The sequence below is a fragment of the Schistocerca piceifrons genome, chromosome 9, assembly GCF_021461385.2.
Source record: "Schistocerca piceifrons isolate TAMUIC-IGC-003096 chromosome 9, iqSchPice1.1, whole genome shotgun sequence".
Taxonomy (NCBI): Eukaryota; Metazoa; Arthropoda; class Insecta; order Orthoptera; family Acrididae; genus Schistocerca; species Schistocerca piceifrons.
This window is the reverse complement of record NC_060146.1, coordinates 154,094,193-154,238,371: the sequence shown is the minus strand read 5'-3', so window position 1 is coordinate 154,238,371 and position 144,179 is coordinate 154,094,193. Positions and strand designations below refer to the sequence as shown.

Here is a 144,179-nt window from a genome sequence, read left to right as displayed (position 1 = left end):
TGTATTATATGTTATTCTATTGTATGTGATGTATTTTGTATTTCATGACAAGTCCCGTGACTTACAAATTATGTACATTGACCAAAAGTATTGAGGGGAATGAATCTCAGTACAATAGGTAAAAGGGGTTAATGCGAAAAAAAAAGTGTAGTGAAAAGGAAGTTTCGATCGCAATACTCGCGGTTAAAGTGGTGTGTGTAGAAATTAAAATTGTGCAAGGTAGTGCTACGTTGCAAGTGTCAGCGAGCCTAAACAAGTGACATCGAAAATTGAAGCTTGTATCGTCAAACGACCCATGGCGTCACAATAGGAAAGGACAATGCCAAACAAGTTTGACATGGTACGCTTCTTACCTGGAGTTGCATCGACGGGATCGTCCTCCGCCTCGCACATAGTGTGGTGTGTTCTGCGGGGCACATATTCCAGTGTACCTCGTCGTATCCAGTCTAAGTACTGGAAGGAACTACAAAAAGCACACGCATGCTGAGGTTCGGAAGTCTCGACGGTACCCGCACGTCGGTGTATATTCAGTGCACGGGCGCGTGCATTCAACCAACGTCGCCAGCTAACGGACGACCAACCAATCCGGCGCGAGTATCACCCGCCCATATTCACCACTGGGTCTAGCGAACAAAGATCGTCGCCCCAAATAAATACAGAAAACAATACAAGGACTTAATTTTCACCTCTGATGAGGAAGGTAACATTTGTAAATAACGTTGTATTCATTGTATATTTTACTGTACAAACTTTACCACATGATGTCGTTTTCTCAGTATTGACCAAAACTTTGTATATTAGGATTAAGGTTTGTAAATATTAGCATAAGTATACCAAAAAACTAACACACACTCAGTAATACCAAAGAATTCACGGTGCCATGAAAATGAGACAATAGAAATGAAGTTTGGAAATAAAAGACTGTAAAGGATGAGCCAGACAATAGGAGATTTTACTTTATTATGTGAGCCTCCAACCGGTAACTTCATTTCTCCATTACGGCCAAGCCACGGCCGGCAGTGTTAGCTGCCTGTAAATTCTTTCGTCCCACGGTCTAGTAACAGGAAGTCAGCACCGAGAAAGGGCACCTTGTTCATGCGCCTCTCTCGTGTGCTGACGAGGTAACGCCGCCCCAGGCGTCGCTTAGCAGGCAACGCTCTGGAAAGTTCCATGCCGCCCGCACGGTTTGCTCGGTCCTGACCAATCAGGGTGGAGGAAGCCGCGTGGTGCGTCGAACATACCCGGCCGCCCGTCGCCGGGCCCGCTCTCTTGTATTCTTGCTCACCCGCGAGTCGGATGCGCGCCCTGTAGCATTGAACATCTCCCGCTTCTCCTGGTGCTGCGGCACTGTGGACTTAGTTTTGGCAGACAACAACTTTCAGTAGCTTCGCGAACAATGTTCGCCAAATTGTAAGCTCTGGCTCACCCTCACCTCCCTAGGCATATGTAGCCCCTTTTCAACATGCTTTAGCCAATAAATGGCCTTTCTCTAAAAATTACTCTATTATTCCATAACGCCCACCGCCTGCCCATACCCGCCATCCTGTACAATTGGTGTCAGGAGTGTGGATGCGTTCCCGTAGTGACTTTGTCGCTACACAAAATTTTTCCCGGCGAGACGCCGTGAACTTCGCGCATGGAATGCGCCAACCGGCCGCCACGTTTGCTCCACGTGGGCCGTGGCTGCTCCACTAAACACGCACAGGGCGCGCGAGGCAGCCCACGCTAGTCAGCCACGTGAGCCGCACGCCGCCGCGCTGCCCTCTGCCCGCTGCCTGAGTTCGAGGGGCCTGCGCTGCGCTGCCCGACCGGCCGGGCCGCCGTCATCCGCCGCCGTCATCCGCCGCCCGCCGCTGTCACCGACGCGCCAGGGGCCTGCCGCCATCACCGACCGGCCGAGCCAGCGCTGTCCGCCGCCAACACATTCGCCTCCGCCCGAGGGTCCGGACGCCGCCGCCGCCGCCGCCGTCGCTGCCGTTGCCGCCCGCCGACCGCCGCCGCCGCAGCCACTGCACCACGCCGTCGCCGCCACCACTGCCTCGCACCGCCTCCATCGCCATGTAACTCGCCGCGATGCTTACAACTATAGCTTCGACGATCTTCCGCCGCTGGATTGAGAATCTTTGTGGCCGTCCTTTTTTTGTAACGATCATTACTTTTTTTTGGTCACTAGCGTCCCTTAAAATTGTAAACATGCCGATGGGAACACGAGCGACGGGATACCCCTGCAGAGGCACCCGCCTCGCAACACCCGCTCGAGGCCATAAATGCACAAATGCGCCAGTTATTCGCACAAAATCAGGAGCTACTTGAGCAAAACCGCGTCTTGAAACAGACGCTAGAAGCTAATGCGCGAATTTCCATACCTGTGGCTAGGTCCACCCCTGTAACAAATGCTCAAACAGAGGCAACTAACACTAATTCTGTCTCTAATACAAACGCCACAATTTCTGCTAACATGGCGACTGTAAGCAATTTTCCTGCGGCTGATTTCATTCCCACCTTTTCTGGGAAGTCCCACGAAAATGTAGCTATGTTCTTACAAAATATTCGTGATGTGGGTCGCACGTGTGCCTGGCCGGATGATCTATTGGTCAATGTAGCCAGACTGAAGTTGACAGGGGAAGCCCGAATGTTCATAGAAACAGTGGACGAATTGCGTGACACGCACGAATTTGAAGTATTGGCCCGCGGATTGACTACGAGTTATTCCGATACCAGAGGTACCGCATATTACAGAGATCAATTATCAACCCTTAGGCAGAAGCCTAATGAGGATTTTGATGCCTTTGCAGATCGCATACGAGCAGTATCTTGTCGTACCTACAAGCTAGGTGAAAATGCCAGTGAAAACAGAATTTTGCGTTCAGAAGCCGAAGCGCGTGCAATTGATGCATTTGTCCGTGGTATTGACCCCCGCATCGGAGGAGAAGTCAAAGCAGCCTCCTCCACTTCTCTGTTTGAAGCTGTTCGTTTGGCAATGCTTCGCGAAGAGGTGTTGCGTTTTTGCGCTGCCGCCCCGCGCCCATCGGACCCAGTACCGGTCCCAGCAAAAGAAGTATTTTGTCAGCGTTGTGGGAAGCCCAACCATACGGCAATGCGCTGTCGCGCGCCGTATTGCACTATTTGCCAGACAGTAGGTCATGCTAATAATGTTTGCTCCACAAAGTCACCATTTTCAAATCAGATGCGCGGCCACTGCCGCAACGCGGGGTCGAATCAGGGAAACGCTTGGGGGGCAGGTTCCGCCACCCACCCGCGCCCCCGACAAAAATAATACACCCGGTTAGGACCGAAAAATGTAAAGAGGTGGAACACGTTAGTCTATTTGGCGTACTCGGGAACAAATCAGTTAGAATTTTAGTTGATACTGGTGCTCAAGTTAGTGTATTGTTTGTGGAGAAAAATGATCGAAGGGTGTTACAGCCACCCCGGTACCATATCAGTGGCCTTGGAGAGGAAGTAATTGTCCCTGCAGGTTCGTGTGTAGTGAACCTGCAAATCGACGAGGGTAAATACAGTCAGATGATGGAGGTAGTAAGGCTAAAGAAGGGTGAATTTGACATCATACTAGGGAATGACTTCCTGCACCGTTATCAGGGGATAGTGGATTATCGAACGCGAACTGTGCAGTTCGGCGAAGCAATTCACCGATTTGGCAGTTCGCACCCCCGTCAGACGCGAGGGAGCTGCGAAAGGCGCCGTTCACAGTCTCCCATAAAACCGCAGATGTGGGCGATAAAAACCACTGACCCTGTGAGGATAAAAGGCGGAAGTGGAAAGATTCTCTGGATAGATGTCAAAAATCAAGAACAGCCTAATACAGACATTCTGGTTGACCCGCTCACCCAGAATGATGTTTTAGATCGTCAGTCAGTACATATAAAGAGAAGTATCTGCCGACCGGAAAGGAGACAGAAGGGTTTTGCGATACCAGTAAGTATAGATAATTTTGGTGTAGAAGATGTTGTGATACCGAAGGGTACTATTGTTGCCAGTGGTCAGGAAATTTTTGAGGAAATAAGAGGAGCTGAGAAGCAGCGAAATAAAGATAAGAAAGGAAGGAGAAGAAAGAAATGTTGCATGGGGGCTTAATTAATATTTATTTGATTGAAAATGATTTTTTAGTATTTGTAGCTGTATGTCCGATTACGCAAGTCTCGTAATCGGTTGGCCCTGACTAGAATTGTTACGCTATCTGACTGCAAAGAACAATGTAAGAAAATTTTCGTAAACACAGTTAATTAATTAAGACCCCAGCAACTATAAAATCTACGAAACCAATAACCACAAGAGTAACTGTTCTGTATGTGGGAGTGTGACTCAACGTATGCATCTGGCACGGTTCTTTTCCAACAAGACAAGAATTTTTAAATACCAACTATACAGACGTGACAAAAGAAAATTAGAAACTATAATTACGCAAGAAAACCAGAATTCCACTCTAATCCAAGAACACAAGCCAGATGCTTTGTTGACTGAACCTGTAGTGACACATTATTTCAGATACACAATTAATAAAAAAAACATTGTAAGTTTTACCTTCATATATATTGACGAAATGCACACAATAACATCTGCTATCTCTCCCATCAAATAACTGCATAAGACATGGAACAACACTCTTTACTACTACATCTTACTCCGACTTCACGACAACCACGAGCTCTGTACTAGCACTGTCCTCTCCGATCTCATCACAAGCACTGACTGCCACGAACTCTAAACACGCACTGTCCTCTCCGAGCTCTCTACTAGCACTGACTTTCACGAACTCTCAACAACCACTGACCTCTACAATCTCATAACAAGCACTGACTGCCATGAACTCTCAACAACCACTGTCTTCTACAATCTCATAACAAGCACTGTGGAGGCGGCTTAATAGTACTCTTTGGCGCACTCTCTGGCGCAGTGGCACAGTGTAGCCACCTTTCATATGCCCCTCCTCCACAGGCCAGAATTTGATGGTATTTTTGCCAGCATTGGTGGTGAAAATACCACCAAATTCGTCCACAATAATACAGACAAAAATAAAGATAATATTAATACCTAAACATCACATAATTAGTTAAAATTTTGGCTTTGCACTGACCTTTTACTAACCTAATATATAAAATACAGTAAGCAATACAACTTCTTTTCATACATGTGACTTTACATAATAGTTTACACAATATACAAAAAAATCAGTTTATACAAATGTTCACATAAAATGCTTTCAATGATTAGTTTATACAAAAAAGAACACCAACAGGTAACATCTTTTCAGTAAAAGCAGTCTATCAGGTGCACCCAGTAAAGTTTAGCAGGTACACCCAGCAACAAGTCACATTAGTTCAGTAGAAGCAGACCATCAGTGGTACCCAGCAATGTTGAGCAGGTGCAGACACCAACAAGTGACATCATTTCAGTAGAAGCAGTCCATCAGAGGCACCCAGCAATGTTGAGCAGGTGCAGACACCAACAAGTGACATCATTTCAGTAGAAACAGTCCATTAGTGGCATCAGCAATGTTGATCAGGTGCACACAGCAACAGGGGACATCTTATCAGTAGAAGCAGTCCATCAGTGGCACCCAGCAATGTTGAGTTGGTGCAGACAGCAAAAAGTCACATCTCTCAGCAGAAGCCGTTCCATAAAACTCACTAGCACTGATCACACTGTTCATCAGCAGAAATTAAACACGACCAAATGTCACACATCATGTTGAAAAGTGCAGGTAACAGTTCAGAATATTTATCTTCACTAATCAGACAGTTCAGGCATGAACAATAGTTTGAATGCACATACAAATGCTTTTACAGTAACATACAAATCATAACAAACACACAAATGATGTCAGATAATTGTCCTATTAACTATTACAATACACAAATACCAGTAAACCTATAATATTCATGGGTGTCAGTGCAAGCCACTACCAACAAATAAAATAATATTTAGGAGATAGGTGGTTAGGATTAGGAAAGGAAAACACACAAAACACACTCACTCATCTCTCATCCACATTAAGTACTACTGTATAACTGAATAGTGTTAATTGTGTAAATGAAATTCTGTCAAAATTTAATGTTCATCATGTGTATCAAGTAGTACTGGCAGCAATGTATAACAGTCAATAATAGTTAGTCAACGTCATAGTCATCATGTCAAGACCAATGTTTGCCAAGCCAGATCAAAATGTACTGTTGTTGAACAACTGTCAGTGAGCCAAGATATGCAATTACTTCCTCTCTCCAAAAAAAAGTATATACTGCTTAGTTATTTAACAAAGTGTGTGTATAGACCATCTTCCTTCTATTTTAGTGTTCTAGTCTGCTCTCTTCATCCTCCTTGTTCCATAAGACCAACCAAAAAAAAATATGCTCCTCACTTACTTTACCTCTTATACACCAAAACTTCGATAATCATCAGCATCACATAATCTCAATACGTCACTAATACTTCTTCAATACGTCGATACATATAACTCTTATCATCAACATCATTTACCTTACCTCTTGTCCACAAACAACTTCATATACTCTCAATACCTATAATAATACGTCGATAAATATAAACCTCAGCACCAATATCATTTCACTTCCATAACAACTCTTTCCTCTAGTCAGTCTCCTCGAACAAGTACAGATAAAATCCTAATGCAAACCTCAATTCAGCATCCCATACAATTCGAAGACACAGTGTCCACACACAACCTCTGTGTAATCCATCTGACCCAATCTTCTACTCATTATAAATTATAAGATACATTTTGGTTCCTTGTCCATCATTAAATAAAAGAAATGCATACCTGACCTCTAACAGACTTAGTTCGAATAACTCTCAGTAATTAAGTACGATAACGGAGTGTGAATAATCATAATGTTTCACAGTGTGTACACCACTTCAAGAATCATAGCAGACAGAAGCAAACATGTGGAGTATTTCTTGTGTCAAGTGTCACTTCCTATTTCAATTGCTCACGAAAAATGCAGTGTAATAACTGTTAATGGTCTAAACCTAGTATTGGTATGTCATGTCGTTAGCTTCCTTCCTATTAGCATAAATTTATACAGCTTCCATAAAACCTCAGCTCATGTGACTTCTATGACTTTCTTGTACTAATGTCGTTCGTCGAATTATAGCAGTTAATTTTCTTATCTTAAAATATAAGGCACTGAGCGTAAACAAAACAAGCAATAGCGAGTAAATACACCAGTAGAGAACAGAATGTCAACAAGTGGATGCAGCACAATTCCTACAACGAGGCTCTGCCAAGCGAACAATCTATAATTAATCCAATAGTGTGACCTAAACTCTATGTTTATACACAGTATATCAGTATTTCTATACACCAAATTAAAGAGCAGTTATGGCAACAAAACAGAAATGTGTAAATATGTAATCCATACGCATAGCAGTAAACATATATCCTACGTAATAAACAAGTCATTAGCATCATATCAGCATAAGCAAATAAATGTTCATATGTCATCTTAATAAGTAAACATGGAGGCGCAAGCAGATAAATCACAAAGTACAACTTACATACCTAAACACATCACCACAATAAATCAGGTTACAACTATAATTTAAATAAATAAGCACAGCAGGCACATAATAAGAAAATATGACATCAGTGAAAAAGCAGTGCAGCCAAGCGATGCATAATATACACAAGTTACAACCCAGTTCACTAATCAATAATTGTCAAAATCAGTAAATGTATACAAGCACGTCGCTTCACAAGTAAATCCATAGAACATAAAATTAGCACAAAGTATGAATCACGTAATCGCGAGCAGCAAATTACGTCTAAAGTACGTACCTAAGTGGAAATAGGTTACCTGTAAAATGAACTCAATTAATAATTACCCTTTTTTAGTTTATTAGTTTCTTCTTCGAAATTACATTCTTCCTGAAATTTTCTCGATAGCAGGTCGTCTTAACGTCGGACACGCACAGAATTTACCTGAAGTTCTTAAATACTTTATACAACCGTATCCTGCAAAATACTGAATGTTAATAACACAATTCAACAAGTCCTTATAGCTTTATACAGAATTTAGTCGGAGAAATTAGACTGAGTATTTGTTTACGGCTGTCAGTGCATTCGCACTGAGCGCTCGATCAGCTGTAGGCGCGTGACGTAGGAAGCAATTGTTTGCGGTCAACGACTGCCTTGTGCGGCGCGCAGACTTGACTGTTGCTTTGAGTATGTGCCGCCGCCAAAACACAGCGCGGTATCCTTGTACTCTCCGCGTGTTTACATGTAGCTGTTAGTTACTCTAAAGTATGTTATTCCACAAAAATTTTTACGTTAGATATATGATGTATTCCTTTAGAGCGTCGTGATTTAAGAGTTTCTACTTCAACAGTGTTATCATGAATAATTTTGCGAATTCTGTATGGACCGTTATAAAGCAGAAAAAATTTGCGACACAAGCCTTTTCCTTTGTGAGACAAACGATGAGACTTAATTAATACCTTTTGACCAACTGACAAGATTTTTAAACGACCAGGACGTTTAGCTGATTTCTCTCTTCTTGCAGCCGCAGACGCAATATTTCGTAGAGCCAGGTTAACAACTTCAGAATGCCGCAGTTTCCGTGAAGGCGGAAAAGGAACGATTTCAGAAATGCGATTTGTCGGTGCTTTATTTTTTAATATCAATAGAGGCGGTAAAGAAGTTGAATCATTAGGGAGTTCATTCAGAATATTTTGAAAAATATGAAGATACTGATCCCAAGTTCTGTGATTCTGATGACAATAAAGACGGCACAATTTATTGATTTCCTTCATCCATCTCTCTGAAGCGTTAGATTGAGGGTGAAAAAGTGAAATGAAGATTGGTTTAATTTTACGACGCTGTAGAGTACGAAGCCAAATTTTAGAACGAAACTGTGATCCATTATCTGATATAACCTTATCAACATGACCAACTTCTTTAAGAAAATGTTTGATGAAAGCGTTAGATACTGAACGAGCTGTTGCTTTGCGTAAAGGTGTAAAACACACATATTTTGACGTCAACTCCACTGCTACGAAAATGTACGCAAAACCATTAGTAGAACGAACCACTGGACCAAACAAATCGACTGCAGCCATCTCCTTTAATTTCGCTGGAATGACGGGAAACAACGGTGCTCTGTGAGAAATCGTTGGAGGCTTAGCCATTTGACATAATTTGCATTTGGCAAGAACAGATCGAATACGTTTTTCCATATTACTGAAGTAACAATTTTCTCGTAATTTGTGAAAGCATTTTCGGGGACCAAAGTGTGCATAACTGAGATGCGTATACCAAATCAATTTATTGACCCACTCATCAGGAATACAAACTAACCAAACGGAGTTGTCGACCGATTTTCGTTTAAAAAGAACTTTCCAGATAGATCGCAAAAACGAGGTGTGGCCAAATCGTCCAAACTAACAAAGCGTCTAGGAAAATTAGAGACACCAAGGAAACTACGAACGTCACGTTTTGTGCTAGGAACAGCATAATTACGAATAGCGTCTAATTTCTCTGGATCAGGAAGAATACCTTCTGTAGAAATAATGTGACCGGGAAATTTCACCTGAGAACGACCAAATTCAGATTTTTTTTAAGTTCACTGTAATGTCAACTCGTGCAAAAATACGTAATAATGAATCCAAAATTTTGTTATGCTCACTCCAAGAATGTTTAGCAATAAGAATGTCGTCAACATAAGAAGTAATGTTGTCACGAAGATAAACAGGTAACATTTCGTTTAAGCTAAGAATGAATGCTGCTGAAGGTACAGTAAGTCCAATCGGTAATTTACGAAATCACTTTTAGGTACATTAGTCAAATCCGGTTATTGTCTACTTACTCATTAGATAGCTTGATAGTCGAAGAGCTGTTTTGACAGATGCAAAGAATAGTAAAAGAGTAGGTAGCGGTACAGAAAACTAAAAGAGAAATAGCACCACTACAGCTCGGGGCCCTATGCTCGCTACGGCACATATTCACTTAGAGTAGTGAATCCCCTGAGGACTTTAATAACTGCACATAATTTCTAGTTTGTGACTTTGTGGCACATCTGGCGGAAGTGCGTACGTAAATTGATCTAGCCATGAACATGGATGTATGTCATCCTTAGAATTACGGAGGATCTTAAATTTCCGAACAGTCAAAAAGTGTTTATAGTCAAAGTTTTCGCCTCGTGGCGACAAAGACCTACCGCGTCTGTCCCAGTCCGAATGTCGATTATTGTCAAGTTCACGCGCCTGGCGCTCTCTTGTTGCTTCTCGTAAATGAAATAAATTATTTTCTTCAAACCCCTCTGCTAAACTAACACTTGTCAATTTATCTGAGATCTCCTCGACTCTTTCCGATGAGTCACATAATTGTTCTTTCACTTTATTTACGTCTTCTGTAAATGTCGCGACTCGGGTTTCAGTATTGTCACTTTTAGTAGTTAAGTGTTCACACTGTTGCGTTAAGTCATTTGGTACGGATTCCTCGATTCTCTCAAATATTTCTTCCTTATCTTTTACACGTTGTAAATTTAACTCTGAAAATTCCTGTCCTATCACGCAATCTTTTTCTTCCTGTTCTCTGTCCTGTTTCTCTTGTCTAATTTCTGTTGAAATTAAGCTATTATTGTGAGCCTTCAAAATCGGTTGTACTTCTTCTCTAATTTCATTATTTGATTCGTCTTTCATGTATTTGAAACATGTCCCTGTTCGTGAGCCTAACTGTGATTCCATTGTTTCCATCTTCGAGTTAATTCTTTCTAAACCTGTTTTAATTGTTCCCATCTCAGTTTTAATTGTTCCTATCTCTGTTTTAATTGTTTCCATTTGTGATCCCAGATTTAATATTGCACCCATCAACTGCTTTATCTCTTCTGTCGTTAATCTCGTAATCTGTGAATTTTCTGATTGAGAAACATTTTGAACTGTTACCGGACTATTTTCCTTGCTTATTAAATTGTTTTCCACTACATTACTCATGACACTGTTTTCCTCTGTTGGCGAGTTCGCCATGTCAACAATTTCGTCCTCACTATTCATCATTTTTGCCTTTTTCATTGATCGCGTAATCATTTACAAAATACAAAAAATTCGTCACTGTACGAAAATTACACACAATGACTCTTTATCTCCAACAATACTATTCACACTAGATGTCTCCCTCAAACACGATTAACGAACAATTGAAATAATTACACAAAATTGTCAAACGCGTATACAAGGCAATAAAAATTAAATTTTGAAAAATACCATTAGAAGAATGCCAATTACCAAATCTACACACTCAATACAGACTACAATCACTAAACTCAAAATTACTACAACAATACTACAGTTTACAATTTTCACAATCAGAAAAATTCCAAGGGACGATCCGAAGCAGCGGTCGCCACGTGCATGGGGGCTTAATTAATATTTATTTGATTGAAAATGATTTTTTAGTATTTGTAGCTGTATGTCCGATTACGCAAGTCTCGTAATCGGTTGGCCCTGACTAGAATTGTTACGCTATCTGACTGCAAAGAACAATGTAAGAAAATTTTCGTAAACACAGTTAATTAATTAAGACCCCAGCAACTATAAAATCTACGAAACCAATAACCACAAGAGTAACTGTTCTGTATGTGGGAGTGTGACTCAACGTATGCATCTGGCACGGTTCTTTTCCAACAAGACAAGAATTTTTAAATACCAACTATACAGACGTGACAAAAGAAAATTAGAAACTATAATTACGCAAGAAAACCAGAATTCCACTCTAATCCAAGAACACAAGCCAGATGCTTTGTTGACTGAACCTGTAGTGACACATTATTTCAGATACACAATTAATAAAAAAAACATTGTAAGTTTTACCTTCATATACACTCCTGGAAATTGAAATAAGAACACCGTGAATTCATTGTCCCAGGAAGGGGAAACTTTATTGACACATTCCTGGGGTCAGATACATCACATGATCACACTGACAGAACCACAGGCACATAGACACAGGCAACAGAACATGCACAATGTCGGCACTAGTACAGTGTATATCCACCTTTCGCAGCAATGCAGGCTGCTATTCTCCCATGGAGACGATCGTAGAGATGCTGGATGTAGTCCTGTGGAACGGCTTGCCATGCCATTTCCACCTGGCGCCTCAGTTGGACCAGCGTTCGTGCTGGACGTGCAGACCGCGTGAGACGACGCTTCATCCAGTCCCAAACATGCTCAATGGGGGACAGATCCGGAGATCTTGCTGGCCAGGGTAGTTGACTTACACCTTCTAGAGCACGTTGGGTGGCACGGGATACATGCGGACGTGCATTGTCCTGTTGGAACAGCAAGTTCCCTTGCCGGTCTAGGAATGGTAGAACGATGGGTTCGATGACGGTTTGGATGTACCGTGCACTATTCAGTGTCCCCTCGACGATCACCAGTGGTGTACGGCCAGTGTAGGAGATCGCTCCCCACACCATGATGCCGGGTGTTGGCCCTGTGTGCGTCGGTCGTATGCAGTCCTGATTGTGGCGCTCATCTGCACGGCGCCAAACACGCATACGACCATCATTGGCACCAAGGCAGAAGCGACTCTCATCGCTGAAGACGACATGTCTCTATTCGTCCCTCCATTCACGCCTGTCGCGACACCACTGGAGGCGGGCTGCACGATGTTGGGGCGTGAGCGGAAGACGGCCTAACGGTGTGCGGGACCGTAGCCCAGCTTCATGGAGACGGTTGCGAATGGTCCTCGCCGATACCCCAGGAGCAACAGTGTCCCTAATTTGCTGGGAAGTGGCGGTGCGGTCCCCTACGGCACTGCGTAGGATCCTACGGTCTTGGCGTGCATCCGTGCGTCGCTGCGGTCCGGTCCCAGGTCGACGGGCACGTGCACCTTCCGCCGACCACTGGCGACAACATCGATGTACTGTGGAGACCTCACGCCCCACGTGTTGAGCAATTCGGCGGTACGTCCACCCGGCCTCCCGCATGCCCACTATACGCCCTCGCTCAAAGTCCGTCAACTGCACATACGGTTCACGTCCACGCTGTCGCGGCATGCTACCAGTGTTAAAGATTGCGATGGAGCTCCGTATGCCACGGCAAACTGGCTGACACTGACGGCGGCGGTGCACAAATGCTGCGCAGCTAGCGCCATTCGACGGCCAACACCGCGGTTCCTGGTGTGTCCGCTGTGCCGTGCGTGTGATCATTGCTTGTATAGCCCTCTCGCAGTGTCCGGAGCAAGTATGGTGGGTCTGACACACCGGTGTCAATGTGTTCTTTTTTCCATTTCCAGGAGTGTATATTGACGAAATGCACACAATAACATCTGCTATCTCTCCCATCAAATAACTGCATAAGACATGGAACAACACTCTTTACTACTACATCTTACTCCGACTTCACGACAACCACGAGCTCTGTACTAGCACTGTCCTCTCCGATCTCATCACAAGCACTGACTGCCACGAACTCTAAACACGCACTGTCCTCTCCGAGCTCTCTACTAGCACTGACTTTCACGAACTCTCAACAACCACTGACCTCTACAATCTCATAACAAGCACTGACTGCCATGAACTCTCAACAACCACTGTCTTCTACAATCTCATAACAAGCACTGTGGAGGCGGCTTAATAGTACTCTTTGGCGCACTCTCTGGCGCAGTGGCACAGTGTAGCCACCTTTCAATGTTCAGTTAGAGAAGTGCGATATGTCGCGTCGACGATAAGGAGTCAGTTAGCAGAGAAGTTAGGTCATTTAAACAGTGAGGAGAAAAGGACGTTGCAGCTAGTATTAGAGGAATTTTCGTGGTTGTTTGAAGAGAGGTAGTTTCTACCGGCCACGGATTTGGTTCAGCACGGAATTCCGACCGGAGAAGCTCGGCCTATTGCGCCAGTAGTTCCACCCAAAAAAGCAAGAAAAAAGGTAATACAACCGCCTAGACAGCAACGTAGATATGCTCTAAGGTCAAACCCCTATGATTTGCGTTCCAGAAAGTAGGTCTGAAATGGTATGTATACAGTTGAAAAAGTCCTGCATGAAGTAAGAGAATCAATTGACGGAAAACACCGTCGTTACTATACCTTTAATTAAATTGTGCATGTTACTTATAAGTAGACATAAGAATTTGCAACCATTGGTAACTGGTAATAGAATTTATGATGTCACATGCTAATGGAAGTGATTGAAGTTATGTAATCATTTTGTCTTGTCATTTAACGTCTCCAGTAATGTTATCGTAGCAGTCGAGAATTAAAACCACAAACGTTCTTTAATCATGGAATTAATGGGAAAGTTGTCCTTGTCAACAGAACACTTAGAGAAAGAATCAGTTAATCGGGGATATATCAAAGGGATTCACATTTCACCTGTTAATTTAGTGAATAGTGCACGAACACAGGTATTAAAGCTTTACCATAAAAACATGATAGTAATACGCCTTCGTAACTGCCGGTAGATCAGTGACTACATGCAGCCGTCTACCTGTACTTTGAAAGACGCCCTATTACATGTATGTTTTGCAAAATGATCACACAACGATAATAAGAAGAATAAATACGTCCATGTTAAACAACAAATAGGCTACTCTAAAGTAAGTCTTCCCCAAGTGCTATTTTATTGTTTTCATGATGCGATGTGAACAGACAACAAGGTAAGTTTTCTTGGTACCACGTATTTCTGTATATTAAATGCCACGGAAGGAGTCGCGTAAATACCGCCGCTGTTGTCTACAGCTGTTCACATGCGGCGAGTCCCGCCCCTCCCTGTCAGCTGGCGACGCGGCCCCCTCCCTTCCCTCTCACCGGCCAACCGAGAGAGCGGCCATTGCAGTTCCCCCTCCCCCACCCACCGCCTCTGTCCTTGGTGCGTGCAGCATCTGCACCTCTCCCCTCACCCCTCCTCACCACCCTACCATTGCCCTGCAGGCCACGTGCCTCAAGCCACGCTACACATTCGTACGTTGCAGTTTAAACAGCAAACCTAAAGGGATGGTTATAGAAATAAAATCACCAGCTTAATATTGCCCTACAGATTTTATTAGTTGTATCTAAGACGGGAATCTATGTGTATTGTCTATTTGAATTTTCAGTATGGAACAAGTATCGTGAGAGAACTTTTCCTGGTACACATTGTCTAAACCCTCAGGATTAGTAAACGTTGGAATTTCAGATCGATCTCCGGCTACGTTGTATCACCACCACGGTTAATAAACGGATCTATATGGCGTCAAGGAAGCCGGCACTTGCCGCTATATCTGTCCTGTAAACGACCGCTGTGTGGGAAACGCGTTAGCCAAGGAGTTGGGTTTGGAATGCCATCGCAAAATACAGTTTATCTAGAAGCCTAACACCTGCCAGTTACCTAAATTTTAGAAGAAGAGAGTGTTTAAGTAAAATAGTTGTAACCCGATAGTTTTGTGACCTCTAGCGATTGAAGTTATTAGAGTCCCTTAGAAAAGAACATTCTCCATGCATAACTGTCGTGAACAACATAAGATAACTCTGGAAGGAAATTTTGTGACTGTACCGAGAGATAAACTCCATGCGTAGCAGGAGGACGGACCCAGCGTGAACGCCAGTTCTGCCGCCCAGCCAGTGAAACCGGAAGCAGCCGTAGTGTCAGCTGTGCTGTCAGCAACTTACAATCTCACGAGCGCGACGCGTGTCGCACCTTAGCACCTCAAGCTGCACTGAATCTCAACACAGAAATACTTAACCATGATATAACGAACCCTATGAATAACTTTATGCACATTTTCAATAGTCAGGAACTTACTTTGCTCCCTACACACTTTTTATATGACAAATGAACTCTAATTTTATTAAAAACCAAAGCACCGACAGGTAAGTCATATCGACATCTTCGAGATGCAACCAGCTTCGTCGAGCCGCCAATATTGATTATATGGAAGCAAGTAAGTGAGAGAATTAACAAAAGGAACAACAATCATATCCCTGAACGATTGACTGGGTGACGGATAATCACAAATATTTGCAAAAACAAATCAACACAGCAAACAGCATATCACATGTTTAATAATTATTGGTCCGCCCATTGAAGGAGACATAAAATCATTTTTCATCAGAATTTTGTTAAAGGAAGTATTAACGTGACATTACACTATTCCACAGCATTACACACAACATTGCCATTACCTAATGACAGTTTTCCTGTGGGTAGAAATACCAAAGATCGGTTGGAATGAAAATACAAACGAGAGCTTAAAGGAATACCAGGGGATGCTTACATTCATTTTGCTACGAAATGTAACTGGAGAGTAAGGAAGTTTTGTTTGAAGGAAATAATATTTTAAACTTTTGCTTTTGTTACGGTTTTGCCACCGCTTATATCACTATGACGAGTTGCCAATTACTTATGTCAAATTGCTTGTGTCTAATTGATTACGTCCAATTACTTATGTCTAATTACTTGTGTCCAATTACTTAAGTCCATATATTATCTTATTGTTGTTCATTTTGACTGTTTTATTACTAACTATTTAGAGCATTTTGCTAAAGTTTTGCCAGCACCAGTAATTTAGTATTTGTATCAACCTAGTGTTTCCATGTGTCGCTGTGTTACTATATTGATGAGGATAGTCATTTTGTAGGATTTCAAGTATGCTAGAGTAAGTTCCCGAGTACTGCCAATTATTTGTTTAATAATAATGATGTCTTAGGTGATAAATTGTTTTAGAAGAGTAGTTTAGGATGTAACCATGCTTTATTTTGATTTGTATTTGAATGTTTATCTGGAGGGACATACCACATGCCTACCCCCGTGATAGATAACGTAAACAGAGTGAATCATACCCCCAGAACGAGCAAGTTTTGGCTATATACCTGGTCTGTTGGATGAACAAGAGTCATACACCACCCGCAAGGGCACGTACCTTACGTGACGCGGCTGGCACCCGCGCGGTCCCTTAGCTGTCTGTGTCGTTTCTTCACTTTTCCGTTTCGCGACATAGTCCATCCTACTCACTTCCATCTTTCCTCTCTCAACACAACACATGAAGAGTCATACACCACCCGCAAGGGCACGTACCTTACGTGACGCGGCTGGCACCCGCGCGGTCCCTTAGCTGTCTGTGCCGTTTCTTCACTTTTCCATTTCGCGACATAGTCCGTCCTATCCACTTTCATCTGACAGCTTTCAACCGAACAACGCCTTTTGCATTCTGTTACCCGGGCGTATCCTAACACAAAACTATTCAGCCCAGACTTTGATCTTCCATCTCGAAGAAGAGTTCACGAGAACAGTGTTCCGTGCTCTCTGACGACAGCTGATCAGGCAACGTCAGACGCGAACGTCGTCTAGCCCGCAGCTAAACGCCAGTAAGCGGAAATCTCTGTTCAAAACCTTGAGCCTTCTTTGTTTTCCCATTGTATTTTCCGAAGGAATACCGACTATTGAAGAAGTAGCATTTAACTGTATGACGTGTCCCAGGACACTGCGAGATAACCAATGATAGACGGAGTTTTAAGCAACCAGCTGGGCCCAAGGAGGCCAGCACCATGGTGTTATAGAGACGGCGAGTTTAGTCGCAAAATGTTGAGAGGATGAAGACGGCGAATTTGGTCGCACAGTAAAGATTTTTTTTTAAGTGAGAGAAGCCGTGTTTTAGGAAGAAGTAAGTAGCAGCTATCTTGCAGTCGCAGCATTGTCATATACACAGTTAAGTAGGCGATAACGTCGTGTCAACGATGCGCCGTGCGCTAAACCTTCATAAAGGAAAAGTCCTTCAGAAATTACGCTCAAATTATATTGTAATCCAATTTCTTACGCTTTCTGTCTCCACTATGGAAATCTCTAGATTCCCTTCGAGTTTTGTTCTTCTCTCATTAGCAACAGCCTTGACATCCAACAACACAATCTACACACCACCTGCACAAAACTGGTGTCACTTATCTTTGTCAATTTTACTTGATATGTTCAGCAAAAATGTTGATGCATGAGAAACTTCTCATAATGTGAACGTTATTACACGTAGAGGGTCAGCCCAAAGAGGCACTTAACTTACTTTGTTTAGGGATATGGAATATGCAGCAAAATAATACGATATTTGGGTTCCTCATTTTTATATTTCCATGTATATGTAATAATTATGTTTGGGCTAAAATGGATTTCATAGGACCTATGTTACGGGGTTGTGAGGTATCTGTCACTTATAAACCAATTTACTATGGCATAAAGTAATTTTAAAAAGTAGCCGCTGTAACAACGCATCTAACATGATGTCACGAGTAATCCCACTTCTATTTTGTTGGTCATCGATGAATAAACCCTGTCGATTACGCATATCTATTCCCCTTTATTCAGTAATGCTATACCCCTTTTCGTGACATTAATATTCGTCACTTTGAAGCACATAAATACGCTCATCTGGCGCAGGAGCCCAAGAACATGTGGAGAGAGCGTAAAATACAGACAGCACAGTGAACAGCGTCGGTAAGCTTCATCGTTCTCTCTCGCTCTTACACCTGACGCTTGCTTCCTGCACGTAGCCGCCTCGGCTTCGCTTCTCAGCTGCCGCGTGCAGCCCCGACGCCGCGCTGGCCTTGGAAGTTATCTGCCGCGCGCCTTTCTGACGTAGCCTCCGCGCAGGTCTTTAGCAAACGGTTCCCGTTGGAACACCACTTATAACCTTTCATGCCACCACGCCTTACTTAGTATTCGCATCCCTTTAATTATGCTTTTATACCTGAAAGCTTATTCATGATTCCCTTGCCAGCTAACGCTCAAGTTTTACCTAAAAAATCAAATAATCACATCCTAACGTCAACTGATGATTTGCTAAAACATGAAAAAGGACAAATTTCTTACGTTCGCCTGTTGGCACTTAAATGAATGGTAAACAGCCACGAACTAAACTTAACAATAAAGAGAAAACAAGAACCTATCAGGCATGTGCCCTCCCTTAGTTTTAAGAGTGCAATTCTAATATTGGAGAAACTAATGTAGTGTAGTGAAGTGTTCCCTTAGTAATAACTCCATTTTCAACTGTGTTTTGAAACATTTGGACCTCCCCTCATACCCCCCCTGCGCTGAGTTCCAGTGCACGGCCCTGGCCACGGCCACACCCCCTACCCGCCGGCAGCCTGCACGCTGCCCGCTGAGGACAACACACCACGCAGCCTCGCGCCAGGCGCCCCCGCAGTGACTCACCAGTGGTGATATGTTTATATTTTCAACTTATTTAAACAAAAGCAAAAAAAAGACATTTTTACCTCATCTTAGCGACAAGAACACTTAGCATGTTTACCTAATTCACACTGTTATGTTTTGTTCTAATTTTGTTTTGATATTCTATGATATTTTATGATGTTCTGATGTTTTACGATGTTTTGATGTTTTATGATGATTCTTGTATACACACAATATTGTTGACATGTGTAAGTCCCCTTGCGACCCTTAGGAGGTCTTTAGAGTCTCTATATCCTCCCATAGATTAAGACCCCTACCGTCTTCCGTGAGAGCCATTCTTAATCAAGTAATGTTTACTTTGCTTTACAAGCTAAATTTGTTTACATCCAAATAATAATTACATTGAGCGAAATCACGTACGTTCTCCGCTCCCACGGAAGGGGGAGGAATGTAAAGGATGAGCCAGACAATAGGAGATTTTACTTTATTATGTGAGCCTCCAACCGGTAACTTCATTTCTCCATTACGGCCAAGCCACGGCCGGCAGTGTTAGCTGCCTGTAAATTCTTTCGTCCCACGGTCTAGTAACAGGAAGTCAGCACCGAGAAAGGGCACCTTGTTCACGCGCCTCTCTCGTGTGCTGACGAGGTAACGCCGCCCCAGGCGTCGCTTAGCAGGCAACGCTCTGGAAAGTTCCATGCCGCCCGCACGGTTTGCTCGGTCCTGACCAATCAGGGTGGAGGAAGCCGCGTGGTGCGTCGAACATACCCGGCCGCCCGTCGCCGGGCCCGCTCTCTTGTATTCTTGCTCACCCGCGAGTCGGATGCGCGCCCTGTAGCATTGAACATCTCCCGCTTCTCCCGGTGCTGCGGCACTGTGGACTTAGTTTTGGCAGACAACAACTTTCAGTAGCTTCGCGAACAATGTTCGCCAAATTGTAAGCTCTGGCTCACCCTCACCTCCCTAGGCATATGTAGCCCCTTTTCAACATGCTTTAGCCAATAAATGGCCTTTCTCTAAAAATTACTCTATTATTCCATAACGCCCACCGCCTGCCCATACCCGCCATCCTATACAAGACCCCCAAACCTATCAATTGCAAGGTCGACTACTGTATCCTGTCAACCAAATAAAATTTTCTACTGACAGTATACAGTAGGGGGGCAGTTGTAATGACACATTCCGACGCAGAGACATACAATACCTTAAAGGCTGCGCCAAAGATTAAATTGAGAGGCATGTAGGTTATAATCTTTGTAATGTTCACATTGGATTCTCTTTTGTTTCATACTCCAAGAAGGAGCTAAGGGACACTTTCGATTGTTGCCTCGTGGAGGATGGACGTAATTTTTGGTGTCTACGGAAAGGCAGCCATATTGTTAGTAATTATGGTTTGTGCGACGAACTGAGCAAGTTTTATTGTCTTGTGAAAAAAAAATAGTGAGAAGTATCGAAGTGTTACGAAAATTATTGAAAGCAACGTAGCATTGTATTCCTTGGTTTCCACCGTCTTCGTGAAGTGAACCGATGCCGACTTAGGAAGATACACATGGTCAACAAAGAGAAGAGCTTCGATGGCGACTGATGAATTAATATTGTGGCAGAAGGACTAATTCTACGTCTAAGGTGAGAACTCTGATTAAATCAACAATGATGTAGAATTCAAAATGTAATTAATTGGAATGGTAAATTATATTACAGGCATATTTCACGCAGCACTGTATTAGTCCGCATTCAAGCCGGTCAATACAATCCGTAAAAAAAGCCTTTCAAAAATTCTAAAGTTAAAAAACACAATAAAAACGAAATGTTTTTTATTTATTTCGCCACAATGCCAACCACGTGTAGGGAAGTAGCCTACTCACGCTGTAGTAAATTCACATTAGTTTCCATTGTGTGCCAGCCAGTCTGCTGTAACTAGCTCTGACGTCATAAATGTTGCGCAATACCTTAAAAATCAAGCAAATGACCTAAAACTTTTCTAGCATGTCGGGAATAATACTAAATTAATGTGTGTTAAATATCATTTCGATAACTTCAGCCATTTTCGAAATTTGGACTTTTTCTGAAAAGATCATTGGCGCAACAGAAAAGAGCTAGAGACTTAGATTCATCTCTCATAATGATTTAATAAAAACAGTACTTTGGATTTCATAAATTAAGATTTTAGTGGAAATTCATGATTTTCTGGTTTTCGTCTCAAAACTGAAGGAAGCAAGATAGATTAAGTAGGCTAATCAATAAGGCTAGGATGTTTAGATTTAAATAGGTTGGAAGTCCGCTATGACTATGAAGATGTGAAAAGATTCTTTTGAATACCTATAAAATTATAGCGATAGCGGATCTCAAAAGGGCCAGTTCAGAGCTTATCTACTGCGTGCAGTGTAATTTAATTAATTCTCTCGCCCAAAATATTTAACTTAGCCACGTCAAAATTTTATTATCAATACTTACCTGCGTGCTGAATGCACGTTTAAATTAAGAGCTTCATCGGCCATCAGCAAAAGAAGCTATAAATTATTATGTAACTTGAAGTGGTGCGTTACTAGCCCAGCGGCTAGTCGAGAGAGCCGATTTGATCAGGCGTTCCCTTAGCCGTCCGCACCGCGGCTTTATATATAAGAACGCTGCGCAAGGAAGAAAGGCCCCAGTTCTCTCCAGACGCTGAATAACACGCCATCTGTGTCGGGAGTCGCGTCGCATCGGTATCACTGCTACAAACAGCCTCGGGTGCCGTATTAAGTTACTAGAGATACGCGGAACCATGAAATCATTTCAAGTGAAGGGTTAATTCTGGGATGATTTTCATTATCTAGCTTCAGTTTGCGTATTGTCGTATTTTCACGTGCCGTCGTGGGACATTCTACCAATTATTTAGCGTGGCGTTTGATGAAATACTCTCATCAAATTATGGCGAGCATTCTTTTTAACATTTAATTCGGACATTTATAGTTGCATCAGCGCATTAGACTCAGAACTGCTCTGTTAGTTAGGTTGTAGGGATACTTGTGTTTTTTTTTTATCAGTGAATTTCAGAATATACTCAACTATTTTGGAAAATCGTTTTTGATTAGAAATCCCGGACAATCTCCTAATTCCTCAGAGCTATAAGCTGCAGCTATAATGATATTCTCAGATGAAGTAGGCACTAGGATCTCTAATTACTGGCTCCACGTTTTGTCAAATCACTTTCTGGGTGCTAAAAAGTAAATAGAGAGCCAGTGTTGAGAACTGCGAAAGACAGCATTAACAACATTCTAAAAGCCAGAAACTGATTCAACATGCAAGCATTTACACAGCAAACGATTAATTTTCAAATTAAACCGCCGCCCCACATATGGTGCATCGGCCGGGAAATCAATTAAGTGAAAGTGATTTTTAACTATTCGGATTCGCGAGTGAAATGCGACACGCAACTGAGTATAGAACAGTGAATGTGTTACGTGTGCATGTGGACGACACATGGATCAACAACACATCTGGATTGACGGAGCTGGCACTGAGTCTAGCGATGCTGCCGGCATCGCGAGAAGCCAGTCTCGCCGCACCGCAGTCGTCCGCTGGAGCAGCCGGCGCAGCGCCTGCAATCGCGATCCACGCAAACACACAACAGCCGTCGGAGAGCCGTCTGCAGTTCAACGTGCCACGTCGCATCAGGAATCCTGGTACGCCGCGCCGGCAACGCCATACGTCGTGCAGAAGGAACTAAGTTAAGTGAAAAGCTGTTAAAAATTTTACTAACCTGCACTAAAAGACTGTCGGCGATGGAACCGCCAAAAGAAACTGAGGTTAAACTTATATCAGAACCTATGTCTGTTGAGGGAACTGTAAATCCAGACAACGTTTCAAGTATATACATGCACGAAAGTAGTAATGTTGAAGTGAAAAATGAAGTATTGTCTCCTGACAATAGTGTGCGAAGGGGCAATGATTCAATAATAGAGACCCCTGTAGTAAAGCGGAAAGTAGAAATTGTAAATTTATTGGATGATAGTTTCTCTGATGAATTGAAAATGAAACAGTCATCAGAGATGGTAGAGTTTAAGAAGGAGCAGTTAGATATGACTAATCAATCAGAAGTTTCATTTAGTTTTGATGATTCTGGTGTTGGAGCTAGTTTTTCGTCACCTGAGTCTGATAAAAAGCCAGCTAGTGAGCAACCCAAAGATGCTGGGGCTGTTGATCTAAATGTTATATTACAAGCAATAGCTGCCAGTAATGCAAAAATGTCGGCCAGTAATGCTAGAATGACAGCTGAATTAAAGTCTGAAATTGTGGCCAGCCAAATAAATTTTAATAAACGATTGGAGGTAATGGACGATACCTTCAAGGCTGGTTGCAATAAGTTGAAAGAGGATCTAGACAGTTTGAATTATAAAATTGATTACAACCATGAGGATATTAAGAAAAAGGTTGCTCAACAGTTTTCTGAAATGTATAAAACAGTAAAATCCGAAGTTGCTGAGGTTCGCAAGGACTTCCAAATGGAAGATGCGAAGCTGGAGCACAAGTTAACAGAAAAGATCGAGGCGGAATCTGAACTGTGCTCAGATAGATTTAAAGATGTTAATATAAAAGTAAACATATGTCAAGCAGACGTAGATGCAATCAAAAGTGATACTACTCATATTGTGCAAAGAGTAGATAATGTTGAAATGAAAGTAGAAAATATTAGTACTAACATTGCTAACATTGAGAGTAAAGTAGCTTCAGTAACTTCTGGTAATGGTAATATACAACAAGTTGTAGCTGCAAACGCCGCTTTTATCGGGTGTCGGCAGTTCTTGCGGTTCGATCCAGATAAAAATATCCACCCGCTAGATTTCTGGAACGATTTTGAAGATGTGATTCCACCAACTTGGTCTGAGCGAGAGAAAATCTCATTTGTTAGAAGCCATTTAGCAGGTGACGCCATGCGTTTGTCAGCTGATGTTATGTTGAAGTGTAAAACATTAGCGGAGTTTAAAACAGCTTTCATTAATGAGTATTGGTCTAGCAATAAGCAAAATGAAGTGTTGAGAGAATTTTAGAGTGGAAAACGCTTCAATGCAGGCAAGGAGTCCATTAAAGAGTTTGCTAGGTCATGGATTTCACGTTTGTCACATTTGGACGAAAAGCTGAAACCTGAAATGATAATACTAGGTCTTGAAGCCAAACTGCCATGGTATTGGCAAACTAGAATTATATCTGCCCCTAGAGACAATCTGGATCGTTTCATTGAGTATTTGGAACGTGTAGAACGTGTTGCTGCCAATGAGGAGCAAGCACGTAATAACCGAAATGCCAATAACAATAATAGTAATTTTAGGAACGAGCAAAATGGCAATGTAAACATCAGAACAGTAGGTGTTCGCCATCCTAAGAGAGGTAGGAATTGGGGAAATAGTTATCAGAACCAACAATGGCGTCCAAGGGATAATAATTTTGTTCCAAACAGAAATATGCATGTAAACAACAGTACGGAAAGCAATGCTATGCCAGCTAACTATAATGAAACTAAAGGAAACAGTAGTAGGCCGAGGCAGGAAAACTAGTTCCCGTCTATGAGGACACTGGCGCTCACCAGGCGGTTACTTTTCCTAAGCCAGTAGTTACGGGAATTGGTAAGACAGATCAGAATACTCAAACTGAACATGTGGATGAAGAGTCGGTAGCATCTAAGAATACAGCAGAAATATTAGATCACTCACAGTATTTGATAGATACCGTGTTAGAGGCGCTTTGTAAGTGGGAAGAGAAAGAGAAGGCGCAGCAATGTAACGATAGGGAGGAGCTACAAAATACTGAATTGACAGGTGAAGAAGCAGAAGAAATTCATGCTTATATTTACGATGAAGATGATGTGCTCTTATCTAAAGTGCCTGTGCAGGATGTTGATAATGTACTAATAGATTTAGGACAGGAGATAAGTGAGAATGTAGAGGGTAGGCTGTTGGGGGTCGATGAACCCAGTAGCTGTGACCAGTTGTCACTTGAGAAGGAAACCGACGATAATGGTGAAAGTGGTTTAGCTGTAACTAATGTTATGCCCGGTCTGGAAGCGCAGAATCGCTCAGACTATAGTAATTTGGGTCATGTTCAGCAAACTAAATGTAATGAAGTCGTGCGGTGTTTCGATTTAAAATTAATAGACCGACTGGAAAAGGCAGCTGAAAATGTAATTCAGGAAACCCCTACACACTGTGACCTAAATGTAATGAAGACAGATGTCGATCACTTTAGTTGGAGACAAATCCAAAAGGAACTACTAGATGAATTTGAGGAACCACCTGTACAACCTAGAATAAGCCACCCTATAATAATAGTGAATATGTTGGGTATCAATGTACGTTGTCTCTTAGACAGTGGAAGTGAGGTGAGTGCAATATCTCAGTCCTTCTTCGATGCATTACCTGGTAAAGACAAGCTTACAGTAATGAGGGTATCAGGACTAAGAATAATTGGTGCTACTGGCAAGGTTTCAAAAACGGTAAAGCAAGAAGCTTTACTACCCTTTAACATTAATGGTAATTTAATTGATCATTCATGTTTAATTGTAAACAATCTCAGTATTGAGGATTTAATTGGCATAGATTTCTTGTCAAAATATCAGAGTGTTGTTGACTTTGAAAGAAGCCAGTTAAAAATGGTCTTGCCAATAACCGGAGTAATTATAGTACCTTTTAGTGATAAACATGTAGTAACTGATGATGAAACTTGGGAGCTGCCTATACGAGTTCTGAAAAATAGGAGGTATTGGGACGAAGGTGTTAATCTTAGTAACAGTAAGCTGAACACAGAAGAAGAAGAAGAAGCAATTATTGTGGACAGAATAGAAGCTAAATTGCAGGAAATCGATAAGATTTCAGCTAATCAGAAGGAAGAACTGAGACAGGTTCTAAAAAGGCATCATAAGGTATTTTCAGATCGACCTGGCAGATTCATAGGTAGCCAATGAATGCTGTAGGGAGGAGGTTGTTCTGTAACCTCTACACAGTGTGGCAGCTGTGCAGTCCCAGCTGTGTGAGATCTTCTTTCCCTTTCAGGTCTCACTCATTCTTCCTCTTTCCTGTCCTCAAAAATTTCGACCTTTTCTTTCCAAATACTAAAATTTTCCGTTATGACTATCAAGCCAGCATTAAGCTAATGAATGCTGTAGGGAGGAGGTTGTTCTGTAACCTCTACACAGTGTGGCAGCTGTGCAGTCCCAGCTGTGTGAGATCTTCTTTCCCTTTCAGGTCTCACTCATTCTTCCTCTTTCCTGTCCTCAAAAATTTCGACCTTTTCTTTCCAAATACTAAAATTTTCCGTTATGACTATCAAGCCAGCATTAAGCTAATGAATGCTGTAGGGAGGAGGTTGTTCTGTAACCTCTACACAGTGTGGGAGCTGTGCAGTCCCAGCTGTGTGAGATCTTCTTTCCCTTTCAGGTCTCACTCATTCTTCATCTTTCCTATCCACAAAAATTTCTACCTCTTCTTTCCAGATATGAAAATTTTCTGTCATGGCTATCAAGCCATGAGTTATGTAACCATTCTATCTACCGATTAGTGAAGAAAAATACCTAATGTGACAAACCTAATAGTGACAAACAATAGAGAAGTATGACGTAATTAAGATACAAATGTATTTGAGTAACAATTATGTATAGTACCCTGGTAATATAGTAACTGCAAAGTGTTGTTTTATTGGAAATGGTCCACCAACAGTAATTTAAAAAGATGTATGAATTCATGTACAAGCAGGATCTGAAGTGGTAGTGAAACCTAGTGTATGCATTAGAGCTAACTAAGAAATAGTAAAAGAGATTGCATAGTGTTAGGAAAAATATGCAGATTAAACTCACCTGGTGTAGCAAGGAAAGGCAGTGTAATAGAATTGAGCAGTGTTTGTGGTTGAGACGTGAAGGACACGTCCCTGAAGTATTTTTAAGGTTGTAGCTGGCCATTATTTTAGTGTAGTGTGTGACAGGATACACCTACACGTATTGAGGTTATGGGTTGGAGGCGTGAATGCGACCATAGGTACCCTTATGTTAGATGAGACAGAGCAGCTCATGGTGTCCTATAGGTTTAAGGAATTTAGCATTACGCTCGTCCATAATTACTTGATGCACTTTAGTGGTAGGTCTGAGAGAGACTACCTGAGGTTTCGGCGTCCGATCGAGTGGAAATGGATTGCCACGTGAGCAAACTAATCAGCTGCAGTACACTATGAATATGAAATAAATGCGCTATCCTATGCTTTAAATATTAATAGAGTGAGTGTTAAATAAGTACATACACTAGCAAAATAAATAAATAACATACTGACAGACGTAAAACATTATTTTAGCTCAGCATAAATACACTTCAAGGTAAGTAAGTACCTAACTGCAGATGTGGAACTGACAACAGCAGAGGACCAATAAGTGGATTTAGTAGTCAACTAAACGTAGTGTGTTTTGAACACTCACAACTGTACTATTACCAAAAGTTACTCACATGTACAAAGAAGCTGAGAAAACAACCACTAATCATACTCATACTATCTCTAAGAATAAGGTAATCAAAGATGAGTCAGTTAAGTGCTTAAAATACAAATGTATCAGGAATGTACCGAGCATTGGTTCAGTGTTCCGGCCCAGAAATAATAAATTCAGATTAAATATGATTTATGGTTGTATGCCTTAGGAGCATAAATTTTCTGTAGTACATGACTAAAGGCGTTTCGAGCCATTTGTTTAACGATTTTATGACAGTTAAGTAACCACGAGAGTAATATTGAAAAAGTTCTGTTAACTTTGTTCCAGCAAAATATTGAAGGATAAAATGTATATATCCCCATTTCATTGTGACCCACCCATAGATATTAAGTGAACAGAGTCTGAGGCACTCTTTTTGTTTGTTCTACAGGACAAACCAGATAATGGCAGCCTGGTAGCTGCGTGAAAGTGTGGAGTGACTTGGACACAACTCACAGTGACCCCTCCCCTTTCCCCCATGTAATTTAGAGAGAACGTGAAGGATGCACACCATAGCAACTTCCCCTCCTCTACCCTTGTGAATGGAAGTGTAGGACGCCAGCCAAAGCGGCTACAACCACGTGTGTAAAAATTATTTGTGAGCTTTTCTTTCAGGTTTAGAAAAGACTGCTAAGAGATAATCATCTGTTTATGTATCATGTTATTTTCTTTGAATTGGTGTATGTAAAAATGTATTTAATGAATCTAAGACTTTCATAATTTTTCAATTTGTATGTGTTTGTTTGTCTAAGGCAATATGTATGCCAAAATATTTCATTGACTTTGTTTAAAATTTTGAGTAATGACATTGTTTAAAAAGGCAGTGAACATGCCCACAATTTAAATAATTAATGTAGGTAATCAGTTTTCTTTAATGTTTCTACATGTTTATATTTCAATTTTGATTTTTCATAGGGAGTTAAACTGTACTCTTGCTTCCCTTTTTGTAATTAAATTTTTTTTTCATTCATTAACATTCATAAACAAAAAATTTAAGTAGAGGGTGATGTAGGGAAGCAGCCTACTCATGCTGTAGTAAATTCACATCAGTTTCCATTGTGTGCCAGCCAGTCTGCTGTAACTAGCTCTGACGTCATAAATGTTGCGCAATACCTTAAAAATCAAGCAAATGACCTAAAACTTTTCTAGCATGTCGGGAATAATACTAAATTAATGTGTGTTAAATATCATTTCGATAACTTCAGCCATTTTCGAAATTTGGACTTTTTCTGAAAAGATCATTGGCGCAACAGAAAAGAGCTAGAGACTTAGATTCATCTTTCATAATGATTTAATAAAAACAGTACTTTGGATTTCATAAATTAAGATTTTAGTGGAAATTCATGATTTTCTGGTTTTCGTCTCAAAACTGAAGGAAGCAAGATAGATTAAGTAGGCTAATCAATAAGGCTAGGATGTTTAGATTTAAATAGGTTGGAAGTCCGCTATGACTATGAAGATGTGAAAAGATTCTTTTGAATACCTATAAAATTATAGCGATAGCGGATCTCAAAAGGGCCAGTTCAGAGCTTATCTACTGCGTGCAGTGTAATTTAATTAATTCTCTCGCCCAAAATATTTAACTTAGCCACGTCAAAATTTTATTATCAATACTTACCTGCGTGCTGAATGCACGTTTAAATTAAGAGCTTCATCGGCCATCAGCAAAAGAAGCTATAAATTATTATGTAACTTGAAGTGGTGCGTTACTAGCCCAGCGGCTAGTCGAGAGAGCCGATTTGATCAGGCGTTCCCTTAGCCGTCCGCACCGCGGCTTTATATATAAGAACGCTGCGCAAGGAAGAAAGGCCCCAGTTCTCTCCAGACGCTGAATGACACGCCATCTGTGTCGGGAGTCGCGTCGCATTGGTATCACTGCTACAAACAGCCTCGGGTGCCGTATTCAGTTACTAGAGATACGCGGAACCATGAAATCATTTCAAGTGAAGGGTTAATTCTGGGATGATTTTCATTATCTAGCTTCAGTTTGCGTATTGTCGTATTTTCACATGCCGTCGCGGGACAGACATTCTACCAATTGTTTAGCGTGGCGTTTGATGAAATACTCTCATCAAATTATGGCGAGCATTCTTTTTAACATTTAATTCGGACATTTATAGTTGCATCAGCGCATTAGACTCAGAACTGCTCTGTTAGTTAGGTTGTAGGGATACTTGTGTTTTTTTTTATCAGTGAATTTCAGAATATACTCAACTATTTTGGAAAATCGTTTTTGATTAGAAATCCCAGACAATCTCCTAATTCCTCAGAGCTATAAGCTGCAGCTATAATGATATTCTCAGATGAAGTGGGCACTAGGATCTCTAATTACTGGCTCCACGTTTTGTTAAATCACTTTCTGGGTGCTAAAAAGTAAATAGAGAGCCAGTGTTGAGAACTGCGAAAGACAGCATTAACAACATTCTAAAAGCCAGAAACTGATTCAACATGCAAGCATTTACACAGCAAACGATTAATTTTCAAATCAAACCGCCGCCCCACACACGGTGACCATTGGATGATGGATATATACAGTCAACCAGTCTGATGAAGCTACCTACAATCTCTGCTGCATGGACGCATCACTGTTGAGACGGGGTGTTTTGTAGCTTCGAGCTACACTGGCACAAGGAGCGAGTAGGCTGCTAACTCCCATTCTCTGGGTAACCACCCGGTCAAGTCAGAGACACACTTGTCCGTGTTGCCTTGCACACTTCGATATGAGTCATCCCTCTCTCCCAAACCATACCTATTGGTCGTTGTGACATATTACAACACCTGAGCTCGAGGGGCTGTAACAATGCATTCAGTTATTTGTTCTGTAGCCTATTTTAGTCCTTGTTTTTTGAGTATGTGTATATCCTGCAGACTGCCTTGTTATTGTTGATGAGAGTGTACCATTTATTGATTATTGTACATGTTTCTAGTTTATTTGAGTTTGTGTGTGTGGATGCTTGTGTTGTGCGTGTTTATGGTGAGTGTATCTGTGTTTTTTATGCTGGTGATGATATGTCTGCTTTTGTGTACAGGTGTCCCCCTCATTTTTGTTTTAATTTTATGATTCAGTTCGTCTATAACATATATATTGTTTCTGTTGTCCATAGCTATTTGTCTGATTATCTATAGTTCATTTTAATAGCTGTCTTCACTATGTGGAGTTTTATTCAGTCAGCGCAGCATGTATTGGAAACTAGTTTCTTTGTGCATAATTGGGTGGTTTGAGGTTTTGTGTATGGATTACTGATGATGGTGAGTTTCATAAATATGGATCATGGTGTTGGTTGTTGTCTCTGTGTAGTGTGAGGTCAAGGAAATTTAACTGTTTGTCATTTGCTATTTTTATGGTGCATTTTATTTACAGTTGGATTGTGTCTATGTCATTCTGGAACTGTTGGATGCGACTAAGTATGTCATCTAAAAGGCATATGCTGTCATCTACATAGTGATGCCAATATACTACCTTATATTGATTGGTTTACTATGGATTGAAATATTGTGTTCTCAGTTTGATTAAGAAAGTTGTTGGCTATGAGTCTGATGACTGGTGACCATGAGGAAAGCCCATCTTGATGTGAGTGGAACTGGTTGTCAAATGAGAAACAGCTTTGCTCCATTATGTTTTTGATTTATGGTTGCGTTGAAGGTTTCTGTGGTGGGGATGCAGGTGTATATGAGTATGACATCAAATGATGTGAATATGGCTGCTGTAGATATGTTGATGAGTCTCTTCTATCAGTTCTTCACAGTTGTGTATGCTTCTGCTGTTTATGCATTACAATGTTTCTGTAGGTATGTGGAAATTTTGCCAGCTATGTGATATGTACATAGGTACACCTCTGAAATTTCCAACTGGACATATATTTATATCCTTGATGTAGGTCTTTGGTAAGCTCTTTAGTGCTGTACTGTTTTTTTATAAATTTCCATTTCACTTCTGTTTTGTGACATGTGAGACTATTTTTATGAAGTGTCTGTGTTTTTCTGGTATCTTTGTGTTGGGTCCCTGGTTCAGTTTAGTATGTTGTTGTCTTGTACATATTTTAGTATATTATTATTTTTTATTCCTCCCTTATCTGCTTTCGTGTCGAGAGCCAAGTTGTTTTGTAAGTTTATTCATTATTTTTCTTCCAGAATGAGATTTTCACTCTGCAGCGGAGTGTGCGTTGATATGAAACTTCCTGGCAGATTAAAACTGTGTGCCCTACCGAGACTCGAACTCGGGACCTTTGCCTTTCGTGGGCAAGTGCTCTACCATCTAAGCTACCGAAGTACGACTCACGCCCGGTCTCACAGCTTTACTTCTGCCAGTATCTCGTCTCCTACCTTCCAAACTTTACAGAAGCTCTCCTGCAAAGGAGAGTTTGTACATGTTTGCCATCAGAGGCACATCTGACAGATTTTTTCTGTAATTTACTTCCTGTCTTCCTCACTTGACATGGGCATTGCTTCAGTCATCATAATATTAATTATTGCTTGGCAAACTTCTTTGATGACACTGTGCACTGTGGAGTGTCCAAGGTAGGCACTGATAGAAATAGTTGAGGAAGAATCACCTGTTGCAAGGTACCTGAAAATTTTAAGAAGTGCCGGCCGAAGTGGCCGAGCGGTTCTAGGCGCTACAGTCTGGAACCGCGCGAGCGCTACGGTCGCAGGTTCGAATCCTGCCTCGGGCATGGATGTGTGTGATGTCCTGAGGTTAATTAGGTTTAAGTAGTTCTAAGTTCTAGGGGACTGATGACTGCAGCAGTTAAGTCCCATAGTGCTCAGAGCCATTTGAACTATTTGAACCATTTTTTAAGAAGTGGTGTTAAGATATGCTATTTATAAACATGTAATCTTACAAAAAATATTTAGAAATACTTAACTGTTTGGTGTACATATGTAGAAAATTGCTGTGGATTTAAGTAGCTTTCATTTTCTCACGTTACACAGACAATGTCGTTAAATGAGAGGAAATATAATAAAATATTTCTTTTTATTTTGTTGTCATAATTTGATGGGCGTTTCTCAAAATAATTGATTTTTGAATTTAAATCAAAATCCTTTTTGGAAAAAATGTTGTTTAATAAAAGTTAATCCTGAGTAAAAATATTAATCACTTTAATAACTGTAAGACACTCTGATATTGAAACATGTTACATTTAAGGTGAAAAATGAAATAAACTTTTTTAATATTTTTGTCTCGGCAAAACGTTTCTCCTCAAGCATGCGACCTTTGATTATTATTTGCATTTACCCACACACGCGTGAGAGAATATGTCTTACCACTTTTTTATAATGCATTGTAGTCCGAGTCATGGCTCTGGATCTTGGCTGTTGAACTGAAAATGAAAATCTTAAAACTACCTCTTCTGCTGCCACGTTTGTCGGCTGTAGAAAAACTGATTATTATAATTTACGTGGGCGAATTCTTCGCATCCGCTAATTTTATAAATTTAGATTACCACGTAATGGCGTCTATGCTGCAGCGGCGGCTGCAATTGTTGTGCTGAAAATTACTTGAAATACAGGTATTTAAAGGAAGCGGACATGAGATAGGAATCACCTCTTACAAATAAAAATGAATATTACCATGAAACTAATATATTATCAAATTAAGATTACAACTGATCTTACATTCAACAGCACTCGCCAAAATGTCCGACTTCTCGCACCGAAGACAAGAGAGAGAGTGTACAGATAAAAGGAGACAACTGAAGAGTCCTTTTTCATTTACATTGTCCATTATTGTCAGAATGCATCCTTTTTGTTCTTTGCACTCGAAAGTCTAACAGAATTTTATAATCTACCGCCTGTGCGGTCAGTATTCACGAACAATACAATATTTAATATCGAGATAAAATCTCTCGTCCAATTTTTTTTTTTTTAAATATCATGTTCGAGTTTTTTGCAATATTTCCACTGGGGATGGCACAACTTCCAGTGTATTATAGTTTCCTATGTATACTGCAATTTTGAAAAGTATGTGAGACAAAACTGTCTTTTTTTTCCTTTAGTGTACAATTAGCAAACCATATCAACTGATTCAAATTATCATTGATACTAACATAACTGATAATCTACGCTACTCACAGTTCAATAATTATCATAAGTTCATTATAGTAATTGGTTCCAAGAAACAATTTTTCCATCCCTTAGCCTTGGTGTGTACTTATTTGTAAATAAAACTACGATTCCTTCCTTTTATTTGAGGTTCTGCATGCAAACCGAGGTGGGCTTCACTAAGGGACCAATATAGAAAAATACTAATCAAAATACCAAAAATTGGACAGGCAACAACCAATAAAAGTGAGTGGAAGTATGAGAACACCATGAGCTTTTTAGAGCCATACTTCAGGGAGAGAGATAATATCTCAAATTTATTTCAAACTAATACAGATGATGAACCATTCTCTCTAGAAGAAGAAGATGAAAAATTGTCTATGTCATCTCCTGTTATGACCAGTTCTTAGTTCAAAATTTAAACTCCCCAACTGACTAAGTCAGAAAACAGAATATGGAAACATTTACAAGCTCTTCTGAGCTTGCTGTGGAATTTTTACATCAGGGAACACAGTTCCTACTTCATTAGTCTTTGTGAACATGGCAGCTTATCTGGGAACCCTCTCACCTCAGACACTGAGAATGGCCAGGATTGAAGCATACAAAATTGTAACTAGATTACAGAGTGAAGAAGCTGAGTTGAGAAGTTATGTATCAGGTCTCAACCCTGAAAAATTTTCATAATGAGTTTCTAGTATTTTTAATAAATGACTTCAAAAATTGTGAGAATTCTATGAACCTTTTAAACATTTTCACATTTGTGTTGTAATTACGCACCTGCAATGAATTTTCAATAGCACATATAAATTTCTTGTCCCCTATAGCATTTATAGAGTGGATTTTTGTAGATATTTTATTTTGCAATAAACTGGATTGCAGTATGGTTGCAATTTCAAGTGAAAAAAGTACTATGCATGCAATCAGATTAATTAATAAGAGAAATGTAAGATGAACTTATTTATACATTGTCAGACATTTCTCATTTTTGGTAGAGAAATGAACTGAAACTTTCAACCACTACAACAGTGTCATATTTTTTCCAGACAGTTATGCTATATAACATCTCACATATTCCACTGCTTAGGTAGGGATTACTATAAGTAAAAGTTGCTTATTGTTTGCAAACCACCTCCATTAGGACCTTGCCTAGTATGACAGTGCAGGTCTTGTGCATCATTCCCCTATGCTCTGTTAAGAAGCATGGGATGTCATTTCCATTTCCATTGTTTGCAGCACTCAGACCAATGATAAGCAAAATTTTAATTTGTGTAATAAAGTATAAGAGATTTCTGTGTTGCTTTACATGCTCTCAGAACCACATACTACTTTATCAGTTTCACTTTACTGTGAAACACGGACCTAATGAGATATTAACTCAGAGGTTCTATTTTTCATATTTTGCATAAAAGCACCATCATATTTTTGTATGTATAATATAACAGCCATTGCACAATGTAATAACACACAGTAGTTGCAAGCATCTGATAAATTTTTATGTGCTTTCATTAGTTTTCCTTAGTGTAAGTAAGACACTTAGAACATTTAGCAGCCTGGAAGGAACTGAATATGTACACTACACAGCAGTAGGCTTTATTGTTAATTAGATGTCTGCATTGCTTGTGAAACAGTTTTACAAGCATTACTGATCAATATATGATTTCACCAGCTAACCCCAGGGAGGGTAGTTTACAAAACCCTGCATGTGTGAATTTAGAAATCATTACTAGAGTCAGAGGCTGTCTATATTCTGACACATCCTTCAAGAACCAATGTTAATACACTTAACACCACTGAAACATGCTATCTGAAATTTGGCCCTAACACGAGATCATGAGGTGGAGAATTGCTATAAAACAGCTAATATCTGTATTTTAAAAACAAGTGATGATGGACGTGAGAAGAAGGGAACACTGCCTACTCTAAATGTAATTCACGTCAAAATAAAATGGTGATTTATTGCAAAAGTTAATCTTCATATATAAAAAGCCAACAGATTAACAATACGAATCTAACATGAGAATTAGTCAGCACAAGTACAGTGTCCAAGGGAGGATGATGTATTCAAGCTGCTCGTTCCCTCAGTGATGTGAATAAAAACCCCAAATCTGAATTTTACTATTCGGTGGATGATTGGCCAAACTAAAATGACAGGAGCCTATCTTTGTATCTGGAATCAATGGCACTATGGTGTTGGTGTACCCTTATAAAATGGTTAATTCCAGTTAATGAACAGGTGTTACACAATATGGCCAGCAGTGTCTTATTGTCTTGAGAGAAATGAAAACGTGGTTCAGCAAGAGATCTGGACGATCCAAGAATATGCAGATAGTGCTAAGTCATCGGAATACTGTCCTGGTGTACAACACCAGAATGGCCACCCCCTCAGCGATTGAGCACATGATGTCTTCCCTAAGATGATTGATCAAAGAGTGATTCTGATTGTGCATCCCTGTACCTGACTCCTTCGTTTGAGACACCATGGTAGCAAACATCAATCAGGCAAAATTTTATTTACTTCTGTCCAATTGCATGAAACTGCAATGTTAAATAATATTCCATCACAGAATATATCAAGTAGAGGGTCAATCAGGACACATTTTTCAATGAAAGTTTGTTATGAAATTTCCCATCTGGCATCAAGATGTGATCCAGGTGAATCGGAGCATTGTTTATACAACTCAGTATTTACAAGACGCCAAGGAAATGCGACAGAAGCTCCACCACATCCCATTCCCACAGTAGCAGGCCTGACCTCTTCAAAAACAGTGAGTTCTCTCCAGAAGTTATCAGGTGGTTGGCCAGCCATTAAGAGGCAAACACACTAGCCAGACACTGGACTGCAGTCTGCCACAACACTGAAAATCCCATCCCTGTTTCAGTGACTTGAGAGCCCCATAAATCTCATTCGAGTGCCTCTACCGGCCATGTAAGCTAGGGATTTAACCCTCTGAGAGTCGAATGGACTGTCCCGTTACTCCCAATGTCGTGTGAATTGGCCATTCCAGAACTCCTGAAGAAACGAACTGTAAGGTTCCCATGAATTCCCATGGCTGAAATGACGTAAGTTCAGACAAAAAACCTCTGCACTTTAATCAAATCCAATACTCAGAGTCATGTCCAATCATTACAAGAAGCGGATAGTGTTAGCTTATTAATGGAAGGAAGCCAGATGGCTTCTAACCCTGCAAAGTTTATTGCAACGTTTATCAGCTGACCACAAAGCTACACAGTAGCAAACCTGTTTCTTAAGTAGCTCTCTGCATTGTGTGTTGCGCAGTTTTTCAACTATCAGTGGTCAATATGTGTTTTCACAATATTCTATGCCCTTGTGCAACTGTTGGTTGTCTGTCAAATCGTGTGGCTGGGTTACTGGAACAGTGCTGTGCACTTCATGCCTGACTGAGAAATGTTGTCATGGAAGATCCATCTTCAACTATAGGACATATGCTTTCAACTACGGATAACGCATTTCTTTTGTATATCTGGAATTCGTGTCGTATGTTTTACGTGTAGTTACTTTTTTTCAAAGTGAAGTCCCTCTCCTTCACAAACAGAAATCAAAAGCAGAAAAAATGCTAAAAGATCTGTTTTCTGATTTGATGTTATTAAGAAGACTCCAATTTTGCTGTTAGACCATACAAATCCAAGGCACTTCGTTGGATAAATTCCGATATACTTGGGTATTGCTGCACAGGAAATATTTGATAGAGTCAAAGGCAACACTAAAGAGAAATTGTTTTTACGAAAGTTGCTTGAATTTCTATGTACGGCTTTTATCAAAGACCAAAAGACAGTTTAACTTCTCAGACCGCATTTTTCAAATAACTTCCATATTGTAACGTAACGTAGCCCAATCCTACACTGTTAAAGCCTTGCTTCCTGTGTCGTAAAACGGTTTCTTGTGCTTCAAAGATTAATCAACTGTTGGCAGCTGGATTCGAAATTGAAAAATCATGTTACGCTGGATCATGATAAACTTGGATTAGATGTATCTAAACTTTTTACTGTATATTGGAAGAAAGTTTTTATAGGAAATGTGCAGCAAAAACTCCTAATTACCCAAATGTGCAAAAAGTAATTTTGCTTCTCCTCTGTCTTCCCTTTTCCAATGCGTCGGTGGAATGAGTGTCTAGTACCAGTAAAAATTTGTAAACGGCTCGTAGGTAAAAGTGAGAACTGGAACAATAGCAGCACTGAAGGCTGTAAAAGAGGGGATAGAAGACGAAGGAAGATGTGTTTCTTTCGAATCGAGGGGATGAATGATGAGAAGCGGTGTTTTAGGTAAGTAAAATGTTCAGTTGTTAATTTTCCATGTATTCTATGGTCATTTTGCTTGTATGTAAGCATTTCTGCAACTATTTTTGAAATGGAGGTTATTTTGTGGTAAAATCGGGTAAGTTTTCGATGCTGGGTGGATAATTTAAGTGGTAGGCATTGGCAACACTGCGTGACGGGGCTGTCCCGTGAAGCCTCGTAGGAACTGGCATTCGTACAGTTACGGTTCTGTCTGAGTGCGGTGATACGTTCGATCGTGTGGTTGCCATATTAGTTCGTAACTATTGGTAGACATATTAGTCGGATAACTACTTCGCCTTTCCTAGTAACACAGTATTCTACCGATAATTTTTAATCTGCTTTTGCATCGACGGTTGCTAAAGGGATAGCCGTGACATTTTCGCACTTGCAGCAAACTAGAACAGTCGCGTACAGTATGGGAAACACCGAATCAACTCTAGAAGCGCAGCCGGTAAGTTGTGTTTACAGTCATCGTATTTAAATCTGTACACCAACCCCCTTCAAGGCGTGGCGTGACAACTGGAGTCAGCTTTCTAAAAACAACTGCTTCACCTGCCTTTGCGATACTGACGTTTTCATATTCCTGTGTAAACAATGGGGGAGGCTGCATCAGGACCAATGACATACTTCCGTATTTCGTTCAGTAGTTTCAGTGGTCAGCGTGAGGTATGACAGGAAAGAAAGGAGGTGTATCATTTGTTGGTTCTGCACACCCAACGACAGATCAAAGGACGCTGGACACAGGTGAGACGACGTGTTTCAAAGCAAGAGATTCTCAATTTAGTATACCATAACCTCCGAAATCGTTACGCCTTAATAAGAAAGAGGCACAAACAAGCCGACAAACAATATTAATTTAACTGCAATTTGTTTCACTCAATTTAAGTTGTGCTATTAGGCCTATCCTAGCAACAGTCGTGTAGTTCGTGACATTTCGGGGAAAACCAGTCAAATGGTCGTGACAAGGAAGGTAATTAATGTCAGCTCTGCTGTTAGCCCCAACATAACCACAACTTCGTAACTGGTGAAATATTCGGAAACAAGTCATATCGTAAGGCATTTAATGTAATTGCTGCTCATGGTGAGAATGAGTTGTGAATAAACAAAAAGCAAACAATGAAACCATAAGAATATATATATATTGTGCAGCAAATAGTAGAGAATAACAAAACAAACATACATTTGTTTTTCAGATATGACTTATCATCATTGACCTCTATAGTACAGAATAATAGAACAAACAATAATTAATTAATTATAGTGTGTACATACATTTGTTCAAATAAGAATTATCATTATCATTGACCACTCACTATGTTCTGAAAATCCATGTACTCTGTAAAAACATTCTCTTAATAACATTTTTTTAAGCTTATTTTTAAAAATGAAAAAAATTTTCTATCTTTTTGATGCTTAAGGGAAGAGCACTCTTGGTGCAGCCACTTTCATTATTCGTAATGCTCGTTTTTGAATAATGAATGACCGGTTTGCCAGACTTGAATTACCCCAAAATAAGACACCATACTGCGATAGACTATGCATAAGAGCATAATAAGCACATATTATTGTTTTTTCACTGCAGCAGTTTTTCAGCATTCTGAGTATATTGCAGCATTTAATTAGCTTTTTATTGAGCATTTCAATATGTTTACCCCACTTTGGATGCTCGTCTAACCAGATACCTAAAAATTTTGCATTTGAAGTTTGTAAAATCTTCTGTTCACCAAGTTTCAAAACTATATTGGGCTTTACTTTATTCAATACGTGGCTGAAATTCATCCATACTGTTTTTTTCTCATTTACAAATAAACAGTTATCTCTAAGCCATTTTCCTGCTGCTTCTTTTGTTATTTGTACTTTGTGTTGCAAGTCAGTCTCATTTTGAGCTTTAATAAAAAGACTTGCATTGTCCGCATACAATACAGCATTAGCTAGTGTTATGCAGTTTGGTAGTTCATTTATGAAGATCAAGAACAAGAGGGGTCCCAGCACAGAACCTTGTGGCACTCCATTACAAACTTTCTTATAATCTGAAAAGTAAGAGGTTCCTTCGTGAACTATTTCTGCGATCTAGTATCTGTCTGACAGGTATGATTTAAACCAGCTGTGAACAGTACCACGCACACCATAGCAATATAGCTTCTCAAGCAATAATTCATGATCAATAACATCAAATGCCTTTGATAAATCTAAAAACACCCCACAGTTACCTCGTTATGATCTATAGAGATCCGGAGAAGTTTTAGGAAATTATATACAGCTGTTTCAGTTGACCTGTTTTTTCTGAAGCCATTTTGCTCACTGACTAATATTCTACTTGTGTTCAGGAAAGCGGAGAGTCTTTCGTGCATTATTCTTTCAATAACTTTTGAGAAGCAGGCTATCAAGGATATGGGTCATGAAGTTTTTTACATCATGGGGATCACCATTTTTATTTAATGGTTTTGTTGTTGACAGCTTTAATTCTTTAGGGAAAGTGTCAGTGCTGAAAGAGGTGTTCATTATGTCTACAAGGGGATGAGCAATACTTATGCTGTGTTTAAGTATTTTATCTGGAATGCCATCAGTGCCACTAGACAATTTATTTTTTAGTTTGTTGATTGCATTCTGTACTTCTTGTACACTTACAGGGTATAAGAACATAGTTTAAGGATTGGTGGAGATGCTGTGTTTAATCTTTGTTTGTCTGTGGGTTTTTATTTGGCTTTGTACTATACTTGCATAATGAAGGTTGAATATATTGGCAATACATAAAGGATCGCTTATAGTTTTGTCCTCACTTTTAATAACGAAGCTGCTCTCCCTTACTTACTTCTGCCTACAGTTGTATTTATCACATTCCAAACTGATTTCATTTTCTTGTTACCCTTGCTTCTACTGATGTATGAGTCGTTATGTAACTTTTTTTGCTGCATTAATGATTTTCCTGTACAATTTTTCTGTAGCAGGTGACATACTGTTTCAGAACTGGATTTAGCCTGGCTGATTTACTTAGCTTTTTAAGTCGCTCTCCAGATTTCCATTTCCCCTGTGTTACCCAAGTATTAGGCTTGCTTTTTATTTTAATTTTGTTAAGAGGGAATACAATTTCATAGTTATGTTTATAACAAGTTAAAAATGACTGAAATTTCATATCCACGGTGTAGAGTTTGTCTAAATCCCAGTCTGAGTTTTTTAATAAATAATTAAAAACCCTAATATTGTCCTCATTGATACATCTTCTGTAGATATATTTCTCATGTATTCTAGAATTTGTGCCCAGTACATTTATAGAGAGTTTTATAGCTTTGTGGTCCGAGAACCCTGTGTCAGTTACTTCAATAATATGATCTAGCTTTTGCAAGTCAAAATATATTTGATCTATTATTGTTTCAGAGTGTTTTCCATATCTAGTGCATTCATGGACAGATGGTGCTAAATTTTGTGAATATAACAAATTTAGATTTGATACTTTTTGACAAAAAAATTGTTCAAATGGCTCTGAGCACTACGGGACTTAACTGCTGAGGTCATCAGTACCCTAGAACGTAGAACTACTTAAACCTAACTAACCTAAGGACATCACACACACCCATGCCCGAGGCAGGATTCGAACCTGCGATGGTAGCGGTCTCGCGGTTCCAGACTGTAGCGCCTAGAACCTCTCAGCCACACTGGCCGGCCGATACTTTTTGACAGTTCATTTTAAAGTTGACATTGAACTCACCAAGTACAGTAATGCTCTCTGTAAAATGTCTTAATTCACTAAAAAGTCTTTAAACAGTGTCTAAAAATGTCATAAAGTTCCCTGATGGGGAACGGTATATGCACACAATAATTATTTTGGGTTCTATAAGTTTGCACATACTGTATTCAAACTCTTTACCAATGTGTCTTATCTTACTGAGTTTAATTTCTTTGCATTCAATTCCTTGCTTCACATATATACATGTTCCTACCCCTTTAAAATTCTCACTACAAGAGCTACTGATCATTTCGAATCCTGTTATTCTGGCTGTACAAGCTTGGTTTTCTTTTAGCCAGTGCTCACTTACACATAAAACTAAAATATCCTTTAATTTATCCATCAAAAGCACATCAAGTTCAGCAATCTTACTAATTAGACCGGACATTTTGATATAATGTAGCTAATGATATGTTGTCTTTCGAATCCCTCACACTGCTCGCCTCGTTGTTTGGTTGCTGCCTGTCTTGAATAAAAAGTCCTTCAGATGGCCTGGCGGAGACACTCTTCTTTTGCTCAAGGGATGGGTGGTTTCTAAAGCTTCTGGAGGTGTAGTAGAGACTGTTGTTGCTGATATCGCTGGTATAGCCTGTTCCGTTTCTGATGACAATTTTTGTGTTGCAGAAGATACTGTGGACTGGTCTATCAGAGGCAGAACAGCAAAAGTTTCACTGTTTATGCATCTGTTTAATGAGTGAAGTAAACCTGTTTCGTTCAGTTTTGGTTTTGTTTCCTTTAAACAAAGTCCAACAGGTAACTGTAAAATGTTTGCACTGCCTTATACCATGCAGAGATCGTTTGACGGCAGCCTGTGTGCTGTTTGTGTTATTGATATAAGCATCTGCTATAGCATCCTTAGAAGTGAGTTCATGGTCAACAGTAAGATGTTGAAAAGCAACATCTTTGAGGTACTTGGGCGACTGGAAACAGTGCGAAATAATTATTGCGATTGGCAAAATGTACTCTTTCATAACGTAAAGTATGGCTGCTTTCATTCACTGGGGTACAACACAAAAATGTTGCAAACTGTTTTTGTAGCTCCAAACACGTCTAAAGGCTCCAAGAGAGTCAACAGAAGCGTCCGATTCCACCTGTCTGCTTTGACCTGTGACATAATGCTGTTGTGATGTGTGACGTCACTATGGCCTAATGTTTTTGAGTTGGTTGTGTATGTAGATATGTTGTATCTGGTGGTGGAGGTGGACGTGCTGAGTTTATTTAACTTGTGGTATTGGGTTCATTTGATTTTTGCTTTAATGTTTGTTTTAATTTTATTCTATAGTAACTGCTATGTTTTTCCTGTTTTATATTAATGGTAGGTCAGTTGTGTTTTAATTCATCTAGTTAATATGGGGTATTTGGAGTTCTGTTTCCACATTTGGGAGTTGTGAGTGTTGGTTATGTGGTAACGATAGTTGTGGTTTACTTATACACAAACATATCAGTATGATATATGAATCGTCATCGCAATACAAAATCAGTTGCTCAAATATACGCACACGCGGAATACATAAGTATGCTTCAGAACATGACAGGTGATTGGTTGTGCCCTTGATAAAGGAACCACCTCAGAATTTGCTTGGAGGTGCGTAGCAAACCAAGGGAAATGTCCGATTCGTCCAAGTTTGTTTTGTATAGCAAAATGCCATAATTTAAATTTTTTGATAACATCTGTTTTAGGATGGTGTGATTTTTTTTTCCCCCCCCTAAGCTACTTATTTTCTGCTGCTGTCCCGTCAGTTGCATTTTATTTATGGCATGAGACGATATTTTTATTTTTGTTCGTGTTTGTCGGCGTGTGTATCAAGGAGCACTAGAAAGACGGGTGCGGGAGCATTATCGTGACATCAGCATCTCAGGCCACAGTGTGCTTGTGTGTATCGTGTTAGCAGTTTAGTGTGTTTGTGAGTGTCATGTGAGCCAAGTACTGTAGTGTAAGTTATTTTCAACCACGTCTTTTTTAATGTGTATACTGAAATCATTCAACGTGTATATAATTTTTTAGTAATGAAATAAGTGTATATGAGAGTATAATAATAGGAAGTGTGCATAACCTCAACCATGTAGATTTTACTTAACCACCAAATTTCTTTCAGTGAGAGTTGTAAAACAAGTACATTGTATTGTGCAAGCCACTTATATAGTGACTGTCAAAGTGTGCACATGGTTCAACAGGTTTTCGTGATTTTATACAGATGTGTTTATTTGTAAATACTCAAGAAGGTATGTAAATAATCAAGAAGGTATGTAACATCAAAGTTTAGTGTAGAGTGCTCCAGTTGCAGTACATGTTGTTATTAGTAAACTGTAGTGTTACAAAATAATTGTGACAGGTACTTCCAAACCATAAATTCTTTTTTTTAATGTTGTTTACAGATTTTGTGAAACATCGAAATGCCCCGCAAGTGCAGTGTATTTGAATACAGATTGAATTACAAATTGGAAACTGGGAAACCAACAATATTTTCACTGCCATCCGATGAAAATCGCCGTAATTTGTGGCTTCGTCACATCCCAGCTGGTTCTTCAAAACTAAAACAACCAGGTGTATTTCGACGAATCGTACATAATTCGAGTAGACAGACTTATGGACAAAGGTGAACTAAAAGTGTTATCACGAATAATCCCTAAACTAACAGAAGATGTCGTGCCAACTTAATTTCCAAAGACGCCATCCTATTGTTCTGAAACAGTCAGAAAAACAAAACACTTTTCTGATGTAGAAGACAACGTGCGAAAAGCCATTCAAGATAGTATAGATTCCAATAAGAACTCTTGCGCAGGAAGCACTAAAAAGTGTAAATGACGTAAGTTCACTTCTAGACACCAGAAAAATTAGTAGTAGTAAGTGGTCAGTCTGTCCCATCAAATGTTGCTCTTTCTCCAAAGACATTTCAATCCTTGATTTTACCCATACAGTCCTCTCTTGAAAGTAGTTTCATATTTATTTGACAAACATGGATTTGATTAATTTCTGCCAGGGAAATTTCAATCTGATAATTTTGAAAGTTGATTTGGGTCATACCATCAACAGAGTGATGCCAATTATTATGTAAGTTACATTCAGGTATTAGAAAATGAAAGAAAGCTTTGATTTAATAATAATAGCTTTGATTTAATAATAATGTACTGTTTGCTACTCGTAATGTCACTGTACAGCTGAAAACTTTAATTCCTATTCAGCAGAGCAAAGATCGGAGTGTTTATATACATATGTTTTCAGATATATTAAATGAGAGTTTCAAAATAGAGGAAATTGGTCATGATGCCATACCTATAGTGACCCACGTAGGAGGTTATACGCTTAGAAAAGTCTTAGAGAAATCAAAATGTGAATTAAACAGAGGTAGACTAATTTTGCTCTCTGAGGAAGTGGTATTTACTGTGGCTCTGGCATGGCACACAGTTTCTTCACTTTTGAAGAAGTAGCATTTCATGACATGGGGAAACAGCTTTCAGTTGCACGTAATATTAGTTACAGAAGAGTCGTCTCTAAGGTCATTGATGCTAGATGCAAATATGTGTTGCACAACACCCTGTTAAACAAATTAGAGACTATTTCCCTATGTACAAACAAGATTCTTCTTAATAATTTTGACAGGCTTTATAATGATAAAAGAATAGATTTCAATTATAGTTCCAGAAAAATTGAAAAATTTAAGTTGTTCTACTCGCATAATACAGAACTGTGTAACACATAAATGTGGTCACTGCATCGTAAATAAATATAATTGTGTATTATTTTTGTGTTTTAATATGTATTTATAATGAGCCCAGATTGTGTCTTTCCATTTACTAATGATTTATTTTAAAGGTAGGTGTGTGTGTGTGTGTGTGGAGGGGGGGGGGGGGTTATATTTTTGTTTTTATTGCGATGGAGTTCCAGCTGTGCAACAGATACAATCATTTGGACTTTCTTGAATACTTCTGCTCCTGTGCCTTACATAGAATGTAGAACATCTAAAACCCTATGTACTCCTTTAGTGATGAATAGATTCATTATAAATATAGTACACTGGAGTAACCTCTGGTATGGGTTATTACTCTAAGAAAGTTCAATACTGTGTGCTTTAAAATAATTTGCAAATTTCCTACAAGATAAAACTGAGAGAATTAATGTCCTGCTGTTGATTTTGAAAGCTTCTTCAATTAGTTTCACCTTCATTCCAGTGTACATGTCAGCAACTACTGTAAGTGGTTTTTATTGTCTTAGCAGTTTACTTGATTATGCATCATAAGCCTTAAAACTTTTTTACCAAGGTGAGTGGATAGCTGATATCCAGAAAGCAATAGTATGTTTATTGAATTTCTCTTCTCTAATTTGTGAACAAGCAGTAACTTCGTCAGATGTCCTGCAGTTATTGTAAAGGAGTTAACTACCAACCTCAGCCACAATTTGATCTTTTATATGCAGGGCAGAAGTGTTGAAAATGAAGGGTACTACAGAATTTTAGTTGCTTGTTGTTTAGTTTTGTAAATCTGGAAAGTAAGCTAAACCTCCAGGTTTACATAAGAAATTATAAAATCTCTGCAAGCCAATTTGTTTTCATATTAATCAGCTCTGAATGACAAATGTGGCCTCAGAGGCATGATGCCTTGCTTCATCCCAGTAGCTCTAGTTCATGTGCCTGAAGCAGCAAATGAAGAATGGATGTATTACTGTGCTGACCTACTTCTTTGATGATTGGTGTAATATTTCCTTTATCAGAATTGGTGACACCTCCCTTGTTGGTTTATAAATTCTGATTTATACTGACCAATTTTTTCTGTTTTTTGTTTATGATTAAATGATAAAATTCAGATGTCTCATGAGAGATGTAATTTGGTTCATATTTACATCAGGTAGCTAATCTTCAATGTAAAATAGGTGAATGGTGTTTTCTGTGAGAATTCTGTCGGTGATGTGCATACGTTTTAAGTTAAAAAATTCAGAATTCCAGAGACCTATGAGTAATTTCTTGTGTGTGTGTGTGTGTGTGTGTGTGTGTGTGTGTGTGTGTGTGTGTGTGTTTTGACAGGTGACATCATTACCGCCATATTGTATCATTTCTGCTGTATTGATAACTTCGTGTCAAAGCAGACAGGTGGAATCGGTCGCTTCTGTAATGTCCTAAAGGGAGTCTCCATAAATTTACACTATTTTGTATTTTTTTGTCTTGTTCATTAACTTAAGTTTAGTAATAAATATCATTAAATTCTGAATTATGCACATATTTTGGACATCAACTAGATTTTTACCTTTTCTGTTGCTCTTTGTCTCCTTTTAACAGTGTCACTTGAACCATAGGTATAGTTAAATTGGAACTAGGTTCAGAATGAAACATTGTGGTGAAATCACATGTTGTGCTAGTCACCAATGTGCTAAGTTATTTATTTTTATTGATCAAAGGATCATATCAGAATGATGTTTATCATTACAATACAAAAGAAATAGCTCAAAATATACACACACTTGGAATACATTTGTATACCTGAGAACCTGACAGGTGGTTGGCTGTAGCCTTGATCAAGAAACTAACTCAGCATTTGCTTGGAGTAACTTAATAAAACCACAGAAATCCGAAATCAGTATGACACGACAGAGCAAACTCCATCTTTATGAATTTGAAGTCAGTGTCTTAACAGTTGCACCACCTAATTCGGTTGGTCTCTAATGTACGGGCCTCTTAGATTCGTATACTTAGTTTCAGCTGACCTGTAATGCATAATATAGCCTTTTTCTTCATTGCTGCACATGCCAAGAATCCCCATTGATGATCCCGGACCATGCAATGCTGCTAAGCCCCTTGCACTAATTCCCATTTGTTTGGAAATGCTTCATGCATCGTTTAGTAACCTTTCCTCAGTCCACCTGAAAAACTAGTCACTGTCCCCCATGTTGAAATCTTGTGAATGTTACGACATTATTGTCATACACTTTACATCTTGACTCATGATTCTTTTGTGAAGTAGTGAACTGTTCTGTACTGAAAAGTGACAGGGTGCTGTAGTTACCGCTGTCATTATTACCCACTGCTGTGAGTCCTGTAAGTAGGCTTTAGTTATGTACTGTGCATTACTCACAAAGAATGTCTCAGTTGCCTTTTTAAATATATGCGTTTTAGTAATATCTTTAATTTTCTTGGGTAGTTGATTGTCCAGTTTTATTTTCTGATGTTCCATTATTATGTGCAGAACTACTAGTGAAATATTGAGTACAGTGTTCCTGATATTTACCACAGATTGGTAGATGCACTCACGTGATGTAATAAGGATGTCCAGTTTTTTAAACAGCTTTTTACAATGAGCCTGACTACTACTTCAAGGTGTTATACTTGCAACCTCTTTCTGCAGTTTAAAAATTGTTCATTTTGTTCCTTCAATCCCCAAAAAAGTCCCATAGTTAAGAATTTTGTGTACCTAGGCATTGCATGTCACCACAAGACAGTAGCTGCTACAGAATGATGCTAAAACCTAAGAGCAGAAAGTGCCAATGACATTCTTTTTGCCACTAGCTTTGTATCTTCACTCCTTGTTAATTAACTGTTGATATTCGTCCCTAAAGTTTTGCATTTGCTACACAATCTACAGATTTATCACCTATGCTTAATGTGACAGTTTCACCCTTTTCCTGTTGAAATGTATACTTTTTGTTTTCTTTGTTTTGTGTTGATTAATTACATCTTGTCCATTTGTAAACATCCTTGAGGGTTTTATTTGCTTTTTCTATCAGAATTCTGGTGCTTTACCAATGACTGTAATGTTGCTGTCATCAGTAAAGAGAATGTTCTCTCCATACCTCATGCTGTGTGGAAAGTCATTGATCCTGAGGAACACATATGTTTAATTTTTGTCTGACAATTGTTTCACTAAATATCTATCATCAGCAGATGTGCACACTATTTCCATCTAACAGAACACTCACATAAGACTTGTGATTGGCAAGCATTTGGAGCCAGTTGCTGTCTCCTTCAGGCAAAAGGGTTGAAGGGGAAGGAATAAGGCTGAAGGAAAAGGACTCGAGAGGTTTAGGAAAAGGGGTAGATTTTGGGAAAGTCATCCAGAACTGCGGGGCAGGGGAGACTTACTGTATGGGATGAGAAGGAAAGACTTATTGTTGTAGACTGCACCGGATGAGACTTCAAAACCTGAGAGCTTAAAGATAGAAGACAGGGTAATATCCAAGACAGACATTACTACTACAATATCATGCACAAGTTAATGAGAGTGAGAAGCTAAGTATATTGTATGTGACAGAGGTGGAAGGTGTGGTGAAAAATAGATGGGAAAGATGAAAGATTTAGAAAACTAAAACAGAGTGAACCAAAGAGTAGCAACAGTGAAGAATAGCTGAGACGGAAGAAATTAACGTAAATTAAGGCCAGGTGGGTAGCGAGAACCAGGGATGTGTTGAGCTGGTTCCCAGCTGCGGAGTTCAGAGAAACTGGTGTTGGGGAAAGGATCCAGATGGTGCATGTGGTGAAACAGGTGCAGAGGTCATGTATTTCATGTTGTAGTGCATGCTCTGCAACAGGATATTGAGAGTTGCCAGAATATACCCTCTGCCTATGCTCATTCACCCTAATCGATAATTTGGTGGTAGTCATGCTGATGTAGAAGGCTGAAAAATGTTTACATAATATCTAGTATATGACGTGTCATTTTGCAGGTGGCTCTCCCTTTGATAGGATATGTTTTGCCAGTTACAGGGCTATTATGGGTGGTGGTAGGAGGGCATGTAGGTGAAGTCTTGCAGTGGGGACTGTCACAGGGATAGGAGCCATAGGGCAGGGAGATGGGTGCAGAAGGAGCATAGGGTCAGATAAGAATATTTCAGAGATTGAGAGGGCAACGGAGAGCTATTGTAGGTGTGGTGGGCAAGATTTTAGACAGAATGGATCTCATTTCAGGGTATGATTTTTGGAAGTCGTGGCGCTGTCGTAGTAGCTGATTAACACATTGCAGACCAGGAGAATACTGAGTCACCAGTGGTGTGCTCTGAAGCTATTTTGTGGAGGGCTCAGTCATACCACGATTGAAGTGATGGCCCAGGAAATCTGCTTTTTGACTATGCTGGTGGGGTAATTACGTGCAGTGAAGACTGAGGTGAGAAGGGTGGTGTATTGCTGTAAAGTGTCTGCATCTGAACAAATATATTTGCCTCAGGTGACAAGGCTGTATTGGAGGGTGCAGTCCCCAACAATCAGTCTTTCCTTCTCATCCCGTACTGTAAGTCTCCCCTAACCCACAGTTCTGGGTGATTTTCCCAAAATCCACCCCTTTCCCTAGACCTCTCCAGTCCTTTTCCTTCGCCCCTCTTCCTTACCTTTCAACCTTTCTGCCTGAAGAAGGAGCCACTGGCTCTAAAAGCTTGCCTAATCATAAACTTCTATTATGTGTGTGTTCTGCACTGGCTTGGTGAGTAGACCTTTTATCCATCCAATTAAATAATTTTGTTGTTTAGTAGAATTTTACGGTCAGCAGTGTTACAAGCCTTAAACAGCTCCATATATCACTGTCGTAAGTGCTGTAGTGGCCAATTGTGCCCTTCTCCCACATCGAAAACCAAACTCTACTTTTATACTTACTCTTGTTATACTTACTCTTGTAACATAGTAGTCCGTCTTTCATAAGTAATTCAGTCATTTTTGGGAATAAAGAGGATAGTTGAACAAGGCTGTAGTTTTCAGTACTCTCTGCAGTACCCTCCTTTAGTAATTACTCATGCTATAAGTACTCGCGATAGATACCTCAAGTAAAGAACTCAATCATTAGGTTTGTTATTTAATGGGGTTTGTATGCTGTCTAAGTATGTCTTGCTAGTGGAGACTTGAACCTCATGTATGCCTGCTGACTTATTTTTTAATTTCTGTATTGCCTTTCTGACATGAAGCCATGCTGTGTGAAGGTATTTCTCTAGCAAACCTTTATAAACGTTTTTTCCACTTCTTTTGTTGTTTTGCTTTATTGATTGTATTCAGTAATTAATCCCATTACATTCTCCATAACTACTCACACAATTTCCAGTGCAAAATCCAGTTTTTGTATTTTCTGTTCCTTGTTTTCTCGTGTTCTAACAGTGGTACTTAAACTGTTGATGTACATGTACTAGAAGTACATTCTGAATGGGACTGTGTGTTGTTATGGTCTTTATTGTGTACAGGCATAGCTCTAGGAAACACATCTAAAAATTTTGGATCGTTGGAAGCCTCAGATTGTATCTGTTTGCTTTGACCAATGACGTAATGGTGTTGTGGTATGTGATATCATTTTGGCATGAGGCCAGGGCAATGTGGGTGTTGGGTGCAGAGTTTTTGAGTTGGTTCGTGCTTTTTGTCAGTTTGTATTTGATGGCAACCTCTGGTGATTGATGTTGACGTGTTGCATTTAACTGTTGTATTGGGTTCATCTGAGTCATGGTTATCACTATGGTAACGTAGGTTTGTTTGAGTCCGGGTAGTCGGTGCTGTAACGTGGGTTTCAAATTGTTTGCTTTGTTTTTAATGAGTTATGTTTTTTTCCCTTTTGTTTGTGTGTTTCATGTTTTAGTTACATCAGATTAGTTTGTGTGTGTGTGTGTGTGTGTGTGTGTGTGTGTGTGTGTGTGTGTGTGTGTGTGTGTGTGTGTGTGGTCATTGATCTAATGAATATAGGGTGTTTGGGTTTTGGTTTTGGTGGTGTTCTGTGAGTTGTGTAGGTGTGTGAGGTTTTGTGGCTATGGTTTGTTTATTTGTTGTTCACCAGTAGGTATTGAAGGCCCCGTTTGGCCTCCATAGCTCAAAGGAAATGTCAGATTCCACTTTTTGGAATTGCATATGCTAGTTTTAGTTATTGTGGGCTTTGTTTAAGCTGTCTAGGTTGAGTGAAGTGTAAGACTCCTGTTGATTTTGTGGCTGTAGCATTATATCATGAGTCAAGATTTTTTATTTTATTTTTTTATCGTGCGGTGTTTTGTATTGTTATATATTTAGCTTGGCCTCATCCTAAAACTGTATTTCGTGTTTTTGTCCCATTACTCTCATTTTATTGTTGGATTGAGAAGTTCATGTCATTTTTATTTTGTTTATATTTGTTGGCATGTGTACATGTTGACAACATCGCTGCCATTTTGTATACTCTGGATATAGGCGTTTCCGCCCTATTGATGACGTCAAGGGTCAAAGCACACTGGTGGAATCGATCACTTCCCTAATGCCAAAATTATTTTGTACTTTCATAATTTTGATCTATTCATTATGTTTGGTAACAGATGTAATTATATTCTCAAATACTTAGGCATTTCAGGTAGTATAAAATATCAATAATATTAGGAAAAGGATAGATTGCTATTAACTGCAGAGTTGGAGACCAGCACAGTCAAAAGACTGTTACACATTTAGCTTTCGGCCAAAGCCTTCTTCAAAAAGAAAAAGAAATAAAAGATCACACACACACAGACAGATATATACTCATACAAGCAAGCACACATTACACCCAACCACTAATCTGGCAGCTCAAGCTGGCACTACTAGAGACTGGTCATGTGTGCGAGGATGTGTGTGTGTGTGTGTGTGCGAGAGAGAGAGAGAGAGAGAGAGAGAGAGAGAGAGAGAGATCCTCCTCTTGTGAAGAGAGTTGTGGCCAAAAGTTAAATGAGTAACATAGTCTTCCAAAGCCTGAAAACATTGCAAACTGTACTTTCACCAGTATCATTGATATTTCAACTTGGAGTTCCCATTATTTGATCAGGCACATAAAATATGTTTTCTATCTTTTCCACTGGTAGGTGTTTCCTTTCATTCTAATGGTTGTACTTTAACTATTGATGAAGCCAGACTGAAAGCAGGGTCGACTGGCATTGTTGAAGCCACGAAGTGACTTGTTGTTATTAATGGGTAGTTTTAGCTTTAGGGACTAACTAAATTAATAAGTATTTATTTTCTCTTTTATTATTTTGCCTTGTTCATTATATTAAGAAACAAATGACATTTCATTCTCGACAAGTATCTCACTATTTAAAGCGTGTGTGTCAACTGTTGATAGAGCCCAATCGAAACTACTTCCAGATTTGGGTTTTGGTAGTCGTTAGTGTTTATAGATATAGCTCCAGAGAGACTCCATAACCTGGCTTGTAAAAGAAAATAAATACTTTTTTCACATTGTATCTGCTAAAAAACATCCAGTAGCATAGATCGCATAAAATATTTCTTTGTTTGAGACAGTTGGTTTCGAGAGACTTCGCTGTCATCTTCAGGTCTTTTTGTTGTGAAATGTATTCATTTTGCACTGAACCTCGTGTCTACTTGTCATGTGGATAAAAATTAGCACTTTGTAAATATTTCAGTTGTGAAACCTTTTATGATGTGCTGACAGTTATCCACATGACAGCTTGGTGTGCGATTCAGTGTAAAATGAATTTGGCTCACAACAAAAAAATTTTTTAAGATCTGGAGATGGCAGTCTGTTGAAACTGGTTTTGTGTGATCCAGACTGTCATCTGTTTTTAGCAAGTAAAACAGATCACTCCTTCAGTTCTCTCAAAATGAGAAAAATCAGTCATATTTTATCATTATGTTTTATTCGTTAATTAAGTAATAAATGTCATTACATTCTCAACAACTGCTTTACTATTTCAAGTAGAAAGGTTTTTTACCTTCTGTCTCTCCTTCCATTCTAATGGTAACTGCTTGTGAAGTCAGGCTGTAACCAGGCTCAAACAGGGCTGTTTCTGTGACAAAATGACATGTTGTAGTTGTTAGTGTCTAAAAGTATACTATCTCTAGGGAGCCTATATAAACTGACCTATACAAAAAAGAAGTAGGTGAGTAACTATTTGTTTTCTCTTTCTATTACTTCATTTTATTCAGTATATTAAGTAATTAATGTAGTTACATTCTCGACAACCACTTGACTATTTGGACATAAAATATGGTTTTTTCCTTTACTCTTCTACGGTGTCTCCTCTTATTTTCATGTTGGTATTTTAACCAATGATGAATCCAGACTAGCATGGTCGGTTCAACAACATTTTTGCACATGAGCGACTTACCTATTTGTGCTGCTCATCCCCTCTTTGTCCCCATATATTTTCACCTGTGTCCCTTTTTGCTGCTAATCGAGATATGCACACACACACACACACACACACACACACACACACACACACCTGGTTCTGCTCACAGCTTGGTGGTGCAAGTAACATTGTGATACATCATGTATAGAAGTCCCAAGTTGTGGCACCTCTGTGCTGCCCCCCCCCCCCCCTCCCCCCCTCAGTTTGGGCACCAAGCAGCACCTGAAGTTAATTGGGCCTTAAGCTGACCCTGCAGACTTAAACCAGGATTGAATTGGGCTCTTTGTGATAAAATGACATGTTGCTGCTTTAGTCATAATCTGTGCAAACATACATTAGTGCAAACCATTTCAGATGAGAATAGCTCGAGGTTGTTCACCTTCTCATCTGAAATAGATAGAAATAGACCATTACCAACCAACATGCTACTTAGACTGTATTACTCATCCAAATATATCTTACAAATTATTCGTAACCACGGTCATTGTGTTACATTTTCTTTTTTTTTAATTTTTCTTTGACATTTGCCTTGTATAAATTACATTCTCATAAACTAGGTACTAACAATTTATATGGAACCATTTTAACAATTGTTAAGCATTCAATTCATTGTAACCTCAGAGAAATCTTTATATATAATGTTCTTTATATTATTATTATTATTTTTTTTTTAAAAAAAAAAGCATTAACAACTGTATACCAATAAGACTGTAACAATGAGAAGTCTTTGCTATTAGATTCAGAAGCATCTGACCCAACTTATATTTCAAGGTGGTGGGTTACTCTGTACTGTTAATGAAATAAGTAAATAATGAAATAAATAAATATAGTCATTAGTGTGTAAAACTGTAGATTTATGGAGTCTATATACAATGGCCTATCTAGGAAAATAAGTGAATAAAACAGTGGAAAATCACACACACACATCACAAAGACTGTTAACAAGTAAGCTTTTAGTCAAAAGGCCTGCTTTCGAATTACACACACAGCCACTGTCTCTGGTTGCCCTGCAAGGCCCTCTGTGTGTAGCAATTTGTTTTCATAATGTAAATAAATAATGTTTTTTCTTTTTGTTGTTTCTATAATTAGCAACAAATGTAATTTGATTCTCAGCACTTGCATGACTGTTTTGGATTTAATTTTTTCCTTTTTTCCCCCCTTCTTCTGTCGCTCTGTGTCTCCTTTTATTGTGGGGGCTGTACCATAACTGTTGCGAAGTTAGACTGGAAGCAGGTTCCATCAGCGCTGTTTATGCGGCAAAATCATTTGTGTGCTCTACGGAGCCTGTGTAAACTGGCCCATATAAGGAAACGGATAAATATAACTATTCTTGTTTTTTATTATTCTGTTTCAGTTACTATATTTAGTGATAAATGTTATTTCATTATCAACTACTGCTTGAGTACTTCTGGCGCGAAGTGTGTTTTTCCTTTTACGTTGCTTGGAGTTTTCTGTATTTCTTGTGCTGTGTGGTTTCAGATTACGCTAACACAATAGCTCCCTACTTAGCAATCATATACAACCGCTCGCTCACCGATAGATCTGTACCTACAGATTGGAAAATTTCGCAGGTCGCACCAGTGTTTAAGAAGGGTGGTAGGAGTAATCCATCGAACTATAGACCTATATCATTGACGTCGGTTTGCAGTAGGGTTTTGGAGCATATACTGTATTCAAACATTATGAATCACCTCGAAGGGAACAATCTATTGATACATAATCAGCATCGTTTCAGAAAACATCTTTCTTGTGCAACGCAGCTAGCTCATTATTCACATGAAGTAATGGCCGTTATCGACAGGGGATCTCAGGTTGATTCCGTATTTCTGGATTTCCGGAAAGCTTTTGACACCGTTCCTCTAATCAAGCAGTGGGCCTGTAGGGTATTGTCTCAGTTGTGCAACTGGATTCGTGATTTCCTGTCAGGAAGGTCGCAGTTCGTTGTAATAGACGGCAAATCATCAAGTAAAACTGAAATGATATCAGGTGTTCCCCAGGGAAGCGTCCTGGAACCTCTGCTGTTCCTGACCTATATAAATGACCTGGGTGACAATCTGAGCAGTTCTCTTACGTTGTTCACAGATGATGCTGTAATTTACCGTCTAGTAAGGTCATCCGAAGACCAGTATCAGTTGCAAAGCGATTTAGAAAAGATTGCTGTATGGTGTGGCAGGTGGCAGTTGACGCTAAATAACGAAAAGTGTGAGGTGATCCAAATGAGTTCCAAAAGAAATCTGTTGGAATTAGATTATTCGATAAATAGTACAATTCTCAATTCAACTAAGTACCTGGGTGTAAAAACTACAAACAACTTCAGTTGGAAAGGCCACATAGATAATATTGTGGGGAAGGCGAGCCAAAGTTGCGTTTCATTGGCAGGACACTTAGAAGATGCAACAAGTCCACTAAAGAGACAGCTTACACTACACTCGTTTGTCCTCTGTTAGAATATTGCTGCGTGGTGTGGGATCCTTACCAGGTGGGATTGACCGAGGACATCGAAAGGTGCAAAAAAGGGCAGCTCGTTTTGTATTATCGCGTAATAGGGGAGAGAGTGTGGCAGATATGGTACGCGAGTTGGGATGGAAGTCATTAAAGAAAAGACGTTTTTTGTCGCGGCGAGATCTGTTTACGAAATTTCAGTCACCAACTTTCTCTTCCGAATGCGAAAATATTTTGTTGAGCCCAACCTACATAGGTAGGAATTATCATCAAAATAAAATAGGAGAAATCAGAGCTCGAACAGAAAGGTTTAGGTGTTCGTTTTCCCCACCCGCTGTTCGGGAGTGGAATGGTAGGGAGATAGTATGATTGTGGTTCGATGAACCCTCTGCCAAGCACTTAAATGTGAATTGCAGAGTAATCATGTAGATGTAGATGTTTGAAGCATTGATGAAGCCAGACAGGCAGGCACACGTTGAGAATATTTTTGCACACAAATGACTTACCATTTGGCATCCCGTGTGTGTCAGTTTTGGCTACAATTGTGATATATACTGTAGACAAACCTTAGTTAGTCGTACCTGGTGCCCCTCCTATTTTGGCACCAGAAGTGGCTGCCACTAATTGTGGTACAACCTCTATAGAAACCTTACTATTATAGTGCCTCTGTCGCCCCTCTCAGCTTGGGCCCCAAATGGTGGTTTGTGTTGTTTGGGCCTTAAACTAGAGATTCAGACTGGAAGTAAGTTCAAATGAGGTGTTAAATGTGATAAAATGACATGTTGTAGTCGTTAGTGTTTGAAGGTGGGAGCCTATGTAAATATATTTCTTATTTTAATAATTACTTTTATTTATTATATTTAGTAATAAATGCCTTTTCATGCCCTATAACTGCTCTCACTATTTCAGACATAGAGTAAATTTTTTACTCTTTCCTGTCTTCATCAACACTTACTCTGATAGCAGTACATTAACTGCTGATATGGCTAGACTAGGATTGGATTCATGATGGAACTGTCCACCAACAAAAAGAAATGTTGTTACCAGCATGTAAAGGTTTAGCTCTAGGGAGCCTATATAGACTGGCCAATAGAAGAAAATTAATGAATAAATAAATAAACATTTCTTCTTTTTTTTATTACTGGTACTTTGTTTTATCTATACTAATACATAAATTAGGGACATTGTTCCCAAAAATTTCAATGCTTTTTTCTGATTTATTTCAAACTTGTGCATGATACTATAATAAAAATTTGGTCGGATGTAGGCTATATAGTATGTTTTTCATTAAATAACAAGGCATAAGCGCTCTGTTAAAACTGACTTTGAGAAAGAAAATACTGTGCTGTGAAAATGTGCCATTTATTTTTCTTCCTCAGTCAGTTTTAACCATGTCAGGAGGACATTTAAACCATTAGACAAACTGTTTCTTCCATATATACTGGTTCTCTGTTTATATGACTTTAAGCAAAAATTGTATACACAAAAATATGCTGCTTTTTTTCCCTTCCTTTTGTATAGTAGGAAATTGGTATTTACGGCTTATTGACTTACAGTTAGAGTATTAACCTGCAATTTCAAAACTCTGTCTGAACAGGCCTCAGAAGATCCAGTGGTACTGACAGTGCCATATCTTCCTCAGCTAATAGGCTTTATTTGGTGTGGGTGTGGTGGTACATATGGTCGTGCACTGCTCCCCTGGTCGTTGTCAAGTTTTGTGAGCTCAGGAGTTACTTCTCAATGAAGTAGTTCCACAACTGGCCTCAAAAAGGCTGAATGCACCCCACTTGCCAACAGCACTCAGTGACACACCTAAATTGTAGCAGAGCACGACAGCACCTAACTTTAGTATCTCATGGGTACGAGTGGTACCACTGAAGCAAGGCCATTGGCACCATGCATTATGAATTGTCTGAAACTTTGTAATGCTACCGGTTTACAAATTGCGAAATAATGTGTGTGAAGCTACTATCTTCACAGGTTTAACATTTGATGAAGTGTCTCTCTCATCCCATATACTAATGATCCCAACTGGTTTACTCATTCAGTTAAGTCAAAATTTTGTTCGTAGTAACAATAAAGAAGACTCAGATGTTCAGTGTCAGATGTTCAATCAGTTAATGATAGGACTGTTTCTACAGTGATCAGTTGTATGTGCCCTTTCATTAACTCTTACAGATACTCAATAGGGCAGGGAACTTATATTTTTTAAACAGCAATTGTATTCACAGTGTGTGTGTGTGTGTGTGTGTGTGTGTGTGTGTGTGTGTGTGTGTGTGTGAGAGAGAGAGAGAGAGAGAGAGTGAGTGAGAGAGAGATGCTAGGGGAAAAAAGGCTGGAATAAATCTTGTGGGTTTTGTGTTAAAAAGGATTTCTGTCTTTCTTTCCAACACAGTTGTCACCATCTGTGACCAAAGATATGGTGGAAATTCACTTCTATGAAGCAGAAGTGCATGTGGCAAGGTGATCTCCAAGGTGCAATTGCTTTTCTACATTTAAACTATTAGATAACCTAAAACCTGAATTATACATTATTATTATTATTATTATTATTATTATTATTTGTATATATCACTTGCTGCCACACAGTTGCCTAAATTTAATTTGTTTTGGAGAACAGCTAAAGCAAAATGTACAGCATACAAGAGAATGAGCTAGTCCTGAAGAGAGTGCTGTTTGATTCTCTCGAAAGTCTAGTTAAACAGCACTTGACTGTGCAAACAAAATAAGTCCAATCCGAAATGCTCTTATTGCGACAATACATAAGTGTTTGAAAAACAAGATGATGTGAAATACATGTACTTGAAATACAAAATGCAGCGTACCAACTTTTATTTTGCATTTGTAATACTTTCTTTCAAAAATCATTTTCTATTTTATTTGAAATAGGTAAAATATAGGTATTCTGTGTTTGTAAAATGCCAAATTCTTCTCTTGAATTTATTTATTTCATACTTCATAGCTTTTATTCATTTGATGAGCCATTTGTTTAAACAAAGTAGTTTCATGATGGATACAGATGGTGCAGTAAGTGCCAAAGGTATACCTGTAAACTGAATATGACAATGACCCTAATTATTAGAAATGTTACTAAGACTTGTACACATGTTTACCACAATTGTTTGTTTAATGCAAAATGTACCGAAATTGTCAGGTAACTCCAAAGGCATTGAATAAAGGAGGGAGCGATGTAACACACCTTACATTTAATAGCTTCAAGATAGATATAAAAGTTTACGATGCAGCCATGTAAAAATGTCAAGCACTTTTTAATCTGCGTTAAAGGTCTCCTAAAGCTTTTGAAACCTATTAAGAACCAACTGTAAAATCCCCTACTTATCCATGTCCAATACGATGGTATTCATACTATAATCCTATTAAGGATCTGCCCACAGTCAAAGATACTCTAAGTGAAACATTAACCCTGGAGTGGTCGAGCGGTGTCTGACAGATGCCAGCTTCACTTCATTCACTATTGTTCAACCGATACACTGGTGGACATATGGGGCCATCTACCTTTCAGTTAACCAAATACAGACGTATTCAGCTCATCAATATTGCTTTAGTCGCCGTACAGTGTTGGAGGGAAGAGATTGTTTCCAGAGTTGCATCGTTGGAGTCGACCAGACACCGCGCGACCTTTGACATTACGGAAGGTATATATTAAATTCTTTTATTTAAGGTAGCAGTTTTTAATACTTCTTAGTAACAGCTGTTGCTAACAGGTATTCCCCCCTCCCCCTTCAGATCCAACATGAGTTTGCAGAAGACCTGCTATTTGGAAAATAAACGTGATAGGGAAATTGTACTCAGACTGTTGTTTGAGGAAAATGATGAATTGGACGATGAGTTTGATATTTAGAGAGATGTGGAAGAAGACAGTGTGGAAACAAGACAAGAAGATTTGAACACTGAGCAAGATGGGGACTCCAGTGAGACTGACAGCAATGATCATGGTGACAAATGTTTTCTAGGAAGAAACAAATCCACAAAATGGTCAAAAGTGTGTCCCCCAAAAACATTCGTACTAGATGACAAAACATTGTTATTCATTTACCAGGAGTGATAGGAGCTGCTAAGAATGCCAGAACACCGATGGAACGTTGGGAACTACTTTTCGATGGTGAATTACTTTCTAGTATTGCTGATCACAAAAATAAAAAGATTTTTGTAGTACAGAAAAATTATTCCAGAGAAAGGGATGCACAACTGACAGACATCTCTGAAGTAAAAGCTCTGTTAGGAATATTGTATTGATCTGCTGCAAGAAAAGACAACCATACTAGCACCCGAGATACATGGGCAGCCAATAAAATGGGAATTCAGTTATGTCGTCTGATAATGGCTGAAAAACGATGTAGGTTCCTGTTGTATTGCTTGAGGTTCGACAACAAGGATACCCAAGAGGAAAGGAAGAAGGTGAATTATATAGCTCCCATACGTGAGGTGTTTTCTTTTTTTGTGGAACATTGTATAAATGCTTATTCTGTTGGGGAGTACTGTATTATTTATGAGACAGTATATCCCTAGCAAACCGAAAAAGTATGGGCTGAAACTATTTGCTTTGGTGAATCCTAGGATGTATTGCACAACCAACCTGGAAATTTACGCTGATAAGCAGCCTACAGAGCCATTTGCAGTTAGCAACAAACCAACAGATGTGAAATGTCTCACTAATGAGATCTCAGGAACTGGACATAATGTAACTGCAGACAATTGGTTCACATAATTAGAATTAGCTGATTACTTGCGTCAGAAGAATCTTACTCTGGTTGGAACTATGAGGAAGAATGAACATGAGATTCCAACAGAATTTACGCTAACAAGAAACAGGGAAATAAGAACAACACTGTTTGGGTTTCAGAAAAACTCAACTATGATGTCATATGTCACCAAGAAAAACAGGACAGTTCTGGTACTATTCACAATGCATCACGATAACACAATTGATGCCACTTCTGGTGATAAGAAAAAGCCAAAAGCCAGAAATAACAGTTTATAGTGCAACCAAATCAGGAGTTGATACTGTCAATCAGCTATGCAGCACCTACAGTGTATCAAGAAAACCCAGCAGATGCCCAATGGTGATTTTTCTTTGTCATGATCAACATTGCAGATATAAATGCACAAATAATATACCATGAAAATAGCAGCAGTGCTCGCACCAGGCGTAGTGAGTTTCTGAAACTTCTGGCACATTATCTAGCTGACGGTTACTTGTGTCAGCGTTCCCATTCTTGTTGTTGCCAAGAAATCTCAGGCAAGATATTGAAAACAGAATCTTTTTCCAGATGCAGCCACTGTCTAGCCTACAGAAGAGGACCAAAGCTCAAAAGGACAGAGGTGCTGTGAATGTGGTCGTTCAGAACACTGGTACACCAAGTACAAATGCCACAGTCGTAAGAAATTTTTGTGTTTACAACATGCACAGCAAGTATGTGCTAACTGCTGAGTGTGATATTTCTGTTATAATTTGAACAACGCAATTAACTATCACTGTTTCCATACAAGGACTGTAATGCAAATTTTTTAAAAGTGTGAGATAGTTTTTCGCCTTTGTAATTAAAGGCATTAAAAATTACGTAATGTAATAGTCAACAGTTTTGTGAAGCACATTTATACTTTTTAGTAAGAAAAATAAATTATTTCCATTGGTCATTATGTACTCATCTCTTTTATAGTACTTGATTAGTGCTTTCACAAATATAAGCTTCGAACAGATTGAACTAAGTGTACATTGTTGGCGCAATAATGCTTATGGCATCTGTGGGATGCCATGGGACCTACAATGAAACAATATCCCATGCAACCACAGCAGGGTTGAGGAAACTCTGATTAGCAGCTTTTAAAGAAATTGAAATACTAATGAATACATAAACAGTTGAAACTGTATTGCTGATGGCATCAGAAATTTAGAAGGGTACCTACTGTGGGCGTCTTGTGCCAGAACTAATGAGAATGCAAAGAATACTAAGCAGTTTGCAAATGGGTAAACCTATGTACTGCAGTGTGCTGATAGAAGTTATTGAAGAAAGTCTTCATAAGTGTTACGAGAGACACCATAAATTGGAGGGACCAAAAGCAAAGGATGGCATATTAGCATCAGCTGAAGGCTAGCAGAGAATACATTAAAGACCTGTTTATATCAAAAGTGTGGAAGATGAAACAGGAAAAATATGGGAAGAACTTGTAACATTCTGATTAAAAAAGTGAATCTTATGTTTGTTGAGGGTTCTGATTCTTTTGTTGCCAGTGGTACTGCCAACACTGCAATAGATCTGAAAACACTGTAGTATTGAAAAGATAGGGACAATAGTTTTCATTCCTTGAACAGGTTTCCAACTGTAAAACTTTTATTTAATTAAAGATAATACTTGTTTACCAAGGTCTGCACCAGTTAAGTGACTACTCTTCCTTCACTATAATAATAATAATAATAATAATAATAATAATAATAATAATAATAATAATAATAATAATAATAATAATAATGAGGCCACATAAGTGGAATATGAAAGATGAAATAACTTAATTATTATTGGTGTTAAAAATCAGAGAAACAATTGACATGTAAAATATTCACTAACTAGAGCTGTTTTATTTGAATAAAGATATTTTGGAAATACATATTTTGCACTCTGTATTTAAAGACTTTTATTTAAAAAAGATGTGTTTACATTTGAAATAGAAAGAATAACTTTGTATTTCGAATTCATACACTTTCAATAAAGTTTTGCACATAAATTTCCATAGGCTTAATGTCCTAAGAGTACATACTGTCAGAGCAAACATGCTCCTGTGTCTATATATGTTTCTGAATATATTCCACATTTTGATTACATCACTTAAAATCTATTAAAAATTGGTGCAATGGACAAAGTAAGCCATCATTGTAGGGGCAAGAAATGAAAAGCAATAGTTCCTGGTATGTGTTGCTCTGTTGCTTAATTTTCTGTAACCGCTAGAAGTACCACCATGCTTGCTTAAGGAATTAATCCTCATCTATTACCAAAACATTTCCTTGGTAATGCAGGGAATTAAAATACTCTATTTTAGATGCCTGAATTTGGTACATAACAAATTGCAGAAGACAGTTACATGCAAATTTTTCAGATATGAGGATGTACACAAAGTACAAAATATGACTAATTATCACAATAATTGTTTCACTGAATTTCCACTATAATAAATTTAAGCAACCAAAGTGTGGTAATTTGCACACACTTAACATTAAATAATGAAAACAAACAATGGAAACCCCAGGAATATTAACAATATTAGGAAAAGCATGAGATTGCAGATCACTGTAAAAAGTTGCAGAAAGGCACAACAGATTGAGTGTTACACATTATAGCTTTTGGCCTAACCCTTAGTCAACAAAGAAAATGCATGCACACACATTCACACAAGCAAGCGCATCCCATAAACAGAGGGTTCCTACCAACTGCTGCACCCAATAACTAATATGAGTTTCCCCCAGGGGGCTCAGTTCTTTCAGGAGTGCCCACATGCCACACATGGGGCCCCAAGCTATTACAGCCCATTCTTCTTTCCCTGGCTGCATTTCCATCACCCTGCACTCCCTCCCTGTCCTCACTCTTTCCCCATTGCCTCCTCCTTCCCCTCTGTATTCTGATTTATATTCACCTGGTTCCCTTCATTGCTTGCAATTTTGTTCCTTCTGCCTGTTCTGTCATCATTTCTGGCATTGAGGTCCCTGCTTAATATTTGACCTCCACATCTAAATTTGGTATTAGCCATTTGGGGAAGAACTCCCTCCCTTGTGCCTACAGTGTGGATTCCTCTCCGCTGTTCCTTCCCCTCTCCCTTCCCTGCTGTAACCCCCTTCCACCCTGCTAGGTCACCAGCATGTGTAGCCAGTCTGCATGATGGGGGTGTTATGTCCCCGCCTGGCCAAGGAGTGGTTGCTTGTCTTCTTGGAGCATTGGAAGTCCCGGCAATGGTCACTGTACCAGGTGGCCCTTTCTGTGGCTGGGTGGTGCCCATGGGGAGAGCCCTTGATCAGAGAGGTTGGTATCAGGCCGGATGCTTGGTGCATGAAGCATATCAAACTGCAAAAATATGGCCATCTCTTCGAATGGTGAAGGATCATTGAATACTGCTTCGTATGACCCGGCAGCCTTCCATTTCCTGGCTACACCACGGGAGGAGGGCCAGGCTCTCTGTCTTGGAATGAAAAACTTTCGCCACTACCTAGGACAGATTGAGGGGTGGGAGGACATTCAACGCCACAAAACCATTGTTTTTTTGTGGGGAATATAAAGGACAAGTTTGCGAAGTGCAGTAACATGGGGTCGGGCTCCCTGTTCATCAAAGCTGCTTTGCTTCCCAATCTGCAGCTAATTGTGCTCGTGATAATTTTAGCAATGTCCCAGTGTCTGTTACTCCCCACCAATCTCTGAATATGGTCCAGAGAGTAGATTTTCATAGGGACCCCATCCTGCAAACTGAGGAGGAACTGCGGGCTAATCTGGAATGATACGGTGTTCATTTTGTTCGACATGTGCAGAAAGGTCGCAAAGACAACCACACCTACACCAGCGCCTTCATTCTAGTTTTGAGGGGGATACTCTCCCAGAGAAGGTAAAGATTATGTGCTACAGATGTGATGTGAAGCTACACGTCCCACCAACCATGAGGTGCTTTTGGAGCTTGCGTTTTGGGCATATGTCTTCCTACTGTATAGCGGAGCTGTTGTATGGTGTGGACATCCACTCCATGAGGAGAAGCCCCTTTGTTCCACCACCTGTGTATGTCAATTGTCATGACCGCCACTTCCCTTGCTCACCAGATTGCCCAGCTTACAAGAGAGAAAAGAAGATCCAACAGTACAAGTCCCTGCATCATCTGTGTTATGCTGAGGCTCGCCAAAAATATGAGAAACTCCATCCAGTGTCACTATCTTCAACTTTTGCTTCTGTTAAATCTTTACCCCCTCCTGCCTCTTCCTTACCCCAGCCACATCCCCCCCTCCCCTCGCCCTCTCGTGCAGTTCCTATGACCTCCCATCCAGGAGCCACTCCCCCTCCCCGGCCGAAGAAGTGGCCCCCTTCTTCGGCACCTGCCAGTCATAGACTTCCCCCTGGGATACCTCTCCCCAGCATCCCTCAGACCGGAAGCCTCCTACCACAAGTCGGCCACAAGACACACCTCTGAAAGAGGAGGAGGAGGAGAAGAAGAAATATGTCACAAGACAAGGCCCCCCCCCCCCCCCAGTGCCCCCAGAGGAGCAGTCTTCCCCCATTGTAACTTGAATCGGACATCTTATTTATGGATGTCACCCCATCCTTGTCGGTGACAACCACTGACAGAGTGACATGACCTGCTCCTCAGCTTCTTTGTCTAACCCGGGCTCTCGCCACAGTGGAATTGTGACCGATAATACTGTCGCCTGCCGGAAATATAACGTCTTGTCTCCTCTTATTCTGCTTTCTGTCTTACTCTTCAAGAAACACTCTTCCATTTTCACCACTCTCCAACATTTCGTGGTTATGGGCTTTCTGTCGGAACTATGCCAGCCCTGGGGTGGCATTTGGTGGGGTCTGCACTTTGGTTCAGTCCGATGTCATTGGCGACTGGATACCCTATGTACCAACCTGGAAGCAATAGTGGTTAGAGTGCAGACGACTCCAGCAATCACTGTTTGCAATGTCTATCTCCCTCCAGGTAGGCCACAACCTTACGTTGAACTATCTTAATATAGCAATTCCTGCCTCTGTATCTCCTCCTTGGGGTCTTCAATGCACACCAACTCCTGCAGAGGCATGCCACTTCGATTGGTTGGGTTATTCTAAATTAATCAACGTATTACAGATGTTTATTTGCATCTCCTCATTGATGATTTCCATACTCACTTCAGTGCCACCCATGGCACCTTTACTGCTATCGATCTAATCATTTCCTCCTCTGCTCTCGTGGCTTCCCTACATTGATCATCCCATGATGACCTTGTGACAGTGAGCATGTTCTGGTGATTCTATTGTTCCCCTGCTGCCACCAGGCAGACAGGCTCCCACATGGGGCATTCTGCAGGGCCTGTTGGCCTTTATATACACCTGTTGTGCACTTAAACACCTCCCTCTTGAAATGCATTGATGTGGTTGTGCAAGACGTCTCTGTCACTATTCTTCATGCTTCTATCACTGCTGTCCCCCTATCCACAGGTCCCCCTAATCAGCAACTGGTACCGTGGTGGACTAAGGATGTAGCAGTCGCTGTCCAGAACCGCTGCTCGGTGCTGCAATGATTTCAACAACATCCTTCAGACCGACCTCCTTACTTATAGGCACATCCATTCTAATCGTTACCTTATTAAGCAGAGTAAAAAGGAATGCTGGGAGTTCTGTGTTACCTTCCTGGGGCCATATGTCTCTTCATCGCGGGGTTGGTCCAAGCTCCGTATCCTTCTGGGTCGCCAGCGACAGTCAACTGTCCAGTCTTAACCTCCAAGGTGCTCTGTGTGCTGATCCACTGGTCCTCTCAGAACATCTCGCGACGACATTGGCATCCTCTTCGTATCTTGCTACCTTTCTTTGGCAGCAATGCCGAGTTAAACAGACTCCTCTCTGTTTAAACATGCATCATGCTGAGCTCTATAATGAATTCTTCACTGAATGGGAATTCTTGCAGGCTCTTACCTCAAGACACGTGGCCCCAGGCCCATATTCCATCCACAACTAGGTGATCCAAAACTTGGACATTCCCCTAAGGCAACATTTCCTTAGAGTCTTCAACTGCATTTGGCTCATGTGTGCTTTCCTGTAACAATGGCGAGACATTATAGTTACCCTGTCCTTAAGCCCGGGAAGAACCCAATGTCCCTTGACAGCTACTGCCCGATTAGCCTGACAAATGTACTTCTTAAACTGTTAATGGTTAGCTTCAGATTATGTAGGGTACTTCAATCTCGGGGCCTTTTCTCCCTGTATCAGTCTGGCTTCTGGGCAGGACGATCTCCAACTGACCATTTACTCACATTGGAATCAGCAATAAGACAGACCTTTACCAACTACCAGCACCTTGTTGCAGGTATACCTCATGGCTTGGTGGCATCACATTTTAGTTACACTCCATGATCGCGGCTTCCGTGGCCTCCTTCTGATTTTTATCTGTGACACTTTATCTCGCCAGCTCTTCCAGATTCAAGATGGGACTTCACTCAGTGCCCTCGGTTTCAGGAGAACAGTATCCCACAGGGTTCTGTGCTGTCACACTGCTCCTCATTGCCATCAATGGGCTTGTAACATCTGTTGGGCCTGTGGTTATCCCAGTATTCTACATCGACGATTTTTGCATCTGGTGTAGCTCTCACTCGGAACATCTGCTGAGCACTGCCTCCAACATGCCATCTGACCGACCTCTGCATGGGCCATCTCCCATGGCTTCGTTTTCTCCCTCCAAAACGTGGGTTATGTATTTTTGCATCTCCTGAATGCTATAGCACAGTCCCATTTCTTGGGCCTTATTTTTGAAAAAAAGCTGTCGTGGCTGCCACAATTCGTCACCTAAAGACTGCATGCATGCTGAAGCTTAATGTTCTCCACACACATCTTGGGGTGCAGACCGTACCACTCTTCTCCATTTTTACTTTGCTATGGTCTTGTCCAGACTAGATTATGGTAGTCAGGTTTATGGCTCAGTGGCTCCTTCCACTCTGCAACTACTTGACCCTGTTCACTGTTGTGGGGTGCATCTGGCTATTGGGGTCCTTCTCTCTAGTACTGTTCTGTCTCCTCACAGAAGTGGGGATTCCCCCTCTACAAATATGACGGAGCCAACTCCTAGTTCCTTTCACCAATTCCCTGACCATCCCGTCTACTTAGCCCTCTTTGCCAACGACGGATGTCTCCCTCCTGACAACTGCCCGCGAGTGGGTTTGCCAGTTTGCATGCCTCCCTGTTCCCGCTGTCGGGATCTCCATCATTACACCCTGGAATGCACTCTGTGTATTTCCTCCCATACCTCCCCTTGGATGGTGCCTAGACCATGGATTAGGACTGGCCTATTCCAGGCTCCTAACATTTCTGTCACTCCTATGGTTTTCCGGCGTCTTGTACATGCCATTGTTGCAGAGTTCCATGGTGCCACCATCTTCTACATTGATGGTTCTAAGACAATCAGTAAGGTGGGATATGCTTTCACATGTCCTACTGGCTTAGAACATCATTTATTGCCAGAGCTTTTAACCATTCGCAGAGCCCTCAGTTTTGTTTCTCAGGCCTCCCTCCACAGCGTTTTAATTTGTTCAGACTCAATGAGCAGCTTACAGGCTATCAATCGATGCTACTCTTGTCACGCTTTGGTCTCTGCTATCCACGACTTTCTCTCTGCCCTTGGCCATGCCCCCTGCTAAGTCATGTGGGCATCCCAGGGAATGAACTGGCTGACTGTTTGGCTAGAAAAGCAGACACGAACTCCCCCATTCCCTTTCATGATTCCAGCTGTGGATCTACGTCAAATCTCTCTTTGGCCAAAAATGGAATGACATCTGGTGCTCATAGTAATAAACTTTGCACAATCAAGGTGTCTACTGCAGTTTGGCGCTCTTCCATCTGCTCCCACTGTTTTATGCAGTCTGTGCATTGGTCATACCAGGCTTACCCACCAACTCAGTCATAAAAAAAATCACAGGTTGCTGAAAATTTGTTTCATAACATTCCTTGGCATGCTGAATTCAGTTGGTAAATCCAATTTGTTAAACAGTTTTGTTAATCACTTTTGAGTTTTGAAAATATCAGTAATTTTTTCAGACCCATATGTGGAGTTGGTTATCACAGATCACATTCACAAAAAGTTTTGAGCCAAACGTGTGTCCTTATATGTGATGATTACTCTGTACATACACTTGTAGTCATGTATGTGTATGTGCTTAATCTATATGTACATCCGAAATAAACCTAAATAAATAAGTGCACCTATAATTTACATTTTGTTTTGCAATTTCCAGACATAGATTTTCATTTGTGGTGGACTCAATTTGGGAGGGGAAAGTAAATATTTATAAAGGTTTCTGGTTCACTATTGTGGCGGTGGGGTATTAGGTTTTTAGGGCGAGCAGGTGATCAACATTCGAACACAGTCTCGTTACTTTACATAGCTTCATTCATATCATGATACGTACATACGGTCTTGCGGTCAGTTGAAGGCTGGCAATTGATGACAGCATGACACCTGGCAGCCAGAAGAGACCCTCTTTCATTCCGCGCGGCCAGCTGTACGGATGGCTGATGACCCGCCCGTGCGGGCACAGCGGAGAGAGGAATGTTCTTTCTATGTATGAGGGTGAATGTTTAGATGCACTACTTCATCACTCTTTTACACATTCTTAGATATGATGAAACACCAGTAACTAATAGTATCAAACATGCATCAGCATAAGAAATACTCAGTATATCATAGTGAGGTAATGAAGAATAGATGGAGGAAAAAAACTGTGAAAAGCAAAGAAAATGAGTGTTAGTGACAAAACTGAGTGTGTCAATGAAAATGTACCATATGAGAAAAACATACGGACACAAATGAAATTTCTAGTATTGTTAGGAATACGTTGGAAAAACAGTGTTGCTAGACCTAACAATGGAGAAAAAAAAAAAAAAAACCCCTCAACGAATGACAAATGAATCTGAATAAATTCTGCTTCACTTTTCACTGTTATCATTATTATAAAAGATTAAGTGCACTGATTGCGACCAAAGTATCTTCTTTTTTAGTTACATCCAACGTGCTGTGGGTTTTCATGTAGAGTCATGCTAAAATAATCTTATTGCGAATTGAGTGGAAATGGACACTTTAAAATATGAAAAGGACACTGGTTCACTCAATATTGTAGAACCTTACAAGACTTTTAAATTTGCTTGACAATCATTGTATGGCCGTTAAGTGTGGGCAATAGGTGAGAAATTGCAGTTAAATCCCCTGAAACTCGATGAAAGGTTTTTCAGAAAGAATAAACATATTTTGAGTGCCTATACTCATTAAACTGAAAGACATAAAACTATGACACTTGGGCACATATTCACAAATTTATCAAGTGTAGATTGCTGATGTTCAGTATGTCCTCCACCAGTTACACAAACAATGTCTCATTGATATTTGAATTCCTCCCACACTTTAGTAAGTGTGGCTGTTATCACTGACAGTATGGCAGTATGGATTTGGTTCTTGAACTTCACACACTGTGTTGTGCAAAAGTGTTACCATTGTAAATAGCATTCTGAATTGAGTCAGAAAATGCCCCATGTTTGCATTTGTTGTGATTATGTAGAGCCTTTAACAGCTGTAACTTGTACGTCTTATAACCAACCAATTTCTGGAAACACACCAACATATTGTTGTAGGTAGTTGTACTTCTGAAGGGCAAGAAAAGTTGATTTTGTAGGACTATGTTGGAAAGCAGGTTGAATTCGTGCGACATTTTCAGTGGAAACATGAAGATGGCCAAAACTCTTTCCTTTGCATACACATTCTGTGTCTACAAACTGTTGATACCATTTGCACATTGCACAAACTTGAAAACATAAAGTGATTGCTGCTGTGGTGTTGCCAGTTCACAACACATTACAGTAACCAAGCAAAAAGAAAACAACTGACATCTAGTGTCAATGAATATAAATTAGGCAATGTATTCATTCCTCCAATAACAGTGTAGTGATTAATTGTTCTGACTACACAATAGTGTGTAAAATATATATATATATATATATATATATATATATATATATATATATATATATATATATATGGTTATAATAGAGGAAAACATTCCACATAGGAAATATATATCTAAAAACAAAGATGATGTGACTTACCAAATGAAAGTGCTGGCAGGTCGACAGACACACAAACATACACACAAAATTCAAGCTTTCACAACAAACTGTTGCCTCATCAGGAAAGAGGGAAGGAGAGGGAAAGACGAAAGGATGTGGGTTTTAAGGGAGAGGGTAAGGAGTCATTCCAATCCCGGGAGCCGAAAGACTTACCTTAGGGGGAAAAAGGACGGGTATACACTCGCGCACACACACACATATCCATCCACACATATACAGACACAAGCAGACATATTTAAACACCCTATGCATGCACAGTAATTTGCAGAACTTGAATCTTGTAATTGCATATCACGTACAGTGACAGGACTCTTCGAAATCACTTGGACTCCTCATCCAATGAGACTGTGTGCTGTGCGCTCCAAACCTACAGTGTTCCATTCCCAGATAATGTCCAGACTCATAATAGTTGTGCTGCAGCACAATAGTTGGCTAAGAGTGAGTTTACATAGTACAGTTACATGCTCCAATATCGAATCTGACCCAGCATACAGATGATGATTGACCCTCATTTCTGTTACTTCATCCACATTATATGCCATCACAGCCAGTCCAATGACTCTGACCACACTGTAGTGACAACTGTCTCCTCTGCATAACAGATACTACAAAAAGGGTATCCACTACTTGACTATAGGTGAATGTTTGTGGACCAAACCAGTAACCTCAACATGAAATAAAAACTAAACAGTATCTTGTATAAAAGTGCTCCGTTCGAAAGTACACATTTTTCAAATATTTGAAACAAAAAACTTACTACTGGGTAACAGTCAATATCAAGCCACTTCACCATGTAGCTTATAACACATTTGGATCCTCTTTGGCATGCTGTCCACTATATGATAGAGATGTTGCTGTCAGACCTTTTGACAGTGACCTTCTTGGGGCCACCTGTTGTGGCTTCCTGAAACTTCAACTGGTCCTAGTGCTCGATTGAGCTCATGTCGGCAGATAGTGAAGGCCATACCACTTAGTTGATTCCTGCCTCCCGGAGGAATCCTTACACAAAGTGGGCACAGTGTATAGCTTTATAATGTCATTGCAAAAGATAAGATGGAGTCCTGCTGTCAAACAATAGTCACAACCATAGTAAAAAGACAGCTTTGTGACAACTTATCACTTGGTAAAACCAGCTAAATCAACATAGGAATAACTGTGTCTGAACTACTTTGCAACAAAAAATTGCATAGTTAACAATGATGGATGTGTTACAAATTTACTTAATAAATAACTAAAAATATATATTATATGTATTGCGGCACCTATCACGTTGCTGTCATGTGTTGCTCTCTTATATACTGTCTGACAAAAATAGTGAAGCAGTCACAAGGAGAGGACTAAACAAGATGAAAATTCGTTGGTTGCGAGGTCATGGAATTCTATTTTGGTGATTACAAATTCAAGCCCTATTATCAGTGTGACAAGCACTCCCTCTGCCGTGGATGCATGCACTTGTGCTGTTAGGATGTCGTGCCATTGTATCCTCTCCTGAGGGACGCTGACCCACAACTTTGTAACTGGTCCTCTAAATTCTGGACATTGGTACCGGACTGAATTGATATCCAAACTTTTCCCACACATGTAGGCCTGCTATTGGGGACAGAGTTGGGGATCTCGCTGGCCATGGAAGTACTGCAACATGACTCGGACAGTTCACAGGTACACATACTATGGGTGAATAAGATTTGTTCTGCTCAAAAATTCCACCACGGTATTGTTGCACGGGAGGAAACGCGAGATGATCCAGGAGGTATTTCTGGTCACCATTTTAAGTGCAGCCATTTGTGTTTTTGTGTTAATGGTAGCCCTTGCCTGGGATTGTAATACCTTAGTCCTACTTACAGTCCCTGACCAGTGCTGTGGGATGACACAATGTTGCAGGGAATCCATTACTTGTCCTCAGGTAGTAGGTACAGATCCGAAGGGATTACAGTGTGCTAGGTCCACAACATCATGCTCCTTCCTTGTGATCGTCAGACATACTAGACAGGAACTTTGACACCGAGTATGTCTTCACTCAAGTAACTGTGCACTCGGACATCAGAGTGTCCGAATGTTTCACAATCCTGGAAATAGCAAGATTCAGCCAGTTATCGCAATGGAGTCGGGTACATAGCATCTGTGTGGCCTTCACAGGGATCATTCAACATCTGATCCTGCTCATGCCCTTCACAAACCCTACCAAGCATGGTAACAATACCAAACACGAATAACACTAATGCACTCTGGTAGCTGTTCTACCTGTTAACAGAGATTTGCAACAGTAGTCATTTTCATATCGACCCAAGGTGTACAAGGTCTGTTCAAAAATTCTGGAACATGTGTAATTTCGCAGTAGTGGTTTGTTGGAGTGAAATGCAGTTGGTATCCCTGCACACACCTATGTTTAATGTGTAACTGCCGGAAATTTCATTGTTGTATGTCTGTTAGTTATTGTTCAGTGCTGTATTTAGTAGAACATTCTGGCATACAGATTGCGAATTTCGAGATGGCAGAGATTGCGGAGCAAAGTGTCTGCATTAAATTGTGCGGTAAACTGTAGAAAACCTTTACAGAGACCCACCAAATGACAAGGAAGCCTATGGTGATGAGTGCGTAAGCTGTACTTCGTGTTACAAATGGTTCACATGTACTTTAAAAATGGCCGAACGGAAGTTAAAAATGATCCTTGTTCAGGATGGCCTTTAATGTCTACAGACGAGGCTCATGTAGGAATGTCAACAAAATTGTGTGTGCCAATTGAAGACTGAGTGTCCGAGAGATGGTAGAAGGATGCAACATTTCAGTTCGATCATGACATGAAATTGGTGCAATTGAGTATGAGGTGTTCCTCAAGAGAGTCATAACTGGTGATGAGACGTGGGTCTATGGTTATGATGTTGAGACAGAGGTTCAGTCTTCTCAATTCATCATATTCGTCGATGGTACTATGGGGACATGTTGTGGCACCTGGGAGAAAATCTGAGAAGGAAACGGCCTTAAATGTAGTGAGACAATTCATGGCTCTTCCTTCACAATAACGTGTGTGCATGTTCATCCGTGGTGGTGCGTGACTGTAGCACAAAGAATTAAATCACTGAGCTGTCTTATCCTCCGTACTCACCCAACCTGGCCACCACAGACGTTTTTTTATTTCTAAAGTTGAAAACCCCGTCGAAAGGACAAATATTTGCGAGGACGCATGGGATAAAAGATAGCACTTCCCACGATCCAGCAAGACGCATACCAAGACTGCTTCCAGAAGTGGAAATGCATTGGGAGTGGTGTATCAATTGTGGAGGAGAGTATTTCAGAGGAGACCATGCAGAATAAGTAAAAGGTAAGTGTAGTAAATTTCTGTGGACAAAGTTCCAGAATTTTTTTGAACAGACGTTGTGTATGTGTATGAAGTTCTGTGTGCTTCAAATGTTTTGTCAGGCAGTGTATTTTGAATTAAATCAGTTTTATACTGTGTTTGCATCTAATTAACATTTCTAGATGAATGATCTAATTACTGACATAGGTGTCTGTATGCCACGATACTGCCTAAGCTGAAGTCTTTATCGTAGCTGTAATACTTACTCACTGGATTGATATGTTTATAATGATTTGCACATATCATCATCATTCAATGAATTGTTAAAAACCATTCAACAGCCAAGATCACATAAAATATTTTTTACTTAAATATTTTTTACTTAAAACGGCCGGTTTCAACAGACTATGCTGTAGTCTTCTGGTCTTAAACGTGTTTTACAACAAAACGTTTTAAGACCTGAAGATAACAGCACAGTCAGTTGGAACATGATCCATCCACCTTCTTTGTAGTCAGGAGTTTCTCAAGTGCGTCATACCCGACGTCTAGGTGCAAACCATTTTGACGGGCCTGCATGTGCTGCTGCCACCACACTGCCACCAGACCACGCATTTCATGTGAAATGTCACACAGTTTCCACTTCTTGGAATGCAATCATCTGATGGTTTCTATATACACTCCTGGAAATTGAAATAAGAACACCGTGAATTCATTGTCCCAGGAAGGGGAAACTTTATTGACACATTCCTGGGGTCAGATACATCACATGATCACACTGACAGAAACACAGGCACATAGACACAGGCACCAGAGCATGCACAATGTCGGCACTAGTACAGTGTATATCCACCTTTCGCAGCAATGCAGGCTGCTATTCTCCCATGGAGACGATCGTAGAGATGCTGGATGTAGTCCTGTGGAACGGCTTGCCATGCCATTTCCACCTGGTGCCTCAGTTGGACCAGCGTTCGTGCTGGACGTGCAGACCGCGTGAGACGACGCTTCATCCAGTCCCAAACATGCTCAATGGGGGACAGATCCGGAGATCTTGCTGGCCAGGGTAGTTGACTTACACCTTCTAGAGCACGTTGGGTGGCACGGGATACATGCAGACGTGCATTGTCCTGTTGGAACAGCAAGTTCCCTTGCCGGTCTAGGAATGGTAGAACGATGGGTTCGATGACGGTTTGGATGTACCGTGCACTATTCAGTGTCCTCTCGACGATCACCAGTGGTGTACGGCCAGTGTAGGAGATTGCTCCCCACACCATGATGCCGGGTGTTGGCCCTGTGTGCCTCGGTCGTATGCAGTCCTGATTGTGGCACTCACCTGCACGGCGCCAAACACGCATACGACCATCATTGGCACCAAGGCAGAAGCGACTCTCATCGCTGAAGACGACACGTCTCCATTCGTCCCTCCCTTCACGCCTGTCGCGACACCACTGGAGGCGGGCTGCACGATGTTGGGGCGTGAGCGGAAGGCGGCCTAACGGTGTGCGGGACTGTAGCCCAGCTTCATGGAGACGGTTGCGAATGGTCCTAGCCGATACCCCAGGAGCAACAGTGTCCCTAATTTGCTGGGAAGTGGCGGTGCGGTCCCCTACGGCACTGCGTAGGATCCTACGGTCTTGGCGTGCATCCGTGCGTCGCTGCGGTCCGGTCCCAGGTCGACGGGCACGTGCACCTTCCGCCGACCACTGGCGACAACATCGATGTACTGTGGAGACCTCACGCCCCACGTGTTGAGCAATTCGGCGGTACGTCCACCCGGCCTCCCGCATGCCCACTATACGCCCTCGCTCAAAGTCCGTCAACTGCACATACGGTTCACGTCCACGCTGTCGCGGCATGCTACCAGTGTTAAAGACTGCGATGGAGCTCCGTATGCCACGGCAAACTGGCTGACACTGACGGCGGCGGTGCACAAATGCTGCGCAGCTAGCGCCATTCGACGGCCAACACCGCGGTTCCTGGTGTGTCCGCTGTGCCGTGCGTGTGATCATTGCTTGTACAGCCCTCTCGCAGTGTCCGGAGCAAGTATGGTGGGTCTGACACACCGGTGTCAATGTGTTCTTTTTTCCATTTCCGGGAGTGTAGTAGATATAGCACTGTGCTGAAGGTTTCTTTCCAATTGTGTATATAGCCTTACAAAATGGTAACAAGTACACTTCTTCTTTTGCAGGTGACATTTGAATTTGGGGCACAGCAGAGTCCTGGCTGTGTACGTGAAGTAGCCGTAACAAACTTTGTGACAACCAAGGCTACGTTTACATGGAATGTGCATCAGCTGAGGAATTGGCCAAAAGGCACTTTTGAAGCCTCATCACCACCGTTTGTCCACCCCAGTGCGAGTATGTGGAGCATGCACCTGTCCAAAGACAGCCACGAATCCGTCCATCTTGGTTTCATACTGGTCTCTTCTGAGAAGGGAGCACCTGTGAGAGCCAGCATAAAGACAAAGGCCAAATCCAAAGCCAGTCAAATAAAAGAGGTATGCCAACATCTGTACCTAGTTCTTTTGTTGACAGTAAGTAATTTTCATGACTCGTGTATCAGCATAAGGAAGACATCAAGCCACATTATGATTTGTTGAGTAGGATACTGTATTAAAAATTAAAAACGTGGATACAGTGTAACAATAGCTACATTTGTTTGTTTACACATGGCAGTAATACAAATCTTTCGGTGCCAGATTTATTGGCCATGTGCATGACTTGGTAATTGGGCATGTACAGGAGGATAAAACATTTTATGTGATTGTGGGAATCTGAGTGACTGGTGTGGTGACGATACAGTGTGTTGATACTGAGGTGGGTTGGTGCTGCTGATTCATAGCTGATGGATTTTATCTCCACATACTAGTGGCTTTACAGGTGTTGCTCAGAGCAGACTAACCTGTGCTGTGTCCACTGGTTCCTGCTTCATCATTCTCTAGGTTGCCGGTGACTGGCAGTCTCTGTTGTCCCTGCTGCAATGGCCGTTCAGTCACCCAATGCCCATGGAGCATCTTTTGTCTGTTGTAATTAGATTGTAAGGGAGGTCACCATGTTATAATAGAGGCTGAGGTCAGACAGCAAAAATAAAGTTGAATGGAAACTGAGGATGTCACAAAATGACATCATACCCAAGGGCAAATACAAACATCGGTTGCAGAGAGACAGACTTTCGCCATAATGCAAAATCAGAACTGGGATATGGACATAAGATACAGATTCAGGAATGACATGAAGTGTCATAATCTAAAAGCAACATGAGAACTAAAATCGGTTCCAGATTCTGACTCTGTACGAGAATAGCTCATCATAACATGTTCTGTTATCTGAATGTCATAGTATGACCTACAGTAATTGAATGCCTTCCTGAATGCTCCTCCACAGCAGTTTTGGTCTCCCTCCCACACTCTTTGTCTTTCAGAGCACTGAATTTCCCACAGTATCATATTGAAACTCGTGAGCTTTGTTTGCAGTGCCTTTCAGTGATAGATCAATGCTCGGCTACTTCACCATGCCAGTCTTCATAATGGGGCACCAAACTTTACAATTCCCCCTCAAAAAAATCCTCAAATTCTCCTTTGTAGGTGGCCGGGCAATGGCACGGCAATGTGTGCAAACTCCACTGCATTTCCATGGTGGTCTCTCCATAACTCCAGTTGTGGAGCTAGCCACTGCCCACTGTAAGTTTCCTAGCAGCTGACATAACTGCTGGATTTTCTATGGGAACCTCTGTGAATGAACTTGCATTCGTGAGTGACCACGGAGGCTGTAACTTAGTGGCAATTCTGCTTCTTTGTAACAGGAAAGCCTTTAATGTCCCCACTCGTGTTTGTGAGATCCTTCGAAACTTAATACCGTCTTTAATTGGGCCACCCCATCCAGAACAAAGAAAAATGCTTGTGAACCATTCTTGTTCATCTTCTACGGATTTGAGAAAAATCTCATAGTAACAAGGCACAGATTAATTTTAGCCCTTTTGTCCGGAGCTTTGGTCCATGAAGTATGACAGGACTTAACACTCTCTCCTCTCTTCTTTCCTGTTCTAGTTGTGAATGGTGCGTGGGAAGAAAGATTGCTGGCCAGCTTCTGTGAGAGCTCGCATATCTCTAACTGTACCTTAATTGAGTTTTTGTGAGATACGCGAGTGCAATACAGTATGGCGCAGTTAAAAATCAGCCCACCTCCTCTTTGAATATGAATGCAATATTTCGACTTCTGAAACAGAGTAACTAGCTGCAGTAATTGACAGTTTTATACAATAATCAGTTGTTAGCATTCTTCTCTCATGTTTCAGTTTATTTCACATTTCTCTTTGCGGTATGCAAAATGACTTTCTCTTTAGAAAAAAGAACTGAAATTGTGGAAGCGTATTTGAATACAGGTTCGATTAAGGAAACTTGCGAAATTTTCAGGGTCAAGTATGTGGATAGAGGACTACGAGCAAAGAGAGCAGTGCAGAGTCTATATAAAAACTGGCGCACCTATAGACCTGTGCAAAGTGTAAAATAACAAAGAATTTCTTCAGTTTGCACACTGGAAGTTATTGCAGACATTTGCCAAAGAATTATTCAGAGCCCAAAGAAGTCTACACATAAATTGACCCAACAGATGCATTTACGTAGGCGTAGTTGCTAGCAGATATTGAAACATCTTAGTCTGAAGCCACATTGTGTGACAGTTGTGCAACAATGACGGGAGGATGACAGTTGGAAACTTGTAGGTTACTGCATGTGGCTTCTGAATAACATCAATTATGGATCTTTCTGGTCACATGAATTCAAAGAATATGAGGTACTGTTCAACGGAGACCGTAACATTGTGTGTCAGCAACCACTCTGTGACAAAGAAACCAGCATTTGGTGCTGTGAAATACGGACGCGCATCATTAGACCAGTGTTTTTTGACACTACTGCCAACATGGTTGCATGTATGGAAATTTTTTGTACATTTTATGCTCAACTTGTTGAATATGAATGACGATATTGCTTCTTCCACCAAAGTGGGACAACATGCCATATGTCTGAGGTAACACTAGAAACAGTCCATGATGCCTTCAACTGATGAACAAATTGTCAGAAAACGTTTATGGCCACCACACGTTTGCCGGATCTGACATGATTTTTTTGCTGTGGGGGCACTTGAGGAGCAAGGCGTGTCAAACAAATCCACACACAATACAGGAACTGAAAGATAACATAAGCTACAATGTTGCCGCCATTGACATCCGAACTTCACACCAGATGTATCTGAATATGCCTAGACTGTAACTGCTGCCAGTGCATGTTTGGTAGTCATTTATCATTACAGTTACTGGAGTTTCCATATGTTTATGTGCAATAGTTCTATTTATTTGTTTCCACTCCCAATGCCAAATGTTGATCCTCTGTAGGCCTTAGAACTTTCTACAGTTCTGATTGCTCTGCAAAGAATGTCACCATCCATGCCAGTGGTTTGTTGTGTAAAACAGTTTAATTCAGTTGTGAGCAAAAATTGAATAAAATAATCACAAATTGCAGGTTCGAATTCATGCTGTAATAAAAGCCAGTGTATACGGTCTCAATTACTGAACCTGCCAGAGAGAGACTCAAATGCATCATGCTGAAAAATGAAAATTATTGCTTAAATATTGCATGTGAATATTAATGGCAAAAGGCTCAATTTTAATTATACACACAGACCTATATATTTCACTAAATATCTCATTTATTGGTTTAAGGAGTATACAACAGCAGTACCTTCTCATAGTTAATCAGTCAAGCCGAGGGATAGACAAAATGGGATTCTGAAATGGTGGTTCACCATTTTTATTATTTCTTCACATCAGCGAGTAGAATAGAACAGTAGCACAGACTTCCAAAAGTCCCTGTACAAAATGAGCCTTGGGACTTCTGTGTGCACATCATCTGAGATAGAAGCATAACAAAATATGTTATCAAATTGATACATTACAGTGCTCCTAATGATGACAACCTTTATTAGCAGAGCAACAAGTTTGGCACCATTCTGGTTCTGCTAACCATTACAGTCAATCATATGTTTTCTTTTACTGGTTAAGTTGGATTTTCTTTGAGATTGGGTTGGATTTTATCTTTGTTTGGTATAGGAAGGTCAGGAGATAGATTTTTCTTTCACCACATTGTATTACATATGTTACATAAACAATGAGTGTTGCCATGAAATTTTTTTTTTACCTTGACACTGATAATAAAGCTTCAATTTTGTACAGAGTAACATGTAGATTATCATTATATTATTCTGTTGCCATGTGGTTACATTTTGAGTAATAAGTAACATTGGGGTTGTTGCTGTTACTTTGCTGCTTGTGAAGTTGGATTTATTGTATCTATCCTCAATATATTTATTAATCTAGCCTCGCTATTTGGTTAAGTTTCACTGGAAACAAGGTAAAACCATTTAAAAAACCTGTGACCTCAGTTGCATACTGAATTATGTTCAATAGTTTTCATTGCTTAGCTTTCTTAAACGTCAGTTGACAGTTTACATGTGAAAATGTTCTTTAGCAAATCAACTTTTTTTTCACTGTGCAATAGTTCTTCGACATACTAATCACAATTTTAACAATCTGGGAAAAGACAGATTGCTGCTTACAATAAAGAAGACATGTCAAGTTGCAGACAGGTGTAACCAAAAGACACTTACAAAGCTTTTGGCCACAGTCTTCATCAGAAAATGACACACACACCATTCACACTCACAAGCAAGCACACCTCACATACACGCGACCACCAACACCAGCATCTCGGGCCGAGATGTGTGTGTGAGGTGTGGTTGCTGTGTGTGTGTGTGTGTGTGTGTGTGTGTGTGTGTGTGTGTGGGCGCGCGGGCGCGCGCGCGCGCGCCTTTCTGCAACTTGATATGGCTTCTTTACGGCCTACATTGTTGGTATCCCTATCTGAATGTTCCATTGTTTGATATTCCAATTTTCAAATGTTTGAAGAGCATTCATATCAGTTGTACTGTATGCGTGGATTGCAATAATTTTTATTTCATTTCTTGGTTTTACTTTGAGTGGAGAAACATTTTTCTTGTTGATAGTTCTTTTAAGGAAAATTTTAATGGAAGTTCTTCATTTTATCATTTATTTTTTGAAAAGTTATCTTTATAAATGTAATTCACAGAAATTTCTCCTGCTTATGAAATGTTATGGCTTCAGATTTACTACCGAGCGAGGTGGCGCAGTGGTTAGACACTGGACTCGCATTCGGGAGGACGACGGTTCAATCCCGCGTCCGGCCATCCTGATTTAGGTTTTCCGTGATTTCCCTAAATCGCTCCAGGCAAATGCCGGGATGGTTCCTTTCAAAGGGCACGGCCGACTTCCTTCCCCGTCCTTCCCTAATCCGATGAGACCGATGACCTCGCTGTCTGGTCTCCTTCCCCAAAACAACCAACCAACCAATCAGATTTACTCATTTGGATGACATCTATAGTTGTCAAATGGTGCACTCGCTCATCGTTCCAGGCAAGGGCATAGTGAGTTAATGTACCTTACAGCCCTCAGGAAGGCAGAAGACACTGCTTGCAGACTTGCCACACTCCATCAGATGGCAGCAACATATGAAACAAGAGCGTTCAAACACACACAGCAATAGTCTAGCTTCCCGGAAAAGAAAACCAGATAATAACTAATTGTTAAAGGGGAGGTAGAGGTATGCTCTCTCATAAAAAATTATACCTATTTGTCCTGACAGGACATCACTGAATTCATGGGAATTTGGAGTAGCAGTTCACCTGAATTTTATCTAATAGCAGTGCACACAGGCTGTCTTCTGATTTTTATTATTTGCTAACGTGTAACACAGTTTGTATCTATGGTGCCAAAGTACTGTCTGTAACATCTCCAAGCACTTGCTTAGTGTCTTCGTAGGTATTTACTTGCAATGTGTTTAGGGTGTTACACTCTTTATGTTGGCTGCTGCATACTGTCTGTAATGAGCAATGCTGGCAGGCAAGCCTAATTGTTGCTTCAGTGATGGGAGGAATGCGTATAGTTTCTGCATTGTCACGTGTTAATTTTTGTTCATGATTGACGGCATCACTTGAAGCAAAGATGCTACTAAAAAGTACATGTCACTTGTACTTTTCTCGTGTACGCACAGCTACATTTAGTCATTCTTTATTTGCTCTATAAGATTAGTTCACTTACCAGTGATGTCACATGCTAACATGTTAAAGTTGATATTGTCATTGTGCATACATAAATCTGCTCGATTCACCTTGCATCCTCACAGTTGAACATCTAAGTCTTCTGTCCCAGTCCCGTTTGATTGAAGACTATTCTGTGATTAAATGAAGTTAATGTACCCGACACAAACTAATCATTGTTAATCGGAAAAACACTGTCATCACCTCTGCTCCTCGCTGTTCCTTGTACAACTTTTCCCTGGTGTTTCCTGATTTTGTGCACAGATGGAGACAGTGCAGTGTGTGTTATGTGTCACTACTTATTCATTTTCGTACTGGACTCACTGGCATCAAGTTCAGCGAGGCATGCAAGTGGCAGCAAAACTGAGTGAAACAGAGAAATAATAAACAGCAGATCAACTCTGCACAGAACTCTATATCTATTGTACCACACCCTGCATGACTCAGAATTGCTCATCTCCATATCAAAGTATAATTTTTTATCTTCAGTTGCCTACCGCTTATGTTTGTTATAAGACACAGTCCATTGGTGTACCCAGACTAACACTAATTCCTTGATAGCACTAATTGCTTATCAATTAGTGTTCCTTCACCAATAGGAAAACTCAGTTAATATAATCTGTATATTCCTTGTTTGATAATTACAGACGTACTTTATCTTTTACACCCAATTGGTGAAACACTTTCTGGCAGATATTTGTTCTACAAAACATCTAAATTACCCATTTATATTACTAGAAGTATTTCTTTAGGTTTTCATGAGGTAAAAATCATTTATTTCATTTGTCCCAGAATATATTAATAAATATATATTAGCATCTTTCTGATCTCCCTTGTGATAGCTGGCCTTTTGACCCAAGGAATGGAGTAGGATGTGTGGCAAAAGGTCTCACATGGAATAGTGTTCCTGTATTAAACTTTGTCTCTCCTCCAACACCTTTGAATAACTTAACAACGTACTGTTTAAGTCTGCACATTGTCCACTGCCTAAATATGAAGATTCCCTTACTTTATTTGCTACTACTGCTTTTTATCAGTAGTCACTTCAGGTTGCTGCCTATTTAAGCCATTTGTCTCCCTGCTTATAAGTTCAATTTTTAAGTCTTGGCATTATTTATGATGACCACTGTCTTTTTATACTAACTCTATCACAATCTCAATTCTAACAACAACCAATTTGCATCTCGCTGTGGAGAGGTCAATATTAGCCTTTCACTCTTGGAGAAATTCTGTCCCCAAATTACAGTCTGCAACCAGAGAATCAGTTACTAGAAACGTGCCTGAATTTACTACATTTTTATGTTCAAAGTAACACGTGAGCTTGGCATTTCACACTGCATGACCCAGTGCCTATTGCTCCCTGTATCTTACAGTTACTGATGGTCAAGGTTAGAACAGACATATCTTCACATATCTTTCCTTACAAGTCAGTAGACATTACATTTACAATGGGACCTGTGGTTGGAATGTTTCCTATGTATGCATTCAGTGCAGAAAGTGACACGGTAATGTCAACTGTTTCAGTTAGTGGTATCAGAATACAGCTCGTCCTGAATGTCACACTTGTTTATCATATCTAACTAGGTTGATTGGTTGGTCACTTCATCATCATCATCGTCGTCATCGTCATTGTTTTGCCTAAAGGCTGGTTTTCACATGGTAGTTCTCCAGGCTGTCCGGCCTTCTGCCATCCTCTTCAGGTCTGCATAATTTCCTCTTCCCTTTATGTTGTCTATCACCTTGTATCTCCTTCTTCCTCTGTCTTCTCCCACTAACCAATCCTTTCATAGCATCTACTAGCAAGCACTCCCTTCTCAATGAATGTCCCAACCAGTTCTTTTTCCTTTTTCTTACAACCTTCAGCAGACATCTTCTCTCGCCAACCCTTTCCAATACTTTTTCATTACTCACTCTTTCCATCTAGCTTATTCTCTCCATTCTCCTCCACATCCACATCTCAAATGCTTCTAACCTTTTTTCATCCTCTCGTCTCAGTGTCCATGTTTCTGCCCCATATAGTGCCACATTCCAGACAAAACATTTGCCAAGCCTTTTCCTTAGTCCTTTATCTAATTTGCCACATAAGAGGTTCCTCTTTCTGTTGAATGCCTCTTTCCCTATGGCAGTTCGAGTTTTCACCTCCTGGTGACATCTCAAGTCTTCAGTTATTGTGCTTCCGAGATATTGAAATTCACTTACTTGGCTAATGGTAGATTGTCCTATTTTAATATTGGACAGTCTGTGTCTTGTACTGATGACCATACTCTTTGTTTTTGCTGTGTTTATTTACATCCCATATTCCACACAAGCTTCATTCAGATCTTTGAGCATGTTATTCACTGTCCGCTCACTTTCTGGCACTAATACCATGTCATCAGCAAATCTTATACATTCTATTCTCTTTCCACCAATACATATTCCTCTTTTACCATCTAAGTTTTTCGCAATAATCTCTTCAAGGTATACGTTAAACAACAGTGGGGAAAGGCAACAACCTCGTCCAATGCTGCTTCCTTCTGACATTTCATTTCCAATCCTTATCCTTACTTTCTGGTGTAAATATAGATTCTGTATCAGTCGTCTCTCTTTCCAATCTACTCCTTTCCTCTTCAAGATATCCATCAGCTTGTTCCACTGAACTCTGTCTAAAGCCTTTTCTAAATCTATAAAAACAGCAAAGATATCTCTACCCTTTTCCACATATCTTTCTCCTATAGTTCTTAGCAGTCCAATAGCATCTCTTGTTCCTTTTCCTCTTCTAAATCCGAACTGCCCCTCTGCAATCTCTCTATCCAGCTTGCCATATAACCTTCTATTCAACACTCTCAGCAAGACTTTAGCTGCATGAGAAATTAGACTGATGGTTCGGTGCTCTTCACATTTTTTAGTATTTCTCTTTTTCTCTGTTGGTATCATAACTGTTGCAGCGAAGTCCTCAGGCCATTCCCCTTTGTCATATATCTCGTTACAGAGGTAGACTATTTCTTTTCTTGCCTTGTTTCCCAGACTCTTCAACAGTTCTGCTGGCAAATCATCTATTCCACATGCCTTCCTATTCTTCATCTCCTTCAGCGCCTTTTCTACTTCTGCTTCCAAGATGGTAAATCCCTTTCCATCTTCCAGCACACATTGCTCCTCTTCAACCTTAATTTCGCTTTGCATTTCATCCCCCTTATACAGACATTCAATGCAAACAGTACATATGTACAAAGTCAAAGCCACTACTTACAGCATTAAGTTAAGTAGTGGCTTTGACTTTGTACATATGTACTGTTTGTGTTTTCCTTTTTTTCATTTATAAATGTATAGCTATGGTGTTCTTTTAATCACTGACAAAGGTCTTCTTAGGCACTTGTGGGTTTTATTGTTCTGAAGAAGGTGTAGTTATCTACGCCGAAACCTAGGTTAACACTAGGTGCTTTTTTTTGCAGTCGAGGCGGGTTTTTTAATGTATCTGCATGAAGCTGCAAGGCAGAAAATGACACAGTGCCCAGTAGAAGTCCCTTTGGCTTTCATGTCCTTGACAAGGAGTTTGTTATTGGGAAGCTGCTAAATAGTTGCAGACAGCTAGGACTGTAATTGTGTAGCCTCAGCTACTTCATCCTTTAACTTTTTCACAGCCTCAGGCATACAGGTATTTGCCAATTTTAAATCTGATATATCTTCGGATAATTCTTTCAGCAAGCATCACGCTTTGTCGAAAGTTCAGCAATCACAACAGATGCCTGGATTTTAGCCATATCATATTCTGTTCAGTGAAAACTCACCTCAATGATTCAGTAAAAGAGGCATCATGGAAGACATCAGTTCTAATATTTTAAATAGTACTACTAATGGATATGTTGATTGATCCCTGTAAGTGGTAGTTCCTTTCACTTCAGGATTGAGTTTGACAACATTACCTATTATGGTAGGGCCCATTTTTAACATTTATGCTCTTGTTTTTACCATGACCTGAATTTAATAGAAACCTCTAAACTTTCTTCCTTGTTAGAGTAGCCACTTAAAACACTTAATCCCTTGTTCATGTCTCCTCTCTGTTTGCTGTACTTTTTACTTTCAGTGATTTGTTTTCTGCAATCAGGTTTAAAAAGTATATGTTTATGAAGCAGAAAATATTGTATAAACTTCAGTCACAAAATTGTTAATTGCTCACAATTAGTCCTGTCACACATTGACAATTACAATGTGTAATGCATGCAACAAGCAGAATAAATGGTAACATATTTGCTTACTCTGTCTGTTGGTATATGGCGTGAAGCCATTTAACTTAACTGTAAGTGAAAAATGAATTTAATTTCTGTGCAAATTATCAAAGTTGTAGACTCAAATTTACACCATAAGAAAAGTGAGTGTATACCTTCTCAATTACTAAGCTTGTCAAATAGACTCTTAAATGTATCACACACTATAGTATTCTAGATTTTCTGAAATCTCTATGAATAATGAAAATATTACTTAAACGTTGCAGGTGCATAGTCATGACAAAGAGTCCAATTTAATTTTGAATACAATCCTGTATATTTCAGAAGTGTCTCATTTATTGCCATAAGCAGAATACAATATCAGTACCTTCTCATAGTTGTAAGTCAAGGTGATGAATAGAGGCAAAACTTCTTCACACCACCAAGTACAACAGTAAAGCAATGCAGACTGTCTAAGTTCTCACACACACATAGTGCCTCTGGATTTTTACGTGAACATTTTATCTGTGATAAACATTGCAAAATAGGCAGTCTTAATATGGGACATTACACCTCTCCGCATTTATTAACCTATCAGTCTATCTAATTTTTGGCATTCTTCTGTGACACCACATCTCAATTACTTAGTTTCTCTTCTATTCCAGTTGAGGAAAGTACATTCTTACACACACACACACACACACACACACACACACAGTCCTGAATGCCACGTGCGTTCTCACAAAACTGTTTCTCAAATTAAAGCATGTGTTTACTACTAGTAGACTACTGCTTGCAGTGAATGCTTACTCTACTTGTGCTTTTCTGTTTTTCTTTTTATTTCCTTCGTGTTTCTGAGGTAGAAAATTTCCTTCCTTTTTGTCTACTGCACAATCTCCAGTTTTGATGAGTTTTTTGCTTGTCTCATTTTTACTGATCTTCGTTTCTTTTGTCTGTCTTTGGTGTATTTTCAGTCTATATTTTGTTGAGTTCATTCAACAGGTCCTGTAATCCCTCACTTTCTTTGGGGACAGCAATGTCATCAGCAAAACTTATCACTGATCTACTGTAGTTCCATCCAGAATTATAATCCCAAATGTCAAAGTTTCTTTTATTTCTGTGGTTTTTATCTACATTCAGGCTGACTAGCAGGAGAGGACTGCATCCCTGCCTGATATGTTTTTCAATCGGAGCATTTCTCTGTTAGTTATCCTTCACATTGACCCCCCCCCCCCCCCCCCACCCCACCCCCCCTTGGTTTTTGTATATATTGTACAAGGTGTCCCAATAAGTTCCTTTATTCCTATTGACTGTACTGTTTGGGAAATCTGGAACTAGCAGCATAAGTTAAAGCGCTCAGATGAGAAATTGTTAACCACATAAAAAAGAATTGAAAATGAAAGTATTAAGGCTGAATGAAGTCTGTGAATAAATTACCGGATAATGACATGGAGCACTGAGTTGCAGCCTGCCATGTTTTGTTGGCACTGTTGCCAAATGCCACTTCTCACCCAAGAGACTTCATGTGCTGTGCGATGTATTGTGCAGAGCACATAGGAGGTGTTGTGTCTAGACAAGACAGCCTAGACACAATGAGAGGAAGCCGAAAGGCACGCGCTAAGCTAAAGCTGGATGGCATGAGGTCTGAAACAGGATACATAATGAATGCTATAAAGAAAAGTACGTAGCTTCTGAAATACTTAACTTTAATCCATCCTTTTGGTACATCTGGAGATTGTGGCGATACAAGTGAGACTCTTTAGATACATGCAATGTTACTACTGGCGCCTTGCTAGGTCGTAGCCATTGACTTTGCTGAAGGCTATTCTAACTATCTGCTCTGCAAATGAGCGAGGCTTCGTCAGTGTGCATCGCTAGCTACGTCGTCCGTACAACTGGGGCGAGTGCTAGTCCGTATCTCGAGACCTGCCTTGTGGTGGCGCTCGGTCTGCGATCACACAGTGGCGACACACGGGTCCGACATGTACTAATGGACTGCGGCCGATTTAAAGCTACCACCTAGCAAGTGTGGTGTCTGGCGGTGACACCACAGGAGGAATGTGGTTTCTGGTCTGAGGAATATCTCCATTGTGTGCAAGAGTAGGAAAGGGATGCAGCACATGTTGTTATGTGGGCGGGGGATGCCATCACGATAACTGTGCAGACTGTGTTTATTTGTAGGGTACATGAATGGGAATTCTTGTTTGGATATATTGCAGATGTCATAAATACCTCTGCTCAAAGGCAAGGATGGAGATCCAGCATATTTTACCTGTTCAGGAATTTTGAGGCCACAGGATATGGTGTGGTTCAGCAAATCCTCAGCTCCATTGAAAGACCTGCACAAAGCCCAGATCTTAACATACCAGAAAACACATCATAGGGAACAATCGAATTCCATGTGGCCCCATGTTTGTACAAGAAAAATGAAGAATTGCTGAAAAGTGTTGAAACGTTTCAAAGTATAGCTCCTGAGTGGTCCGCTATATGGCAAGGAACCTGCCTATGTGGCTGAGTTCACTAACACGCACTTGTACGATGGTGTTCAACCCCGCGGTAAGCCGGTTCAAATCCTAGTGGTGGAAAAAAAATTCACTGTTAGTATTTGGCTGTCAAGGGGAGGAGAGTTGATGGCGTAAAGTTTCAGATTCCCGCCAGTGTCCTGGTTTAAATACTAAACCTCTCCACAGTGTCTCATGAAGTGAGAGCACATGACACTATTGATGGTGGTCTATGCGTCATCATCATCATCATCATTGTTACCTAACACAAACGTTACATTACACTCCACACAGACACACAGGACATACATGTAGTATTACAAACCCTTGTAATGGAGCATGTTGTAAATAAACAATCTAGCAGAATATGCCAAGGAGAATGTAGACATGATTAGATCCCTGTACCATGTCGGTGCACTACAGATCTGCTAGCTACATCGTTTATATAAGCAAGCATTCCAATACACGGTATACTGCAAAATGTGATTCCTCACCTCATGGGGGTAATTATTTGCAGTCGCTGGGAAATGGTGCACTTGAGAAGGGAAGGTAAATGTATACATAATTGAAAATAGTAGCCACCTGAATTGTCTGCAAATTTTTATTACAAAATTGGATTGCAGAAATGCATTTAAACAGAAATGTGGAACCTGTAATCATATTCATTTTCACATTTCAGTAATTTATAGAATGCTCATTTCTTGGATAAATGGCCATCACAAATATAGCCTTGAGGTGTATTCTCCAGTAACTGCAGCACAATTCCAAAGGTAACATAATGCATTATGCCCTTTACTATGTGTAGGTGTGAATTCTCTAGACTGATTGTTGTAACCATTATCTTAGTCATCATCACAAATGTTGGAAATATCCGATACCTCTGATGACTCTGGTGTATGCTCCCAACCCCTGGTTTTCTTTGTCTTCTTTCCCACCTACTCAGTGAAGCACCCACTTCACCATTTACATCACACCATTTGAAGGAAAATTCATACAACGATGCAGTGAATTGCAGGTTTTAATAACATATTCAGAAAATATTTAATCAGTAGTAAATGTGTGATAAAAATGTAAAAAGTCTGGTCTATTTTATTTGCCTCATATTCACACATTCCACAGCTCAAATGACTGCTGTGATCTTGTTCGTATTTGTTATTTACAGGAATCAGAGGGATGGAGCAGTAGTCATAAGTAATGTTTATCACAAGATTCATAATATACCAAAGACAAGCAATTTACCTGCAACACACTATAACTCAGCACACTCCTGTGTAGATGACTTCTATGACGGTATCTTGATTTATCCTAAGTGTGGCCTCCATTACCAAATGCAGCACCAAAAGTCACTTTCTGGTGCCTTTAGCTTTGATGAAGCTGAACTGCTTGTCATCAGGACTCAGAATTAATAAATGTAATTTTTGTGTCGACAGCTGCCCGCCATAGAGTCTGAACTGTTCAAAGTGGGTGAGGTGATGAGGAAGCAGATCCTGCAAGGCTTCACCCTACCTAAGGATGCACAGTCAGACAAGTTGCTGCTCGAAAGTGAGGTGTCAGTGGTGTGCAGTGTTGTGGAGTCAGCTCCTGGGACCACCAACACTCTCAAGGATGACTTGGCAACACTGCTAAAGCTGAAGGAAGATGCCGATGTCACGCTGTTGGCCGGTTCCAGTAAAGTGTCGCTGATGGCACACTCGACGCTCCTACGCGCACGCAGCAGAGTCTTTGCCTCCATGTTGCAGTCACCTGAGGTTGCCACTAAGTCAGGCTACATGTTTCACATGCGGGAAGTGGAGCCACGTGTGGTCAAGGAGCTTCTTTGCTACATCTACACTGACCAGACTCCGTCAATCTCTGAGATGCCGGAGGAGTTGCTTGCCCTCGCCAACAGGTTTGATCTCTGAACACCATAAATACAGCAGTTTGTGTCACACGTTCAATTTTATGATACTTTATTGTTGCTGTGACTCCTGAACATTACATCAGATAGAGTAAATGAATTTCTGCCATATACAGGGTGACCCACTTAAATGTTACTGTGCAAATATCTCTGGACAGCAATAGATACTGAAAAATGACTTCCACAGGTATGAATGTAACACAGGGACTCATAAAAGTAAATACTATGAGACTTTCTAAAACGTAAGCAGATGTTCCAACACAGACTTAGGTTGTTTTTTTTTATTTTATTTTATTTTATTTTTTATTTATTTGAGGACACCCCATATTATTTCTTATACAATCAATAATGTGAAAATTCTCAGAAATAATGGCATTGGTTTCCTCACAATACATCAGTTACATCCCAAGAAATTGCAAAATGAAGTTGTGCTGTCCCACATAATGAAATATGTATCCCCACTGATCAATGTTTTTGGCAGGAAACCCCATTATTACTCTTAGCCCTCATAATAACAGTGAAAGTAAGATTGCATATGTCAATCACATCACAATTATGAGCAACAGGTGGTTCACGCTTGCATCTCGAGGTGTGCAGTAGCAATACATTTCATTTATTTTGAGCATCCACCTTGCTTTGCAATTTATCAGGCTGTTATTGACATGTTGTGATTCAACTGAGACCATTCTTTTTGTGATTTTTCATGTTATTCATTGGGAAAGAAATAATGTGTGTTGTCCATTAAAGAAAAGTTTCTGTTGAAAGTAATATTTGCTTACATTTCAGAACCTCTCATAGTATTTATTTTCATGAGTCCTTGTCTAACATACATACCACGGAAAATCATTTTTCAATGTCTCTTTTCGTTCTGGAGATAATAGCACTGAAACATTTAAGTGGGCGAGCCTGTGTTTTACCGAGCTGTGATAGAAAGGAAGGAACAGGATGGTTCAGTGCCCTAATGATGTTAAGTTCTTTAGAACTGGAGTACACTCATATCGAGGAAAGAAGGAAATTGGCCATCCAATTTCAATAGAAATATGCTATTATTCACAGTAAGCAATTGAGAGAAATCATAGAAAACCTAAATCTCTATGGCCAGACAGGGATTTGAACCTGAGATCCATAGCAGTGATACAGTAGTTAAGACATTGTGAAAATTAGTGCCTCATGCTACCCATGATTATGAGAATGCCTGTAGCCTGTGGTCCACTGATAGTGACCAGCTAAACTTACGTGTATCTGGGATACACATTAAGGTTCTAGTGTAAGACATATGAAAACCAACAAATAGAAATTACATGAACATAATACCACCAAATTGTGGATTTAATTTTGGCACAATTAACACACAGTATGTATGTTGGATTAAGGAAGATTCTGGCTCCATAAAACATGTAGTTCCAGTGCATAGTCACATGTATTTGCCATAAAAAGGCTTGTAACAAATCTGTGCTGATAGTAAGGTCATATTGTCCAAAAAGCTCAGCATTAAATCTATTAAATAAGAAGTAGGCAGAAGCCCTTTTGAAAAATGAGTAAGAACAATGAAGGCTTTCCTTAAAAAACTCAAAAGCTAGCCCATACAGCCTAACTCATCAAGCATAAATCTTCTCACCACCCTAGAATTGTTACCTGTAATCTCCGTAAATGGAAGCTGAGGTCATGTTCATATTCCGTGGCCAACTTCACCAGAGCAAAGTAATGCATGCCTTGTCCAGACCCAAAGACTTTTCTATCTCAGGTACACTGATACTGGCAAGGTATCTTTGCTTCAACAGGAATTCAATCTGCTGAAGGCTGAAGTTATACTAGCAACCATGGGCTATATGCTAGGAAAGAGCAGTCGACTGAGCACAGTGTAGGCAGACGTGTGTGTGTGTGTGTGTGTGTGTGTGTGTGTGTGTGTGTGTGTGTGTGTGTGTGTGTCCACATGTGTTTCTCCTATAAGAAATTTCATTCCGAAAACTAGCTAGGCTCTGTACCTTTTATTTGTGTACCTATCAGTGATGCAGCCCTTTTGCCCCCTGGTGAGTTGTCACCTTTATTCCTAAATAATTGATGAAAGCTAGAGTGATAAAAGTATGTGCATCCAATAAACTCAGCCTACTTTCAACTGGACTCACATTCTGCAGTGGCAGACATCACATTTTTGTGTGGTCTCTCAAATATTTGTTTTTGTAGTTTTCTTAAACAATACCTTTGAAGTTGACATATTCTGTTTCCTTCTTCATCTTCCTCCTATTGGCATGTGTGCCTTATAATAATTTCCTCCTTGGTGGAGCGCTGAACCATAACCTTCCTGTATTTTTACTGCAATATTTCAATGAAACACAGGGAATGGCTACAACAACTTTGAAACACAGTTCAAGCATCTACTACTAGTTGGCACAGCAGTTGCTGAAAAAACCCAGATGTTTGTGGAGGAAAATTCGAAAATCCAAATTTATAATTGTGCTACAGGCACTGAAATGCAAGGTGGTGTTGGCGGGAAATTTAAAAATGCAAGACTGTGCTGGTAGTAAAGTTAAATATGTTATACAGCCATGGAGACAAATTTAAAATAGGCAAGTTTGCAGTGGTGAAAAAAAAAATGATGTTTTTGGAAAAATTTAAACAATTCAAAATAGTGAATCTAACCCAGTTATGCATTGCAATGTCTTTGATACCACAGTCCACGATGACAATGTTCGAATGTATGCAAACAAATTTAATTTTGATCCACATTCAAAAGAATTGGTTATTTGTCAAACATTATTAAAGATATTAACAGTACTGGCATAACTCAGCACTAGTGATAAAACTCACTGGTTAAGCACCATTTGACTATCATTGTACTTCGATTATTGAACGGCATTTAGTGTAAGGCACAATGGACCCTAAAATTTACTATTCCCATATCCAAAATATACATAAGCACATGCCAGCCCCCTCCCCCCCAAACACACACACACACACACACACACACACACACACACACACACACACACAAAATTATATGTCAAGTGTAGCAGTGTTATTAGCATGTCTCACCTAACAACTAAAATGTGACTGTGATCTCTCAAATTAAGTTCCATAATGCTATTTTCATGTCTAAATTGTCTCTAAATATGTGGGGCGACCAATGACCTCGAGTAACTGCCACCTTCGAAGTGCAGAGGGAACAGTTTTTGGGGTCTCGTGGTTCTTTGGTTCAGTCTGGTGGACTTCGGTTGCAATGTGCATGTTATGAATTTCTGTAGTGTTTTTCTTGTGTTTGTGTAATAACTCGAAGTTAATAAAAGTGCCTGATCATTAATTGGAGTTTTCTGTGCACGGTCATTCACTACAGCCAGAAAACCCACATTGGTGACCCCAAGTTGCGAAAAGATGTTGGATTCACTTGTTGTGTACCACTGGTTTCGCACCAACAGACAATGTCGCAACCTCCAGTTTTTCCAGCACTGCAGGACACTGCAACCGCAGAATGGACATTCGACTGTGAAGCGCAACGATTTACTCCTTGTGCTACTAATACATCGGGAATGTTTGTATCTCCCATGTTGGCTTCGACCAGCCAGATGACTCTAACCTTTGCTGGCACACCACACCGAGCTCTATACACATCAGCGCAGACACCTTCTACGGCAGTCTAAGCTCGACAGAATGCTCCTCCAGCACAAGGTCCCGGAAACCCCTCACCTGCATTTCTACTGCACAACACCGACCACCCACTCCTCAGAGTGGTCCACTGTTTAATGTCTCCCTCTCCGTGATGATCAAAGGGACACGTGCATCAACCGAGCCTGGCCATGTGTACGCCTACACAGCCTGCTGTCCTACGCACACCTTGGGTGACGCATCTGCCCTATCGCTCCTATCCGCCCTATCACTCAGCGCTCAATCACAATTTCGTGGCTCTGTTCAAGATTTCGCGTGCATCGGCTGCTGATCCTTCTGTGCCACGCTCATCGTGTGGCCATACAAATTTCCTGCCTACAAGGACTGGATATCACGTCTCGCCTGCACAGCTAATGGACATCCAACACAACACATCACATGTCACTGAGACACAGTTAGCATCAGTGAACACAGTGCAGAATCCCCGTACGCTTCGTGCCTTTCCTACACCCCGCAAGCACTAGTCCCCGGTCATTTTCCGAAGCTGCCGCCATTACAACTGGACAACCCACTGATGTGGTTTACCTTGGTGGGCAACATGTTGGACATACACGGTATTGCGGATGACAGCACTCGCTTTGTGTGTTCAATGAAGCACCTGCATGACCACCCTCATCTGATCAGTGACTTGTTGCTGAATCCACCCGAGAGCAACAAATATGCCTCTGCCGGTGCACTACTCATCGAACGTTTTTCTCGTCTGCCGGCAGATAAGATTCACAACATTATTTATGACAAGACATTAGGTGACAGAACCCCTTTACAGCTGTGGCGACGCTTCCATGCACAGGTCAGTACCGAGATCTTGCCGAACTTAGCGCTCTGGGCATTGTGCTTGGTGAAACTGCCGCAAGAACTAGTTACATTTTCTCCCACATACTACAACAACACTCGAAGATATACTATGTATGTAAGACCAGGCATACACCATTATTCGGCACTGCCACGCCTCTCCGCACAGCGCAATGCCTAATACTGCCGAGGTTCGCAATCCTATGAGTATACTTCCACTGTTGGGCGTTAGAGGCTGGGCACATGCATATTGCGGACAGCACACAAAACAACAGCCATCTAGTGGTGAAGATCGGGCACTGCGGCAGGCCGGCACCAGCCTCTTCCCACCCCAACCGGGCTAGTGTCTTCCCCTTGCCTGAAGCTTTGGCTGGCGGGATGAGTACAGCTGACTCACACATACGCTGGTTCCACCCCACTTACAAGGATGCCACTTGCAACTGCCACCTGCCCTGCGCATTCCCAAATGCTGCACATGATCTGCAGTAGGCGCCACAACTTGTGGATGCATGCAACAGCGGCCACAGACATTGCACCTCATGAGGACGTCTGTATGCCTTGGTTTTAGGTTTGCGCTGGTATTTTCTCATCTATACCAGAGCAGACGTTAGTGTCGTACCTCCCACATTTACAGTAAAGGACACGACACCAGCCAAACTGTTCCTTCAAGCAGCAAATAAATTGCCACTTTGTATTGATGGTTTGGCTGAGTTACCTATTGAACTCATACCTGGCAAACAGTTCACTTGGTCCTTCTACGTGGCTGATGTAGAAGATCCAGTATTAGGCACTGACTTCCTTTTTCATTTCGAACTGTCTCCAGATCTCCATTCGGCTGTTTCATCGCACCATACCTTGTCCACACATTGTTTGTTCAGTCGCCTCCTCGGCCCCCCTCCCCCTTAGCTCCCCAATGATTTTGACACAGCTCTCGTAGAGTGCTCTTCACTGGCAGACAGCCTCGCAACTTTCATTGCCCAGCTTCAGTCCGAGCGCTCTGCAGTCGACAATCTCCACACCCACTTGCAATGCCGAACTGAACTGTGCTATATCGTCAGCTACACGAGCCCTCGCTGAGGCACGATGCCTCGTGCGACACCTGTCAACACCACCGCCCCCAGACACCGGAGACGCACCTCATGGAACTTTGTCGCCACCGACGTGGACAGCTCCTCCAGCACATCAGGTTAGTGACTCTCGCGTGCTACTGACTCCCATTCACGATGCCCCCGAGTGAATTTGCCAGCCCAGCTGAACACTATCACAAATGGCACGACACACAAATGTCGCAACAGTGCATCGTAAAGCATGCCAACTGCCGCCACATATGGTTCGTCCATCAGACAGTAACTGGTCTTTGCCCGTACATTTAGGTCCCAAAATACCTTTTGGCCTCTACGAATTTTGTTACATGCCTTATGGTCTCAAAAACACGGCCCAAACTTGGGAATGTTTTATAGACACACTTCATTTAACTGCACGCATTGTTACGCATACATTGACGACATACTCATTTTTTCCTCCTCTGACAGAGAACACTAACTGCACCTGGCCACGATACAGGACTTACTGAAACGTAACGGAGTCTAGATCAGTAATTACAAGTTACAACTCCGCTGCACTGCTGTCACTTTTCTGGGCTACACAGTCTCCTCTGAAAGTATATGCATCCATCAGGAGTGGGTTGACTGCATTCGCTATCTACCTCTCCCAGTGTTGTTTTGTGAATTTTGCCGGTTTTTAGGATCTATCAATTTCTACCAACGTAACCTACCGATGGTGGCAGCTATTCGAGCCCCTTTGACTGACGCATTGGCTGGGAAACAAACCTCGGGCAATCACAGAGTACAGTAGTCTGTCAACATGGTGAGAGCTTTCGAAGACCTTAAGTAAGTGTTAGCACTTGGTGTCACTCTCGCTCACCATTTGTCAGTTGCCTGCATCTGTATTACAGCAGATGCAAGTGATTTTGCAATCGGTGCAATCCTCCAACAGCACGTTCGTGACACAAAACTGCCTACGGCTCAACATAAATGGTCAGCATTTGACAGAGAATTGCTTGCGGTTTATGAAACTGTAAAATATTTCTGCAGACATTGAAGGAAGAAACATAACAATTTTCACAGACCATCGCCCCCTCGCGGAAGCTATCCGTAACCCTGCTGTTGACCTTCCCCCATGTAGGTTTCGGCAGATGGGCTTAATTTGCCAATACATGACAGACATCCGTTACATCCAATGTTCAGAAAATGTGGTGGCTGACTACCTATCACGTGTCACTGCAATTTCGTCCCCCATTAATTTTGATGAATGGCCCACTTACAGGACAATGATACTGAATTGCACAACCTCCGACAGGACCCAGATACTTCCCTCCAGATCGTTTCCCACAACCTACCGGGCTCGGTCAGGCCACTGTGGTGCGATACGTCCTTTGGCACTGCCCGACCTATCACACATTGCGTCACCAAGTATTCACTATAGCACATAACCTCTAACATCCTGGTGCTAAGGCTACTATGCGCCTTGTTACAGGATGCTTTGTGTGGCCGGGTATGAAGAGGGATTGTCATTCTTGGGCTCTTGCTTGTGTACAGTGCCAGTGCAGCAAAGTCGGCAGACACACACAACCCCGTCTAGGTTGATTCAGCATCCCGAAAGGCAGCTTCCGACATGTGTATCTGGACCTCATAGGACCGTTACCCTTGTTTGATGGTTTCAGTTATATCCTGTCTGTCACTGGTCGCGTTACACGTTGGGTGGAGGAAAACACCTGCAGGACATTACAGGTAGGACGCGCATTCGTATCATCCCGGATAGCTCGATTCAGCTGCCCTACATCCATCACCACAGACCAGGGAAGGCAGATTGAATCCGTGCTGTTTAACAAACTCCGTGTACTCTGTGGGGTGGATAGATTCTGCACTACGGCTTACCACCCACAGAGCAATGGACTGGTCGAGCGGTGGCACAGGACTCTGAAAGCGGCCCTCATGTGCCAAAGTGGTGAGTGGTCCGACGCCCTCCCCTGGGTTATGTTAGGAATATGCACGGCTTACAAGACAGACCTCCAGGCTTCACTTGCGGGGGTCCTGTATGGTGAGACCTTAGTTCTCCCTGCAGAGTTCGTCAACAACGAAGCAATTGTCGACCTGTCCGACCTCCCCACCGTAGTTGAGCTTGTCCGGACACACATAGCTGCAATCCACACGTCTCCTGCATGAATGCACACCCGTCCTCAGGTCTTTCTGCATTCGGCACTAGACTCTTGCTAGTTCGTTATGTTACGGGATGACACAGTCAAACCGGTATTACAGCCACCTTACTCTGGCCTGCATCAAGTAGTGGCTGTCGGCAAACAGTTTCCCTTCAACGTGTGAAACCAACCTGGACGATGGAGGAATCTGTACCACAGTCTCTCAAGTCGAGGTGATGACTCCGAGTCATACAGACTGCCCACTCCCCTGTACCCCACCGTGATCATATGTGCTCCGAGCCTACACCCATGGGCAGCTCAGTTGCGTGTGACGATACTCTAGCCTTGTTTCACTCAGGCACTGCACGTGACAATCCACAACCTCAGGCCCAGTCACATGTTGCGTGTGACATTAGCCCATCACAAGTGTCGGCTGCCAATGCCCCCACATAGTGTTCCAGTGTTTCTCCTGAACTACATTATTTTTCTCCACCACCTCTGCTAGTGCCCCCTGTCCACTGTTGACGAAATCTGCATCTCAATCAACACCTCTGAGTGCCCACGCTATGAGCTTTCCTTGCAGCTCCACGAGGGATCCATCTTCGCCCTCCATATAGGGGACACTTCATGCAAGTCCACCCCCATGTCACATATCACTATCCTGCGCACAGTCCCCATCCAAAACGGGGTGGATACGGCTGGCATAGCTGCAACGTTCAGCACGGATGGGATGCTCAAGATTCGCATCCCCCTCTCCGCCTGTACTGTGACACCGACATTTTCCATGCCAGTCCATTTCACGTGTGCAGGTCAACCAATCCGTCCCCCCCCCCTCCCTCCACTGGATGGTGGACTATACCAATGCTAGTCCACCCTGCACACACAGCACGGACTCTTCGCACATGCCTCTACCAAACAGTGTGCATCCCACAACACCAATACACAGGAAGATGCCCATGTCCTTCCCCCAGTGCTCCACAGTCCTGTGGGGGAGAGGAGGGGCGGGGATGACCCTCAACCTCAAGTAACTGCCACCTACGAAGTGCAGACTAAACAGTCTTTGGGGTCTCATGGTTCTTTCGTTTGGTCTGGTGGACTTTGGTTGCAATGTGCATGTTGTGAATTTCTGCAGTGTTTTTCTTGTGTTTTATGTAATTACTCTGACTTAATAAAAGTGCCTGATCGTAATTGGTTGGAGTTTTCTGTGCGCGGTCAGTCGCTACACCCAGAAAACTCACAAATGTATAGGTATTGGTATTTCGATTGGAGGCTATGTTACTTGTGGTACAAAAATCAAGCTATTATCAATTACTTTGTAGTAATGCTTTAACTCACCAAGCACCGCTTTGAGGCAAGGAAGACAATACACTAGACTAGAAAAATACAATCATTGTTATTGACTAACTAATAAAGACTTCTGTTACGTGGTGCCATGGTTGTGTGCCAGCATTACATTTTCAAAAAACTTTGGACAATAAGTGCTACTAAGTTGTTGCAGTTTGATGAGATCATTTACCGTATTTACTCGAATCTAAGCCGCACTTTTTTTCCGGTTTTTGTAATCCAAAAAACCACTTGCGGCTTAGAATCGAGTGCAAAGTAAGCAGAAGTTCTGAAAAATGTTGGTACGTGCCGCCACAACTAACTTCTGCCGTCGAATAGATGCAGCGCTACACAGGCATGCTTTGCAGGCACAAATTTAAATACTGGCGCCAAAACCTCTGCGTCAGTCAATAAATTTAAAAAAAGGTGGAAGACGAGCTTTTCTCTCTGCCCCGAGTTTCGACCACTGCATTTTCATACATTATCCAACGAAGTAAGTACAAATTCTGTATTGTTCATCTTCTAATGTAGCAGCATTTCAATGTACTACGAAAATCCGACTGGCAAGACTGTTTGGGATGTTTGTAAATATGGCCAACTCTACATTCTGAATTTTTTCCTACCTGTGAAAAGAGATGGTTGCTAATAGGAACTTCTATGAATTGTGAATCACATGCAGTATTCTCTTCACCATAAGAATAATACGAATATAAGCATTTTGCCATGTATTCTTTCGTATTTGCTGCTATCTCATTTAAATCCTGTCTGCCTAATAAACTACGAAACTAGAGTGAGACAACAGCAAACGCAGAAGAATATACATATCATTTCATGTCATGTTTATATTCGTATTATTCTTATGCCTAATAGTGATACAGTCAGAAATGAAGCACGGCAGTTGAATAGATTTTTAAATGTACGATGACTCTAATTTCTGTGCAGAATGTAATGTACTAAAGAAACGTCTGCAAAGACGCTTAGCATCTTCTATCATACACAGTCTGTCATTTGGTTCTTGTTGATTATTATCAAAGAAAGCAACAGTGTAAGTGACAACAAATAGCAGTCTCTTGCCATTGTTTTGCTAATGAGGCGATTCCTCCTCCTCCTCCTCTTCTTCTTCTTCTTTTTTTTTTTAAACACTGCATGACACAGTACAATAATGCATTTTCAGCTTAGAGTGACATAAACACCTATAACATAGAGAACGGCAAATCAAAGAAAATGAAGCAATCAATTCAAACCAGACGAAGCACGTGAAAAAGGAAGGGTACCTGTATAAATATGGACAGAGCACGTGATGCACAGCAATGGCTACCTGGTAAAGCTTAACTGCTAAGCTTACGACTTGAACCAAACTACTGTAGCCGTATCGTCATTCATTCGACCTAATTGTGTCTCATATTACAATGGGCCAACTTCGTTTTGATTTGGAGGTGTGGCCTAAAACTTTTCTCTCCCTTTGAATTTAGAGTCTCAAATTTCAGGTGCGGCTTAGATTGGGTAAAATTTTTTTTTCCTTGATTTTGAGTCTCAGTTTTCAAGTGTGGCTTAGATTCGAGTGCAGCTTAGATTCGAGTAAATATGGGTATGTGTTGTATTAATTAAACTACAGATTTTCTTAATATGCAATGAGAACTTCACAATGTACAAAATATAAGATGTAAACATAACAAAACATGAGTAAACAACCTTCCAAAAAGAAACCAAAGTTTAAAATCTTAAATTCACAATGTACAAAATATAAGATGTTAACATAACAAAACATGAGTAAACAACCTTCCAAAAAGAAACCAAAGTTCAAAATCTTAAATTTATTACTCAGACTACATCAAATTTAGAGTGCAAATCACATGGTGGTACTACAAATGTAACTTAATTGTACTGTAAAATTAAAAAAAATAGAAGTTACACGTGGCTCACATTAATAGCATTACCAATCTAAGGGTTGAAGAAGCACTTATTGATGAGCTTAGCTTCAGTAGTTGTATTAGTCTTTAAAGTAACCTCAATCGCCTGCATTATTTATCAAAATTGTAAAAATTTACTGTATAACTTTATAAAACACACATGCCATTAATGTGATTAACTTACAGCTTAAAGTATAATAATAGTTTGTTCTTTACACCAAAGCAAACAATGTTATTCTCTTGTTGAAATTGTCTGTTTTATTTGTTAAAAACTGGTCTTAGTTGGAGTAACACTGACATCAAAGACAGACAACACAACAGTGAATTGTATCCTATCGTGCAAAATGTTTGCGATCTTCTGCTGATAATGCTAGCATGTAACCTCACATAACGGAGACTACATTAGGAGATGTGGGTTTTTATCCTTTCAAGTATCCACATTCAACTAATTTCAAAATCGGACAAATATTATAGGGACTCAACATTAGTATTAACTTTATCTTATAGTACAAAATGTTCGTTATCTTCAGCTGGTAATCCTAAAGCATGCTACCACACAGTGGAGACTTCGACATGTTGGCCCTAGTGTAGTCACAGTATTGTAACAAATTACCCCTGTTGTAGCAAAATTGTAACAAATTACCCCATAAATCATCATGTTACAGCAAAATTCTAAGTAGTTGTCCCATATGATACAGAATTGTAACAGGTTACCCCATATGTAAACATTGTTACACAAATTTTTATAACATTTCATCATATGTCATGAACACAATGTGGATACTGTTGGGGCAATTGTGGTCGGTTTGTTGGCTGACTACCACGACTTTGGATACTGTTGTAGGGCAGTGATGGCCAGTTAACGAATGATGGCTGCCGTTACCTCAGATACTATTGTGGGGTAATGATGAGTAGTTGACATTGTGACTACAGTTAACCTGGACACTGTTTTGGGGCACTGATTGTCAGTTCACAATGTGACTGCCATCATTCCAATCATTGTGATTACTGTCACTGCAATTGCAATAATTTCAGTGTTACACAACAGTGTAACAACTTGCCCCTGTAATAGCAGAAATTGAGGCAAATTGTCCCTTGCATCGGCATGTTACAGGAAAAATTATAAAGTTGTACCATACATCACCAAGTTAGAGCAAAATTATATCAAATTACCCTCATTATAGTAAAATTGTAAGGAAGTATCCCATGCATAGACATGTTACAACAAAATTGCCAATAACTGTCTCATACATCATCATGTTACAGTAAAATTGTAACAAAATGCCCTACACATTACCACACTTTACATCAGAAATGTAAAAAATTGACCTTGTTATAGAAAAATTAGATTCCGTTACTCATACATTGCTATTTTACATCAAAATTGTAAATAACAAATTGCTTCTGTTACAGCAAAATTATAATAAATTGCCCCATATATTTAAGCAGAATTGTAACAAATTCCATGTGTCAGAGACTAAAAAAAGTTGACTCATGCTCAGTAAAGTCAAAAGTTGTTCCAGCAAGCAAATGTGATTAGTCAGTAAGTTAAGACTAGTCAATGCCAGCAAATCAACAGTTGTTCCAACAAGTATAACACTGACATTAATTACATCATGTGTGCCACTTTATACGCTACCCATGATATCAGGAGCCACATTTCCTTTACTATGACGTCGTCATGACAACACGTGCTGTTCATTGACTGCTTGATGCCACAATCTAAGATGCTGGCTACTTACTGATTGATTATTTCATTTTAATGGCCATTAAAACTCTGCACTGATTGTAATGTCATATGGTCAATATCAGTGATCCACATTTGATGTCTCAGTAATGACATAGTAGAGGGTGCGTGGGTGTGAAGTCATGGGTAGGGGCGCCAAATTCATATTCTTGAGGAGAAAAAACCGTGTTTCACAAAGTGCCTAGTATCCAGCGCAAGTTGGTCTATCGATTACTCATACAATTTTGATGCGCATCCCTTTTGATTTTTGAACGCACTCTGTAAGTTGATTTCTGAATGAATTGTAAGCTGCGTGGGGTAGCCGTGCGGTCTGAGGCGACTTGTCATGGTTCGTGCGGCTTCCCTCGTTGGAGGTTCAAATCCTCCCTCAGGTATGGGTAATGTGTTGTCCTTAGCGTAAGTTAGATTAAGTAGTGTGTAAGCCTAGGGACAAAAAAAAGGTTATAAGTTGATTTTTGAATGCGTGCATAGTGTGCTTGATGTCTCTGTCGGGGGAATATTTGTCACATGTAGAAATTAACTTTCCTGCAGGCAAAAGGGGGACTGGGCTATACAAGCTGAGCGGAGTAAAGCCGAACAAGTGAATGCCAATCCCTGTCTGATTATGTTGTTGTTTGGGTTTGCACATGATCAGCTTTGTTATAATTACTAGGAAAATCCATAGATTCAGACTACAAGAGTGGAAATAAACGACTATCAGGAATAACAGGCAAGAAAAATTAAGTATTAGCTTCTCAGTGTATGCAGGAAAATGAAATTTTGTCTGAAGATTTTTGGCCAGATCGTTACACTAGTAAGGACAAGTTGTACAGTCCCTGTCTAGCAGCCGCTTAAGTTCTATTCTGGAAGTAGCGCAGAAAATGGTTTGTACAAACATAACTATACCTAACCGGAGAATAACCAGGGATAACTAAACCGGTGGTTTTGGCAGGATTTGTGAAGTTAATCGGTGAATAAGTTTTGACAAAGGCAGGATTAGTTCCATAATTAGCCATGACAAGATTATTTGTTAGAACGAGGAAGGAGAAGAAATGGGGACATCACACAAATTAGGGAAGAATATGATGATTCCAAATTTATATAAAAATCTCGTACTACTATTTTTCGATCTCATGCTTGAGAAACTGGAGCAGATGAATGAAATGTGAAACTATTTTCTAACATAAAGCTTTTTTCTTGTATTAGTCCTAATAGGCATTTTATGTTGGTCTTCATGAATTATATTCTGTCGTGTTATAAAAATGACCATTTGTGCCAAAACAGTCTCGTTTATTTGGTGTGTGTTACAATTTCTGCAGTGTTAGAAAGGCCTATTTTGTTTTATGTAGCAGACAGTGACAAAATAGACGTAATCAGATTTAGAAACCACACCAGTCTTGGGTACTATTTGTATTTGTATTTGTATTAACAGCTTACGCAGTATTAGACAACAATATTTCGATTTTTCATGTAGCAAAACGTTTGACGAAATTTGATGAGGTAGTAGACTCCTTTGCAGACGGAAAGCACGCCATGTAAAGCTGTAACAAGATTAGAGAGAAAACAATGCTAGGAGCTAAGGATTGAAGAAATGTGTACTGTATTGCTTGTATGTTGTCTTTACTGGTTTTATGTATCCTGTATTTAATATTATGTCACCCAAAACAGAAAGTTATTATCTAACAAGCAATAAAGAGTGCAAATTTTCTGAGGAGTTCTTGCTCTCCCGATTACAAATAATCCCATCCAGTATTAATTGCGAGATTTTTTTAAAGTGGGGCAGGATGCCAAACCAGGCCACTGGGAGCAGGACATTTTAATTTCCACTGACCTGAATATAGTTTGATGACATCCAGTACAAAATATACACGTTTCAATTCCACCGAGTGAAATACAGTGATGTACAATAGAAGAACGCTGTGTGAAGTGGGATGGCACTGCACTCTGGCACACTTAAGACCAAATAACATGCCCTACATTTCCTTGAACATATATGTTTTATGTATGAGACTCCGCAGAAAGATGTGCGCTACAAAATGAACATATTTTTGAAAATTCGATTTTTTTTAAATTTTTGTCATATCTCATGTGTTTGAAACATAGTGTTTAGTTCCACACTATTGGCTAATTTCAAGTGCACATTTTCATCTTCTAGCACTTATGGCATTATGCCATAATAAAGAATCAAAAATGAGTCAATACAGTACTGGTACTCCAAGAATATTTACGTCGAAGCCCACTTCATTGAGAATCTGGACATACGAATGTGCTTTTTATAAATATTTTCTTTAAATGTGCCAGTTTAGTATGGTTCACAAAATTACGATGCTCTTGGAGTATCCTCTGGTGTCTTTTTTATGACATAATGTAAGATCTTTTAAAGTTTTACACGTACGAACATATGGGCTTCCTTTGTCATTGCAGCTGCCAAAGCGCGGTGACGCCTGTTATCTGGCGCTCTCTGACGAATACTGAATGAACCTATTTGTAATAGGTCGCGGGAAAATATTGTGAATGGTGGTTTGGAAAGCGTTAATTTTGAAAGTAAATTTCCTTTCACGCAAGTTGTACTATGTGCGAGAATGTACTATGAATTTCTTAAATCACAGAGTGCTTGATGACGAGCCATTTAGAAGTATTTCGAGCCCAGAAGATCAGACATTCATGTAGTTCTTACGAGCAAATTGATGTAGTGCTACAACGAGCTCTCTGTCCTCTGCGGTAGTTAATTTATTTGTGGAAAACTTTGAGGACAAGTCACCAGACTAGGCTGAAAACTTTAATGGCACATTTGTGTGATATATCTTAAAGTGTAACACACGCAAAAATATATCAACATTTTATGTAAAAGCTTAGCTTCTCTTGCAGCTTATTCACATTAGAGACCAATATTATATGTAAAAGCTTAGCTTTCTTGTAGCAACACTATGTATATTAACTTAAAACATTAACTTTTCCTTTTTGTGTATCTGCGCTACTTAACTGTGATGTTGCTATTAGCTGACTACATCATGTGTCCTGTGGTCTGAATATTCACTGTCATCAGCTGGCGGGATCACATGACATGAGCTATGACTGGCTTACAAAAGCGCATCGAAATCTCGATTACAATGGTTCGGAAAGTAACATGTGGTGTTTGGTGGAATTCGAATTTATACTTTTGTAATACGAAAATATGCAGAGTACATGTTGCTGTACATCAAAAATCTTTCCAAAAGGATTTTTCTTTCCTGAGTATCGTTTTCTAAAGTGTCGGGAAATTCTACGCCCGTGTATAAAAACATAACCATTCAAAGGATTGATAAGTTTTACAGTTCCAACGGAAAATATACCGTCTCTTAATAACACAGAAAAAGTGTGTTTTCATCCAGGAGAAAGTGTATTTTTAACCAGGAAATCTGGGAATTTTTTTCCTTGTCTGCGTATACACCCTGTTAATGACATGGCCGCTTTCACAGGTGACCCGGCTCCTGGTGGGGTAGGATAAAGGTGTTACAGCACTGGAATAGGAAGTGCTGGGTGGGTGGATTTGGCAGGTCTTCTTGCTCCTGGATCTTCCACAGGGATATGATTGTTGTGGCAAGTGGTTGGGATCAGGAGTGGCATAGGAATGGACTAAGATCGTATGGAGGTTGCGTGGGCAACGGAAACCACTTATAGGAGGGGTGGGATGTATCTCCTCACCCACCCAAACCTCCATAACATCTTAGATCACCACTATGCCGCTCCCATTCCCAACCCCTTGTCACAAGGGTCATACTTGTGTGGAAAACCCAGGAGCAATACCTGTCCATTTCCACCCACCCAGAACTTCCTATTTCAATGCTGTCACATATTTATCCTACCCCATCAGGGGCTGTGCCTCCTGTGAAAGCAGCCATGTCATTTACCAGCTCTGCTGTAATCATTGCGCAAGTTCTTATATTGGTATGACTACCAACCGGCTGTCCACTATGATGAACAGCCACCACCAAACTGTGAACAAGTACGGAATAGATCACCCTGTGACACAACACAGCAGCTGAACATTACATGCTTGATTTTAATGGTTGCTTCACTGCCCGGGCCATCTGGATCCTCCCCTCCAAGACCAGCTTTCTGGATTGTGCAAATGGGAGTTCTCCTTAAAACACATTCTCTGCACCTGTTAATTATCTTAGCCTCAAGCTACGGTAACATACTGTCCCTACACCCTCCATTCAACTGTTTCCAACCCCTCTGTCCTACCTGTCATCTCCCCGCTCCACAACCTCCTGACACTGCGCATGTTGACATTCTAGGCTGTGCACACTACACCAGACAGCATTCCTCTTCCTCCCAACCCATACACTACTAATTCTACCCCTTCCCTGCCATCTTCAAATTGTTTCTTGCATCCCACATGGTAGATGAATTCCAGTCAAGCAGCTGGAGTTGGGGATTATGTTTGCATGAGGTGTGCTTACTTGTGTGTAAAAATGACATGTGTTTTTCTTTTGCTGATGGGACCTTTCTTCTCCATCTTTACCGTGCTGTGGTCATGTACAGATTAGATTACGGTAGTCAGGTTTATGGTGCAGCAGCTCCTTCCACTCTGCAACTACTTGACCCTGTTCACCATTGTGGGGTGCGTCTGGCTATTTTTGCCTTCCACACTAGTCCCATTGACAGTCTCGTCACAGAAGCAGGGATTCCCCTCTACAAATACAACAGGGCCATCTTCAGTTTCTTACACAATTGCCCATGTACCCTGTCCTCTTTGCAAACAAGGGATATCTCCCTCTTGATAATTGACCATAGGAGGGCCTGCCATTTGGCATGCAAACCACTTCCTTCCGTCGGGATCTCCATATCCCTTCACCGGAAGGCACCCCGTGGATTTTCTCTTCCCCCTCTCCCGCCCCCCCCCCCCCCTGCCCCCCTAGACCATGGATTAGGACCAACCTATTTCAGGATCCTAAAGTCTCTGTTGCCCCTGTGGTTTTCCAGCATCTTGTACGTGCCATCGCTGTAGAGTTCCATGGTGCCAACGGCCACCGCCTTCTACATTGATGGTTCTAAGACAGTCGATAAGGTGGATACACTTTCACATCTGCTACTGGCTTAGAACACCATTTAGTGTGATCACAGCAGAGCTTCTACGCATTCACAGTGACGTCCATTTTGTTTCTCCCTCCACAGAATTTTAATTTGTTCCAACTCGGTGAGCAGCCTGCAGGCTAATGACTGATGCTACTCTTGTCACCTTTTGGTCTCTGCTATCTGTGACCTTGTCTCTGCCCTTGGCCATGCCACCTCCTCAGTTGTCTTTCTCTGGGTCCCAAGTCATATCAATTTGCCCAAAAATGGAATGACATCTGGTGCTCATAGTAATAAACTTCGCACAGTCGAGGAGTCTACTATAGTTTGGAACTCTTGCTTCTGCTCCTCATAAAGGAGTCCACTGTTTTATGCCGTCTATGTATTGGTTGTACCAGGCTCACCTACTGTTTCCTCCTGTGTAACGAACCACCCCACAATGTGGTTGTTGAGTCAGTCTGACACTACCCCACATCTTGGTGGAATGTCCCCTTCATTTGGCCCTTCATGCAAAGTACAGTCTTCCAGATTTCTTAAATTTAATGCTAGCAGATGATTCATGGGTGGTTGAACGTCCTGAGTTTCCTCTGTGAAATGGTTTTCTATTCCAGATGTAAGATTTTGCTAAACTCCTGGAGCAGGGGCAGGGTGATTGTGGTTGGGATCTCTCTGATCTCTCTTCATGTCTTCTCAGTCTGGGACACTAAGACCACTCCTCCATGGAAACACTTTCCTTTTTTCCAGTTTTTACATTTGGTTTCCCCTTTTGTGCCTTTTACTGTGTGTGTTTTAACTTCATTATTTTATGATTTGACTCCCCTCACTGGATCAGTCTGGACCCTCTTTCTTCTGTGAGTAACTTCCGAATCATGGGACTGATCACCTCGCCGTTTGGTCCCATAAACCCTCTCAATTAACCAATCAACAGTCAATGTTCTACTGATGAAGGGTGTGGCTGAAAGCTTTATTTAACTTTCTTTAAATTGTGCCCATCTGCAACGTAATATGACTTCTTTACAATAAGTTGTTGTTGTTGTTGTTGTTGTGGTCTTCAGTCCTGAGACTGGTTTGATGCAGCTCTCCATGCTACTCTATCCTGTGCAAGCTTTTTCATCTCCCAGTACCTACTGCAACCTACATCCTTCTGAATCTGCTTAGTGTATTCATCTCTTGGTCTCCCTCTACGATTTTTACCCTCCACGCTGCCCTCCAATACTAAATTGGTGATCCCTTGATGCCTCAGAACATGTCCTACCAACCGATCCCTTCTTCTGGTCAAGTTGTGCCACAAACTTCTCTTCTCCCCAATCCTATTCAATACTTCCTCATTAGTTATGTGATCTACCCATCTAATCTTCAGCATTCTTCTGTAGCACCACATTTCGAAAGCTTCTATTCTCTTCTTGTCCAAACTATTTATCGCCCATGTTTCACTTCCATACATGGCTACACTCCATACGAATACTTTCAGAAATGACTTCCTGACACTTAAATCAATACCGGATGTTAACAAATTTCTCTTCTTCAGAAACGCTTTCCTTGCCATTGCCAGCCTACATTTTATATCCTCTCTACTTCGACCATCATCAGTTATTTTGCTCCCCAAATAGCAAAACTCCTTTACTACTTTAAGTGCCTCATTTCCTAATCTAATTCCCTCAGCATCACCCAACTTAATTAGACTACAGTCCATTATCCTTGTTTTGCTTTTGTTGATGTTCATCTTATATCCTCCTTTCAAGACACTGTCCATTCCATTCAACTGCTCTTCCAAGTCCTTTGCTGTCTCTGACAGAATTACAATGTCATCGGCGAACCTCAAAGTTTTTATTTCTTCTCCATGAATTTTAATACCTACTCCGAATTTTTCTTTTGTTTCCTTTACTGCTTGCTCAATATACAGATTGAACAACATCGGGGAGAGGCTACAACCCTGTCTTACTCCCTTCCCAACCACTGCTTCCCTTTCATGTCCCTCGACTCTTATAACTGCCATCTGGTTTCTGTACATATTGTAAATAGCCTTTCGCTCCCTGTATTTTTCCCCTGCCACCTTTAGAATTTGAAAGAGAGTATTCCAGTCAACATTGTGAAAAGCTTTCTCTAAGTCTACAAATGGTAGAAACGTAGGTTTGCCTTTCCTTAATCTTTCTTCTAAGATAAATCGTAAGGTCAGTATTGCCTCACGTGTTCCAGTGTTTCTACGGAATCCAAACTGATCTTCCCCGAGGTTGGCTTCTACTAGTTTTTCCATTCGTCTGTAAAGAATTCGTGTTAGTATTTTTCAGCTGTGTCTTATTAAGCTGATAGTTCGGTAATTTTCACATCTGTCAACACCTGCTTTCTTTGGGATTGGAATTATTATATTCTTCTTGAAGTCTGAGGGTATTTCGCCTGTCTCATACATCTTCCTCACCAGATGGTAGAGTTTTGTCAGGACTGGCTCTCCCACGGCCGTCAGTAGTTCCAATGGAATATTGTCTACTCCGGGGGCTTTGTTTAGACTCAGGTCTTTCAGTGCTCTGTCAAACTCTTCACGCAGTATCATATCTCCCATTTCATCTTCATCTACATCCTCTTCCATTTCCATAATATTGTCCTCAAGTACATCGCCCTTGTATAGACCCTCTATATACTCCTTCCACCTTTCTGCTTTCCCTTCTTTGCTTAGAACTGGGTTTCCATCTGAGCTCTTGATATTCATACAAGTCGTTCTCTTATCTCCAAAGGTCTCTTTAATTTTCCTGTAGGCGGTATCTATCTTACCCCTAGTGAGATAGGCCTCTACATCCTTACATTTGTCCTCTAGCCATCCCTGCTTAGCCATTTTGCACTTCCTGTCGATCTCATTTTTGAGACGTTTGTATTCCTTTTTGCCTGTTTCACTTACTGCATTTTTATATTTTCTCCTTTCATCAATTAAATTCAATATTTCTTCTGTTACCCAAGGATTTCTACTAGCCCTCGTCTTTTTACCTACTTGATCGTCTGCTGCCTTCACTACTTCATCCCTCAAAGCTACCCATTCTTCTTCTACTGTATTTATTTCCCCCATTCCTCTCAATTGCTCCCTTATGCTCTCCCTGAATCTCTGTACAACCTCTGGTTCTTTTAGTTTATCCAGGTCCCATCTCCTTAAATTCCCACCTTTTTGCAGTTTCTTCAGTTTTAATCTACAGGTCATAACCAATAGATTGTGGTCAGAGTCCACATCTGCCCCTGGAAATGTCTTACAATTTAAAACCTGGTTCCTAAATCTCTGTCTTACCATTATATAATCTATCTGATACCTTTTAGTATCTCCAGGGTTCTTCCATGTATACAACCTTCTTTCATGATTCTTAAACCAAGTGTTAGTTATGATTATGTTGTGCTCTGTGCAAAATTCTACCAGGCGGCTTCCTCTTTCATTTCTGTCCCCCAATCCATATTCACCTACTATGTTTCCTTCTCTCCCTTTTCCTACACTCGAATTCCAGTCACCCATGACTATTAAATTTTTGTCTCCCTTCACAATCTGAGTAATTTCTTTTATTTCATCATACATTTCTTCAATTTCTTCGTCATCTGCAGAGCTAGTTGGCATATAAACTTGTACTACTGTAGTAGGTGTGGGCTTCGTATCTATCTTGGCCACAATAATGCGTTCACTATGCTGTTTGTAGTAGCTTACCCGCATTCCTATTTTCCTATTCATTATTAAACCTACTCCTGCATTACCCCTATTTGATTTTGTGTTTATAACCCTGTAGTCACCTGACCAGAAGTCTTGTTCCTCCTGCCACCGAACTTCACTAATTCCCACTATATCTAACTTCAACCTATCCATTTCCCTTTTTAAATTTTCTAACCTACCTGCCCGATTAAGGGATCTGACATTCCACGCTCCGATCCGTAGAACGCCAGTTTTCTTTCTCCTGATAACGACATCCTCTTGAGTAGTCCCCGCCCGGAGATCCGAATGGGGGACTATTTTACCTCCGGAATATTTTACCCAAGAGGACGCCATCATCATGTAATCATACAGTAAAGCTGCATGCCCTCGGGAAAAATTACGGCTGTAGTTTCCCCTTGCTTTCAGCCGTTCGCAGTACCGGCACGGCAAGGCCGTTTTGGTTATTGTTACAAGGCCAGATCAGTCGATCATCCAGACTGTTGCCCTTGCAACTACTGAAAAGGCTGCTGCCCCTCTTCAGGAACCACACGTTTGTCTGGCCTCTCAACAGATACCCCTCCGTTGTGGTTGCACCTACGGTGCGGCTATCTGTATCGCTCAGGCACGCAAGCCTCGCCACCAACGGCAAGGTCCATGGTTCATGGGGGGAGGTTACAATAAGTAGCAATCCATAATTATATAGGGTGAATCATAATTAATGGCTTAAACACACACAGTTGATAGTACGCGATACTAGAACCAAAAAAGTCTTGGTAAATATAGGGACGAAAATGCATACCTTAAGAGCTATGAGCAGTTTTGCATCTTTGATACTGTGAAGCAAATCTCTTCTACTGCAAGCTCTTTGCTTTCCATATTTTGGGAAGTGTTAATATGGACCAAACAACAAGAAAAAATGTCCAGTAAACATGTGCTCTAAATTGCATACCGTAAAAGTTATGAACACTTCATTAGAAGAATTGTGTTCCAAAGTACTGAAGATGGAAAAAGTGCTCATAGCTCTGAAGGGATGCATTTTAAGAGTACATGTTTACTGGAAATTTTTTTCTTGTCTTGCTCCATATTATCACTTCCCAAAATATGGAAAGCAAAGAGCCTGCAGTAGAAGAGATGTGTTTCACAGGATCAACGATGAAAAATTTCTCGTAGCTCTTAAGGTATGCATTTTCGACCCTATGTTCACTGAGACTTTTTTGCTTCTAGTATCGTGTACTTTCGACTGTGTGTGTTTATGCCTTCAATTATGATACACCCTGTATACACACACTCCCTAAAGCATTCTATGTCATCCCATAGAATTGATCATAGATTAGCCACAGCCAAATTAGGAAGTTAATGCCATATGTATGTGTTGTTGTTGTGGTCTTCAGTCCTGAGACTGCTTTGATGCAGCTCTTCATGTTACACTATCATGTGCAAGCTTCTTCATCTTCCAGTACTTACTGCAACCTACATCCTTCTGAATCTGCTTGGTGTATTCATCTGTTGGTCTCCCTCTACGATTTCTACCCCCACACTGCCCTCCAATGCTAAATTTGTGATCCCCTGATGCCTCAGAACATCTCCTACCAACCGGTCCCTTCTTCTTGTCAAGCTGTGCCACAAACTCCTCTTCTCCCCAATTCAATTCAATACCTCCTCATTAGTTATGTGATCTACCCATCTAATCTTCAGCATTCTTCTGTAGCACCACATTTCGAAAGCTTCTATTCTCTTCTTGTCCAAACTATTTATCATCCATGTTTCACTTCCATACATGGCTACAATCCATACAAATACTTTCAGAAATGACTTCCTGACACTTAAATCTGTACTTGATGTTCACAAATTTCTCTTCTTCAGAAACGCTTTCCTTGCCATTGCCAGTCTACATTTTATATCCTCTCTACTTCGACCATCATCAGTTATTTTGCTCCCCAAATAGCAAAACTTCTCTACTACTTTAAGTGTCTCATTTCCTAATCTAATTCCCACAGCATCATCAGACTTAATTCGACTACATTCCATTATCCTCGTTTTGCTTTTGTTGATGTTCATCTTATACCCTCCTTTCAAGACACTGTCCATTCCGTTCAACTGCTCTTCCAAGTCCTTTGCTGTCTCTGACAGAATTACAATGTCATTGGCAAACCTCAAAGTTTTTATTTCTTCTCCATGAATTTTAATACCTACACCAAATTTTTCTTTTGTTTCCTTTACTGCTTGCTCAATATACAGATTGAATAACATCAGGGAGAGGCTACAACCCTGTCTCACTCCCTTCCCAACCACTGCTTCCCTTTCATGTCCCTCGACTCTTATAACTGCCATCTGGTTTCTATAAAAATTGTAAATAGCCTTTCGCTCCCTGTATTTTACCCCTGCCACCTTTAGAATTTGAAAGAGAGTATTCCAGTCAACATTGTCAAAAGCTTTCTCTAAGTCTACAAATGCTAGAAATGTAGGTTTGCCTTTCCTTAATCTATGTTCTAAGATAAATCATAGGGTCAGTATTGACTCACATGTTCCAACATTTCTACAGAATCCAAACTGATCTCCCCCAAGGTCAGCTACTATCAGTTTTTCCATTCGTCTGTAAAGAATTCGCGTTAGTATTTTGCAGCTGTGACTTATTAAACTGATAGTTCGGTAATTTTCACATCTGTCAACACCTGCTTTCTTTGAGATTGGAATTATTATATTCTTCTAGAAGTCTGAGGGTATTTCGCCTGTCTCGTACATCTTGCTCACCAGATGGTAGAGTTTTGTCAGGACTGGCTCTCCCAAGGCCGTCAGTAGTTCTAATGGAATGTTGTCTACTCCCGGGGCCTTCTTTCGTCACGGTCTTTCAGTGCTCTGTCGAACTCTTCACGCAATATCTTATTTCCCATTTCATCTTCATCTACATCCTCTTCCATTTCCATAATAGTGTCCTCAAGTACATCGCCCTTGTATAGACCCTCCATATTCCATATACTCCTTCCACCTTTCTGCTTTCTCTTCTTTGCTTAGAACTGGGTTTCCATCTGAGCTCTTGATATTCATACAAGTGGCTCTCTTTTCTCCAAAGGTCTCTTTAATTTTCCTGTAGGCAGTATCTATCTTGCCCCTAGTGAGATAAGCCTCTACACCATTGCATTTGTCCTCTAGCCATCCCTGCTTAGCCATTTTGCACTTCCTGTCGATGTCATTTTTGAGACGTTTGTATTCCTTTTTGTCTGTTTCATTTACTGCATTTTTATATTTTCGCCTTTCATCGATTAAATTCAATATTTCTTCTGTTACCCAAGGATTTCTACTAGCCCTCCTCTTTTTACCTACTAGATCCTCTGCTGCTTTCACTACTTCATCCCTCAGAGCTACCCATTCCTCTTCTACTGTATTTCTTTCCCTCATTCCTGTCAATTGTTCCCTTATGGTCTCCCTGAAACTCTGTACAACCTCTGGTTTAGTCAGTTTATTCAGGTCCCATCTCCTTAAATTCCCACCTTTTTGCAGTTTCTTCAGTTTTATTCTACAGTTCATAACCAATAGATTGTGGTCCACATCTGCCCCTGGAAATGTCTTACAGTTTAAAACCTGGTTCCTAAATCTCTGTCTTTTATACAATCTATCTGATACCTACTAGTATCTCCAGGATTCTTCCATGTATACAATCTTCTTTTATGATTCTTGAACTAAGGGTTAGCTATGATTAAGTTATGCTCTGTGCAAAATTCTACTAGACGGCTTCCTCTTTCATTTCTTAACCCCAATCCATATTCACCTACTATGTTTCCTTCTCTCCCTTTTCCTACTCTCGAATTCCAGTCACCTGTGACTATTAAATTTTCGTCTCCCTTCACTACCTGAATAATTTCTTTTATCTCATCATACATTTCATCAGTTTCTTCATCCTCTGCAGAGCTAGTTGGCATATAAACTTGTACTACTGTAGTAGGCATGGGCTTCGTGTCTATCTTGGCCACAATAATGTGTTCACTATGCTGTTTGTAGTGCTGTTTGTAGCTTACCCACACTCCAATTTTTTTTATTCATTATTAAACCTACTCCTGCATTTCCTCTATTTGATTTTGTATTTATGACCCTGTATTCATCTGACCATATGTCTTATTCCTCCTGCCACTGAACTTCACTAATTCCCACTATATCTAACTTTAACCTATCCATTTCCCTTTTTAAATTTTCTAACCTACCTGCCCGATTAAGGGATCTGACATTCCATGCTCCGATCCGTAGAACGCCAGTTTTCTTTCTCCTGATAACGACATCCTCTTGAGTAGTCCCCGCCCGGAGATCCGAATGGTGGACTATTTTACCTCCGGACTATTTTACCCAAGAGGACACCCTCATCATTTATCCATACAGTAAAGCTGCATGCCCCCGGGAAAAATTACGGCCATAGTTTCCCCTTGCTTTCAGCCGTTCGCAGTTCCAGCACAGCAAGGCCGTTTTGGTTAGTGTTACAAGGCCAGATCAGTCAATCATCCAGACTGTTGCCCCTGAAACTACTGAAAAGGCTGCTGCCCTCTTCAGGAACCACACATTTGTCTGGCATCTCAACAGATACCCCTCCATTGTGGTTGCACCTACGGTACGGCCATCTGTATCGCTGAGGCACGCAAGTCTCCCCACCAACGGCAAGGTCCATGGTTCATGGGGGGGCTGTTAACTCCACAAGGCTAATGGCTGCTATGGGTTATTGCCATGACCAGGACACATTGGTTGCTGATAAGTGGTGTATTCAGCAATTAATCGTGTTTCTGCACTAACACGGACAACTGTAATCGTGTATGACTGTGACCTGGGGAGAGGACCTATTCTTGGAATGTTTTGGAGGAGCACTGCAGTCTTATTCCTGGTGTCATAATTTGGGGAACTCGATGGTAGTTATTTAGGAAACTGTGATGGTGTTATGGTATGTCATGGGTACACTACATTCTAACGTGTTTCCTCTTGCGCGTGCACATGTCTGTGCATGTTTGATATATGAAGTGGAAGTCATAATGTAATAAATGAAAAGCACCAGTTTGCTTTTGTTCTACAATATTATTTTTATTGCTAACCGGTTTTCGGCTTACAAGGCCATCTTCAGGCATTTACTGAGTATTATCACCAAAGAAGTTAAATGTTAGCAGACAACACTGGAAGAGAAGTAACACATCTAGAGTGAAGTAGAAACATACAGTGAGTAACATCTTTGCAATGAAATAGTAAAAACTGAACAGTACATAAATAACAATATAAGAATAACATGCCTACATAACGGTATCTATTGATAAACAAAACTATTGAAATGAGATAAACTTAGTACTAGGCAAGGCTGCATCAAGAGGTATGAAACATGGAGAGTGATACACAACCAATTAAAAAAGAAGAGACAGTTGTCAATGTAAATACAGAATACACGAAGAACTTAAGCTATATCAATATGATAAACAGAAATTAATAAATGCAGGAAAATTGAGGTGTTTGAGGGAACCTACAGTTTGAGAGTGTGGTGGTACTGCATTTTAACATTAACTTTATAATCAAAGCAGTGGCTGTATACCAGTTTACATTAAATAAATGAGCAAAGTAAAATATGAACAGTATTTGATGAGACAACTACAAGGGGAGTTAAACACGGACAGTAATACAAGTACAAGTTAAAAGCAAACCCTTAACTATTGAAACTACAGCATATGTGGAATACAAAGACAACTGCAACAAATAAAACAACTTAATGACTACAGGAAAATGGGAATATGTAGGAAGAGAGGGTGTGGGAAGTAATGAACAACAAAGATGATTATATGAAGTTTAGGAGAGGGGAAGTGTTGAGTTGTGTCTGGTCATTTAGGATGAGATCTGGACTGTGAGCAAGATGTTTGTTAATTTCCAGGGCTTCCAGCAGGTTGAGTTTATGGCCTTTGTTTGCTAAGTGAAGTACATGGGACACTGGCTGGTAGTTGTGACCCTCACTCAGTACATGCTCAGCAAATGCAGAGTCTGAATTCTGCAACCTCCAGCTGCGTTCATGTTCAGCCAGCCTAGTTGATATGTCTCTGCCTGACTGACCAATGTAAAATTTTTGTCACAATCAGAACAGGTGATTTTGTATACCCCACTGTTGGCTAATAACTGGATCTTATCTTTGCTATTAAAAACACACTGGGCTGTAGTGTTCCTGACATAGTAGGAAACCCTATACTTGCAGGATTTCAGTGCTTTGGCTATAGTCTGTGATACCTTACCTAGAAATGGTAGAGTACACCATTTCTTGCAGACAGTGGATGGGGAAGCAGGTGGGGCATAGAGGAGGGGTATAATTTTCCGTTTTTGTTTCCTGTGCAAGATGTGGTCAATAAGAACTGGATTGTAGCCATTGGCTGAGGCAATAAATTTTATTGTATCTAACTCTGCTTTAAAATCATCTCTGGACATGGGGATGGATATGAGATGGTGTACCATTGAGTGGAAAGCTGCATGTTTGTGAGCTATGGGGTGTTGTGAGCAAGAAGGTATTACTGTGTCTGTAGTTGTTGTTTTTCTGTAAATTTTGAAACAATGTGTGTGTGTACTGATGTCAATGGTGAGATCTAAGAAGTTTATGGATTTGTTGCCAATTGCCATAGTGAACTGGATATTTTTATGTTGACCGTTTAGGTTTTTCAAGAATGTGTTGAGTTGTCTTGTAGTACCAGTCCACATACACAGGACATCATCTACATATCTAAACCAGTATTTGATGTTTGCACTCAAAGGTTCTGTTTTTAGAAAATTTTGTTCAAAATGGTCCATAAATATTTCAGCCAACAGTGGACTAAGAGGGGAACCCATAGCTAAGCCATCTAATTGTTTATAAAGAGTGCCTTGGAACTGGAAATAGTTCTGTGCAAGGCAGGTCTGTGTGGCAAGTCTCAAGTCATTCAATTCCACAGGATTGACATTAGACTTGTGCATCAGCTCTGTCAGAATGTCTATACATTCTACTACTGGTATGTTAGAAAACAAACTGCTGACATCAAAGGATACTAATTTATCACTGTGTGAGACAGATATACCTTTTAACTTGTTTACTAGGTCCACAGAGTTTGAAATACCATGCTTTGGTTTAAATTTAGTCTTGCTCTTAATTAGGACATCAAGTTTACTGGCTAGTTTGTAAGATGGAGCAGTGAATGATGATACAACTGGACGAATAGGAATATCTTGTTTATGCAGTTTAGGAAGGCCGTACATTCTAGGAGGCATTGGGTTCATGTTAGTTAACAGTTTTACTTCAAATTCAGAGAATATGCTTTTGCATGAAATGATTGCATATTTAACATCCTCTTTGAACAATTTAGTAGGGTCTTTAGGACAGACTTGGAAGCCTGTGGTATTCAGAAAATCATTAACTTTATCCACATAATCACATTTGTTCAAAAGCACAATGCTGTTGCCTTTATCAGATTTTGTGGCAACGATACCTTGGTGTTGTAATTTCTGTTTTAAGGACTTGAGGGTGTGAAAGTCAATAGACCGTGGGATGTTACACACGAATTTGGTTTCGTTCTTTAGTGCATTGGCAACTATATATTTTGCAGTGGTGTCTTTCGTTAAGGCATATTCAATATCAACTTTCATAAAATCCAGTTGTTTTTCTGATGGAGGGTGGGGAGGAGCATATTTAAAACCTTTTTCAAGCACTTTTTGTTCCTTTGGGGACAGAACCAAGTTCGATAAGTTAATTACACGTTGCGAAAAATTTTGTTTACAGGTTAGAGGTTAGAGGTTCACTCACCTTCCTAATCATAGATAATTTCTTGTTCTGACGCAAAAATACGTCGTGAATAAGATCACTTACACTTTGACGAACTTCTCGATCGAAAACATCGAACTCACACGGGTGTAACTTAGATGTGATTGCCATATGTACCACTTTTAGATGTGTACACACGTTGTCACGAACACGATACCATTTCTTCATTTCTTCCTTTATCCACGTGTATCTTGCGACGTCAACGGCTTTGTTTGCTGCGGCGGACGTTCCTCTTGACTTTATGGAGACGTATTTTGGCGTGATTTTGCGTTGCAAACACTGTTTGTTAAACCAAATGTGTTGTGTTGATTTAGCTTTTTGTCTCAGTAATCTACTATAAAAGACGGATAATTGTGCTGTTGTGGCACATTTTATCATATTAACAGAATCTTCCGTCGGTTCTTGGTAGAACAACATTACAATAATAAATGAAAAGCACCAGTTTGCTTTTGTTCTACAATATTATTTTTATTGCTAACCGGTTTTCGGCTTACAAGGCCATCTTCAGGCATTTACTGAGTATTATCACCAAAGAAGTTAATGTTAGCAGACAACACTGGAAGAGAAGTAACACATCTAGAGTGAAGTAGAAACATACAGTGAGTAACATCTTTGCAATGAAATAGTAAAAACTGAACAGTACATAAATAACAATGGAGTTGACAGGAAAACATTTAGCACAATATAAGAATAACATGCCTACATAACGGTATCTATTGATAAACAAAACTATTGAAATAAGATAAACTTAGTACTAGGCAAGGCTGCATCAAGAGGTATGAAACATGGAGAGTGATACACAACCAATTAAAAAAGAAGAGACAGTTGTCAATGTAAATACAGAATACACGAAGAACTTAAGCTATATCAATACGATAAACAGAAATTAATAAATGCAGGAAAGTTGAGGTGTTTGAGGGAACCTACAGTTTGAGAGTGTGGTGGTACTGCATTTTAACATTAACTTTATAATCAAAGCAGTGGCTGTATACCAGTTTACATTAAATAAATGAGCAAAGTAAAATATGAACAGTATTTGATGAGACAACTACAAGGGGAGTTAAACATGGACAGTAATACAAGTACAAGTTAAAAGCAAACCCTTAACTATTGAAACTACAGCATATGTGGAATACAAAGACAACTGCAACAAATAAAACAACTTAATGACTACAGGAAAATGGGAATATGTAGGAAGAGAGGGTGTGGGAAGTAATGAACAACAAAGATGATTATATGAAGTTTAGGAGAGGGGAAGTGTTGAGTTGTGTCTGGTCATTTAGGATGAGATCTGGACTGTGAGCAAGATGTTTGTTAATTTCCAGGGCTTCCAGCAGGTTGAGTTTATGGCCTTTGTTTGCTAAGTGAAGTACATGGGACACTGGTTGGTAGTTGTGATCCTCACTCAGTACATGCTCAGCAAATGCAGAGTCTGAATTCTGCAACCTCCAGCTGCGTTCATGTTCAGCCAGCCTAGTTGATATGTCTCTGCCTGACTGACCAATGTAAAATTTTTGTCACAATCAGAACAGGTGATTTTGTATACCCCACTGTTGGCTAATAACTGGATCTTATCTTTGCTATTAAAAACACACTGGGCTGTAGTGTTCCTGACATAGTAGGAAACCCTATACTTGCAGGATTTCAGTGCTTTGGCTATAGTCTGTGATACCTTACCTAGAAATGGTAGAGTACACCATTTCTTGCAGACAGTGGATGGGGAAGCAGGTGGGGCATTGTTCATTACTTCCCACACCCTCTCTTCCTACATATTCCCATTTTCCTGTAGTCATTAAGTTGTTTTATTTGTTGCAGTTGTCTTTGTATTCCACATATGCTGTAGTTTCAATAGTTAAGGGTTTGCTTTTAACTTGTACTTGTATTACTGTCCATGTTTAACTCCCCTTGTAGTTGTCTCATCAAATACTGTTCATATTTTACTTTGCTCATTTATTTAATGTAAACTGGTATACAGCCACTGCTTTGATTATAAAGTTAATGTTAAAATGCAGTACCACCACACTCTCAAACTGTAGGTTCCCTCAAACACCTCAATTTTCCTGCATTTATTAATTTCTGTTTATCATATTGATATAGCTTAAGTTCTTCGTGTATTCTGTATTTACATTGACAACTGTCTCTTCTTTTTTAATTGGTTGTGTATCACTCTCCATGTTTCATACCTCTTGATGCAGCCTTGCCTAGTACTAAGTTTATCTTATTTCAATAGTTTTGTTTATCAATAGATACCGTTATGTAGGCATGTTATTCTTATATTGTGCTAAATGTTTTCCTGTCAACTCCATTGTTATTTATGTACTGTTCAGTTTTTACTATTTCATTGCAAAGATGTTACTCACTGTATGTTTCTACTTCACTCTAGATGTGTTACTTCTCTTCCAGTGTTGTCTGCTAACATTAACTTCTTTGGTGATAATACTCAGTAAATGCCTGAAGATGGCCTTGTAAGCCGAAAACCGGTTAGCAATAAAAATAATATTGTAGAACAAAAGCAAACTGGTGCTTTTCATTTATTATTATAATGTTGTTCTACCAAGAACCGACGGAAGATTCTGTTAATAAGTCATAATGTTTTCAGTATTTTGATCGTCACCTTGATATTTCGATGTCCAATACTGAAACTTGGTGATGGTAATAGTTTTTCCGTGTGTTAATTCTTGCGACACATTTTTCTCAACAATGGATGACTTATTGGACTCATTGGTTGTAGAAATTAGCATTTTGCTTGTGCAGGAAATGTCGTATTGAAAAATATTATGCCTTTCTCGAAATGTTGACCCCCCTATCATTTCTTCGTCTGGAGATAGGGGAAGAAAACACAGGTTTCCTTGTCAGGAAAATATGAGGATGAGGCTAATGAAACAACTGGTTTGACTCTGTCCTGTGGAGAATGAGCCGTGGTTTTGTCAAAGAGTATAAACACCACCTTGGATATTTTCTCCCAAAAATTCATCTTTACAGCCCTCCCTCCTCCAAATCAGGAGGTTTCAGCAGTGTGCTCCTGCGACAGTTTGCCCCTTAAGAGCATAATGGCGGTCCCACAATGTATTCGACATCACGTTGTGCAATGACTATTGGATCTCTGGCTTTTACTGTGGTATTGAATCGATGTGTTTAACAGTGAGTGCATTTTTCTTTTGTCCTGGGGTCGTAGTGACACAATTACCTCTTGTCCATGGCTGGCTAAAGACATCTGGCTTTATCTGACACAACTGCTGCAGCATTTTTGCTTCCACTTCAGTTTACTAGGCTTTATGAATGGCCATGAGCAGTTGCGTTACTCAGCAGGCAGTGACCTATGTCAGCTTCAGAATGTTGTGCAAAATGTAGAAATCTGATCTGTGACAGATTTTCAGTTTTCCACTATTGCCTCTTCAAGCAGCAGGACTTCCTCTTGCAATTCCTGGCTCTTCACAGAGAGATTACCTGTCACTTTGTTCTTCCTTATTGGGAGTGGAAATGTCTGCACCACCTAACCACTATGTTATATGATGGTGGACTATTGCTGTAGTCTTTAATCAGCTAATCATACATTGTTGCAGTGTTGTACCCCTTCAAATGTCAGAGATGAATTACCACATGATACTTCATTTCATGAATAGCTTACACCATTTTGTCTCCATTTCCCCAGTGGTGTTCCCCAGTATTGCAGCGCAGGAACATCGGTGTGTGAAGCTTGTGCCAAGTGAGGTGGTAACAGCACAGGCTGTTGTCAACACTAGGAGACTCCATCCCATTTTCTAAAGGTGTAGTTGCCTCAGTTGATTGTCACCTGTCAACCTGAGTGGTTCAGGTGTTCTTTTTATATCTTCACTACATAGTGTAGTGTCACAGTCTTCATGCATCATAAATGCAGGGAAAATTCTTCGTAATCAGGTGTGTTTGATTATATGCAGTGCCATTCAGTTTTTGTCAGAAGAGGTAGATGAGGAAGCAAAAAATCTCAACAACAGTAATGTGCCTGAGAGGATTGCAGGAACCACTAGCTATTCCACTCAAGAGAATGAAGAAGGGGAAACACAGCTACAAGTGCTTCCCATCATATCAATACTTCAGAATCAATAGAAAATGGAGAAGAAACATTTATTTTGGGGAGATGTTGCCAAACACATTGTCAGAGGCTGTTTCCAAGTGACCCCTGTTCTGTATTTACATTTTCAATATCGTAGTTAGCATGTTGCCCCCTATGCCAAGTTTTTTATGCCTTTTTCATTTTATGAGATTTCTTTCAGGTTGCAGGTGGTTGACCTTGGTTCGCTTTTGTTGATCCTTTGTTAATGTGACTATTTATTTGGTACTGTAATGGGAAGCCATTGGCTGTGAACATCTTTATTTATAGAATTATTAGTCTTCTGTAGATAAGTACAATTAGAAGGAAGGTCAGAGTTGGCCGTAATTTTGATGATTTATTAACAGTAAAATCGATTTTCGATCACATAATGATCATCTTCAGTGCTGGAAGTTAAAAATTTCACATAGCAATCAGTGAGTAAGAAGAAAGACCACAAATACACTTGAGTATAAACCAACTGTTGGCAAGAACATACCTTAGGCATACAAATTAAAGCTCGTAGGCACTCATGTGTAGTTATTAGCAGTAACTGAAGCTATGAAACAATGACAATAACTGAAGCTGCTGTTTACATTCACCTATACAGCAGACCTTGGTGTGATGGGGGTTGGAACACCTTCTAGGTGGCATGTGACGTGAAGACTTAACATTACTTTATTTGGCAAGAAATTACCACAAAATACCAAATGTGCACTTTCAAATCATTAATTGAATTTTTCAAATTTAAAAGTATACATTAAAACTGCATAGCAAAAAGGAAGGAGGAAATGCACATCTTGCCAACATACACTGGTCTGTTATTTTCAAAACACCTTAAAAAAACATGTAAGAATAAAATCAAAAGGTAAAATTATAAAGTGTCAGATTACAGGACTAGTAAAAAAAAATACAAATAACTTGACATCAAATATAACAGAATTTCTTATAGCGCAGTAACCACCATCTGGCGTGGGAAGTCAGAGGTACAAAGTTCTTAATTTACGTAAAATATTACGTTGAAACCAAGACGTCAGATACATAAATAGTGGTAATTGTCCAATACATGTCACAATTTTACAGGTCAAAATGTCATGAAACACTTTTTTTTTTTTTTTTTTTTTTTTTTTAGGTGCGGACTAACAATTTTTTATCGTATTTAGCAACATGATACACACATCTACTTCACCCTGTTAGGACATGTTAACAAATTATAACTATTGCTGAGGCTTAATTACAAAAATCATCGTAATTATGAAAAGCAGAATGATTTAAAAGCGCATTGTGGATGCAGAGATCATTTGCGCGCTCATGGGTAAGAACTACTGTTACAAATTGCAAAGAATTAGTGATATGTGGGCTAGAGACACAAGTGCTGAAATACGCTAGCCTAGTAGAAACCTCCACTATCACACCTATTATTTATAGAAAAAATTTCTTCATATGATACAAACAGAACTATGGTATAAGGAAACAGTGTTCTCTTTAAAGTATAAAAGCTTTGTCCCTTAAAAATACATCACACTATGGTTATACACTTTTGTACAAGCACTGGGTCAGAATCCATCATTCATACATTTACAGTTGATACAACAGAAATGAAAACTGTCAAGCTAACTGTTTTGGATACTCATAGGAAGGAGATAATTTTATTACATGTCTTATAGCAGCAGTGGGACCCCTTATAACATAAAAACTGATTTTGAAAATACCCATATATCCAAAGTAGGTCATGACAATTAATCTAAAATGCAAGGTGTGGATAAGTAGCAATATACATCGTACATCCAGAGAAAACGTCATAACTTAGGAAAGGTAACAGTACAAATTATTCCCAAAATATACATCGTACTGTAGACAAATTAGAGCCAGATTACACACATTTTTCTGCAATTTCTTGCTAAAGCAATTAAAATATAGTGAAACTAGCAACATGAAATAATCACATGAAAGTGATGAAGATTTAAATTTCTTGTGTATTGCGAAAACATATAAATTATCATAACCGAACGCTTAACATGTAGTGTGCATGGATTTTGTGAAAGGCCTATTATGACTGTCAGTTATGTAACCTGACCACCAGTTGACAGAGGTTATTTTAAAACCGGTGCTAAAAGTACAAGCGAATTAACAGTCTAAATAAAGAACCTCAATAAATTGTTATACAATAAAATATGTTGGCTAGTGAAAGGTGTGGGTAGTGCAGTTAATGTAGTAATGCTGTTAATATAGTCATTTGGTGACAATCTGACTGCAGCTTAAGAGTCATGCAAAAAACACGTTTGTGCGTAGGCTACAGCTATCGAACTGCACTCCTCTACTGAACGGTTTCGTTCACAATTGAACCCCCACCACTATCAGTAGTGACCCCTTTTCAACTGTGCCAACTACGCAGTTAAAGGGCAAGTTACTGTGTGTGCAATCTACCTGTGCTTCAGACAGGAACATACAAATAATCAAAAAATTAATTACTTAACTATTAATTTTTCGAGGTGGTCATTAGTATTATGCTGATAATGTCACATAAGGTCCATGTGTGTGCAACTGAATAAAACTAATTTTATCATGGCACACACATTTCACTTTAATTTTTTTAAAGGCATTGCTAGTGGCCTCCTATATCTGAATATTTGTGTGTGTATATTTCAGACTACTTTCAATATAAGTGAAGCGCATATGGTATCATAATACTTGCTTCATTCAGTTGCACATAGATGTACCTAATGGGACAATTATCAACATAACGTGCAATTAGTGTGACAGACCTACATAAATTAGAAGTGATTAATATATTTCTTTTGTTGATGCATGGCTTGAACATATCAAGAAACTTGGACTGCCCATTGGGTTACAGATATGATCTGATGGGCCTGAAGAGGCGCTGTGAACTGGAGCTGTGTCAGAGGCTGACGGTAGGCAACGCTGCACGGACCGCAGTGCTAGGCGTGAAACACTCCTGCCTGACACTGCTGCAGATGACAGTGCCATTCATCGAGCAGAGGTATGCTGAAGTGATGGGCACTCCTGGCTGGGCTGTTGCCGTCCGCACCGACCCTGAAGCCATGGCTACTGTCAGCCAGTTCATCTCTGATGCTGCCAGGGGGGAGTACAGAATAAGACTCTGATTTCACCAGCTGCATTTCACTGTCGATAGTCACTGGCCGGTAAGAAAATAAAATCCTGCTCTCCGAATACTCAGTTCTCCTGGCTGGGCGACACTAACCTGCACCGATCCCGGAGCAGCATCTACTATCTGCTGGATCATTTCTGATGTTGCCAATGGGGGGCAGAATCAAATTGAACTTTGATTTCAGTGACGGTGCTCTACTGCAGCTAGTCACTAATTGGTGAGGAAATAAAATATTTCTTGCCAAATAATTGGCTCTCCTTAAACAGAAGCAGGGCTTCAAAATACTGCTACATGAACAGGAAATTGGCACCCATTTTGAACAAATTAATAAATGTTTGGAAATTGTTTTTGCCCTGTGAAACAGTCCAGGAGAGGGGGACGGGGGATTTGTGCTAAGGTGTGGAGACAGGTCTGTTGTGCACTCTGTGGTGGTTTCCTGTATGTCTTATAATCTCACATTGTCTGATCTGAAAAACTGTGATAGAACTTAAGAGTAGCTAGTAACCTATATCATTGAAGATTGATGTCATGTTATTGATAATAGTCCTCATAGAGTATTTATGACCTTGGGCCATTACATCTGCAAATTCATGAAAATGTTATAATCCAATTTCAGATGTTGAATTTATCATCATCTACACACTTTTCACATTTGTCGTATTTTCTCAACATTACTTAACAACTTTATTTGCTTGTATTGCTTTGTCAGTATCTATATTTCAAGTATTTATGTCCCTTCTATCCAAGTTGCCACTTTCTTCCATCAGTGTAATTCCTCGTTACTTAAAAGTGTTTCTGACAGCTGTAATTCATTATTTTTTCCATTTCTTTTCTTATTTCTAAAATAAAGAATTTTGTTGATTTCTTTTTTCCAGAAATGTATGAATACATTTTTGGTATGCTGTTCTCACTCTGTCAGTGAAGACCCTGAGAAAATATTAATGTCTGTTGACCATGTTATTACTTGTAATTTTTCTGCCTCATTAAATACAAGCAGGGCTCCAAAGTAGTACTACATGAACAGGAAACCTGTTCACAATTTGAATAAATTAATAAACTGGAAATTGGTACTGCCCTGTGCAATAATTCTGCTCTGAAGTTTTTCTATTCTGTTTTACCTCCATAATCCAAGAAACACAGTGTAAATGTAATGTGACATTACAGTTAGTTAATTTTTTTACATGTGGTATTTTTTTTAAAATCTGTTTGGAGGTACATTTATCTCAGATATACACATAAAGGGATTTTTCTGACAAATTTATTTTTTGTTCATTTAATCAACTGAAATTTTAATACTTTGACTGACAGCTGCATGAACTGTGCCATTTTTCAGAATTCCAGCCATTTTTATGGCTGTTTGAGAGAAAAGTGTCGCTCAGAACTCAGTAAAGACTGATAGTGTGTGTCAATACATGTGATTTCATATTTAAAAGCACGACAAATTTTGCTGCATCAAATAATGGAATCGGAAATGTACTGAAATTTTTGCGTCCTGTCAATCGACAGGCTTGGCAGTCAAGACTGAAGTCAGATTGCAATCATTGAGTAAACGCTCAGCAATAGGTACATTTTGTACCATGATGCCATTAAATTCCTTTTTAGAGTTACTGTTTCAATTTCATTCATTCTGTACTGTAGACTGCAGATGCATTGCCTTCGGTTTTCAAGGTAAATGTAGTGTTTGGTTCATTGTCTATAATACACTTTGTAATCTTTGATTATAACTGAAATCTGTAACCTATTTCTTCAATGTTTCTTTCATACTTAATCAAACAAATAATTGTATTTGACTTCCTCCAAAGGAACATTCATAAAAGTTGATTTAACATTATATGTAATTAAATGTATTCATAAAATAAAAATTATTTTGCAAATTAGTACTGTACTCTGGTACAATCAAATTGGGTGGTGGGATAAGTGCCACAGCATAATACATTGTGTGCAACTTCTCAAGACAACTTTTTTTTCTTATTCTAATCTACATATACCCAAAAAAAATTTTCTTCTGCACACTATAGGTCTGTGCATAGTATATTCTCAAAGCCTGTACTACATGTCACTCTGTTTATTCCTTATTATGGTAATTGTGTTCCATGTATTTCATCATCTATTATTTGTAGTAAAAAGATGCCTATTGTTCTTTCAATTAAAGTTATGTTACATAACATATTTATGCTACCTATCATCTGATTATGTTTAATTCTGAGCTTTTTTTGTATTTAAATACAGTATACATCTTTTGTAATATAACTTAGGTTTTGTGAAGCTGCTGTACTTTATATCAAGAGAAGGCAATGCCTCTCCGAGTGCAGTGTTGCCTGAAGTCAGTAAGAGAATTTAATGGCATTTGGTCCACAATTTATCCATAATGTGCAGTGAAATCTGACTAACCAACTTCAACACAACAGAGAATGAATAATATTAATAATATAAAAAAGACATTTCTCAACCATGTCAGCTATTCTCAACAATCATAGGGTGTGGAAAGGACTGATGGAATACATGTGCACAAAAAGATCAACAAACTATACTTGGTGACAAGGAAATTCATTGACATGATGAATTATCAATTAATGAATAAAGCAACAATTATCTTAATAACACAGTTCCTCACGGTTTATTAGCATACCCTCTCCACATAATTCTCTCAGCAGAGGATTGTGTCATCAGAAGGATAGGACACAGATACTCTTATGAACACTTGCTACATGTGAGAAAGGAGTTCAGTAGAAGATATTTTCACCATATTGAGAAAATTGTAATAATTTTTACAAATTGAAATTAGTTGTGGTCAAATGTTTGTTATGAACATTAATTCTGTTCAAGAAATCTGTAGAGCACAATCGTAACATCTTAACATGAGTGGAAAATGAGAGCAAGCTACCCATCAAAATGACTGAGTTAAAAGTCAATAGCATTCACGTAGGCAAATTTTAACTACATAGTTCCCATGAAAACTGAATTTGGTTACTGCACAAATTACCCATGTTATGAAACAAAATGACCGATTGGAATCCAACTAAAATGTTTGACCCTAAATGCACTCAAGAGCAGAACACATTGCTTGCCACATTGTCAGACTGTAACCCACTACCCTTGAAAAATTTTCTAAACCTTCTCAGACACTGTGGTCAGGTGAAAAATTTTGGAGAGGAGGCAGCAGGTGGTCACTTGTAATGAAGAAGGCTGCATGGTGCTAAACCCTTCAGCCAATTGAATGTGTGCTAAAAATGCCAGCATCTGTTACTCAAGCCTCCCACCAGTATGAAGAAGAGTTCAGTGTAAAATTCCATAGTTTGTGTGTTGGTTAGACAGACCAATAGCAAGACGAAATTTTTAAAAGAGCAGAAAAAGTTATCTCCAGTCTGGAAGCAAAAATTTAACATATTTTCCCTCACTTCTACGTCGTGTGGCCTTACAGATTTCCTACCTAGAAGGACTGGATATCACGTCTCGCCTTCACAGCAAACGGACATCAAACGCAACACATTACCCGTCACTGAGACACAGTTCGCATCAGTGAACACTGCGCAGAATCCCCGTATGATCCGTGCCTTTCCTACAACCCTGCAAGCACTGGTCCCTGGTCATTTTCCGAAGTTGCTGCCATTATAACCAGACAACCCAGTGACGTGGTTTACCTTGGTGGACAACACATTGGACATACATGGAATTGCGGATGACAGCACTCGTTTTGTGTGTTTAGTGAACCACCTGCATGACCATCCTGATCTGATCAGTGCCTTGTTGCAGAACCCACCCAAGAGCAACAACTATGCCTCTGCCCAAGCATTACTCATCGAACGCCTTTCTCGTCCGCCAGCAGGTACGATTCACAACATTATTTATGACAAGGCTTTAGCTGTCAGAAACCCTTCACAGCTGTTGCGACACTTGTGTGCGCGGGTCAGTACCGAGATCTTGCTGAACTTGGCGCTCTGGGCATTGTGCGTGGTGAAACTGTTGCAAGAACTATAATTACATTTGCTCCCAAGTACCGCAACATCACTTGAGGATAAACTACGGCTGGCAGACCAGGCATACACCATTATTCGGCACCGCCACCCCCTTCCGCGCAGCACTGCCTAATACCGCTGAAGTTGGCAATCCTGTGAGTTGGGCAGTAGAGGCCGAGCACATGCATATTGCGGACACCACACTGGACAACAGCAAACTTCCGCAAAATGGCGGCCCAAGGTGTTGGAGATAGCAATAGGGTCCATGATAACACCTGCTAGTGTCAGGCCAGAAATTGGCGAATGGATCTTGGTTCCAGAGAGCCGTCGGAAGTTGGCCCACATGACAGAGGAGTAGGTGGAACTGTTAAAAGAACTAATGAATGACAATTACAAGAAATAAGCCCTCGGTCACTATTTAACATAATTAACCTGGTTTCGACACTACTAGGAGTGCCTTCATCAGAATTGAAAATAATTAAAGTGGCCTATAACATAGTCACAGAGTTATAGGGTAAGACTTTTTATATGAAGAGTGATAAATAGTAAAAGACATAACCAGTACTTACATGTCACATATAAAGTAATTAACACAGCTTTAGTCACAAAATATTTAAGATAAAATAAACGAAGCCGAGCCTCTACGGGCTGCTCATACCTGTACGGCCACAGGATGCAACGGACTGAGGTGCCCGCGTTAACAATTGTGTGGCATTGCAACGAGCGTGCCATCTAGTGGCCATAGGCACAATTAGGCCACTTCCCATTCAAGTGTAGGCAGATAAAATTATAATGAATAATGTTCAGTACATAATGAAAATCTACATTTGTTTGACAGCGGCAGACAACGTAACATTTTGTCTGAATCAGAGCTTAGAAGCTCAATATAAAACATAAAACGTTATTATGAAAAATACAGAGTGGGCTGAATGACAGCTTGTAGAAAGCAATATTACATGGGATATGGCAACAATAATTAAAATTATGAAAATGCATAAGGAGACCCGAATTCAAATGTCAAGTAACGACTTTATTTCGTTGAAGAAATTTTTATTACGTAGCTGCAGCTGTTCATTGAGAATGAGGCTATTGTTTCTAGAAAGATGTTTGAAAAATCTGTAATTCTTCTAGAATATCTAATCTACGCCCTTTCTTTTCGATATCCAAAATGTTGCTACCGCAAATAGCTTTAGGTGCATGACCTGTAATCTGATGGTCGGCAGAGGAAGAATTCTGGGGGCTGGTGCCATTTTTTCTTAATATGTGTTCATTATGTCTGGTTGTAAAGGCACGTCCTGTTTGTCCTATATAGTAAGAAGAGCAGGTATCGCAGACAATTTTGTAAACGTCAGAATTTTCTAAAGGGGAACGAATAGATTGTAAATTATGAATGAAGTGGTTTTTTTTTTATTTCCAAATTGTTATTGGTAGAAAAAGCAACGTTGCGATCGTATTTATTTCGAAGAAGGCGTTGGATCTGATAGGAGATGGGCCCCACGAAAGGAATAGAGAAATATTTTTTTGGGTTTGACTCAATAATAGAGGTGTCGAGCGTAGTAACTCATTTAGTAGTTTTCTTTTGAAGGAGGTCATGTACTATGTTAGGTTTATACTCGTTATTAACTGCTATCGTTTTGAGTAAATTGAGTTCGTGTTGTTTTGTAGGGTGGGCAACCACAGCCAAAACTTTAACATTTTCTTAAAGAAAATTCCACACTGGCTGTATGGATGATTTGTATTAAATCTGTGACCGGTTTCGCACCTCTTGTCGGTGCATCCTCAGGCAATCTGTACAAAAAATAATATGAGCTCATATAAACTATTCGATCCCCCAATTCTGTGGTGTAATTAAACTTTTAAATAGCCAGTTTTTTGAATGAAACAAGAAGTACTCACTTACGCTGTTTATAACATAGTAACGTTGAACATTCCCTGTAGCCACTCCCAACCATTCACGCCCAGTATACCGTCATCTGATGAAAGCGGTAGTTAAAATTTCAAAATCTTGTTTAAAAATTTTTTAAATGATGGGAGCAGCAATGACCTAGAAAATAAAATACGATGCTGATAAAACTCCCCTAAACACAAACAACGAACACCGGAACCTTAGCATGAACAAACAGCGGAATTAGGGCCATGTAAACATATCAGAACATCCCGTGCAAGTTGAGAGGAGCCGCGCGGCAGCAGACACGGCCTGACTGACTGGCCGAAACCCGGAAAGCGCTCACGCAGTGGCGCGAGAATCGCCGGATGAAGTGTACAAGGTGTGAGGAGTGGGGGGTGCTGAACATTTGATAAACAATTCCGTATGTTTTTTTTAAAAAAAAGTCTAATACCATACTAAGTGGTCTATATAATAAATGGGCAGTTAGTTAAAACCATAAGAATAATAAATGTGGCGGTTCTGAATGCGTAAGGCCCAGAGTATGCATAAAAATATATTGGACAGAATCTACTAACAAGTAAGCTATAGGGGTAAGGCTACCTGTTTAAGTAATCAAAATTTTCTAAAAGACCCTTGTGCCTCAGATCGCTCTGGGCATTAAGTGAAGAGTGAGGGGATTTCTTCAGAACTCTGAAGATTTCAACCTCTTCCAAAACATTAAGGTGTTGCCCTTACTTTTCAAGTGTAACACCCGCATGTTGTTATGGATACCAGTGATATGGTGACCCGTTTCCCACGAATGCACACCTACGGCCAATTTTGAGCTTGGGTCGCTGATGTGCTCCTTAAAGAGGGTCTCAAAACTTCTTCCTGTCTGGCCTATGTACTCCGCATCACAATCATCACAGGTGATACTATAAATCCCTGACGACTTGAAACTATTCCGTGTTGCAGCCTTCTTGCGTCTGACCTTCTGTCCATTGTTTTTAGGAATATAAAAAGCCGGATTTATTCCCTTAGAACTTAAGCATTTGCCGATTCTGCTTGAAATGTTACCATAGAAAGGTATCCTGTGTAATTTATGCCCAATAGGTAATCCGCTGTTTCCTGGCTGTAGGGAAAGTGTATGTTCCAGGTGTGAGTGGGGTGCGAGCAGTGTTATGTTTCATGTTTATCTTCCGTAATACACCCCTGTTAATCTTTACAACAAAATCCGCATCGAATCCATTCGAAAAGACGATAAACTGTTTTACTTTAAATTCCCGATCACAGGCTTCTTGAGATAACACTGGGCAACAATGAAAATGTTTCGGTCTTAAAAATAGTAAATTTACATGTATTTCCATCTGCTGAATTCAAAAATCACCATAAAAACGACAGATTAGCTCTTGTTTTGAAGATAAAGTGATATTTCATTTTTTAAAGTGAAGATTTTAAATTTGGGGGAACTTTTGTTGGGAGTTGGCACGCCTGTCAAATAACAAAATACAAACGGTCTTCAGCTGTTTGTAAATCATAAACATAGATACTGTTGCTGTGACTGTGAATAACATGTATTTTCTACTCAAATTAATGCCAAATTTCGGGTTCGCGAGTGCTTTTTTAGTGTAAAATTTGTAAAAATGCCACGAAAATGTGTAAATATGGTGAATAACTTTTGTTATATTTGTGGTGAAATAACATTTTTCTCACAGAAACGCTATCTGACACCTCTTGTAAAGACTGCCTATCAGTATTATTTCGCTATGAAAGTAGGGGACCAGGATAAGTCTTGGGCTCCACATATATGTTGCAACGCATGTTCAGTTACACTGCGAGAATGCCTGAAAAAGAAGAAACGATCTATGGCTTTTGCTGTGCCTATGATTTGGCAGGAGTCTACAAACCATACAGATCACTGCGGACATGACGACAGCCGATATAATCTTAATAACAGACCAGAATTTAATCAGAACTGGCAGGATTCAAACAGGGCAGGGCCCTCTCGACAAGTTGAAATTGTAGAGGTTAGATCTCCAAATCCCAATAACGACATGCGACAACAAAGAGATAGGAGACAATGACTCACACCGGTGGCAGCCAAGACTTATGACGCCGACGATGTAGCTGCCGTGTCTATTAAGGGGACCACACTGTGGTTGAGATCGAAAAAAATAGATTTTCAGTTTTCATTATATTTCGATACATTAAGGTTTTATTTAAGTACTCTGAAAAGGATTTTGCTGAAAATTTTTTTTTCAATAATTTAAAGAGCATTTTCCTACCACATGTGTTTATGTGCCACGCCCACTTTTCTGCATATATTTTAGTTCTTTATATCCCCTACATTGCACGCTAGGGATTTTATTTTTTACTCCCGAGTGTATTGGCTATTCTTGGAATGCAACGGTAGGTATTCTTTTGTTTCTGCTGTTTGTAAACAACACGCTTTCAAACACTCGGTTAGTTTTGTTCAAGTGTAAGTACGAGTAGTTGTTATTCTTACGTTTGCAGTGCTTGACGTGTGTTTTGTTGTGTTTATTGAAGATGACGAAACGTAAAGGCATTTTCAAGAAACGACAATTTAGAGGAAACAAGTTTAGAAAGCTTTCTGTACAAGAGGTTATGTTGCCTGGCAACGATGTTTCTAATAGTAATTCTTCAACAAATCCATCATCAAAGAGGCACTCACCATTTCAAGAGAGTTACAACGAATTTACTGTAAGTGACAAGGGGTGCAGTAAGATTATTATAAATTTGAGAATACAGTAGAGCGTCGATTGTCTGAACGTCGGTCAACCGAAAGACTGCTTAGCTGAACTGTGTACTCGCTCACACCTGTTACTCTCCCACCCTACTGTCCATCATCCCCCTCACTCCCAAATCAAGTTTCCCACAGTAGTCGCCGCACTGGGCCACCGATGGCTGAACATTGCTTCTAATGAGGCCTTCACAAGGCGCTGCTGACCGGCCAAGCCGCCAGTCGCTGTGTTTCAACATTCAGCACACTTCTGTCGGCTTGGCACTGGCAGTAGAAGTAGCGGCAGTATCAAAGCTGTTCACAGCAACAGCTGCGCCAGCTTAGAGTTGAGGCGTGCCGCTCCACGCAGTTTGAAGGATTGCGCGCCCCCAAGAAGAGCTTCTCACAGTGCAAACACTCACCTTCTGTTCTCTGTTACGACCACTTGTGTGCTGCTGCATGAAGAAGTGAACTTGACGATACAAAATGCTTAAACCTAAACGTGTTGTCCTTTCTATGAGGGACAAGTACGAGATTATTACTATATATTCCTACTGAAGTTGCCTTTGTATGTTACTTTGTAATACTAAAAGAGATGCCTGTTTTTTATGAATAAATTTACTGTACATACTTCTTTTTGGCAAATAAACATGTACAGTTCGATTATCCGAACAAACCAGTTTTCCGAACACGCATGTCCCCCAATTACTTCGGATAATCGATGCTCTACTGTATTATCAGATGTAATTTCTAAATTTGTACAATGTAGACAGTGTGGTGAGTCACAGAGTGTGAAAATTTGTGCGAGTGCCAGTGGGAAAAAAGGCCTAGCAATTGCTTTGGATTAAATTTGCACTTAATGCTCAGCTGTGATTTCATTTATGAGTTCTTCAAGACCAGATGCAAGTGGGCCTTATGAAATCAATACTAGATTACTTTATGCTTATGATCCATTGGCAAGAGCATGGATGCAGGGAGAACATTTTGTTTAGTGATGAATTTACATCAACCACCAAATAAATTTGAAAAACTGACTGCAATATTAGAGAAAGCTGTATGTGAGGTCAGTGCAGAAAGCATGAAACTGCCTGCTAGGGAAGCAGTGGAAGAAAATGATGAATGTTCAGGTATTGCAGTTGCACTTGATATAAGTTGGCAGAAAAGAGGACATACTTCTCTGAATGGAGTAGTGACTTCCACGAGTGCAGACACCGGTAAAGTGTCAGATGTGGAGATAATGTCTAAATATTGCAAATGTTGTAAAGTCAACGAACATAAAGAACACAAAATAGAATGTGTAGGCCATGTTCAAAAACGTTTGTGAACATGGCTGAGAAAACTAACTGTTGATATGAGAGGAAAAAAAATAGAAGATGGAGAATTGTTGACTGGACAGGGTCGGTTAACTAAAACTGAAATAGAAAATTTGCAAGTATACTATGGGCAGGCAATTAGGAGAAATACAGAAAATCAGGAGGCAATGAAGAGAGATGTTTGGGCCATATTCTTCCATTAGTCCTCTACTGATGATAAGCCATGTCATGGATTGTGTCAATCAGGAGAAAATTCGTGGTGCAAATACAATAGGGCTCAGGCAACTGGAGAATCTTATTCTCGCCAGCATTCTCTTCGTGCTGCTGTTATTGCAGCAATTAAACCTATTTTCAGAGACTTTGCTCATCGTGGCGTTCTAAAGAAATGTCTGCATGGGCAGACACAGAACTAAAATGAATGTTTCAACAGCATAATTTGGAACTGCCTTCCTAAAACTGTATTTGTATGCATGCATACAATGAAACTAGGAGTTCATGATGCTGTTATTACATTCAATTGTGGTAATATTGGAAACTGTTGGGTGCTGAAAAAGCTGGGAATTAATCATGGTGCAAATATGAGCGCTGTGCTGCAACATTGCGATAAAATGAGGATAGCCGATGCAGACAGGTCTGCATCTAATATGGCCAAGAAAGCAAGACAAACATCCAGGAAGGTGAAAAAGAAGCTGGAAGAGGCCAAAGAAAGGCCATCATATGCAGCAGGACGGTTTTAATTAACTGTAAGTAACAAATTTCAAAAGTTTTTTCTTTAAAGTTAATTTCCCGCAAACTAAAATTTTCAGTTCATATGCCCCATTATATCAGGAACTATCATAGATAAATGAATGAAATTTTCAGAGACTCTGCATAACATAAAAAGCCACCTCTGGTAGTACATTCATTAATATTCCCCCATTAGGAAGTTCACAAAAAAATATTTTCTGTGGAAAAAATATTTTTGGTAATAAATTTAAGAAAGTATTTCTTAAAAACTATAAAATGGATAAAATAGATTTTAATAGAGTTGACTCTATTAGCATCATGTAACATACAGTAAAAATATTAAGGTACTACATCAATGGGTCAAATACTTGTCTAAATTAACATGGGTTGGATAGGCAGGGTGTGGTCCTCTTAATTACGTAAATATGCAAGACATTAGGGACATCTTACTCCAGGAACACGACGTAAAACAGAACAATATTGCATATCGTGTAATTCACATTACAGTAAATGACGTAAAATTTACGGCAGTACTTGACTCTGGCAGTCCCATTTCAGTAATTAGTGATATAGCCTTTAGCACATGCAACAAATCGAACAATTGCCCCACACTTCCGTTACCTAAGATTAAATTACAAGGTTCAATCTTTGGAAACAGCGTAGATGTACGGCAACAAACCAAGTCAGAATTCTTTTGTCGGAGACAGTTTTTCTATGAACTTTCTTATTGTTCCATTATTATCGACAGAGATTATATTTGGAGTAGACTTTTTGAATGAATACAAAGCAGTCTTAACTTTCACGATGCTGAAATAAGTTTAGAGAAAGAAGACAAGTCAATAGCTTTGAAATTTGAAGATTGGCTCTCAAACCATGACGAGGAAATTAATCGGTTTTACCTCTTGTTAGACAACAGTTCGGAGCTTTCGACGGGACTTGACACTAACAATCACTCTGAAAGTATCATACAGTAATCTATTACATGTTGTTGAGAAGAAAAATGGATCGATCAGGCTTGTCTTAGATTCGAGACAAATCACTATTATCATCATTCCTGAAACAGACAGACTGCAAACGTTGAAAGAACTTCTTCAAAATTGTATTGATGTAAAAGTGTTGTCCTCTATTGATCTCAGATCCAGCTTTTATCAGCTCGAACTTCATCCAGAATGTAGAAAATACACAGTTTTTCTTTGTTTCGGCGTTTGTTATCAATTTCGGAAACTTCCTTTTGGTTTGAACATTTCTTCGGCAGCATTCATTCGTGGGCTAAAATCCATGTTACCTGAGTTCTTAAAATGTCATATCACTTTATATGCGTTCGATATTCTAATAGCAGAAGCCTCATGGGAACAACATAATAGCATCCTCAACAGTGTGTTACGCATTTTTGCAGAATCTGGAATTACAGTTAATTTGGAAAAGTCTGAGTTAGGTAGCTCAAAGGCGAAGTTTTTGGGACACATTATGCCTTATGAAGGCATTCAGCCGGATGCTGAAAAGTTAGAAGCAATCAGAGCCAATCCAGTTCCATCCACAAAAAAAAAAGTCCGCCGTTTTCTAGGTCTCGTGAATTTTTTACCGTCGTTTTCTGAGTATGCAACTTTGTTCTCTCACTGGAAATAATACTATTTGGAACTGGAACGTAGAGGCACAGTTGGAATGAAATTCTTTTAAAGAAGGCTACTTAACGCGCCAATACTAGCTCATCCAGATTTGTCACAAGATTTCTGCCTTAGCACGGATTCTTCTAAAGTCGGTCTTGGTACCCATTCATTTCCAGAAACCATAGAAAATGACACTACTGTTCAGCAAACCATTGCTTTTGCTAGCCGCGTGCTAACAAAATCTGAAAAGAATTATTCCGTCACTGATTTAGAAGCTTTAGCTATCGTTTGGGCATTTAACAAATTCCGTTTCTTTCTTTCTGGTGCCGGCCGGTGTGGCCGTGCGCTTCTAGGCGCTTCAGTCTGGAACCGCGTGACCGCTACGGTCGCAGGTTCGAATCCTGCCTCGGACATGGATGTTTGAGATGTCCGTAGGTTAGTTAGGTTTAATTGGTTCTAAGTTCTAGGCACTGATAACCTCGGAAGTTAAGTCGCATAGTGCTCCGAGCCATTTCTTTCTGGTAAACACGTAAAAGTATACAGCGATCATCGTGCATTACAATTTCTTATGTCTTCAAAATTAAATCATGACAGGTTAAAACGTTGGGCATTGTTTCTGCATAAATTCCACTTCACAATAGTCTACATTCCTGGCAAGGAGAACATTGTTGCGGACGCACTGTCACGCGCATCGGCTGGGCTTGAGAAAAGTAACATAGAAGGCAACATCGAGAAAAATTTCAGTATTCTTTACATTCAGGAAGTCGCCTTTGAAAACTTCATCACCACATCTTTAAAGGACATTGCTCATGAACAAGATAAATATCCGATTTGGAAAGACATCAAAAGTAATTGGCATGAAAAGACACACAGATTCGGCATTATTATCTGGTTAGAAACAACATATTTTTCAAACGCTGCACTCTTGATGACAAGCTATGGGTACTTTGCATTCCTGACGATTTTGTTAATAAGCTCATTTGGTATGTACATTTCAGCTACGACATTCTGGTCCACGAAAATGTTGTTATATTTTTCGGACGACTTGTTATTTTAACAATATGGAAACTGGAATTCGAAGAGTCTTGTCTACTTGTAAACTTCGTCAAAAGGCTAAACCATCTACTATCTCACATCGTGCTTCGTTGTTTCCTATCATTCCTTCTAAATTAAAAGAATTTGCTGCTGTTAATCTCTTGGGAACCCTTGTCAGAACATCGAATGGATTTTCGTACGCTTTAGTCGCTATTGAACTTACTTCAAAATTTGTTTCTTTCACACCGTTACGTAAAACCACTGGACGGTCTGTATCCAACGCCTCTGAGAAAAACTTCTTACGTGAAGTTGGACACGTTAGTAAAGTCATTTTAGATAACGGACCGCAATTCAGATCTGCTGTTTGGTCACGCATGCTTCGGAGTCATAAAATCAAACCTGTTTTTATTTCATTGTCCTCACCACATTGTAACCCGTCTGAACGGATTATGAAAGAAATCAATAAGCTTTGCAGACTTTATTGTCACCGAAAAAATCAGTATTGGAACAGATAATTACACTTATTTCAATGAAATGCCTCATGACCCTACTGCTGTACCACCTACTCTTGTACTAAAAAATGAAGAAGCACCAAACAGAATCAGAGAGCTTGTACCTTTTCCAAATACACGTAAACTTTGACACAAAGACATAATTGATTTGGCTATTACAAATGTAATTCTTCTGCAGACAAAAAGTGAAAACTAAACGGTAAAGCAAATGCAAAGAAACTATAAATTGGTCAGAAAGTTCTCATTAAAGCTCATTCATTGTCATATAAGAAGAAACACTTGAGTTACAAATTCTTTCTGGTTTACAATGGACCTTATAGAATCTCATGTATGCCACTTGATAATTGCGTTGGGTACTAGGAAGAGTAAAGGTTTAAATCACATTTCACATGTAAAACCGTTTACTGAGAAATAATCTGCTTTTTTTTGTACTTGTACGCTTTGTCACACTTAGAAACTGTTAACATGCAACAATGTTTTGAAAACTATCCAGGCAAGAACCTAGGGAACTTATTCAGAATGTAATTACGAATGCATTTTATAGTGAACAGACGACACAGTGTTATTGTGTGTACATTCTTGCTTGTTAGTTGCACAGTTATGCACCGACTATAAAGCTTACATATTTGGAACATATACTGCTAATGAGATTTTCATGCAACATTTTGGTTTACTTGAAAATACATTGTGGTTTTAAAGTACTTTCTGTGAGGTTACAGATGGCTTAGTATTTGGCTTGTTTGACAGCTACACGATTATATCTCGATGCTACTAATGAGTGACACAATTTACATTGTTGCTTTTGCGCTGTATCTGTTTTATATCTGCACAGTTTTTCTGTAGTATTATGGAAAGTAAAACATGTTTTAGTAGTAACTTTTGTGGTATAGCTACAATGAGATAGGTATTTTTTCGTTACACAACAATACGTTACAGTACAGTACTTTTTTGGTCAAGGTAATGTATGTAATAACTACGATATCTATTCGCATAGCATTTCACTTTTGTTTATGATGAGGTAAGTACATTGATTTTTGCAGAACTTTGCTTACAGAGGACGATAATTACGACACTTGGCACATTTTTACCGTTAAGTAATGACAGAAATTATCTTACAGCAAGACGCGCATTTTAGCGCTACAGGACACCCATCTGAGTGATTAATTTTTGTGCTTAAACATTTTTTAAAGATTTTTGAACTACAAAGAAGGTTTTCGGTGATACACTTCATTCCATTGCTGTAATCTGTAACACCTGAGAGTATAATTACATTAATCCTCAGGGGGTACACGTTTACTTTGTGTACTAAGTGTGTGGCAAGCGCTAGGAGCCCTAGCTAATATGGTATTTGCTTATACAACTTTACACGTCGGTACCATATTTCTGTAACACAGCTATCTGATTATTTAACAGAGAAACAAACATCTTTTTTTACCACGTCAGTGATACATGTTCATGCAATTGCACAGTCGGATAACTTAACACTTACAAAAACTGTATTTTGTCTGTACTTTGTGATCTGTTCATATTTTTTCGGAACCATTGTGATTCTGTGAGAGCTTTGAATGATGTATTTGGTATGGGATCATGATTTTTGAAGTATGTTTGAGGTAGATGACTTTAATGAAACGAGCAGAGAGCGTTTTTTAAAGGTTTTGAGATTATTTAAGAAAGCTACGATGTTTTTGAGACTTGACTGAAGTGTTACGATGTTATTATTGTGACGACGATGTGTATTGTGCCGTCAAGGTACGGTTGTGATAGTTATGAAGAGTGAGTGTGTGTGAATGTGAATGTGAGTACCACTATGGTAACAGAAATTTTGGACATTATTATACATGAGATTTTGTTTCTACACACTTCTACTGTAATTTTTCGACCTGCGAAATTTTACTGGTATCAGACTGTCACTGTAGCAGGAACTGCTGTTGTAAATATTTCGGTAAGGAAAGTAGGTGACCTTGACATAATGCACTGTGGGCGACCAGCTGCACAACAGTCACCTGGAAAAGCCATTAGCGTGGGCCTTTCAGAGGCACAGGTGGAGAAAAAAAGAGGCCATTAACCTCACTATTGACATTTCTTTGTAGAAAGCATCACAAATATGACACACTCATACTTGAAGACATATGATTACAGTTTGGAGCTCGTAATTTCTGATATTTACTGAAATGCCTAATGAAATGATGAGAAATACTTCAAGTCTACACACCTGATTATGACTACTCTCCAGTTGAGAGATTTTTTTACTGCCTTATGAAATGCCATATGGCTAGTGAATGACGTTTCATGCCATGCATTATATATATTTGCCTATATTATTTAATATCTAGTTTCTAGCTTCACTGCAGCATTGGTTAAAATAAAATTTAATAGATGTACTAATAGAAATGTTTTCTGTCTATAAATGCATTAAATAATAATTTTATGATCTACTTTCTAAAAAAATGGGAGCACAAATAGATATTTCCCTTCACAGGAATTGCATACATAATTTTTTCAATGACTGGGTAACTTGTTTGTTAGAGTAAGTTATTGTGATGCATCACAAGATTAAGATGTGACATAGTTATTAAGGTATAAACAGACATTTCCTATCTTTACTGTAATATTTTTTCTGCTTGAGTTTTGTCATGTTTAGGTATAAGTTATTGCATTTGCTGCTGCTGTTTACCAGGCATAGTCGTACTGAATTTCACTTTGTATTACTCTGCTAAGCCACTTTTAATACTGATTTATTTTTCTTGTAACAGGACATTGGCTCATATTAGTGGTAATGTTGCATTTGCTTTGTTAATTTAGATATACTGCTACTTGCTTTGCCAATTTGCATTTTTTTTGTCATTGCTGTTTGTGTTAATTTTTTTGTGCTGCTGCATTGCCTCGTTCTTTAGTATATATATCTGATCTCAGTAGATTTAAGTTAGCTTAAGAGGGAGTAGGCTATATAAGAGAATGAGTTGTGATGAATTGGAAGAAATGCATTGAGAAGCTATAAGAAAAAGGTTTGGCCAAAAAAGTAGTGTGCAATGAAGAATAATTATTTTGAAAGGGGATATGAACAAAACAGTAGGGTTTAGGGACAACAGGT

The 144,179-nt window shown here is 40.0% G+C and overlaps 1 protein-coding gene across 2 annotated transcripts; it reads left to right on the top strand.

Moving 5' to 3' along the window:
- The first annotated feature begins 38,103 nt into the window (after positions 1 to 38,103).
- LOC124716945 (speckle-type POZ protein-like) lies at positions 38,104 to 128,418 on the top strand. Of its 2 annotated transcripts, none has more exons than XM_047243529.1 (4): positions 38,104 to 38,393; positions 76,469 to 76,777; positions 90,561 to 91,018; positions 127,057 to 128,418. In XM_047243529.1, exons 1-4 carry the CDS (start codon positions 38,358 to 38,360, stop codon positions 127,325 to 127,327), a joined length of 1,074 nt encoding a protein of 357 aa, XP_047099485.1. In that variant the 5' UTR covers positions 38,104 to 38,357; the 3' UTR covers positions 127,328 to 128,418. The 2 variants fall into 2 exon arrangements, with proteins under 2 accessions (XP_047099485.1, XP_047099486.1); XM_047243530.1 differs by lacking the exon at positions 38,104 to 38,393 and adding an exon at positions 38,468 to 38,686.
- The last annotated feature ends 15,761 nt before the right edge of the window (positions 128,419 to 144,179 follow it).

What these genes read in the sequence shown, in the direction of transcription:
- LOC124716945 (XM_047243529.1), top strand. Translation starts at nt 38,358, where the DNA reads ATGGGAAACACCGAATCAACTCTAGAAGCGCAGCCG. An exon ending in CAACTCTAGAAGCGCAGCCG is followed by an intron (nt 38,394 to 76,468) that starts GTAAGTTGTGTT and finishes CTTCTTTTGCAG; the next exon opens with GTGACATTTGAATTTGGGGC. An exon ending in TTGCTTGCCCTCGCCAACAG is followed by an intron (nt 91,019 to 127,056) that starts GTTTGATCTCTG and finishes ATTGGGTTACAG; the next exon opens with ATATGATCTGATGGGCCTGA.